This window comes from Lactuca serriola, chromosome 5 (assembly GCF_051521515.1).
Source record: "Lactuca serriola cultivar US96UC23 chromosome 5, Lser_US96UC23_V15, whole genome shotgun sequence".
NCBI classification, from domain to species: Eukaryota; Viridiplantae; Streptophyta; class Magnoliopsida; order Asterales; family Asteraceae; genus Lactuca; species Lactuca serriola.
The window spans coordinates 332,252,939-332,396,620 of record NC_136412.1 but is presented as its reverse complement, the minus strand read 5'-3'; the positions used below and the strand labels follow the sequence as shown (position 1 = coordinate 332,396,620).

At 36.5% G+C, this 143,682-nt stretch overlaps 15 protein-coding genes and 2 non-coding genes across 18 annotated transcripts; 6 read left to right on the top strand and 11 right to left on the bottom strand.

Moving 5' to 3' along the window:
• Positions 1-773: 773 nt before the first annotated feature.
• Positions 774-4,511, bottom strand: LOC145055243 (transcription initiation factor IIA large subunit-like). The gene is made up of 11 exons (XM_079003542.1): positions 4,245-4,511; positions 3,907-4,080; positions 3,306-3,503; positions 3,047-3,098; positions 2,882-2,943; positions 1,958-2,065; positions 1,745-1,849; positions 1,537-1,600; positions 1,267-1,427; positions 1,100-1,183; positions 774-985 (listed from the first exon to the last, which is right to left on the bottom strand). Exons 1-11 carry the CDS (start codon positions 4,365-4,367, stop codon positions 962-964), a joined length of 1,155 nt encoding a protein of 384 aa, XP_078859668.1. The 5' UTR covers positions 4,368-4,511; the 3' UTR covers positions 774-961.
• Positions 4,512-29,293: 24,782 nt separating this feature from the next.
• On the bottom strand, positions 29,294-31,015 carry LOC145051002 (uncharacterized). The gene is made up of 2 exons (XM_078999164.1): positions 30,430-31,015; positions 29,294-29,763 (listed from the first exon to the last, which is right to left on the bottom strand). The coding sequence occupies exons 1-2, from the start codon at positions 31,013-31,015 to the stop codon at positions 29,294-29,296; spliced, it is 1,056 nt and encodes a 351-aa protein (XP_078855290.1).
• A 279-nt stretch (positions 31,016-31,294) lies between these two features.
• Positions 31,295-31,717, bottom strand: LOC145051001 (uncharacterized). The gene has a single exon (XM_078999163.1). The coding sequence runs from the start codon at positions 31,715-31,717 to the stop codon at positions 31,295-31,297; it is 423 nt and encodes a 140-aa protein (XP_078855289.1).
• Positions 31,718-46,208: 14,491 nt separating this feature from the next.
• On the top strand, positions 46,209-48,594 carry PTAC16 (plastid transcriptionally active 16). Its single transcript, XM_079003541.1, has 5 exons — positions 46,209-46,758; positions 47,002-47,454; positions 47,611-47,679; positions 47,749-47,807; positions 47,893-48,594. The coding sequence occupies exons 1-5, from the start codon at positions 46,360-46,362 to the stop codon at positions 48,416-48,418; spliced, it is 1,506 nt and encodes a 501-aa protein (XP_078859667.1). The 5' UTR covers positions 46,209-46,359; the 3' UTR covers positions 48,419-48,594.
• A 1,450-nt stretch (positions 48,595-50,044) lies between these two features.
• LOC145051000 (uncharacterized) lies at positions 50,045-50,497 on the top strand. Its single transcript, XM_078999162.1, has one exon. The coding sequence runs from the start codon at positions 50,045-50,047 to the stop codon at positions 50,495-50,497; it is 453 nt and encodes a 150-aa protein (XP_078855288.1).
• Positions 50,498-52,028: 1,531 nt separating this feature from the next.
• On the top strand, positions 52,029-53,885 carry LOC145055240 (uncharacterized). Its single transcript, XM_079003538.1, has 3 exons — positions 52,029-52,834; positions 52,954-53,502; positions 53,602-53,885. The coding sequence occupies exons 1-3, from the start codon at positions 52,076-52,078 to the stop codon at positions 53,701-53,703; spliced, it is 1,410 nt and encodes a 469-aa protein (XP_078859664.1). The 5' UTR covers positions 52,029-52,075; the 3' UTR covers positions 53,704-53,885.
• An 84-nt stretch (positions 53,886-53,969) lies between these two features.
• Positions 53,970-56,385, bottom strand: LOC145055241 (methylsterol monooxygenase 2-2-like). Its single transcript, XM_079003539.1, has 7 exons — positions 56,228-56,385; positions 55,396-55,533; positions 55,100-55,245; positions 54,826-54,945; positions 54,451-54,663; positions 54,298-54,378; positions 53,970-54,198 (listed from the first exon to the last, which is right to left on the bottom strand). The coding sequence occupies exons 1-7, from the start codon at positions 56,255-56,257 to the stop codon at positions 54,117-54,119; spliced, it is 810 nt and encodes a 269-aa protein (XP_078859665.1). The 5' UTR covers positions 56,258-56,385; the 3' UTR covers positions 53,970-54,116.
• Positions 56,386-69,892: 13,507 nt separating this feature from the next.
• TRNAV-CAC (transfer RNA valine (anticodon CAC)) lies at positions 69,893-69,966 on the bottom strand. Its single transcript has one exon. It is a non-coding gene; the product is annotated as a tRNA-Val (tRNA).
• Positions 69,967-69,969: 3 nt separating this feature from the next.
• LOC145055239 (myosin heavy chain-like protein) lies at positions 69,970-73,151 on the top strand. Its single transcript, XM_079003537.1, has 15 exons — positions 69,970-70,122; positions 70,216-70,303; positions 70,411-70,457; positions 70,624-70,713; positions 70,811-70,864; positions 71,183-71,260; positions 71,331-71,399; positions 71,501-71,647; positions 71,742-71,889; positions 71,993-72,024; positions 72,169-72,258; positions 72,346-72,450; positions 72,532-72,687; positions 72,772-72,881; positions 72,966-73,151. Exons 1-15 carry the CDS (start codon positions 70,087-70,089, stop codon positions 73,039-73,041), a joined length of 1,326 nt encoding a protein of 441 aa, XP_078859663.1. The 5' UTR covers positions 69,970-70,086; the 3' UTR covers positions 73,042-73,151.
• On the bottom strand, positions 73,097-75,264 carry CRR2 (Tetratricopeptide repeat (TPR)-like superfamily protein). Its single transcript, XM_079003536.1, has one exon. The coding sequence runs from the start codon at positions 75,134-75,136 to the stop codon at positions 73,187-73,189; it is 1,950 nt and encodes a 649-aa protein (XP_078859662.1). The 5' UTR covers positions 75,137-75,264; the 3' UTR covers positions 73,097-73,186.
• A 1,615-nt stretch (positions 75,265-76,879) lies between these two features.
• Positions 76,880-79,643, bottom strand: LOC145055236 (serine/threonine-protein phosphatase PP1 isozyme 2). Of its 2 annotated transcripts, none has more exons than XM_079003535.1 (4): positions 79,014-79,643; positions 78,199-78,758; positions 77,943-78,132; positions 76,880-77,108 (listed from the first exon to the last, which is right to left on the bottom strand). In XM_079003535.1, exons 1-3 carry the CDS (start codon positions 79,210-79,212, stop codon positions 77,959-77,961), a joined length of 933 nt encoding a protein of 310 aa, XP_078859661.1. In that variant the 5' UTR covers positions 79,213-79,643; the 3' UTR covers positions 76,880-77,108; positions 77,943-77,958. The 2 variants fall into 2 exon arrangements, with proteins under 2 accessions (XP_078859661.1, XP_078859660.1); XM_079003534.1 differs by having other exon boundaries at positions 76,880-77,174; positions 79,014-79,642.
• Positions 79,644-84,725: 5,082 nt separating this feature from the next.
• LOC145055235 (ras-related protein Rab2BV-like) lies at positions 84,726-86,154 on the bottom strand. The gene is made up of 3 exons (XM_079003533.1): positions 85,990-86,154; positions 85,604-85,793; positions 84,726-85,455 (listed from the first exon to the last, which is right to left on the bottom strand). Exons 2-3 carry the CDS (start codon positions 85,766-85,768, stop codon positions 84,976-84,978), a joined length of 645 nt encoding a protein of 214 aa, XP_078859659.1. The 5' UTR covers positions 85,769-85,793; positions 85,990-86,154; the 3' UTR covers positions 84,726-84,975.
• Positions 86,155-94,204: 8,050 nt separating this feature from the next.
• LOC145055234 (BTB/POZ domain-containing protein) lies at positions 94,205-95,510 on the top strand. Its single transcript, XM_079003532.1, has 4 exons — positions 94,205-94,395; positions 94,554-94,659; positions 95,065-95,182; positions 95,276-95,510. The coding sequence occupies exons 1-3, from the start codon at positions 94,284-94,286 to the stop codon at positions 95,141-95,143; spliced, it is 297 nt and encodes a 98-aa protein (XP_078859658.1). The 5' UTR covers positions 94,205-94,283; the 3' UTR covers positions 95,144-95,182; positions 95,276-95,510.
• A 12,967-nt stretch (positions 95,511-108,477) lies between these two features.
• Positions 108,478-110,430, top strand: LOC145055233 (uncharacterized). The gene is made up of 6 exons (XM_079003531.1): positions 108,478-108,787; positions 109,263-109,359; positions 109,559-109,728; positions 109,812-109,881; positions 109,961-110,027; positions 110,229-110,430. Exons 1-5 carry the CDS (start codon positions 108,617-108,619, stop codon positions 109,975-109,977), a joined length of 525 nt encoding a protein of 174 aa, XP_078859657.1. The 5' UTR covers positions 108,478-108,616; the 3' UTR covers positions 109,978-110,027; positions 110,229-110,430.
• Positions 110,431-110,468: 38 nt separating this feature from the next.
• On the bottom strand, positions 110,469-112,374 carry LOC145055232 (UDP-Glycosyltransferase superfamily protein). Its single transcript, XM_079003530.1, has one exon. It carries the CDS (start codon positions 112,133-112,135, stop codon positions 110,699-110,701), a length of 1,437 nt encoding a protein of 478 aa, XP_078859656.1. The 5' UTR covers positions 112,136-112,374; the 3' UTR covers positions 110,469-110,698.
• A 20,861-nt stretch (positions 112,375-133,235) lies between these two features.
• On the bottom strand, positions 133,236-133,949 carry LOC145051984 (uncharacterized). Its single transcript, XM_078999808.1, has one exon. The coding sequence runs from the start codon at positions 133,848-133,850 to the stop codon at positions 133,293-133,295; it is 558 nt and encodes a 185-aa protein (XP_078855934.1). The 5' UTR covers positions 133,851-133,949; the 3' UTR covers positions 133,236-133,292.
• A 116-nt stretch (positions 133,950-134,065) lies between these two features.
• TRNAD-GUC (transfer RNA aspartic acid (anticodon GUC)) lies at positions 134,066-134,137 on the bottom strand. The gene has a single exon. It is a non-coding gene; the product is annotated as a tRNA-Asp (tRNA).
• Between the last annotated feature and the right edge of the window lie 9,545 nt (positions 134,138-143,682).

The window sequence follows — 143,682 nt, the reverse complement described above, 5'->3', positions numbered from 1 at the left end:
TGCGCGTTTGAATACCACAACTTATACACATTAGACATTCTGGTTTGCTCCCATTTCACTATCTGTTGGATGCAAGCAATTTCCAGTTTCTTTTTCCTTAAAAGAAAAAGTGATTGAATGATGTTATTTGGTGAACCAATATATTATGTTGTGTGACGTCTATATAGTAGCAGAGGGGGTTGATGAAATAGTCGGTATCCATCAATTGAAATAATATGTTCCTGAGTTAACTTTTCCTTTTAAGAAAACAACGATATATCATTAATCACTTATTAAAGCTATTATTAAAATTCAAATAAAAGGTTATTCGTAAGTTTATTGCAATTGTTAAATTCAAGTGTTACTACATGACCGCTAGACATAAGACAACAAACCTTTGCTAAAATGACGTGGTAGTTAAAACACGTAATACGTTAACATGGGTGGAATTAGGTTGATAACAAATTCACTTTCTCTTTCTTTAGTATTTTTTGTTGATATATGAAATATAATTATAACAACGACAAGTTAAGTTTATTATCTAAATATTAATGATTTAGGTAGGTGTTTTAGTAGTAGTAATATGTATCCATAAACTCCGGAATGAAGGACACAACACGAGAGGTACATTCAACATAAATAAATAAAGTTTGAGTTAAATAATGTAGTTGAGTTGGATATAAAAGTTGACCAAAATCCAAAAGGTACAATCATCAACCGGAATTACTACTAGTTAGTTCCATGAATGAAAGGCATGTAGTTTGTTTGGTTTTTTCATGGAACTAAAAGATAGCCCATAAATACTAGGGCCAAAGCAAACAAAAAGCTCTCCGACTTTATATACAAATCTGTTTGACTCAGAAAACCCTTCAATCACCTCCTCTCTTTTTTTTTTTCTTTTTTTCTTTTTTTTTGGATTCTTAAAAGAGACGACAAAGTCATTTCTCTACATACTTTTCTCATGACTCAGCAACAGGCATAATCAGAAGTCAAACTCTCCAGTCGCCTGAATCACACACGAAACCAATTTTCACAATTACTCAAATAATTTATCTTGGTATATATATTTTTTAAAAGAGAGAGAGAGAGAGAGAGAGAGAGAGAGAGAGAGAGGAGAAACCTTATTGAACAAAACATCTTTGTTGTTTATGTGCATAATGCCATCCTTGAGAGTGCACCTCCACCTGCTCTTGGCTCGAGTCACCTGCCAACCAGTTTCATGCATTGGAGACTTGTACCTTTTATGTATATATGTATGTATGTATGTATGTATGTGATGTGATGTACCTTGTCGAACTGGGCCAACACCAAATGCTGAGTGTTTAGTTCCTCGCCTTGGTCCACGTCATCAAGATCATCATCATCGTCATTCTCGTTCAGAGGCTCATCTTCATCGTCATCTAGAATATCATTCTGATTCACCATGGCAGGAGTCGCTGCTTGCAGCTCTGAACACAAAAAAAAAAAAAAAAAAAAAAAAAAAAAACCAATTTCAGACTCCTAAAGACCAGAAGATGTAGATGAAGCATTAATTAAGATAGGTTATACGTAGTTTACCTTGTGGGGCAGGTGTGTTGGCTACATTGTAGTCTTCACTCACAACTCCTTGATAGTTGTAGATCTTCACTCAAAAGTCAAAAGTCAAAACAAATCACTTCACTTAGCTAACTTAACAAACAAGTAACTACAATGCAACCAATATCACTACTACATTTCTATGCCTCCAAATAATATTTTTTTTAAAAAAAAAAGGATTATTAATTACATTTGGTGTAGAGAGTGCATCATCATAGGGATCAGGAATAGGTCCATCCAGTTGAGGAATCCTATTATTACCACCAACAACAATACTGTTGCTCCCTTCACCAACCTGAGTTCACAAACAAACAAACACATCTTATATTAATATTAATATTATATGGAATAAAAAAAAAACATTAAACATGAGATGTGTTAATTAAAAGATATAATATAATACCTCAAGTTTATCAGCTGCACCATCTTGCTGAGGAATATATCCGCCTGAGGGGCGATATTGTGAAGGAAACTCATCCCTCTTACGCTTTCCAGATAAAAGAAAGAAATCCTGCAATTAATTTAAGATTTATCAAACACTTACATTACATTATAAACATAAACATAAAAGAAAGATATCCGATATTTAATCAACCACCATCGTTAAAAAAGACTCCTACTTACAATCATGAACCAAAACCAGACCACATATATTCTATTTCCCGTTTCCGGTTTTGTATTTCAAATTCAGTTGACTTTTTCTAAAAGTGAAACAACTTTCAAACGTAAAGAATGAAGTGAGACGATATGTAGGTCAGAAATATTTGTCCTTTTCTTTCTTAAATGAGCTATTAAATGGGTATCAGTATCTTTTCAAAAGAAGACAAGATAATAATAGTGTGCAAAACAACTACGCGTAACCAAATCTTTCGAGTTGAAAACTGATGCTTCAAAATATGAGGAACATATTGCCATTGGCGAAGGTTGCTTCCTAACTATTAGCCACATGGTATTGTTGACAACACAATGACACATAGAGAAAAGGGTATTATTCTTTTTATATGGATGAAAACAACGACTATGTCATTAATGACACTTTAAATGAGTATATATGTTGTTGAATGTTTGCATTTATTGTGATACGAACGCATTTGGGTAATTGATGTTTGTTTCCATCTTATGATTGTCAGCTAAAAGTGAACTCGTCTTATCGGAATTTAGAAACCCTATTTTTGAACATATAAACAAACAAGTGGTTGAGCTTATAATCATGGAATAAATGACAAGAAAAATACACCAACAAAACTTGTCTCTGCCTTTGGACATATGAAACTATAAAGGGAAAGCTGACAAGATTTTTAAATGATAATAACATCACTATGGTAACCTGAGTTGTTGGTTGATTGGCTGCTCCTCCTCTGTCAGCATCTTCACGTCCTTCCACGTAAGCTGCAACAATAAAAGATTTAGTAAATTAGGGTAGATATACAATACATGCATACGTTTAAAAATTTATACATGTTTAATATCACCATTGAGAGAGAGACATTACCAACATTCACATCAAGAGGGGGCCTTTGGTTCAACCAAGGAGATGGTGGTTGCTGCACAAAAAATAAAACTTTAATGTATAACAATAACCTCTACAACTTCAATCACAAAACAAATTACATCCGATAAATTTTTGTTTTGAATGGGGGCATGTAGAGTACCCATATAATCATCTCAAATGAAAATTAAGATACCAATGTAATATACTAATGGAATGATTCTACATAAAGCAATGAAGAGGATAAGAAAGATGCACTTGCCATGTATGTGTTAGGCCTCCCAGATTTGCCATCTGAAACTCCATTCTCGTTTATGGAAGGATAGTCACTTGGGGTAATGGGGGTACCTCCAGTAGGTATATTGTAATTGTCCATGGTCCCTGGTAAAGGTGTTGGAGCTGTTCCTGGTAATGGTGTTTGAACAGGCAAAGGTGTTTGCATTGGTGTCTGCAATGGTGTCTGCAGATAACAACAAACTTAAGGAAACAAACCATGAAAGTATGAACAATAAATGAAATAAAGACAGCCCAATATTTCATCATAAATACACTTGGTTGACCCCCGATATTTCGGATGCATAACCAAGTTTCCTTCTTTACTCTCAACAAAGTTGTTCTCTTTCGCATAACTAAGCTACACAATTATGAACAGGAAATGTACACTCATTCGGAGATTCTTTATATACTCATCTACCCTAGGTGAATCTAAAAACAACAAAGGCCTAACTTCTATATGCTGCAATTTTCTCAGAGAAATGAATTAGCATGAACAATTGCATCTGTATCCACTTATAAAGAAGTCCAAGCATCCGGTACATGTAGGTATAATTGTTCGCATAAGTTATGAGCTAACAGATACTTACCGGAGGGAAAAGTAAATCAGCGGTGGGAGTTTCATACTCTTCTGGCCCTTCATATGGAACATTAAGATCATGAACAGTGTTCGATGTAGCCCCAGGGACCATCGACTTGGCGACAGCAGATCTGTCAATCGGACCCACTATAGCCCCAGCTTGCATCATCTTCAACTCCCATAACTAACCAAAATACCAGAACCACCAAAACAGTAAACAAACGGTATGAATTTCACAAAAACAGATCCAAATAAACATCACAGCAACGAAATCAAAACCCCGTAAAACTAGATCTATACTAGAAAAAATCCGCCCGATTTGGTCGACATCGGAAAAAAAACACTCACTCCTTGAAGTTCGCTGAGGACGCCTTCGCCAGGACCACCATTGTTGATGAATTCTTCTCGGACTTTGTTGATGACGTCCTCGATGACTTGGATATAGACAGTGCTGGTCGTCGAGCTTGCCATTTCCCGGATCCTTGAAACCCCCGGCTTACAGAAAAACCCTAGGTAGTGAAAATTGGATTTGGAGATGATGAATTGGAGATTGGGGAAGGTTTAGGGCTTGGAAACGGTGGAGGAGAACGGCGGTGAAACGATGGGAGAGATTGGGGGTGCGGAACAGAAAAGGGAATAAAGAGGGGAATATAAATAGGTTTGCATCCGTTTATATGTGCGAAGGGTCTACGTGTCTTGATACTCCGTCACTCGTACGCCTGTTTCCCATCCTCCCATTCAAACTACTTGCCCAAAGCTACTTCTTTTCATCCAATATTTTCGAGTAAGCCCTTGTAGTCTCCTAAAAAAAGACAAATCTTCACAAATAGTCCCTATGATTTTTTAGAATACCATATTTAGCCCTTAGTTTTTTTTGGATCTTATGGAAGATCCTTATAGTTTCGATTTCTATTGTGGTTAGTATCTCACCAATATGAAAAGACTTTTATTTTTTAGAATTTCTTTAATATTTTTCTATAAATAAATTTTTTTGAGAAAAAATAAAATAAATAACACCCCATCTTGTCTTCTTCCCCACCCCGTCTTCTTTTGGTGGGGAATTACTTGTCCGCGACAATGTTCCTGAAATCCAGAGTGGTGTTGAAGGTATAGAAAACACGATGTTGAGAGGGACTATGCCGGAGGATATCCGATGGAGCAAAGCAGATGGTATACGGTGTTGGTGGAGGATGCAGAGAACGTTGGAATCATCGGCGGCGGTTAGATCAATGGTCAATGGGTTGGAGTTCGTGGTGAGGTTTGATAAGATAGAGAGAATGTCATGGTGAGTTGGAATAAAACTGGAGCATGTTCTGATGATAAATATAAGCTAAGCTTAGTTGGTTTCATCAGATCCAAAAATGTTAGGGGTTTGGGATGCTCATTTAATCAAGTATGCTTATTAATGGTTTGTCCTCTTTATGTGTAACATTGTATTTCAGGTTTTTCCCTTTAAGCCCTTCATTTAAATATCTTTGCAAATTGGTCCCTACTGAGTATGTTGGGTGTACCCTACGAGTGCGATGTGCGTATTGGCTCCTAAGTTGGCCACGAAGGTGCCCACGTACGCGAGGCGTACGCTCGGTTGGGACAAACCTTAATTTTTAGGGTTTGTGTCCTATTTAAACACCTTAAGTTGCCTTGGGAGTTTCTTATGAATAGCCTTCATCTCTCCAAACCCTAAGAACAAAACCCTAGCCTTAATTTGAGTGTTTGTGAGCCATTGTTGTGATCTTGTGGTGTTTTTGTATCCTTTGAAGGAGGTGAAGCTCTGGTGGACTTGGAGCTTGAAGATCCATGATCTTCATCAGTTTAGTAAGCTATTTGAGGTATAAAGCTCTTAACTTGATGAATCATTTGGTTAGATCTAGTTAAGGCTTGTTTTTTATGCTTTTTATGGGCCTTTAAGCCATGCTTGAGAGTATGATCTACTTCAGAAGCTAGGGATGGCAGATGTTGGCATTTTTGAGGTCCCTTGTTCATAAAAATGCAATCTTGATGAGTAATCTTGGCTCATGCATCAGTTAGGGTTATTGTTATGTTTTTTTTTGAGTTTTGGGCCCCATTAAGTTATGAAAGGGTGTGAAGGTGACAATTTTACATGTTAAGACATCATTTAGGACCAGATCTGAGAATTGGACATAGTGGCTTAACCAATTAATCTCTTAATTACGAAGTTGTGCATGTTGTGAGTACACGAGACGTACCCAGCTCGTACGCAACGCGTATGTAACATTCATAAAATTCTTGAAAATTTTAAACTTTTTAATCAAACTTAAAACCATCATTGTTTACAAATTGTTTTCAAAACATCAGAGAAATCCCAAAATCGTAAAACAAAAAGCATGAGGAGGTGCACGATCACGCCTTCGCCTTCCCGAGATCCTATAAGGTACCTAAAACATAATCCAAAACTATAAGCCTAAAGCTTAGTGAGTTTTCCCCAAAATACTAATACATAACAGATAGCACAAATATAATAACAACATGTAATAGGTCCACAGCTTAACAGACTGGATTACCCCTGAGCTTAAGTTTGGCTTGCCCTCGGCCCACAACTTATGTCTGGCTTGATCCCTAGCCTGGTTAGTCCGTGGACTGAATACCGCTAAGCCCTCAGTACGAGTCTGGCATGCCATTCCCGACCCTCAGCTCGTATATGGAATGCTCATGAGTCCTCAGTATGAGTCTGGCATGCCCTCCCTGGCCCTCAGCTCATATCCGGCATACTCTAGGGTTTGTTGGCTACAACACGGAGTAGTACAACCTCAACCCAACCCACACAATATGTCGACATATAACAAATAATATCATATACAGATAAGCAGACAGTATCACAGGTACTCCTACAGATCTACCAGACTAGCATATCCAACTAGCATGCATATCGAATACATACTCAGCATATCAATACTAGGTTATCAAACCAATGGGTCGGCCTTGGTGTCGTCAACCCCTAAGTATAGTGAGGAAAACTCACCTCACAATGTCAAACTGTACTGAAACCTCTGACCGCTAACTCACGAAAAATCCCGAACTATCACAATAAACAAATATTCAATTAACAATCGGAATACCATTCTTGACTAAGGATCCATACTTAGGATAAATGTCCATTTTACCCTTTCCCTAATTGTCCAAGGCCCAAGTTCGAATCTTTGATCCAAAAAAGGCCCAGATTACATCAAGGCCCACACTTGGCCCACTTTTCCAAATTGGGCCCAACTCCTTATTGGGCCTTATCCTAAGGTCCAACTCTCCGATTAGCCCAAAAAACACTCATATCTAGAAGTTCAAAGAGGACCCAAGCATTCAAGCCCAAAAAGGTGGCCCAAAACTCAAAGCCTAAAGTCCGAAGCCCAAACAGAAGGTGGACGCGAGGTGTAACCCTTCGGTACGCTCACCTCGCATTGACCACCATCGGGTGGTTGACTCAGTACGCGGGGCGTACATCGCCTTACTCGGGGTGTACCCTCGCAGGTCTTAAAATCCTTATAAGTTCTTAATGGATTAAGCACTTAAGTCCAAACTTCAGATCCATGACTCAAAAGTACTCTAGAATCATAAAGTCTCAAACTTTAAGACTTTAGACGACCAAAAAGTCCTTAATACATGGTCTTAATCCATTAAGACCTCCTACAAAGAACAAGGAACCAAACTAGCTAAACGAACCTCATTTTTATGCCTTAGGACCCATCCTAGGGTCTGAAAGGACAGCCCAACACGTCCAAAACAAAGCATGCACATCAATGGGAATTTTGGGACAAGAAGAACACCAAAAAGCTACTAAAACAAGATCTAAACAATCCAAGCATAAAGGTAGAAGCTTTTTACCTTCTAGAGTTTCTTAATGAAGTGATGATCCAAGATCTACTAACTTACTTCACTCTCCAATCACCTTGATGCAACTTCTTCTTCTTCAACCACAGAAGAAACACACTCTTAACTCACACATACACACATACACTATAGAAGGTAGGGTTTTCCAAAAACGATTCCAAAACTTGGAGGCTGAGAACATGGGGGTAAAGGGTCCATAAAGATGCTTAAATACTCCATAAGCCCTAAAATTTAGGGTTTTCACCCGGACAGACATACGCCCAACATACATATGTGTACGCCCAGTGCACTAGGGCGTTCCCTAGTACGCTTAGCATATTCACATGTACGCTCGGCGTACAACTCAAGCTCCCAATAAATTACCAATTTGCCACTATGGCTAATTCCAAACAATTCAAGGGCCAAAATGAGAAATTAAAAATACCAAATGAAGGATTTGAAAATAACTAAAAGCTCGAGATGTTACAGGGTACTGGCCAAAATAAGCGTACATGGGGCGTAAGTCTGCGTGTGTCGGGTGTACTCAGCAACTTTGACTTTTGTTGACTTTTGTGATTTGGGCCATATTTGGACTAGTAGGGTTTTAGGCCTTGTTGGTCCAATAGTCTTTCTAACTTTGGGACATTATTAGGCTTCGAGCCTTTTTGGATTTAGGCCCATAATGGGATTTGGGCCTCATTTAGGAATTTGGGCCATATTAGGCTTTTGGAGCCATTAGGTTGGGGCTCGGTTATTGGGCTAAGTGAGGAAAGAGTAAAATGGTCTTTTACCCTGGGAGTTGGACAAATGAATGAGATTCATGGTTATGGTTTATGGCCCAATTATTAATTGGGATTTTTTTTATTGATTAGTGCGGGGATTTTTCTGGATCAGCAGTCTGAGCATTTATCTGATTTTCAGTAGTTTGAGATGAGTCTCATCACAGTGTTTAGTGGGTCAAAGGTACCAATGTCGGCCCATGATTTATTATGATTAGGATATTAGTTGTTTTTGTGACTCTTGCATGTGTAGTATGTGATATGTATATCGGGTGGGGCCTGATGAATGTACTGTATGCTATTTGTCTTAGTGATTCTTGCATGTGTTTTATGTGTCTGTATGAATGTCGAACGGGGCCTGATGCCAGGCAAGGCCTGATGAATGTGATGAGGCAGGACCCATCTCATATTATCGACAGATCTGTTCCGAGCAGGGCTCGATGCCGAGCGGGGCCTGATGGTTGTTGGGCATGACCCATCGTATGTTTGATATGTATGGTATGAGGTATTTTAAGAAACTCAATAAGAATCGTGCTCACGGTTTTTAGTTTATGTTTCAGGTACTTCCGGATTGAAGGGGAAGGGCCCGGGATGATCACATCGCACACACTACGTTGTTCCACATTTTGTTGATTTCATGTACTTGGATAATTATTAACACACTCTGATTTTTTATGGTTTATAAACGCTTTGGATGATGGTTTTATCATTATTAAAATGAAATTTTTGGTCTTAAATTTTGGGACGTTACATTATGTCTCTCTATAAACCTCCAATTAACACACACAAACATATTGTAGAGCTAAAACACACATTTAAGAAGTCAAAATTTATGTATTACCAAAAAAATTGTCAAAATTAAGTGTACAATTGGAATTTTTATGGTTTTTATTGTAGTTTACATTCGGTGCAATTTGATAACACATACATTCATGAAGTGTCAGTCTATGGAGATTTAAATACCCCCAAACAATGATGGAATCGATATAGACGATTTAAACAACATTGTGATCACAAGGTGCAACATCAACATCGGAGATGACATGTAACATCCCAAAAAATTTCAGATAAAATTTCCATTTTTAAATTCATTTCAATCATACAATAATCATACTAAAATAGTAAAGAGTGTATCATAATCAAATATTATCAGAGTACCAAAATCCCAAAATCACGTGATGCGGAAAAACATTGGTGGATGCAGTGCGATCAGGTCGGACCCTTCCCTTTCGAACTGGAAGTACCCAAAACATAAACTGAAAAACCATAAGCAAAAAGCTTAGTGCGTTCCCCCAAAATACCCCATACCATATATAACAATCAAGAATATATGGGTGCTTTTAACCCCTTCGGTCTCTTTCAACCGATATTGGGTATATTTCAACCCCTTCGGTCTCTTTCAACCAGTATCGGGTCTATTTCTCCCCTACCACTACCACATAATATCATAATGAAAGAGTCACAAAGACATAAAGCAAATACATGCATAACAAACAATTATCACGAAGACAATCATCATACTACAAGCATAAACTAGTGGGTCGGCATTGGTGCCTTCAACCCACAAATACAGTGAAGAAAACTCACCTCATTATCATACTACAAGCATAAACCCTGGCTGCCACCAGTATGTATAGTATGTTCTATATGAAAACCCTGACTGCTACCAGTATGTATAGTAGTTTTATTACATAGAATAAAACCATGAGTTGTAACCCCTGGAATCCTCCAGTTGTAGTGTATAATAGTTCTATTAATGAAAATAAAACTATTTGAAGAATTGAAATCCCATAAATAAATGGTTAGTTTATACTTTTGTAAGTTTGGTATAACCATTCTTGATGTGACCTAGTGACCTCTACGACGTTCTTCAGGCGTCGGACGTTATGATATTTGTCACCCTAGGCATGCTTGCCTAACTATAGCTAGTAGTTTAGGTGTGGGATTGTTAATCCTGTATAGATCTATACACAAATCTCACACTCTCCCTCCAGGAGACTCTAGTTATACTGTGGTAGGATTTAGTTTTGTACCCCTGGAGGGTACAATTGAAGTAGTGCCTCACAACCCTGTAGTAACTAGTTTACGTGTAGTATTGTCGCGTTCTCTTGTACTTGAAACTGTATGTATGACTTGTAGAGTAAAAATAATTATACTTAAATAATTATTTAGTATTGTACTCTTGTATTCGTAAAATAGTGTTGTATACCATAAACTATATCATACCATAGTTTATATGTTCGTTACTGTATAAGGCTCTTGAATTAGTAAAACTGTGTATTGAATCCCAGACTATACTTATTATAGTTTTGTATGTATGTACTCGTTGCATGTATTAAATTCTGGAAAAGTTTTGTACTGATCCCAAACTATGTCGACCATAGTTTGATTGTATAATATGTAGTGTACTGAAAACCTTGCAATTATCTTTGTATGTTGAAAACTACCCACATGCTCAACATGTTACATAAGGGTTAAAAATATCTGAATATTTTTTATAAAATGTAGTGATTTCTTGGTTTGTATTAATTGAAAAAGGTTTTAAATCTGTTTGAAACCGTTTGTATAAAAACACAAAAATCCTTGTGTTTTACTTGTATTCCCCCTGAAAACATTACAAACAGTGAAAATGTAGAGGTATGAACTCACTGATAGTGTGTGCTTGTAGCTAGACAGCGGACTGAAAAGATGACCCTCGAGTTGTTGTATGCGGAATTAACGGAATCATAATGATGATTAAACACATAAATTGTATTTAAATTTGTGAAACCATTAATTTAAAGTGTTAGAAAACACTGGTCTTTATGTTAGGAATAATTATCGAAAATGATGTAAGTGTCAAAGGGGTTTTCGTTTCCAAGGGTGTTCACGCCCGAAAACTGGTTTTCGGCCGAAATCAAGTGTTCGATCTACTGGTGTTTTCGGCCCTTAAAGATATGAAGGTTGTTCTTGGTGTTCTTGGTGAAAATATGAAGATTCAAAGTTTTCTACTTGAAGATGGGGGTGTTCTTGGATGATACTTGAGAGAGAATTGAGAGTATTTTCGATTGAAAAGATGAGAAAATGACTAAGTGTTCGGATGAAATCAATATATCCGGTCGGGTTTTCGGCCGAGATCCATTTTCGGTCCAAGGGTTTTCGGCCGAAAACATATGGTTGAACGAGGTTTGCGGTTTCGAGGGAAAAATCTTGGTTTTTCCAGTGTTTTTGGTTCCGAAACTTATATAAATTTTATTTATATGTAGTAAATCATTTTCTAACCCTCACGAACTTAACGAAATAAATAAAATTCGAAATAGTATTTAACAGAATTGACTTTTGTTGACTGGAAAAGTGTCGGGTTGTCTCATTTGGGATTCGGGAAATCCTGTCAGGATTGTTAGTTCGGTAAAGGAGACAACGAGGAATGATTTCGAGGACGAAATCTAATTTAAGTGGGGGAGAGTTATAACACCCAGAATTTGAGGATCAACTTTGGGTATAAATCACCTTTTTGGATTGGACACGGCGTGTTGGAGGCACCACATAGCATGTCGAGATAAAAAAAGACACGAGTCCCATTAAGAGCAACACGACATGATGCCTCATGGAACACGATGTGTTGGTCGCTGGAAATGAAACCCTAATCTTCCGGGTTTGCTCCTTATTTAAAGGAATGAGGTGGCTAGGGTTTCTTCACCCTCAGCCCCCATCAGCCCTTAAAGATGTTGGATTAGATGTCTAAGCCCATAACTATTATTGGTATGTATTCGACCCGATAGTAGCATGGTCCATTTGGGTTGCACTTCACCGGAACAATTTATATGGATAGTCTTTTGAGAATAGTATGTTTAAGATTTATATTAATATATTATAAGTTCTAATATATTAATATGGAATCATATTATTTAATTAGTATTGATCAAGAATTAATTTTGTGATAAAAAAAGGAACTAATTAAATATGGACTCTTATATATATAACATGGTCCAAGTTCATTAAGGTTGGACTAAGCTTTCATGGATAGTCCATGGAGTTTTTAACCCATGGATCCTATGTAAATGAAAGGTCATGAGTATTAGGGTTTACATGAATGTAACCCTAATCCTCCATACAATATAAAGAGGTCTTTGGCACATGAAATGGCACTAGTTTGTGAGTATACAAGAGTGGGCCGATTTCTAGTGTGCATTCTATTCTCTCAATATTTCCAAGGTGTTTTTAGTGATTTGTGATTCCACTTGAGGCTTCCACACTATTGGGGCTAAGCTCTTAAAGATCAAGATTTCAAGCTCCATCAAAAGGTATGTCATTCTACTAGTTTCTTGTAGTATAATTGCTTCATATTATGCTAGTTAGGATGAAACATTGGAATATTGAATATTTGCATGTATAATAGAGGAAACATAGATCCAAGGTTTATAGGGTTGCATGTACCCCATAGGAGTGTTAGAATGCTCATAACCCTTCAGTGGTATCAAAGCCTAGGCTTGTTTTCAATTATACTTGATGCAAATTGCTGAAAAATGTTGAAAAAATCGATTTTTTGTTGTTCTGGACAGTGGACTCGCCGAGTCCACTGATGGACTCGCCAAGTCCGTGCATAAAATCATCCAACTCGTCGAGTTGGTTCATGCACTCGACGAGTTGGACCCCTAGACATCATATTTTCGAGTTTTTTGGTTGGAATTGGACTAGGAACATTACCCTAAGTTGTTTTTGAACTTGTAAACCTATTTTTGATGTGGTAATGTTCATGCTAATCTAATTTCAAAGATAATTGTCAATAGATTCATGTTTTGTATTAGTTTAATGGTTAAGCTAATTACATGAATTTTTTTTTATTTGAATTGTCTTGTTCATGTGAGTTTAATCTAGATAATAGTTTTGCTTGACATGTTTGTACGCCTATTAGATGATCTAAATGGCCTTTAATGGATTCCATAACTTGTCCTTAAGTTATGGAAAACCAAAAGTTTTTCTTTAAAAGAGTTATTAAAGAATCTTAGGTTATGAAGTTGAAGAGTCTTTTCTAATAAATTGTTTTATGAGATCCACAACTTGTCCTCAAGTTATGGATGTCCAAGGGTCTTGCCATTAAAAGCCATATTAAACTCATATGTTATAGAAATGAAAAGTTTTTGAATAGTTTTAAAACTTGCCCTCAAGTTTTGGAATTTGTAAAGTCTCACACACACTTTAATTCCAAACCCTAGAGTTTTAAAAGTTAAAATTCAACCCTTATACTTTATAGTAATATTATAAGTTTATATATATATATATATATATATATATATATATATATATATATACATATATATATATATACATATATATATATATATATATATATATATATGTATATATGTATATATATATATATATAAACTTATAATATTACTATAAAGTATAAGGGTTGAATTTTAACTTTTAAAACTCTAGGGTTTGAAATTTTAACTTTTAATATTACTATAAAGATCAAGTCAGTCTTACCGTTAGTAGGCCTTATTCATGAAGTCGGTCTATAAGGGGGTATAAGGTTGTTGCTTATAAAATGGCAGCTTAATGGGTGTCCACTCTCACCCACCACTTCCTTGACTGGTAGAGGGTCATTAGCCGAATGGGTAGGACAAGGACTATAACTCTCATTATAAGTATAATGACAAATATAAACTAACTAAACATTTTATAAATTCCCAATCTTAGTTACTTTAGGAAAATGTGAATTTGGTGCTAACCCATGAAATTACACTTTGCACCTTGCTTAAGTCGTTATTGGAGCGCGTGTGGTTAACCGGCACACTAACTTGGATTTAACAAGGTTGGAAAATGGTGGCTTAAGGTTTATCATAGTTCGGTGGAGCGCATGTGGTTAACCAGCACATCGATTAGGTGTTAAAATTAAGGTTGCCAAGTTAATTTCCATGGTTATTCACACCTTGTTTGTGATCCTCGGCATCCCAGTCACAAACCTGAGAGGGCACAATCGAGATTGAAACATGCCATTGAAAAGTTCAATGAATCTCAAAAGACCTAGGAGTTTCAAATGCAATTAAAACCTAATATTTATTTCGTTTTTCATGGTGGAAATTGGTGAATCGTCATTCGCTATCTTCAAATATTTTATAGCTTGGATTACGGCACCCCTCTTCCAAGTTATAAACACTACTAGAAAAACAGCCTTTTACGATGCGCAATCAATGACACGCACTGATAGAGGACACGCATTTGTGCGTGCCCTAAAAATTGATGTCAGTTTCCCAAAATATGATGCATAGAGGACACGTATTTTTGCATGCCCTAAAATTAGTGTCTAATAAAAAAAAGAAAAACATGGAGGGCACCTCGAATAAAATGTGTGTCGTCTAACCATGTCGCTTTATAAATTTTAATGAAAGGCGCGTTTCATCTCAAGGGGGGAAAATGAAATCCCCAAAATTAAAAACCCCGCTTTGTTTCCACCGGTTGAAAACCCTAGCTCGTCCCTGTCGAAAACCCCCTTTCTTTCTTTCTTTCTTTCTTCTCTCTCGATTATCAAACCTCCACCGCTTCACTTCTCCACATCAGCTCTCCAAATTCACATCTCCAGCACGATCCTCCCACACCTTCGCATCTGCGTCACTTGTTCCCATAACTTATCCACAACTTCTCTTCAACTTCTTGTCAGCTTTCTCTGTACACCCGATTCTTGTTCGACGACCAAAGATTGAGACATTGTTTATGGACCGAGCAAGGCCATCCACCGCTGGGTAGACCCTTACACCACCCACCTCCGACCACAACTCCTTCTCCCATTCTTCCTTCCCTCTATGATGAAACTCCCCCAACCTGCAATGTGGGAGCAATGGTGGGTACTAAATCGTCATGGTCGCGATCGAGAAGCAAACTCAGAACCGCGTTGTTGGTGGCTACTAGATCGACCATGGTCAATCAGCCTAGTCTCTGTCTCAGGTTCGTAATTTTTTTTAGGTTATTCTTCCATTAAAGAACTTACTATGCTTAGATCGTTGATAATTTTTGTTTCTTTTTTATGAATATGTTTACGTTGATTGAGGCTTTGAGTTAATTGGTTATTGTTTAATGCTTTAATGAATTGTCTCGATCGAGAACTGGTTTAAGTCAATATGGTTCAATCACAAAAGCTTATCCTTATTCTTATTAATTCTTAAGTGGCGTTTTTGTAAATTTTACTCTTCTTTTTCTATAATCCTTGGTTTCCTTTTGTCTTTCAGATGCGCAAATAGTCAGCTTACAAGGATTTGGAAGTGAATCAAACTGTAAATGCAATAGAGGAAATTGTGAAGGAGAATTATTTGGCAAGTATTTTTATTCATCTCTATTTAAGAAATCTCAATTTCGCAAATACCCATTTTTTGTATATATTTGGCTCAGGTTTTATCTATTCCAAATGCTAAGTTTGCATTGGGATATCCATCTGTAAGTGACTACAACACCCAAGCATTCCAACCAAAACAGTTTGTCAGTGGACAAAGGTAAAAAGATCAAAATGAAAGATTTTTGACTTTTTAATAAGGTTATACTTTTTGATTTATGATAAATATATTCTTTTTTTTGTAGGGTGATTGCATCTATCATGTCTCTTCCAGATTCTTTAACAGCTGCCAGTTTACTCTTGAACTTTAAACTGAAATTTGGCTCTAGTTTACATGGAAGGATACATATCACAGAGGTAAAGTCTCTCTTGCATTATAAACTCAGTTTTTACATTTTTCTACAACAGATTTGTAATTTCATCACATGTCAATAGGCAAATGATGACAACATTCTAGAAGATCCTTTCAGCAACTTCAAAATTTTGTCAAACTTTGACCACAAAGATTGTGTAAAAAACCAAGTGAAAATAGTAACAACATTCGGTGGGATTTGTCCATTAAACCCTCAATACTTTCAGGTGAATAACATGTTTCATTTATCAAAACTCACACATTTCTTTAATCATATAACATATCATTTACTTTTTCTTTTTTTGTATAAACTTGTAGATGAATCATATGTGAGAAAATCACAAAATTTCAGTTACTCAATAGGTGAAAGCACTGTTCATCGAGAAGGTCATAAGGCAAATTAAGACGGATATCATGTGCAAAATTAAGATGGAGGAGAAATTTATGATTGTTAGTAGGAAGGTCTAATAATAATCCTAGTCCTAGAAATCCGTCACATTATAACCAGAGATTTAGCAGCAGCAGGCAAGAGAAGATGATTAAAGATGTGAACAAGTTACCCAGGGGGTCCCCACAACTAGGTAAGGGATATCAATAATATTATGCTTGCTTGTGTAGTTTAAGACCCTTGGCCTGAAAATCAAATCATATAATAATAATAATAATAATAATAATAATAATAATAATAATAATAATAATAATAATAATAATAACATTAATAATAATAATAATAATAATAATAATAATAATGTTGAATCAAAAAGTGACCCTCTTGAACTTCAGCTACCGCAGCCTCCAAGCAACCGCAATCAAGCAATCTCATCAACTATAGCCATCCGAAGTCTTCAGCACCGCAGTCTTTATCTTTACTTAGTTTATTTTGTCTTTTCTGTAAAACACTCTAATGTCCAGTATGCCTTGCATGGCTACTTTTAGAGTTGTAAACTTGTCTCTATAAATAGAGTTCATTTCTCATGTATCGGTACCGGTGTGAATCTCTCATCAAATTCGAATACACATCAGTTCTCATTCTATGTTACTTATCAAACCTTCTTACTCTCATAATCAATTATCATCTCTTTTAAAGATCAAGTCACTTGTGACTTAATCACTAAGCTAGATCTCATTTACTAACTTGGTTTGAATGCATTCCTTGTTATGAATCTGCTTATGTGTATACTTGATATAACAATTGTTTTCATTTACATTCCTTTACTTTTCCGCATCTAACTCACTAACTTCTAACTCTTAATAATATTGTTGAGCTAACAGATCCTTCGAGATTAATTATTCCGCCATATACTTGTTCTAACAATTTGTTCAAGTGTGTCTCAAAGTTTTTCTCTCAACAAATAATAATAATAATAATAATAATAATAATAATAATAATAATAATAATAATAATGTTGTTGTTTGTTGGTTATCCTAAATTTGATTTGCAACAGCAGCAATGAGAGGAAAGTGTTGTTATGTTCAGAAGCAGATATGAAATCCCTAAACAAATGAAAAAAAAAACAAAAACAAATATTAACTTATAAAGTAAAAAAAAAACAAAAACAGAGCGACGGTGGTGGGCTTCTGTTAAATGTTCTTTAAATTAAGTAGAGTGTCCACTTTTAATGTTGTTACACAAAATTACAGGAATACCCTCGTGGAGTAAAGTGGAAATGGCCATGACTAGGAATATGGTGTAGCGTGACGGTCTTAAAGTAAAATTCACTATGGTGACGATTTTTTACAAGAAATGCCCCTAGATATGGCCAAGCTTTCCTTTCAACCTTCCTTCTATATATTCAGAAAAAATCACTTAACAGGTTGAAGACTGTAGAACTTGTGAAATATAAGTTATTAATCAATCCACAAATACCAACTCAGACACCAAGTATCCCAGTGTCTACACTTGCAACTTATTCACCATCCTTAATCAATCCACAAATACCAACTCAACCACCCACCGACACCACTCAAACCACCCCTGTGTCTACAGTTTTGACCCCATCAATTCAGACACACACTCAAACTTCTCCTGTGTCTATACATACTCCTCCAGTTGTTGGGACTATTTTTTCTAATGTAGTTCAACAAGGCACTACAATCACTGTAACACAAACATCCACTCCAATTGTTTTGGCAGAAACCCCATTTTCTGGAACACATGATGTAGCTTTTATTCCTAAACTCAGGCTTCTAGAAATGTTGTTCCACCAATAAACTCAGAGGCCCACTTGTAACTTGTAGGGGTGTTCGTTTGGATGGATCGGTTTAATCCGATCCGATCAAGTGAATCCAAATTAATTTCGGTTTTCAAAACGTAGATCCAAATAATCCAAGCTAAATTCAAATCCGATCCGATCCAGCCAAATTATAATTCGGTTGGATCGGTTTTTTACAATTCGGTTTTCAAGAATCAAGATATTTCAACAAATACATAACTTTAGTATTAACTTACTCTATAATATAAACTAAAAAATATTGTTTAATTAGTTGTTAACTAAAACTTATAAATAACTATCAAGAAAAATATATTATAGTTTACTACTTTATAGACAATCTTTTTTTGATAAGAAGTACATATTAAGGATTATAATAGATGAAAATTTTTAATATATTAAAAGAATAATTTAATAAATTTATAAATTATTAAAGATATATATTAAAAAGAACTAAATAATAAATTGCAATTCGTTTTTTTTTTTTTGGACTATTCGGTTTTTATTTTAAAAACCAAAACCAATCCGAAATCCAAAATAATAATTCGGTTTTTTCTAAAACCCAATCCAAAAATCCAAATATCCGAACCAAATAGTCCGATCCAAATTATCCAATTGGACAATTCGGTTTTATCCAAATAGTGAACAGTCCTAGTAACTTGTGACATCCCCTAATTTCTCGGCCAGAAAAGACCAATTTAATTTATGCTTTTTAAAATAAAATCAGAGAAATCTTTTTTAAAAGATGTTACGGAATTGGTCCCCAAACAACATATGATAAAAGTTTATCAAAACCCCTCATTAAGAAGGTATATATTTTCCATATATATCAAAACCTCAGGATGTCATGTTCCGATACAGATCAAAAGCATAAACAAGACATTATAAGCCTTTCAACAGTTATTTACAACTACTGGCCTATAATCCAAAAATCTTTCATCGTCCTCCGACTATGCTCGGGGTCCACTACATGTAATCATAAAAAATGAGTGGGTCAGGCTTGGGAGCCTGGTGAGTATATAGGGTTTTCAACCCACAATAATAATATACTTATTAAGTTCACCAATCAACAATAACCCTGATTACCCATTCCCGTTGTCCTCACTTTACGTCCCTAAGCACCTATCACAAGGGACCTAGCCTAAGGATTATCATCGAGATGGACAATACTACTGCTAAGGGGTTTCCTCAGCCATACATGTCCTAAAGGCAACCACAAGGGGGATGGAGTACGCCAATGAACATTTAATTCATCAACACCTACAAGTTGTGAACCTGCTAGTGTTCCACTGGACTGTCTAGAAAAGTCTATGGTCGTCATCTATAATCCGCTAGATGACTACAACAACAACAACAACATCGAGACCTCTCACCATTTTAACACACATCAACTATTTTATCTACCCATGTTCTACCCAACATATTTTCTAGATAAAAAGCATATACAGTTTAAAACTTGTATAAAACATCAATTCAACAGTCACCTCAAATAAACAATTAACATATTTATGCATAACACGTATTTCAAGGTAAATACTTCATATCTATGTGTAAATTGAAAGTAACTACACACTCACATGTTTTGATGAAAATCAGGCAGCAATTCGTTTCTTAAAACGATCGTTTCTAATAAAACCGAGAGTTTTATTGAGAAACCGGGCTCTGCAAAAGTCGGGCTTCGAAACCGAAAAGATAAATTTTTCGGGCTTCACGGGCACCTCGTGGAGTATTCCGGGGTTTACAATCGATACCGGGGCTTCGCGGGACATTAAGATGAAAGAAATATGGGTTTAGGGGCTAAAATTGACAAATTTCCAAAATATACCCGGGAGGTCTCGCACCCTTGTATTTATAGGGGAGAGCTTCTGATCGGACGGCTGAGAGGAAGCCACGCCTCGAAGATCCGAGGGCTCGTAGGGAAGGCTTGCACGTGGCTACGCATGGCTCGCACATGGCTCGCACCTGCGAGGGGCTCGCTGGCAGCTTGTGATTGGACCGAGGTCTAGGGTCCGAAGTAGAGGGTTCGTGGCATGTTGCGAGGGCTCCGTCTCGTGCAAGAGGGTACGTGTCGCCTTCTCAGTGGACCACTTTGGATAAGTCCATGTGCTCGGATGACTCAGCAGCTCGGGTTACTCAGCAGGACACGTGGCACTCTTTCAGCGAAGGTGACGTGGCAAAATGTGACTATGCGAATTTTCTCGATTTTCGCGACAAAACTTCTAAAATCCATAACTTTCGCATACGAGCTCTGTTTTTGACGTTCTTTATATGCACGCGTAGCTAAAATTATGCTCTAGAACTTCCGTTTAGACTTCGTCGGCTAATTTTGACTTTAATTTTTATATTATTATTTTTAACAGACCGGGACAGGAAATCCGTTAAAAATTCATAACTTCTTCATCCGACTTCCGTTTTTATCAGACTTTTTACCTTTGTGCTACTAATGAAGAGACCTTCAATTCTCGTTTAGGTTGTGTCGGCTAAAAATTGCTCGATCTAAAATTCGAGTTTTTAGCTGTCTACTGCTAAGCTGAAACTTCGAAAAATCATAACTTCCTCATACGAAGTCAGATTTGGGCATTCTTTTTATCGAAATTCTCGGTTTAACGAATACTAAGACTTTCATTTAGATTACTAAGGCTAAAAAGTAGTTTATCAAAAACTCAATTTTTACGACATTCAGCACCGTGTCGGTTTTGTCGCGAAACCTCGACAGGTCATAACTTCTTCGTTATAACTCAGATTTTGGTATTCTTTATATCCCCGAAATCTTTGTTTCGACCACTACAACTTTATGTAAAGATATCGGTCTTATCTCACACTTTAATTTTGACGCTTATTTTTATTCTTAATTAATTAAGCCCTAATAATTAAGCATAAAACACATAATTCACATAATATTCACATAATTCCTTTTCATTTCTTCAAAATGAGTTAAAAAGGTTAAACTAGACTATCACCTCAATATAAATGCCTAGGCTAGAAACACGAGTGTTACAATTCTCTCCCCCTTAGGATGATTTCGCCCCCAGAATCACATATCACCAAACAACTGCGTGTAGCGACTCATCATGTCACTCTCCGTTTCCCAAGTGAGATTTGATCCATTCGTATGTTTCCAACGCACAAGCACTAAATCGACCATCTTGCGTCGCAACTTCATAGTCTTACGGTCAACGATTGCCTCAGGTTCTTCGATCAACCTCTTGTTTTCATCCAACCTTAACTCAGAAATCGGAATTATGTCGGGCACATCTCCCGTGAACTTTCTCAAATAACACACATGAAAGGTGTTATGAATACCCTCTAGTTCTTCCGGTAACTCTAGCTTGTAAGCTTGATTCCCGATCCTCTGAAGAACTTTAAATGGTCCAATAAACCTTGGACTCAACTTTCCCCTTTTGCCAAATCTTATAAGTCCCTTCCACGATGAGACTTTAAGTAAAGCCGAATCTCCAACTTCAAAGTTTATCGGTTGTCTTTTCTTGTCAGCATAACTCTTTTGTCGATCTTGAGCAGCTAACATTCTTTCCCTTATCACTTTTAACTTTTCAGCAGTCTCATGGACAAAAAGATTATTCTGCCCCTTTAGTAATCTATTGAAACAATTGTACATTTCTTTTATGGTCTGGTAGTTTCAGCTTTTTTACTTTTAAAGAATTACATTTCTAAAAATTATGGTCTAGCAGTTTTCTTAAGGCAATATGCTATTTTGGCTACTGAAAATTAAGCACAAGGTACAACCAACATTCAAGATTCTTACTTCAGACCAGATCACAAATTCACAATATATTTATGTGTCTTTGTTATACATAGAGATTAGAAAGGTAGATCCGACTTTGGACATGGAGGCTGATGAAGGAGACAATTTCACACATATTCCAGTAAGAAACAGAGTTGGATGATTATTTGTTAGTTTTATAGGAATGTATAACCCATGTTAGCAATGTATTATTTTTGTTTAACATTTGAATGATTATTTGTATGACATATTATAATTAGTGCAGTTTATTTTATTTTTTGTGTATGAAATTTTATTTTATATTATGCAATGGATTGTATTTTTTGTAAATGGTATTTTATTTCTATTATGAGACATTAAATGCAAATTTAATTTAAAATTTAATAAATATATAAAAATATTTTTTTAAACATTTAAATTTACGATACGCAAAAATGTGTGTCATCTTCATTTATGACATGGCCTTTCTTGACAGGGGTTTTAATGATACGCATTGTGTGTCATAAATGCGCGTCGTCTCTCGTTATGACATGGCCTTCCTTGACGCGCATTTGCGCATCGTCTGAGCATTTTATGACACACATTGCGCGTCGTAAAAGGCTGTTTTTCTAGTAGTGAAAATATTGTGTTGGGTCCTAGCCTTAATATTTCATATTGGGTGTTCTATTAAGGACTTAAATCAACTAACTTGAATTTATCCCATTGTAGATGTATGGTTTAGACAACTATGATCTTCCCAAATCTCATGGAAATCATACTTCTCTTCCTCCACCTCCTCCAATTATTCTCCCTGACCCACAAGCTCGAAGACTTGAAAAGTTCAAGATCACTTAAGCCCTGCTTGCAATGAAACATAAAGATGGAAAACCTGTGTGCACTCATGTCTTAGGAATGAAGTCACACATTGACAGGTTGAGAATTTTAGGTGTCGTTGTCCCAAGGAAGTTGGCTATTGACTGGGTTCTTTAGTAACTTCATGAGTTGTATAGTGAGTTCATTAAGAAACTACTATGTGACAGATCACGACATGACCCTAATAGATCTATCTTATTTGCTTGTTGTTGCTGAATCAGAAGTGATTTGGCGCAATGGTCAAGAAAATGTGGATGGAAGGTTTATTTCTCCAACTTCCATGGACATTGACAATGGTAACATTAGAAGTCCAGAAAAGCTTTCTCTTCCCAATGGAAAGGGATCGGCCTTGGTCAACCCGGTTGATCAAAAGGTAAAGGGAAAGGCTAAGTCTGTGATAGCCCCGTGTCCCATTCCCAAAGAGTCTATATGTTTTCATTATCGAGAGAAGGGGCATTGGTTGCGAAGCTGCCCTAACTACCCGAAAGATCTGAGAGAAGGAAGAATCAAAAAGTTTGAATCTGGTTCAGGTAAGTCTACTATCTAACTCTGTTAAGTTCCTAATTGATGATTCTTAATACAAAATGTGACTCGGTTACATTTTGATGTTTGGCAGGATCAAGCAAAGGGAAGGAAACTTAAAGGAAGAGTATGTTGAATCTGATTGCGAAGATGGATTTCATCGCATGGTTTAAAGATCGGATTCTTGAGCTACTACTTAGGAGTTATGATAGAATGCTAGGAAATATGTAATAGCATTGTTTTCATTTAAATTTGCATTGTAAGGAAAAAGTTTTTTTTTTTTCCGCATTTTAATAAATAAATAAAATTTTGTTTTATTTCATATCTCCTTGCAATGACATTTATGGAAAATTGATGTTTGTATGTTTCTAGCAATAATGGAAATATGAATTTGATTCTTTCTTTTGTGGCAATGTCTAAATTTACCAAATAAGGAAAGATTCTCATCACCCAAGTTTAAATTGGACCGAAACTTGGAATCATGCAAGTTGTATATAGTATGATGAATGAGAATTTCCATCTTTGGAAAATCAAGACTAATTCCTTGTTCACATGTATATGTGAGTGAAGTTAAGGACTAAGGAATCGAGTACACATTCTTGTGCATTGATCAAGTCACCACAAAAGATCGATAAGACTATTCGTCATGATTTACTAAAGTTTAGTAAATATGGTTTTACTTACAAGTTTAAGTATAATTCTGAAGCATTGGAAAAGTTTCGAGTATGGCAGAACGAATGAGAAGAATCAAATTTGGAAGAAAGATAGAAGTTTCTCAAATCTGAAAGGAAGGGAGGGTACTTTAGTATCATGTTTTATGACCATCTTAATGATTGTGAGACCATATCACAATTATCCTCTAAGGATATCTTGGTGCATTCTTATGGATAAGAAGAGGAGTCATGAATTGTTGAAATGGTTAAATCAAAAAGGCGAGTACCCGAAATGGTCATAAAATAACAAAAAGGAAAATATGCATGGAAATTTACTAAAATACGAATGAAATGTGCTAAAATAAACCATAAAAAGAAGTAAATAAAATAAAGCTATCAAATCACCCCAAGCTTAAACCTTACTTGTACTCATGTAAGACAAGACTAAAATGAACTCGGGATGAACTATCCTAAGAAAATAAAAAGAATGGATAGAACCGCAGAACCTGATCACCGTTAGTCAACATGGTCATAATTGATCTTGCTATTATCAGGTTACTTTTTCATCCGATGACAATGGGACCATAAACCACAGTTAGGACAACTCCTCTAGGTGAGTAAGGAAGGATGGTCAGTCGCAGCCCCAATGGAACATGCATACAATGAAGAACATTTGTAGTAGGGAGAAAGCAAATGGACGGGCTCGTATGGAGCTCTTCTTTTTAAGTGTACACTCTTATCATGAAAGTTGCGTGGTCTCACGTTTGTCGGCCACTCTCAAGTGTGATTGGGTTTTATCGTTCGGGCACCGTTATAGGAATCAATTCACTTAGCGTTGACCCGAACCTCCCGTAGTATCCGACTCAACAGTCTCTCTAACATCACCAATTTGCAAAAAGAAACAACTCGATCTATATACAATAAGACAATCCTAAATAAATGAATATCAAACATCGGGTGACCAAAATGTAGGGAAATTTGTTCAGTAAATGAACCGGTCACCTATCTAAGTTTATTGCAGCCATTTTTTTATCAAGAAAACTTTTTTGACTCAAAATTTGGTTCCCAAAGTTATGTAAGTGGAACCGAGGGAGTAACAATAATAATCAGAATGGTCTAAGTGTAAAATTGACCATGTGTGGAGTGTAAATATGCAAGCTCCTTTTCAAACTTTTGATTTTTCATAAATAAAGAAAATGCCCTAATGTGGGCTAAAAGACTCTCTAAAATCCTAAGTAAATCACAAAAAGAATATGGTGATGTAAAGAGACCGGATATGGATTCAACTCGGGGACAAGCACCAGTACTTCATCCAAACGGTTCAAACATGATCAAGTGTGATCCTCTCGGCGGTATGGACCGCAAGGCTAAGAATATCCATTGCTATAGTATATCCTACAGTTGTTAGTATCGCATGCATAATTATTCGTGAAACTACCTGACCATGATTACTTACCCCTTTAAGCTTCCAACATCTGATCCCAAGTCTGAAGTCCCAAGCTGCAACTAGTGGTCCCGGTTCGATGGGTGAGATAGTAACAAGATCCTGGACCAATAATGATACAATAACTGCGAACCTGTTCCATGGTATCCAAGGGGGTGAGAATAAACATATAACAAAAATGCATGAATGCTAATGCCCTAAGCTAAGTGTTATGCAAAAATAGAAAGTAGAAAAGAAGAAAATAAAATCTTTTTGGAATTTATAAAAATAAAAAAATGAATGCAAATAAGCTTAAAACTAAAATGAAATGCAACCTAACTAAAAAAATGCAACCTAACTAAAAAAAATGCATGAAAAAATTAAAAGTAAAACGAAATGCCCCACCCAAAGCTTAAGAACAAGCATTGTCATCAATGCTTAAGGAAATGACGGAAATGACCTAAATCGGAGGGTCGGGCGTAAACATGGATGAATGATTGAGGAAGCCTTGGAGGAATATGATGAGTATCGTGGCTCGTGAGTGATTTGTTGCCAAAAGTGGTGTTCGTTAAAGGTGGCGGGCCAAGGATCCTATTGGGAGTAAGTGTGGTCCACCAGGGTACCAATTAAAGCATTAACGACCCGAAATAGCAATGTACTACTCTCGCCTAGCATTTGGAAGGTGATGGTGTTCGCATCATCATCAATGTGGAATGTAGAGAGGAATTCCAAAGTCGGCTCAACGTAGGTGCTTGCACGATTATGAAGAAACTGACCCCAACCAATGTTGTCAAAAAGTGGTTGAACTCGCTCAAGCACTTCGAGAGTTTCAAAAGACTCTTAGTGGAGGAACTTTGTTGATTTGAACTTGCGCTTGTTGGAAACAAAAAAATCATATGTTTTGCGGTGTTCACGATTCAACAAACGAAATAGGGGGTCATTGGATTTTCCTTTCGACCCACCCTTAGATGAACTAGGTCCGGTTTTGGCACGCTTAGACATTGACTCGGGACAAAAGTTTGACAACAATATTAATATTCAAATCACACCAAATACCACACGGGTGATGACACAATTCCAACAACAAACGAGTATTTAGCAAACAAATAATCAAGTTAAAGGAACGAGGATACTCAATTAGCTCAAACTCGGGACGAATGGCGGTAGCAGAATTAGAGCCACCAAAGAGATTCTACAAGACACACCCCAAGCTAATGATTTTTCTCCACGATTCACCCTTAAATTTCTAGAATGACCCCCACAAACGAGCTTCAACGTGATTTTCCGACGACTAGAGTGGCGGCACTTGGAATCGGGCGAAATTTTTTGGTGAGTTTTTGGCAAAAAATTGGTATGGATAGAAAGGCCTTGATGAGAGAAGCAAAACCATGTGCTCGGAATCTCCAATGGTGGCTGGAGTTGGCCAGAAAATGCGAAAGAAGGTGGTGGTGGATGGTGGTGGCGCCCGAAATTTCGGCCACAGATCGAACCGGATTTTGGGTGGGGTTTGTAGGGCTCAAAATATGGGAGAGAATGGCGGTGGTTTCACGAGATTTTGACCGGTATAACTCCGAGAAATTGGATTTTTGTGAGAAGTGGGTGGTAGTGTTCTTGAGTTCTAGAGAGAAAATGGTGGTTTTGTGTAGGGTTAGAATGGAGAAGAATGAGGCTGAAGTGTTTTAATCTTTGGTCAAGAAAGGTCAAACCCGGTCATTGTTATTCAAACCAGTTAACACTCCTGGTCAAAGAAAGTCAAATGAGTCAACAGCTTAAGAAATCCAGTCAACAATCAACACGCGGGCTAGGCGCGGGCCGCGTGCTGGCCGCGTCTAGTTCATTCAAAAAGTTTTGATCATATACGCGGGTTTAGCTCGGGTCCTGTAGAGGCCGCGAGATCTGATGCGATTGAAAAAAAAAGCTAAGTGTTCGACCCCCCCCCCCCATGTGGGCTAGGCGCGGGCTGCACTGAGGTCGCGTCTAGTTGCGAGAAAAGGCTATGTTCATACACGCGGGTTGGGTGCAGGCCGCGTGCTGGCCGTGCTTGCTGAACAAGATTTGTACCTTTGATCTACGCGGACCATGGGCTTTCTTCCCATTTCTTACGTGGGCCGCGGGCCTTTGCTGCACTTCAAAGAATGACATTTTTCAAAAACTTGATTTTTAGCTCAAAATGATCCTGTAAGGTCCGGTTTCAAAATTTTCGACAAAAGTTGGAATAAAACGGGGAATGAAGGGTGAAACCTTTGAAAATTTTATTTTCAAATTCCTGAAAACACTTTTTAAAATGATTTATTTGGATTTGGAAAAGGTGAAAACACAATGCTTTCCAAAAATGCCCCTCTTTAACGTCTTTGGCGAGACGTCTTCCTTGCTTGCTTCAACACCTCAGGACATCCAAATGGATGATTTCAAGAGCATAAGCATTGAAACCTTCATAGAATGGCTTCAAACGGTGCCCATTGACTTTGAAAATTTGTCTCGTCTTTTCACTTTGAACTTCCACCGACCCATGGTCAAAGGTCTTTATCACAACAAAAGATCCAATCCATCTTGACCTTACCTTGCCCAAAAATAACTTCAATCATGAATGGTAAAGTAAGACCCTATGCCCCGGCTCAAAATGCTTACGGGTGATGGACTTGGAAGAGCTTCGTTTTCTCCTTATAAATCCTCGAGTTTTCATAAGAGTCATTTCTCAATTCTTTTAGCTCTTGGAGTTGAAGCTTTCTATGTCTTCCCGCCTCATCAATATCGTAATTGCATTGCTTGATTACCCAAAATGCATGGTGCTCTAATTCGACGGGTAGATGACATGGCTTTCCAAAAACCAACCTAAAGGGCGACATTCCTATCGGGGTCTTGTAAGTTGTCCAATAGGCCCATAAGGCATCATCAACCCTCAAACTCCAATCCTTCCTTGTCGGATTCACTTTTTCTCTAGAATACTCTTCACCTCACGATTTGAAACTTTTGCTTGACCGTTCGTTTGAGGGTGGTAGGCGGTTGAGACACGATGGGTCAAATTATACTTCTTCAATAAAGCCTCCATCATCTTGTTGCAGAAATGTGTCCCTCGATCACTGATCAACTCCCTAGGCACACCAAATATCACAAAAACATTAGACTTTAAAAACTCGATAACCATTTTGGCATCATCCGATCTTGTGGCTTTGACTTCAACCCACTTAGAAACATAATCAACCGCGAGCAAGATGTAAATGTTGCCAAACGAAACAGGAAATGGGCCCATGAAATCAATCCCCCATACGTCAATAACTTCACAAACAAGGATGAGATTTTGTGGCATTTGGTTCTTTTGTGAAATGTTTCCCGTTCTTTGGCACCGCTCACAACTTTTACAAAACATATAACAATCGTGTGACATGGTTGGCCAAAATAGTCCACACTCAAGAACTTTTCTCAAAGTTCGGCTAGGCCCGAAGTGTCCCCCACAAGCAAATTCATGACAAATTTACAAAATTGATTGATGTTCTTGTTAGGGCACACATCGCCTAATGATTTGATCGGGACAATGTTTCAACAAATAAGGTTCATCCCACACGTAATACTTTGCATCACTTTTTAATTTGTCTTTTTGAGCATGTGAGAATGCGTTGGGATACCTTTTTGTGACCAAAAAGTTAAGGATATCGGCATACCAAGGAGTAGATTGAGTAAGGGAAAAGAGATGCTCATTTGGAAACTTTTCCCGCAACGGGAGGGGAGTTTCATTTCAAGTGATCCGACTTAGGTGATCGGCAACAAGGTTCTCGCATCCACTCTTGTCCTGGATTTCCAAATCAAATTCTTGTAACAATAAGATCCACCGGATGAGTCTTAGATTTGCATATTTCTTTGTTGTCAAGTACTTGAGAGCCGCATGATCCGAATACACTATAACTTTAGTGCCAAGTAGATATTGCCTAAACTTCTCCAAAGCGAACACTATGGCCAATAGCTTCTTCTCCGTGGTAGAGTAGTTGCTTTGAGCATTGTCTAGTGTCCTCGATGCATAGTAGATCACATGGGAGGCTCTTCCATTCTTTTGACCCAAAACGGCGCCAATAGCATAATTGCTTTCATCACATATGATCTCGAAGGGGAGATCCCAATTTGGCGCTTGTATGATGGGAGCGGATATAAGCAACTCTTTGAGCTTGTCGAAAGCTTCTTTGCACGCCTCATTGAACTCGAAATCAACTTCTTTTTGCAAGAGTTGGCACATTGGTCTTGTTATCTTTGAAAAGTCCTTAATGAATCTTCAGTAGAAACATGCATGGCCCAAAAAAGAACGAACTTCCCGAACACAAGTCGGGTAAGGTAAGCTTTGAATAACATCAATTTTGACCTTATCTACCTCTATTCCTTTCTTAGACACAATGTGACCCAAAATAAGACCTTGACTCACCATAAAATGACATTTCTCAAAATTTAAAACCAAATTCGTTTCAATGCGTCTTTTTAAAATCTTGGTGAGATTGGTCAAACATTCTTGGAAGGAGTTGCCATATACCGTAAAATTATCCATAAAAACCTCAATTATATTCTTGACATATTCTGAAAAGATACTAACCATACAACATTGGAAAGTGGTCAGGGCGTTACACAATCCAAATGGCATTCTCCGGTATGCAAAAGTGTCGAATGGACATGTAAATGTTGTCTTTTCTTGGTCTTCCGGTGCCACCAGGATTTGGTGGAAACCAGAGTACTCGTCGAGACAACAATAATGAGATTTCCCGGCCAACCTTTCTAACATTTGGTCGATGAAAGGTAATGGAAAATGATTTTTTCTTATGCTTGCATCGAGTCTGCGGTAGTCAATACATACTCTCCACCGGTTTTGCACGCGGGTGGGGACCATCATACCTTTGTTGTTCTCGACCACCATGATTCTCGTCTTCTTTGGTACCACTTGCAGCAGGATCACCCACTTGCTATCTGATATTGGATAGATCATCCCCACATCAAGAAGCTTCAAAATCTCTTTCTTCACAACTTCCATCATAGGCGGGTTCAATCCTCTTTGTACGTCCCGACTTGTCTTGCATTCATCCTCCATCAAGATCTTGTGCATACAAGTGGAGGGGCTTAATCCCTTAATATCCGCGATTGTCAAACCCATGGCTTCTTTGTGCTCCTTCAAAACCTTAAGGAGTTGCTCTTCTTCACATTCGGTTAAATGAGTTGAAATAATAATCGGGAGGGTTTCATTCTTTCCTAAATAAGCATACTTTAAGTGTTGAGGTAGGACCTTCAATTCCAATTCGGGTGGTTGAACAAGGGATGGAGACAACTTCGTGTGGGTTGGGGGCAACTCAATTTTCTTGACATCAAATCTCGTAAATTTCTTCACCTCTAAATTGTTGACCAACCTCTCAACCTCCGGGTCCAAAGAATAAAGCTTTAATTTATCGGCAAGCTTCCCACAATCAAAACCCTTGCTTAAGATCATTTCCAACACATCACTATTAGACAACTCGAACAATTCTTGGGTTATTGGCTCAACAACATCAACAATGTACAAAGATGAAACATCACTAGGATATCTCATGGCATCATAAATATTAAAACTTATTGTTTCACTATCAAACTCCATTGTCAAACTTCCCGCATACACATCGATCTTCGTCCTAGCCGTCTTCAAAAATGGTCTCCTAAGCAAGATTAGAGCCGATTTGGAGGACACTTGCTCATATAGATCAATCACATAGAAATCCGCCGGAAAGACCAATTAGTTCACTTGTACCAAAACATCCTCTAGAACACCTCTAGGAAAGACACTCAATTTATCCGCAAGAGAGATTATGACACCGGTTTCACTTAAGGGTCTGACATTCAATGATTCATACACCGAATAGGGCATGAAATTGATAGAGACACCAAGATCAAGCGTAGCACTACTAAAAGTGACATCTCCAATCTTACAAGGAACCGTGAACATTCCTGGATCTTTGCACTTGGGTGTAAGTTTCCTTTGTAAAACCGCGGATGCATTTTCATTCATTGAGATTTTCTCATTCCCCTTCGATTTCCTCTTGTTGGTACAAAGTTCTTTCAAAAACTTTGCATATCTAGGGATTTGCTTGATTGCATCAAGTAGAGTGATGTTTACTTCAACCTTTCGAAAGGTGTCCAAAATTTTTTTCTCCTCCATGTTCTTTTTCGAAGTCGCAATTCGGGAGGGGAATGGCGGTTGAGTGGCTATTGGTGTTACGAGGGGAATAGTCTTCTTTGGAACTCCGACTTGTGCATCGTTCTTGACTATAGGTTATTCAATGGGAATGACTTCTATTTCTTCCTCTTCATCCCTTGGCTTCTTCTTTGAACTACTCTTTCCGGTTTGTTTTCCACTTCTCAAGGTCACCAAATTAACATTTGGGTTATTTTCAGTTTGAGAAGGCAACTTTTCACGGGAATCCAACTTGCTTATGGATGTAACTATATCTCCCATTTGTGCTTCAAGGTTGGAGATACTAGTCCTTGTTTCCTTTTGGAATTGTTGGGTACTAGTGGCTAAGGATTTGACAATGTCTTCAAGAGACATTCCAGAGCTACTCAGTTGGGATTAAGGAGGTTGTTGATGATGATGTGAATGGTACGGTGTATGTTGATAGTGTGGTTGCGAATGTTGGTAATGAGATTGTTGTGGTGAGTAGGAAGGTCTTACCGATGCATTTTGAGGCAATGGTTTTGGGTTGTAGCTCATATTGGGATTTGGCTTCCAACTTGAATTGTAAGCATTTTAGTAACCGAATGGCTTGTTGTGGTAATTTTGGAACTCTCTCGTGGCGTTTACATGTTCCGCATCTTCTTGAAGAATGAGACACATATCCGTAGGATGTCCCATTGTTGCACATATTCCACAAACCATCACTTGTGGAGTTTGTCCCATAGCTAACTTTTGGACAACGGAGGTTAAATCTTTGATTTGAGACTCGAGATTTGATGTTCCCACTTCATTGACTTTGTGTTGTGTCTCTCTCTTCATATCTTGGCGTGGGCCAAAATGTTGGGAATTTGCGGCTATGGTGTTGAAAAGTTTTCTTGTTTGTTATGGAGTTTTACTAAAGACATCACCACCACTTGAGGCATCAACTAGTCTTCTCTCCATTAGTAACAATCATTCATAGAAGTGTTGAATGAGGAGTTGTTCCGGAATTTGATATTGTGGACAACTATAGCACAAGTTGTTGAACCTCTCATTTTGACCTTGGCGGATTCCATAAATCTCATTTCTAAGACTTGAGACTCTTGAAGCAGGATAGAACTTATCAAGAAAATCTCTTGCCATGTCGGTCCATGAGTTGATTGACCCCGGGGGAAGATAGAATAACCAATCCTTTGCTCTATCAGCCAATGAAAAAGGGAATGCCCTTAGCTTGATTTGGTCATCGGTTGACCCTTGTGGCTTCATACTAGTGCAAATAATGTGAAACATCTTCAAGTGCTTATGAGGGTCTTCATTCTCTAATCCATGAAAAGTTGGAAGATGATGGACTAAACTTGACTTTAATTCCGAACCTCCTTCCAAAACGGGATAATTGATACCGTTTTAAGTTTGTGTATCATTGGTTTCCATCATTTGCCTCAAAGTTCTTTCGGGAGCTTCTCCTCCGTCCGTCATTGCAATTGGTTCAATAATAGGTGGATTTCATTGTAGAGGTGGTGTTTCGAGAATTTCTTGGCGAGGGTCAGGACTAGAATCGGGTTCCGTGTCACTTGATGAAGCGGGTTCAACCTCCGGATCCCCGTGAGGATTAGAAGTTTGACCACGTTCTATTATCTTTTCCTTCGCCAAATGTCTTGCTTCTTTTTCAATTTCCGGGTTATAAATCAAGTCACCTGTATGTTGAAATCTGGGCATAGAGAAACAAATTGATTAAACATAAACCAATCCCCGGCAACGGCACCAAAATTTAGTGGTTGTCAAGGCCAACAAAATTAATAACCCTAAATCTTTCACACTAAAATAGTGTATAGTGGTAAAGGGGTTAAATCCACGGAGATTGGTTCAATTTTATAACTTTATGAAAAATCTCTTGTAAAAATACTTGTAAAGAAAAAAAACAATAAAAATAAAAATGGGGGGTTTGGTGTTTTGAAATACTTGAAACAAACTAGAATTAAACTAAGATTTAAATAAATAATTTCAACAAAAACAAGAGTTTTGATGTAAAATCAATAAGATAAAGATGGTTGACTTGAGGTTTCTTCACTTTGACTTTTTAATGAACATATCATTAGAATCCAATAGTGCAATACTTGTTTTAAATCCTTAATTTGGCTATAGTAATCCAAGGAGCTTGAGATTACCTAGACTTTTCTTAGTTGTTGAAATGGTTAGAGAAGATCATAACAATTTCCTTAGTCAAAGTCACTAATTCCATTAAGCATGTAATTAGTGAAAGTCAACTAGCATTAAGAATTAAAAAGTCACCAAATCCAAGAGGAGTCAAAAGCTTCCACTACCATGTTGGAGAAAATGTTTTTATGATTGTGTGAAGTAAAAGTAACACAAAAATCACTTGTTGCTTGTTAATTTGAAGATCCTTTAGACCTTTACTTAATCAAGAAATTAGCCAACTAATCACCACAAACACATTTAAACTCATGAATAAAAACATACAAGTAATGATAAGATGATAAAACATAAAACATTTTCATAAAGATTCAAACACAAGTTCATGGAGTCTTCAACATTCAACAATTAGTCAAAAGATTCCACCAAAGTCAGCCACAATTAGTCTAGCCAAGCATGGCTAATCTTAGGAAAACAAAGTTAATAAAGATTGTACCCAACATTTAACAAGAAACAAGAGGAGAAATGATGAAGTTCTTGAGGGTTCTTGGCCTTCAAAGTGCTCCAAAACTCCAGAGAAAATGAGTCAAAATCGGATGTCCAAGATAAGGCTAAAGAGGCACACTAGCCTTCCCAATATAGAGCTCTCAACAAAATCCTGAATTTGCCCTTTCAGGAATCCATGTGGGCCGCATGGAAACCTTACGCGGGCCGCATAAGGGTGACAGAATTTGGGTTTCTTCAAGTCTTAGGCCCCCACAGCTATTCCATTGGCACAGTTCGAATCTAATCAGCTTCTAGCCCATTTTTCTTCAAGATTTCCTCAATTTGAGTCCAATATGCCTTCTCCAAATGATACATAGATTCCGAAATTGCCCGATCATCAATCGCCGCACACTCTAATATTCTCTCGCACCTTGCAAATTTATAATTTATTTCTCTCAAGTTTTCAATTAATAAGCAAGCCCGCTCCAAGCATCAACTCCATAGCCACCAAGATCGAAATCCCCATTGCCCTTCGAGTCCAATCGCCACCCAAAAATCCCGCTCCGCTAGTCTCCAAAAAATCTGCAATAATGCTCAAGAAACTAGAAAGTACCCGAAATGGTCATAAAATAACAAAAAGGAAAATACGCATGGAAATTAACTAAAATGCGAATGAAATGTGCTAAAATAAACTATAAAAAGAAGTAAATAAAATAAATGGAACACCCATAAAAAAATCATGCCAAATTTAAAACTTTTTACAACGTTTAAAACCATTAAGTTATTACAGGTTGTTTTCAAAATAGTTTAGACATCAGAGTATTCCCAGAATCAATCATGAAAATATGAGGAGGTGCACGATCACGCCTTTGCCTTCCAGCAATCATTAGGAGTGCCTGAAACAAAATCAACAACTGTAAGCCCGAAGCTTAGTGAGTTTCCCCAAAATACCAACGCCATACAAACATAACCAATAAGCCTCATAACCATATCATATAACCAATACAGAACAGCATGCATAAGGAGTCATCAGCCTGACTGGACCGCCTCACAGGCCTTCAGTCTATCTGTACTGCTCTTCGAGCCTTCGGCACGTCTGGACCGCCACGCAGGGCCTACAACCTATCTGGACCGCTCGACGGGTATGTTGGCCTACAGCATAAAGTAGGACCGCCTCAACCCAACCCCCAATCAAACAAACACGTGCACATAAATTCCATATGCTAGCTCATTTCATATAACAGTCAAACCGATCTAAAAAATCACCAATCATAGAAACATCCCAATAACCGGGATACAGACCTAACCGGCCACTAACATAGCATCATCCTATATCCAGGACAATCATGTGCACATAGATATCATATAACACTAGCATGTATATATATATATAACAGTCAAACTGATCTAACAGATCACAAATCATAACAACAATCTTGTAACCAGGATATCGACCTAACAGGTCACTAACATAGCATCTCACAATCCTAACTACCAAGATATAAATCAGTAAGCATAACATGCAATAATCTGAATACAATCCATAAAGGGCCGGCCTTGGTACCTTAGACCCTGTTGATATAGTGAGGAGAACTCACCTGGCACTGCTGAAGTCCCACCGATAAAACTCCAACTGCTGGTTGACAGATTCCCGAACTGTTAACATCAAACAACACCCAATTAATAATTGGATTCCAAGCCCAAAGTCCAACTCACACACTAAAGGCTCAATAGTCAAGTAATGGGCTAAAGCCCAACATATGGCCCAATTTTCCAAATTGGGCCCAGACCTCTTCATGGTTTTTCCTTAAGGCCCATCCAATTATTCCCATCCAATTCCCATGACTCAATATCACATAATCATAAAGGCCCAAACTATGGCCCATCTATGGCCCAATTTTCCAAATTGGGCCCAACTCTTCATTTGGGCCTTACCACAAAGCCCATTAATTATTCTAGTCCATTTGCTTGATCTTGGATGGCCCATTAATAACCCAGTCATCAAGGCCCAATAAAAGGCCCAAAAATAAACCCAATCGAAAATTAGGGTTTTCTCATAAAATGATAATTAGGGTTAAGTGTTTCTCACTTAACCCATTAAGGACTTAATCCATTAAGTCCATCATTCTTCTAAATAAGTCATATGGTGTGATTGGGCTTAATCACACAATTCCATTCCAATGGCCCAAAAGTGGGTCCCAAATTCCAAGCTCATAAATCCAATATTAGGGTTTTCTAAACCCTAATTAGGGTTTCCAGCCCATCTAAGCCGAATAGGCCCAATAGCTAGGTCCTTAAGCCCATTAGGGTTTCCTAAGGTTAATTAGGGTCCATTAGACCCATTAGACACATGTTTGGGCTTTAATGTCAATTAGGGCTTCATTAGGCCCAATAAGGTTTCACTAAGCCCATTAAGGCTTCTTTGGGCCCATTAGGGTTTTAGTCCCTTGTCCAAACATCCAAACCAAATCACAACATCAACGAGGCACACCGCCACTCGACACGGCGGCCGGTGGTGGCTTTGACTTTCTTTCCTTTATTCCATTTGTATAATTACAATACCATCCAAGAACACACACACATACTAATAATATACACACACTAATACATACACACAGCCACTAAAACACACCCACCTACGGTGGTGCATGGCGGCAGCGGGGTTTTCCTCGAATTTCCGGCCAATAGAAATGCTCCAAAAACAATAATCACAACAGTACCCGACTTACATACCCACAACAGATGTGGCACCCACCCGTGGCGGAAAAATAACGACAGTAGCCGCACTAACGTCCGCAGCGGCGGCGTTTCATCTTTGACGGCAGAGAGACGTCCCCGACTATCCCGGTGGTCTTAAGGCTCCAACAGTGGTGGTGGCGACGTATCAATAAACAGAACGGAGAGGAGAGGATAAGGTGGTTCGAACCACCGAGTACAGCAGCAGTGCATGTGTCATGCCCGGAAAATAAACCCAACACCGTGGGTGGCGGTGGTAGCAACACAGGAAACAGCAGCGGCAGCAACAACTCGGTGAAACAACCATATGGCGGCCGTGGCAGCGACGAGGCTCGACCAGCACACTCGATCGATCCTTCCCGAAACAACAATGGTTGTGGCGGCTTCTTCCGGCGACCCCGACGTCCGACGATTCTTCAGATGGCGGAGGTTGGAGACAAATAGTGGAGAGGGAGTGGGGTGGCAGCTGCACAAGTCATGACTAGGGTTAGGGTTACCGGATGGGTAACGGCTAAATACCCCGCCCCTTATAGACATTTTCCCATAATTACAAGATCATGCCCTCCATCATTCTTTCTTTCAATTTAAATCCAAATGTTACCATTTCTACCTTGGCTTCAAGAATCTTTTCAAATCTAGTCCGTAATTTACACCACAGCCCCTCATTCAACAATTCCTTTCAACATAGGTCCAGAATTTACTCTTTTAACCCCAGTCATTCAAGATCCTTTCAAATTAAGTCCAATATCATTCTTTAACCCCTGAATCTACATTCCAATAATTATTATTAAATTTTAAGCTCTAATAATATAAAATAATCAAAATAATTATTTCCCGGGGTTCCTGATTTATTATTTAATTACTCTATTCAAAACGGGATGTTACAATGAAGCTATCAAATCACCCCAAGCTTAAACCTTACTTGTCCTCAAGTTAGACAAGACTATAATGGACTCGGGATGAACTATCCTAAGAAAATAAAAAGAATGGATAGAACCGCAGAACCTTATCACCGTTAGTCAACATGGTCAAAATTGATCTTGCTATTATCTCATTACTTTTTCATCCGATGACATTGGGACCATAAACCACAACTAGGATAACATGATGATCTTGTTTTACTTCTTTTTTATGGTTCTTTTGTAATTTTCCCCAAAATTCTATAAACATCTTAACAGATCACTCAAAAACATCATGTCTGCAATACGGCTACTTAAAGTATTATAACATTTTATATTCAAATCATTGGCTTCATGTGCACACTTTGTAACCTTTATTTCAATTTTGAAAAACTATAACTAAATTTGATATTTCAAATACTTCTTCCACCAACTTATCCGACTTAGGCAATATACTTTACATAAATGGTCAAAGGAACCATGTTTCAATTTCACTACTAAAGCTTCACCCATTAATCTAACATGTTTCAAAAATGTTCAAACTCATTTTAAAACATTATAAATACCTATGGACTAAATTTTAAGTTTTAACTGATGGGTTTTATGCATAATAACAATCCTATGTGGTCATACAAACCCTAATGCTTGGATCTATGTTTCTCTATTGTACATGCAATGAATCCAAGACTTACAAACCCTAAAATAGCATACATATTTCATAATTTAACATATAGAATCAGATCTATATGTTTACCTCTTCAATGGAAGCTTGAATCTTCTTTCTTGGAGCTTAGAGTCACAATTGTAACTCCTCTAATGGATTACAAACATCACAATCAAGAAGGCAACTATGAGAGAGGAGGGAGGATGCTTAATTTCGGCCTAGGGTTTCTCTTGGGAAGCAAGTGGCCGAAAATTGAAGGCTAGGGGTCTTATTTATACTGTAGGCTGCTAAGGTTTCAGTCTAAACCCTAAGGGACAACTTAGTCACCAAGCAGCCCAAGGAACCTTTTGGAATAGGGCCTTGGACGAAAATATGATGATCCTTCATCATAATTTCGCTCCCCCTTAGTCCATTAGGTTTCACATCCCAAAACTCAACTATCATACATTTGACAGTTTATGCCCCTTTATTTAATTAATCTCTTTTAGTCACCAAATTAATTCCTAATTAATTTATGACTAATACTAACTAAATAAACATGATTTATCCTTTAATATATTATTCTTATAGTATATTAATAAATCATATTATCCTCTCTCTCTCATCAAATTACCTTGTCAAGTTGCTTTGGTGAAGGCAACCTAAAAGGACCATGCACAACCGGGTCAAGTACATACCTTGTCAAGTTGCTTTGGCATCACTATACCCTCGTAACCTTAAGTCATCACTCCCACCGAGGACTAGAAACCATTCCTTGGTCCTTCGTAGGTACTTAAGAATGTTCTTAACTGCAGTCCAACGGGCTCTACCAAGGTTACCCTGATATCTGCTGCCCATGCTCAAGGTGAAAGCCACATCAGGGCGAGTACAAGTCATAGCGTACATGATAGAGCCAACTGCGGAAGCATAAGGTAATCAGCTCATATCAGCTATTTCTGCCTCTGTACTCGGGCATTGAGTCTTACTCAACTTGGTATTGCTTTGGATTGACAACTCCCCTTTCTTGGAATTTTCCATACTAAAACGCTTTAGTACCATATCTAAGTATGTATCTTGACTGAGTCCTATCAGTCTCTTACTTCTATTTCTTATTATCCTTATTCCCAGAATATACACAGCCTCTCAGAGGTCCTTCATAGCGAAACACTTCCCAAGCCAGGACTTGACCTCCTGCAAGGTTGGGATGTCGTTTCCTATGAGTAGTATGTCATCGACATACAAAACAAAGATTCCATCTGCGAGATGCTTGCTTCAATACATAAATGGATTTCTCAAGCTTACACACTCTATTTGGATGCTTTGCATTAACAAAACCCTTTGGCTGATTCATGTAAACATCCTCAGCCAACTTTCCATTAAGAAAAGCAGTTTTCACGTCCATCTGCCATATTTCATAATCATGAAACGCAGCTATTGCGAGCATTGCTCTAATAGACTTTATCTTGGCAACTGGAGAGAAGGTCTCATCATAGTCAACTCCAGGAGTTTAAGTAGAGCCCTTTGCAAACAATCACGCTTTATAAGTGTGCACATTCCCATTCATGTCTGTCTTCTTCTTGAAGATCCACTTGCACCCGACTGTCTTACGAACACGACATATTATCAACCAAATTCCAAACTTGGTTGTCGTACATGGACTGAATCTTGTTGTCCATTGCCTCTTTCCACTTAGCAGACTCCGGGCCTGCCATGGCTTCCTTGTAGCTGCTAGGTTCGTCCAAATTTACTAGTGTACTATCACTAATAAATGTATCCCCTTCAGTAGTAATATGGAATCCATACAACTGGGGTGGAACACTAGCCCTACTGGAACATCCAAGAGGTAAGGACTCGTCAACAGGTTCAACAGGAGTTTCCTCCTCAGCTTGAGTGTCAGTGTTAGAAGTTCCTTCATCGCTTTGCTCTTGAATCTCTTCAAGATCAATTTGCCTCCCACTGTCCTCTTAACTTATAAGTTCTCTTTCTCAGAAAACCCCTCTCCTCGCAACAAAGACAACATTGTCACTTGGTCTGTAGAAGAGATAGCCAAAAGACCTCTGTGGATAGACGATGAAATAACACTTCTCACTACAAGGTTCTAGCTTGTCGTGAGTCTCTCATCTTACAAAAGCCTCGCAACCCCAAACCTTGATATAAACCAACGTGGGAGCTTTCCCTGTCCACATCTCGTGATGTGTTTTGGCAACCTTCTTGGTGGGAACTAAATTAAGGATATGGGCGGTCGTCTCTAAGGTGTACCCCCAGAAAGCTATTGGTAACGAAGACCGACTCATCATAGAATGAACCATTTCCAACAAGGTCCGATTACGTCTCTCAACCACACCATTCAATTGTGGCGTTCTCGGAGGCGTCAATTGTGAAACGATTCTGCATTCCTTTAGATAGTCGTGAAACTCAAGACTTAGGTACTCTCCTCCTCGGTCTGACCAAAGCATCTTGATTTTCCCGCCCAGCTGATTCTCTACTTCTTTCTTAAACTCTTTGAACTTTTCAAAGGTTTCTGACTTTTGCTTGATCAAGTAGATATATCCATATCTGCTATAATCATCCATAAAAGTCACGTAGAAGCGACAAGCATCCCTTGTGGTGGATCTAAAGGGCCCACACACATCGGTGTGTATGAGATCCAATAGACCCTCACCCCTTTCACAAGTGCTAGTAAAGGGTGACTTTGTCATCTTCCCAAGTAAACAAGATTCACACACGTCATCGTCCTTAAGGTCGAATGACTCCAAGACTCCATCCTTTTGGAGTTGGGCTATGCGTTTCTTGTTTACATGGCCAAGGCGACAATGCCACAAGCATGCTTTGTCCAAACTATTGGACGAATCAATATTCAACACATCATTTCCCAAATTATCAACAATTAACACAAATTCATAAATCCGATTCCAAGGCAATGCATTGAAATAAAAAACACCATTCAAATAAACATTAATAGAACCATTACTATTATCAAATGAATATCTGAAACCTTGTTTATATAATCAATGAAAAGAAATGATGTTCCTTGCCATATCTAGCGAATAGCAACAATTATTTAAATCTAATCCTAACTCATTACTCAACACTAAAGAATAAACTCCGACTCTGGTCATAGGCGACAATCTTCTATTTCCCATAATCAAGTTTATCTTCCCATGTTCCACCTCCTTACTTCTTCTTAGGCCCTACAAATCAAAACAAATGTGGAAACCACATCCTGTATCAAGAACCCATGAAGTAGCAAGTGATGAGTTGTTAGATTTAATAGAATACATACCTGCATAGGTGGGCTTTATCTTCCCATCTCTAATGTCCTGCATATATTTTGGGCAGCTACGTTTCTAGTTGCCCTTCTCGTGGCAATAGAAGCACTTTGCTTCCTTAGGGTCAGAGGAGGGTTTAGCAGAACCTGCTTTGGTCCCACTAGAGGATGAGCCATCACGAGACTTTCCCTTTTGGTGGCTCTTTGAAGGAGCCTTCCTCTTCTTTCCCTTCCTTTGGCCAATTTCCAACACATGAGCAGCCACAGCACGGGATGATGCAACAAATTTGTCCTTGAGGTTGCTCTCAGCAGTTCTCAGCAGTCCTTGAAGCTTACTCAAGGAGACCTCCTCCTTATTCATGTGGTAGGTCATTCTGAACTGGTTGTAGCAGGAAGGCAAGGAGTGGAGGATGATGTTGATAGCCAAATCCTCATCAAATTTAACATTAAGTTTGAGAAGACGATCAACATACCTCTGCATTTTCTGCAAATGCGAGGTTAGGGATTCTCCACTCCCCATCTTAGCGGTGATCATGTTAGTAATGATCTCATAGCGCTCTTGCCTCGTGCTTTGGTGGTATCTGTCCAACAAATCTTGATGCATCTCATATGGATACATGTCCTCATAGGACTTTTGGAGTTCGAGTTTCATGGTGGCCAGCATGATGCAATGAACTTTCGTAGCATCACGCTCGTGGGCCTCAAAGGCAGCCAACTCTTCAGGAGTAGCAACATCTGGGTTGATTTTTTCAAGTTTCTCATCGAGGACATATTCTTTGTCCTCGTAGCGAGTGATCATACGAATGTATCTCATCCACTCATTGAAATTCGACCCATCAAATGTCACCTTTTGGCATAGGTTCATTAGCGAGAATGACCCAAAAGCGTTGTTGTTTGCATTTGAGTTAGACATCTGAAATAGAAAGGAACAAAGTTTGATTAGAAATGAATCCCCAATTAAACACCCAAATGAGAAATTAGGGATAGGATCCAACAACATTATTTACAACTTAGAAAGGGGATGTCGTAATCTAAAAGTAAATAATTTGAAGGTAAGTGAATGACGATTCACTAATTTTCACCATGAAAAACGAAAAGAAGATTAAGTTTTAAATATATTTGAAAACTCCTAGATCCTTGAGATTCATTGAAATTTTCAATGGCATGTTTAAATCTCGATATGCACTTCAAATTTGTGACTGGGATACCAAGGATCGCAGACAAGTTGTGAATAACCATGCGAACCAACATGGTGCACTCAATTTCTCTATCACCCAATCAAAGTTCCGGTTAGCCACGCACGCTCCATTGATCTATGATAAACATCGAGCCACCCTTCGCCACCAATGTCAATCCCAAATTAGCATACCGGTTAACCACGCACGCTCCACTAACGTTTGACAAGGGTGCAAAGTGTAATTTCATGGAATAGCATCTTTTCACATTTTATCCTAAAGTAACTAAGATTGGGAATTTGTAAAACATTATAGTTACTTTGTAAATTCATTATACTTGTAATGAGGAATTAAGTGCCCTATCCTATCCGTTCGGCTAACGACCCTCCACCAGTCAAGCAAGCGGTGGGTGTGAGTGTACACCCATTAAGCGCCATTTTATAGGCAACAACCTTATACCCACCTTATAGATTGGCTTCGTGAATGAGGCCTACTAGCGATAAGACTAGCTTATTCTTATACATATATATATATATATATATATATATATATATATATATATATATATATATATATTAATCTTGTAATAATAAAGTATAAGGTTGATTTTTAAACTTGTAAAAATCTAAGGGTTGAAATTTAAATTTTTCAAAATTAAACTCTTAATCAAAATTTAAATTTCAAAACTTGATGGCAAGTTTTGAACTTTTTCAAAACATAAGGGATCAAATAACAAATAATATAAATCACACAATTAATTCAATGATTATCTATATTTGACCTAATCCGTATTCTTGCAAGATAAGTTACCCAATTAATTCAAATAATCAATTTTAATCACATAAGGAATTTATTATTTAATGAATTGGTAATTATCTTTTGTTTTTGGCAAGGATAGTGTTACAATGACATTAAATTTTGAATTTTATCAGTAAAAGCAGATTAGGCAACTATCCCTTAGCAAAAATAGCAAGAAATCCCGAGAATGCCTCTGTTTGACGATCCGACTCACCGAGTCACTCATGGACTCGCCGAGTTGGGCTGACTCACCGAGTTCATGAAGTGACTCACCGAGTCATGTCGAACAGAAGCCATAAAAACTATTTTCAGCATGTTAATCATACAAAGCATCCATACAACAGAAACCAATCATGGCTCTGATACCACTGATGGGTTTATGCATAAGAACAATCCTATGTGCTCATACAAACCCTAATGCTTGGATCTATGTTTCTCTATTGTACATGTAATGAGTCCAAGACTTACAAACCCTAAACCAGCATACATATTTCATAATTTAACATATAGAATCAGATCTAGATGTTTACCTCTTCAATGGAAGCTTGAATCTTCTTTCTTACAACTTAGATTCACAATTGTATCTCCTTTAATGGCTTACAAACACCACAAGCAACAAGGCAACTATAAGAGAGGAGGGACGATGCTTAATTTCAGCCTACGGTTTCTCTTGGGAAGCAAGTGGATGAAAATTGAAGGCTAGGGGTCTTATTGATAATGTAGGCTGCTAGGGTTTCAGTCTAAACCCTAATGGACAACTTAGTCACCAAGCAGCCCAAGGAACCTTCTGGAACAGGGCCTTGGACGAAAATATGATGATCCTTCATCATAATTTCGTTCCCCCTTAGTCCATTAGGTTTCCCAGCCCAAAACTCAACTATCATACATTTGACAGTTTATGCCCCTTTATTTAATTAATCTCTTTTAGTCACCAAATTAATTCCTAATTAATTTATGACTAATACTAACTAAATAAATATGATTTCTCCTTTAATATATTATTCTTATAATATATTAATAAATCATATTATCCTCTCTCTCTCTCTCTCTCTCTCTCTTTCTCTTTCTCATCAAATTACCTTGTCAAATTGCTTTGGTGAAGGCAACCCAAAAGGACCATGCACAACCAGGTCAAGTACATACCAAATATAGTTACGGGCTTAGACACTAATCCAACATTAACCTCCACTTGAACTTCCTTTAGTGATTAGTGTATAACCCATTGAAGCACACCCTCATTATATGAAACATGGTACGTCTTAAATGCTCAGTGTATAACTCATTGAAGCACATCCACTTAATATAAAACATGGTCCGTTTGACCATTTTGAGTTTTAACATCCACTTGTATTCCCTTTATTTCATTATGTGCTTATTAATCCATTCTCATACATTTATTTGTACAAGTGTACATTTAAATTTTAGGATGTTACAAACTACCATCATGACATACACGCTAGTATCCACAACCGGATCTAATAAGTTCGAAACTTGTAGCCGAGCATGCTCTTCTACAAACCCCATATTAGGGGGACCTAATAGTGTATCTCACCGACCAATCGAGTTGTAACACAATTCAAATTATTGACCTAGGACCGGCTGCAAGAACTCAACTCCAGACTCGCAATCTTTATCGTAATGCCAACTTTTACCATTACCAAATCGTGCTCCAACCATTATGAAGAGAAAGGCATATCAAGCAAAACCTTCAAAAACATATTGTATCTTGTGTGAATGGAAAGACATTGTCTTCCACAACAACATTATAAATACCACCCATTAGAGGTATTAGCAAGCAATCTTGTTCTCTCATTCTCACTCTTAAATCACTCTTATTACTCTCTTGAGTTTGCACCCTCTAACTCGGACGTCATAATGTAATCTTGGTCCCAACCCTAGATCACATCTAACCCTAGATTTTCGTTGCGATCGAAATACCATATGATCTTTGCCATTCACGAGAATTTCCTTCACATGGTGCTCTCTATTCCGAACTCAACCCCTCCCCCAGACCTAGTTGGATCAAATTTCATAAATCAAAATTGGTTGTAGTTTGGAACTTTGATGGTCCATGTTGCGTTTTCTAGTTAAGTCATATTAATTCATTATTAATAAAATTAGAAAACCAACTAAAACGTTTAAACCCTCAAAATCATTTGTTCCACAAGTAGAGTCATCTCGAACAATGATCATGCGTTAGTGGCGTTTTTTCGCGGGAGTATTTCTAGTCATAACGACTGGTCACCTAAAATGGATAAACCGATAATATCTGAGACGTGGCACAATACGATTGGATACCTCATTTATACCTCATCATCCAGATAACATTCAAACAAGATCATCCACCCACCCAATATGTCCACACACATACACGCAGTGTCAAAGCTCTGCCTCTAATGGCGGTTTTCACACACTGAATGGATTCAATCACACCCCCAAATCCCACTCAAAAGAGTCAGAGGTAGAGAGTCAACCGACATTTGCTTTCAATCATGGCTCCGGCTCTTAGCTCTAACTCATTTCTCCTTGCCACTACACCTCACACCAGTCTCGCTTCACTCAAAAACCCTAGGAGATTAATCGTATGTGCGAAGAAATCCGATGTATCTTCTGCCGGAGAAGGTGAAACCGAGAATCGATTTCGGTTCAATTTCGACTTCGGGAAGGTTTCCGATATGAAATCGTTGATTCCAGTTGTGAGTAATCCGTCATCCTCGGGTTCTTTGTTTGGTAGACGTAAGGATCCGAATACGGTGTTTGTTGCTGGAGCTACTGGACAGGCCGGAATTAGCATTGCTCAGACTCTGCTCCGGGAAGGTTTTAGTGTTAGGGCTGGCGTGCCGGAGCTCAGCGCTGCCCAGGATTTGGCTCGTTTGGCCGTAAATTACAAGGTTAGCTTCATCTTCATCCCATTTTGAAGCAGAAATAGTTAGTTTTCAATGTAAACTAGTTAGATTTGAAGAAATCGATTGGGTAAATGTAAAATTACTTCTCTAAGCAACCAATTATCTGTTCTAATCTCTTCTAATTGCAATAACCACCTTGAAAACCAAAACCAGATAATAAGATGGTCATGAGATACGAAGTTATTGGCTTAGTATATAACTTTCTTCTTGGGATATTTACAAACTCAGGTCATCTCCTTAGAAGAATCCAAACGTCTGAATGCAGTCGAATCCACCTTCCAAGACCCTGAAGCCATAGCAAAGGCAATTGGGAACGCCAGCAAAGCTGTAGTCACAATCGGTCCATTTGAAAACGGTCCAACAACAGAGGTCACCACATCAGAAGCTCTTGAATTCATTCAAGCTGCACAATTAGCCGGTGTCAGCCATGTGGCCATAATTTACGACACTGCCCCTGAATCCACCTCAACAAACAACGTATTAGACGGGATCTCATCCTTTTTCAACAATCTTTTCACAAAATCACAGCCGTTGACATTGAAAGAGTTTCTAGATGGTTTGATTGCAACCGATGTGAAGTACACCCTGATCAAGACCAAACTAACCGATGATTATAGTTTGGAGAGTTCATACAATGTTGTTGTGAATGCCGAAGGGATCACTGCAGAAAACGACTACAAAGTAATGTAATGTAATGTATGCCATTGTTTCTTTGATTTGAGTAGTCTTAGATGTTTGGAAAGATTAGTTAGAAAACAATTTGGGAGAGTTGAAATCACATTCGATTCAGGTCGGATTTGTTCATATCTGACTGGATTTTTTTCCTGGAAACTGTAGGTATCGAAGTCACGGATTGCATCGTTGATAGCAGATGTCTTTTCCAACACAGAAGTAGCAGAAAATAAGGTGAAAAAAGTTATTCAAACTTAGTTATTAAGTCTTTATGTGAAAAGACTGAGTTATTTTTGGTGTTAGGTTGTGGAAGTGGCTACAAGTCCCAATGCAGCTGCGAAGTCAGTGAGTGAACTTTTCAGGTAATGCTGTGAATATAATAAGTCAAGTATTATATAATTTAAAGTACGAGTTGTGTATTTACATATTTGGCCCTTTTACTTTTAGTGCAATTCCGGAGGATGGTAGACGAAAAGCTTATGCAGAAGCAAAAGCAAAAGCGGAGGAAGTTGAAGAAAAAGAGGTGAAAAAATTGGAAGCAAAAGAGGAGGCTGCAACTGCAACACCGAGTTTAGCAGAAGATGTTCAAGAGAAGGCGACAACAGCAGCCCGAAAATCATTCACAGAACTCATGGATCGATTCAAATCCGTGACCCAGGAACCTGAAAAAGAAGAAAAAGAAGAAGAAACCTCGGAGGATCAAAATGGTGCACCAGGGTTAGCCATGTCATGGGATAAACTGAGCTCAGGGTTCGCATCAGCGGTTAAGAAGAACAACATTCAGCTACCAAAAGTGCAGATTGCAACAGTTAGAGGACAAGCCAAGGCTCGGGCTTTGGCTCCAAAACAAGCCGTGGTTAAGAAAGCTGCGGCTAGAAAGGAGCCACGGGTGCAGCCTAAAGAGCCGAAAGCTGAAAAAAGGAAGATCTTTGGGGGCGTGTTTCAGCAGGAGACCATTTATGTTGATGACTGAGACCATTTCTTTATGTTAAATGTATATGTGAATTGTAGTTGAATCTTCGATGGTCGAATGCTGGTTTAATTAACTAGCTCGAGCATCAACTTATTCACTTGTATCCTTTTGTTTTGTTTTTGTTCATCTCGTATATTTTTTTTTCAGAGTACCAATATATATTTATTCAGTTTTAAGACGGAAAATACCAATATATTAGTCATTCAGCTCTCAAGGTTAATTGTTAACAGTATTGATACTTTGTTTAATATGTCACTTCTTTTTTTTTAAGACGCCATATAGGATGTCGTCTAATTTTACCCGGTTGAAATTCATCATAATTGTGTAAAAAGAACCTAAAAATTTGTTTGTTGATCTTTTGAGTAATTTAAAAGATGAGCGGCCAAAATGCAAATTGAGTACAAACTTACAATATGTACAGAAAAGGACAAAAATAAAAACCAAAATTTAAGAAACTTTTCCCAATTTCCAAGTAAAAATCTTATATTTATTTTTAAACAGAAGAATAATTACATAACCTTGTGGATAACGTGACTTGGTATCAAATGTTCACACCAACCATTCTACGGTGCCTCCTTTAAGCATGACTTGTATGTCTGCATACCACATTTTCATGATTTCATCTGCTGCTAAAGCATCATGATTTGATTGATTAATCTTGTACCTTTTTGCCATAATATTATTTTAAAGAATTATTTTAAAACGTAATGGAATTAATTACAAGAGATTTACTTTAATTAAAAAAAAAAAAAAAAAAAAAAAAAAAAAAAAAAAAAACCTTGAATTGTGAGTAAACAATGTAACCATATTCATTTACATCTGATATTAAGGTAACATTAAGAAAACAAACAAACACACAAGATGATCATAACCGCTCACTTGGTATTGTTTTTTAAATTAAAGATCACGACTAAAAAGTGAACTTGCTGTATGGAGTTAGAATACAAAAAAGTATAAAACCCAAGAAAGCACACACGTTAAGACATTAGCTACAATGACAGATACCCAAAATTTATGCCGATTTATGGCTTTTCATGACATGAAGTCATGAACACAAATAATTAACCATGGCATGGAAAATGTTTCCATATAAATATGTTAAAAAGAAAGAAGCGTTTGCACATTCACATGATTAATCAACACCTTAAAGTGTTAATAAAAAGCATTTCAAGAAACTTATAAACACAAATTACACCAAGATCCAATTCACTTGTTCATTATTTTTCATTTAAAATGTCGACACAAATCCATAAGAAATCAAGAACAAGAAGAGTATGCAAATCCATTGTCATAATTTCATTATCCCTCTCCATAATCTTCATCTTGATCTTCTCCATTAATCCTTGTTACCACACAACCCAAATCTTGGTACCCAATTTCAACCTAAATTATTATAAAAATTCCCAAACTACCCCTACCAACATCTCCGATATTGTATTTGGTATCGGGGGCACAATAAAAATGTGGCAGACAAGGAAGCACTATGTCGAATCATGGTGGCACCCAAATGTAACCTGTGGCTTCCTCTTCCTAGATGAAGCCCCTATCCAACACCTCCCCTGGCCTCCCACTTCTCCGCCTGTACGTGTATCTAGTAATCACAAAGGCATCCCATACACTATAAGAATGGCACGATTGATCCGTGAAACATTTAATGCAAAGAACAGTAGTGTCAGGTGGTATGTGATGGCAGATGATGATACCATTTTCTTTTTGGAGAACTTGGTGAATATGTTAAAGAAATATGATTATGAGGGTTACTATTATATCGGTGTGAATTCAGAAAGTATCATATCTAATAGTTTATTTTCGTTCAATATGGGTTTTGGTGGTGCGGGATTTGCTTTAAGTTACCCTCTAGCTGAGGCGTTGGCTAAGAACTTAGATGTTTGTTTAAATAAGTACGGAAAACTTCATGGGAGTGATCATATTTTGCAATCTTGTGTGTCTGATTTTGGGGTTTCACTTACTCAAGAAAAAGGTTTTCATCAGGTAAATTTCTTCATAAATGAATTCCGTGTATCAAGTTTGGACCCACTATTATTTACAAAGAAAAAAAGAAGACACAAACTAAAGTGATATTTAGCACGTCACATTGTCTTATAAACTAATTTAATTTTCAGGATTTTTTTAATTATAATATTTGACAAACCAAAAAGCATCTTATAAATTAGTTTTTGAAAAAACTACTAATGTTTCAACAGTTTCTCGAGACTTTTTTAAATCCTTTAAATATATATATTTATTAATTATAAAAAAATTATTTTTCTACATGTCATTTTATGTTCTCTGTTAGCTTTTACCAACCAACATTTATATCAACTAGTTTCAACTATAATGTGAGTTTGCCAAAGATAGCCTAAAACCTTGATTATTTATTATTTCCTCCTCTTACAAAAAATATTTGAGAAAAAGACAGTTTTACTTGGAGAAATGGAAGTAAATTAAAAAAAGAAGCCAAATCTGTAAAAAGTTAAAGGGTTAATGGAAAACTCATTTATCTAATTTTATTAAATTGTTTTTTTGTGCAGATCGATATGCATGGGGACATATCAGGCCTTCTTTCGGCACACCCACAAACTCCATTGGTGTCCCTCCACCACCTTGATGCCGTAGAGCCGCTCTTCCCCGCCATGAACCGCCAACAATCCCTAAACCATTTGATGACATCAGCAAAAATCGACCAGTCAAGGATACTCCAACAAAGCATTGGTTACCACCACCCAAAAAATTGGAGCTTCTCTTTGTCGTGGGGCTACTCTGTGCATATTTACGAGAAAACCCTCCCATCAAGTTTTTTACAGGTACCACTTCAGACATTTGGGGAGTGGCAAAAAGGAGCTAAGCCTGCTTTCATGATGAACACTAGAGGTCTTAGCAGTGACCCGTGTGAAATCCCTCATGTTTTTTACTTTCATTCCGTGGAGGAATCTGGTGGAGGATGGCGGAGGGAGGTGGTGAAAACCTATGTTAGGAGACTGCCTCGGCGGTTGTCGCCTTGCTTGGCGAATGGGAATCACTCTGCGGATTATTTGGATATGATTCACGTGATCTCGCCAGTGAAGAGACATGTTACAGTGAGTTACTGAGTTTGGTATTTTGGATTTATTACAAAAGTAATAATTGGTTAAAAAAAGTTTTTTCATTTTCTTTTTCATTAATTGATTTTATGTTTGTTTAATTACAGGAAGGAAGCAGAAGAGAATGTTGTGACATAATACAAGTGGAAAAAGGGAATTCTACAACGATCAAGCTTAGACCTTGCATGAAATATGAACTGATTGGTTGAATTTATTGACTTTTATATTTTGTTAAAATTCAACCAAAATTCATCTTCATGTTTATATATGTTTAGTTATCTACTTCGATTAAAGGCATTATTAATAACCAGAATTTTATTTCTGTCAATTGTCATGGACCACTTTAGTATTTGATTCAATCCTTCCAAAACAATCGTCTTTACTAGCTTTTCATGACATGAACACATAAATAAATAACCATGGGCATGGAAAATGTTGCCATAAAAACATGTTAAAAGAAAAAAGCATTGCACATTTTTCATGAAAAATCAACACCTTAAAGTGTTAATAAAAAATTCTCAACAGCCTTATACACACAATTTACTTCAAGATCCAATCCACTTTGAAATAATTTGAAATGTTGACACAAATCCATAAGTTATCAAGAACAAGAAGAGTATGCAAATCCATGGTCATAATCTCACTATTCCTCTCCATAATCTTGATCTTGATTTTCTCCATCAATCCTTGTTCCCAAACGACCCAAATCTTGATACCCAATTTCAATCTCAATTATTTCAAGAATACCCAAACTACCCCTACTAACATCTCCCATGTTGTATTCGGTATTACGGGTACCGTAAAAACTTGGCACACGAAGAAACACTATATCGAATCCTGGTGGCGCCCAAATGTAACCCGTGGCTTCCTCTTCCTAGATGAAACCCCTATCGAACACCTCCCCTGGCCTCCCACCTCTCCGCCTGTACGTGTCTCCGGTGATCACAAGGGCACGCCATACACTATCAGAATGGCACGAGTGATCCAGGGGACATTTAAGGCAGAGAACAAAAATGTAAGATGGTATGTGATGGCAGATGACGACACCATTTTCTTTTTGGAGAATTTGTTGAACGTGTTAAAGAAATATGATCACGAGGGTTACTATTATATAGGCACGAATTCGGAAAGTATCTTATCTAATACTTGGTTTTCGTTTGATATGGGTTTTGGTGGGGCCGGATTTGCTTTGAGTTACCCTCTCGCTGAGGCTTTGGCTAAGAACTTAGATGTTTGTTTAAACAAATATCAATATCTTCATACTAGTGACCATATTTTGCGATCTTGTATAGCTGATTTCGGGGTTTCACTTACTCAAGAAAAGGGTTTTCATCAGGTAAACTTCCTTATAAAATTTAATAAAATCTTCACACATTGATGTTAAAAAATATTTGCAAACATGACAGCATGTTTGAGAAAATTAAAGGAACAAATAAAGGATTTTTGTATTTGCAGATTGATCTACGTGGGGACATTTCAGGTCTTCTTTCAGCACACCCACAAACTCCTTTGGTGTCCCTCCACCACCTTGACGCCGTAGAGCCGCTCTTCCCCGCCACAGACCGCCAACAATCGTTAAACCATTTGATGACATCAGCAAAAACCGACCAGTCAAGGCTACTCCAACAAAGCATTTGCTACCACCACCCGAAAAACTGGACCTTTTCTTTGTCGTGGGGATACTCGGTGCATATTTATGAAAAAACTCTCCCGTCGTGTTTTTTGCAGTTACCCCTTCAAACGTTTGAGGAGTGGGAGAAAGGAGGTTGGCCTGCTTTCATGGTGAATACTAGAGGTCTTAGCCAGGACCCTTGTGAAATCCCTCATGTTTTTTACTTTTATTCCGTGGAAGAATCCGGCGGTGGAGGATGGCGGAGGGAGGTGGTGACAACCTATGTTCGGAGGTTGCCACGGCGGTTGCTGCCTTGCTTGGTTAATGGAAATCACTCAGCGGATTATGTGGATAAGATTCTCGTGATCTCACCAGTGAAGAGACTTGTTACTGTGAGTTTGATATTTAGATTTTATTACAAAAAGAAATGTGGTATATATGTTTTTTTAATTTTCTTGTTGATTATTTTTTTTTTTTATGTTTGTTTACAGGAGGGAAGCAGAAGAGAATGCTGTGACATAATACAAGTGGAGAAAGAGAATTCTACAACGATCAAGCTTAGGCCTTGCATGAAATATGAAATGACTTGGTGATTTTTTTTAATTTTTTTTTTTTTTTTGGGGGGGGGGGGGGGGGGGGGATTTTATATTTTGTTTAAAGTTCAACCAAAATTAACCTTCATTTTTATTTTGATTTAGTTATCTGACTTGATTAGGGATATTATCAACTTGGATTTGAGACAGTTTTTAAAATTATATTAATGACCTTATGTTCATTAGCGTTTTATTTATTTGACCCAATCATCCAGAATCTAATCAAATCAAATGAACCAATGTGTCACGTCTAATAGTCTAAGCAATTAACAAAAAACCTCATAGCCATATTAAGAACATTACATACGAAATTAAAGAAACTAGTACACTCATCATAGAAAAAGTTTAAACTGATTCTACATCAGTAACGAAGAAATCACAGACAATATAAAAGGGATTACCTTTATTTTAATTTAATTCTCTTTAAACTCAGCTACCTCTTCTTCAGTTTTCAAAGCCTTGAGTTTTCTGTACCCATGGTCTGTACCAAATATCCTGACAATTTTTTTTTTTTTTTTGAGAAATAAAATTACAAAATAATTTAAACATACATAAATACTTTTAAAGTTAAAATAATTTTAATAATATCTTTACCAGTCCATGTAAACAAAAGTAGACGAGTAGTTGCCTGACTTGGTGTAAATCAGTCGGTGATGATAATCATGAAAATCAGAACTGAGAAAAAAAAAAATTAGATAACTTGAGAAAGCAAAATGGTGAATTTTAAGTTGAGTGGGAAGTGCTAACCCTCCATATAAAGGGAGAAAGTTTGAAGGGCTCCATGGGAAATGGTAACCACAATGTGCTTCAACTGTCTCAAGAACTCTCACTACCATCCATAACCAAAGAGTTATCAAATGAGGCCCTGTGATGGCAGGACCGAAAATTGTAGCAAATCCAAGGAATAATATTTCAGCTGGATGTGCATATTCAGATGTCAATCCAAAAGGTGTTGCATACCTGTCAAATTACACAAATCTATTAATTAATTAATAACAACACAACAAAACAGAATGTACTGCAAGGACTCGTTTTGATCTCTCATTTGTGAAAATGACGTGAATGCCCACTCCTCATTTCCACCATAAAAAATGTAAAAAAACAGAATCTCACGTCACGTACTCATGATGGACACTGTGGATGTGCTTGTAGAGCCATTTCGTGTGTAAAATTCTATGTCCCCAGTAAAATATGAAATCTTCCACAATGAAGTAGAATAGAATCTGAGTCGACATAACTTTCCTGCACAGTAGATGAAAAATTCAAAAAGGAAGGGTAAAATTGGATTATTTTTGAAACATAGGGGATGTAGTTGATCTGGGGTGCATACTGCATACCATACCACTATTGATCTACAAATAAAGTGGTATATATAATATAAAGAACCTGTAAATACCAGGACGGCAGAGGAAGACTACTTCTCATTCCCATGAATCTGAATACAGGATAGGAAGCAAGCATCACAGGAAGGTTCACACAAAAATGATAAAACAGTAGCCGAGTAATACATTTCTCTTGAGCTTCACTGCTGTTATTCTTGGCCTTCAAACAAAAATGTCAAGTCACATTGAATCATGTAGGTAACATGTACAAATAAATAGCAGAAACTTTCACTTATAAGTTATAAGTATAACAAACAGAGATTAGCAATAGAGGTAACAACTTATTAGAGTAATCCATAGTGAAATTAACCTGAATTTTGTACTTTCTGAGCCATCCTGCTCTTTCTATGTATATGAAAGGAAGTCCCGACAAGAAGAAGACAAGTTCATGAAGAATAAAGCTACCAACACAAGCCAGCTGAAAGTCACTGAAATGAGTAATCAAGTACTGCAAAAAAAAAAAAAAAGGGATAGGTCAACAAATAGAACTATCTTCCATGATGATCTGCTAAAATTCTCATGTCCAGACTATGTGATTATCATAAACCACTTGTACACCAAAATTTGCAAATGGTGGGACTATATCCCTTCAGTTTGATCATAATTTTAATCAGCTACTACTTTAAACCCGTTTCTCTATAATGTAGATCAATTTCAGGTCATCTGCCTTGCATGATTGCATCCGTTCATTGACCTGTGTGTTCTATGTTAAAGTTCACGTCACGGTATAATCTTCCATACACCGATTTGAATCAGTACACATAACAACGCATCGTGTACAGAATCTGGAGTACGTACGCCATAGGAATAGTAAATTCACAATGCATTTGCGAAGAACAGTTCATTAACATGAAATTGAAATCGATAATCCAAAATTTCTTTCTCTACAATGTACCAATCGAAACCAATGCATCGTTTTATCAGTTAAACAATATCACAGGTTCTAACTCGTAAACCTAAAACTCGATGCTCCATTGAATTAAGAGATTCGTGTATCCTAGCAATAGAATGTCGTATGAAGTAATGCATCGGGAAAAAGTAATAAGAATCATCCGTCAATGAGATCAAATTAGGGCAAAAAAACAAGTAAACATAAATCAAAAGGCAGAGAATTAGTTGAAGGTTAAGAGGAGTGAATATACCGTCCAACCAGCTTCAATGACGGAAGCCATGGAATCCAGCCGGCGATGAGATTTAGGAGCGGTGAAGGTTAGAGAGATGACAAATTAACATGAGAGGAGGAAGATAACAGACAGTCAAAAGGAATCTGAGCTCGTGGGGTCATGACCTGATATACATCCACGTTGACGTAGACACTTTATACTAGTCATAATGATGGCTGGTTTTTAGCATCGAATCAAATCGAGTTCCAACCCAAAAATGCACGTAACAAATTATTATTATTATTAGGTGTAAAACCGTGTAATACACGGATTGATTAAAAAAATCAAAATGTAAATAATAAATATTTTTTAAAATAAAATTTTGAAATAAAGAATAAAAAACATATTAATTGCAATTTATTATCATATTTATTATATTTAATACTTTACATATATACATGTAAATATTATAATTTTAAAAATTGAAAAATCTAGAAATTGACATGTGGATTTTATTTTATTTTAAAAATATCACAAAATAACAAATGTCAAAACTTATAAGAGATTGACATGTGGCAAAATTGATATTCATTTATTATAGTAAATTATTTTGAATTTTTATACTTTTTAATGGCGATTCTATATGTACACCCGATTAGCAACGTGATAATTAGGAGTGAGCTTGAAAAATCAAACCCATTGGAACCAAACCGGGACCACTATATGGGTTTAACTAGTAATTTAATACGCGATTATTTTATGTGTTTTTGTTACTTATTATAAATGAAAAACAAATGGATAAAAGTAAAATTTTAAAAAGATTAAGTTTGAAAGATAAAAATGATATTTTAAAAAGTAAACGGATGATAAATATCATTTTACAAAATACAATGGTTGCAAGTAACGGATTATACAAAGTTTGGGGATTAAAGTTGTACTTTACGCATTAAGATATTTATACATTGTGCATCTTCAGTAGTACCCTTAGCTACAAATATGAGGATTAAACTCATTTTTGGTTTTTAACCGAACCGAACCGGGTAACCCGGTGGGACTCCAAAAAAATCAGTTAATCCCGGCCATCCTTCTACTGATCCTGAAAAAAAAACCTCCATTCCTTTATTCTTTTTGATGTCGACAATTGATCCAAGGCTAATCACCCCCACACACACAAAGAAAAATCACAATTAATCTGCATCAAAATATCACTCAAAAATCAAGTGTCTTCAACAAACAATTAAGCCTTCACCCATTCTTAATGATTAAGAAGAAAACCGAAAATCCATGGAAAAATGGTTCCCTATGGATGATATGTTCTATTACTTTAGTATACAAAGTTCTGCTAAGTGTATAATAAACTTGTTATGCAAAATAATATACGTAGTATTAGATACTTGTTGTATACCAATTGTTCAAATACATTAGTTTTCGGCGTTATTTGTATATTCCCTTTGGGCTATGGACATTATTGATTTTTGGGCTACTTGACTACTTTCCATTGTGAATCCATTTAGGCATTTATGTCATATTTTCTCGGATATGTACGGATTTTTGGTGTTGTTTATATATAATTTTTGGGCTACTATACATCAAGATGATGATGTTATTTTGTATATATTTATTGGGCTACGGTACATAATTCATGCTATTGTAGAATGTAGATAAAGTTTATAATTTGTTTTGTAATAAGTTGTAACATTTAAGTTTAATGGAAGTATGTTGTTTAGGATGATGATATCTTTGTTGGTTGAACAAACGAACAAAAAAAGATGGATATGCTTTGACGTTTTACACAGATAAAAAGGATGGAGTTACGTGAAATAATGAAAAATGCAAGTTTGCTATGTGGTTTATAAAGCCAATCTAGTAAAAAACGGAACTTCAAGCTTAAAAAAAATATTTTGCTATTTGTGATAAAAATTAGGAAAACAAAATAGCTATGAAAAACACACTACGTTACAATTTAGGAAAAAAGCTAATGGAAAGGGAAATGTAAGCATATGGATGTGATGAAAATACAATCAAAATGTTTTATTAAACTTGTTTATTGTGGGTAAAGTATCATTTAAACTAGAAAGGTCACCCCCGCTACGCGGGGGCCAGAAGCTTTCAATATTGTTTCCAAATCGATAAATATAACAGACGTAGAAAGTGAAAGGATGAAAAGCCCGAACTTTGTTCCAGACCGTTTTTTTCATTTTTTTATGAAAAAATGTAAAAGTTTTAGCTGCAAGGATCAAAAGTGTCAAAACGGCTAAAGAATTGAAGGGGTGTGAATTAGCAAATTTTTAGAAAATGGGTCAAAGTTGTCAAACCGTTAAAGTTTTGTGGTCAAACTTTAAATATTAAAAGGTTCCTAAAAAGTGTAAAAATATTGATTGCAATGACCAAAAATGTCAAAATAGGTAAAGAATGAGGAGCAAAGTGCAGGGACCAATTCTGCCAAAAAATGATAACTTTACTATTCCTAACATTCATATCTTTAATATATATATATATATATATATATATATATATATATATATATATATATATATTAATTTGCTGAGAAAGAAATTTGTATTTAGTATATAAATGCTTTAAATGTGAATGTTAGTTTGCTTTCATTACATAAGGTTAAGGGAGTGGTCACCACCAACCCATCAGAAAAGTGTTGTCAATTCAGTGTCACAACAAGCTCACTATCAAATCGGTAGTCGTTGAAAATAATTAGCACTCCACATTATTTATTTATTTATTATTTTTGTTTTTTCATGAGATTAAATAAAAATAATAATGCTTAGCCAATCACAAAATAAGAAGAAACGGTCAAAATGGTTTAGCAAATCAAATGCAACATCTTCCTTTGTCTCCATGACCACTCCACATCCAACCCATCGGAGCCTAGGGCGATGTTCACGAGTGGCTTAGTGTGCCACATAGGAACTCACGTGTGACTTGAGGCTCCATTTTGGATAGCCTAAAGTTAGTAGACACGTTTCAAAGTACTACATTGAAGAAAGAAACAGATTGTCTGCTTACTTAAATAATCCCACGTGGATCATTTAACCACACATTTTCACATCCTCGTGTCAACGAGTGATTTACATGACTGTCACGACATATTTTGTAGATGATGAGTGGGGTATATATAAAAAACTTATTGATTTTAGACCAATTAAAAAGGGTGAGGATATAGCCCTTGAGTTATTAGGTTGCATACATGGATATAAATTAAGAACGTTATTAGCATATGACGGTTGACAGTGCATCTTCAAACGATACAACAATTGAATTTTTACTAAAAAAATCGCCAAATATGTATGATGGTGCATGATTCATATATTACATATAGTCTTACTGAGTATTTGGCTTATGAACAATACAAGTTTGGAGCCACGACTTTTCCAGTTTAGTTGTGGCTCGAATACTGTCTGGTTTTGAGCCAAAATTTTTTTCACTCATCGTCATTATTCTCCAATTTGTCTCTTCCACATGTTGTGCTTCCCACTGTAAACACTAATATCATCTCCTATTTAGGTTTTGTGTGTCGTATCTATTTTGGGTATCTTCTACCACTACCGGTGGTGCCCAACAAAATCCCTAATATTGATTTCAATCGCCTACGCCTTCATCTCTAGTCTTGTATGCAAATCAGTTGACCATCGTCGTAGATTGTGTGTTCCATTACAGATATTGGATGCCCAATTTTATCTTAGCTTTACTTATCTTCCTTCACGGCAGAAATCATTAACGGTTTATTCAGAATACGAAGGGGAAGAAACCAGATGGCTTTGGGAAGAACAACGATTGATGAGGGTGGAGCATCGGTCGAATGGGGAGGAACAACGGTGGGATGCTGAGAGAGAATTTCTATTAAATGAAATCAAGTCTCTAAAACTCCATATTCACAAGCTACAAGGCCACAACGTAAAAGACCTAATATTTTGTTACAAGATATTAAGAAAGTATGAACTTTCACTATTGAATTGAAGATTTATACATCCTCAACCTCAGGTAATCGAATACCATTGATTTGATGGAGGATCAAAAGGCTATTATTTCAACGGTGTCACTTGTTATTCATTTTGGTCTCTTACAAATGGTTTATTTTCAAAATATTTTGTATCTTATGAATTGTAACACCCTGTTCCGAATCATTTCCTAATGCGGGGTCACGACCCGAAGACCGATTATCATAAAGCTTAGGGCCTTTGAAAAAAAGGGGATTTATACACAGTTGGGTGTGGATAAGGCAGGATAGATGATATGGAAATTCGGTTTATGAGTTGGAGCCCAAGGATATAACCGTAAAGAGGTAGTCGGGTCTTTTATGAATTTTGGATTTTTGTTCGAAAAGTTTTAAGGCGAGGATGAGTTGATAGAAGTGTAGAGCTTCTCGTTACCTTTTTGTATATATAAGGATCATCAAAAACGGACTTATAACGAATAAGTTATAGTCTTCGTAAGTTTAGGGAATTTAGGGTTAACCGAGTACACGGGGAGTACATAAGTGTACACATGGTGTACTAGTGTAAAGGCCAGTATGCGGGGCGTACATTGGTGTACATTGGTCGTACTAAGGGAAATGATCGTGGGGCCTTAAGAAAGTACGTTGGGCACACCAGAAGTACTTTGAGTGTACTACAGTCAGACCAAAACCCTAATCTAGGGTCTTGGACCCTATTTAAGTACCTTAACTCACCACGAAACCCTATTATCTTCAGCCTCCATCCCCCTAAACCCTAGAAATGAAACCCTAGCCTCCATTGGTGTGGTTCTTGAGTTCTTGGTGGTATTTCATGCTTTTTGATGCTCATGGAAGAAGAAGGAGATTCTTGGAGAAGTGTGGGATTGCTTGGAGCATGTGGATCCAGGCTTTGTGCATCATGATCTATCTTCTCAAGGTATAAAGCTTCAAACTTGATGACTTTTATTCATATATCTTGTTATGGCATAATTTCATGAGCTTTTGTCCCAAAGTTTGGATCTATGTGAGTATGGAGTACTCCAAAGCAAATTAATTGTCCCTTTTGAGGTCTTGAAGTGTATTGAGCCATGAAAATGCTTGCTTAATCATTTCCTTAGCACCATGGAAGAGTTAAGTGGTTTTGAATGTTGTAAAAGGAAGGATTTTGGAGATTTAGCCCTCTTTAGCCATGCAAAGGTTTGAAGGTTTCAACTTTATGGTTTAAGACATCATTTAGGGTTAAGAGGAGTGGTTGGATGCCTTTGACTTAACCCAACAAGAGATTAATGCGAATTTTTGGCCCCTGATAAGTACGTTGGGCATACTCAGAAGTACGCTCAACGTAAATGGAGTTTCAATCTTTAAGGACTTGTACTTTGTGCTTAGAGGGTGAGTACATGGGGCGTACACTTCTGGTACGTTGGACGTACTCCCCAATATGTTAAATTTTGGGTTTTTTGGTTTGGGCCTTGTTGGAGTTGAATTAGGTGTCTAAGCCCATAACTATATTTACTATGTATTTGAATTAATAGTAGCATAGTCCTTTTAGGTTGCCTTCACATTAGCAACTAGACAGGATGATTAATTGAGAAAGAGAAAGAATTTATTAATTTGATTAATAAATTGAAATAAATGATTTATTAATATTATGAAAATAATATATTATTTAGAAATCATATTATTAATTAAAAGTTAATCAGAAATTAATTTGGAATTAATTTTGGGATTAATTGTATTAATTAAAAGTGTAAGGGTTGTTTGGTAATTTATTGATAGTTAAGGAAGAATCCCTAGAACCCTCCTAAGAGGCTTGGACGAAAATCTTCTAGAGAGGCTCTAGAATTTTCAGCCAAAGGCTATCTTATGAAAGTTTAAGGTTTGCTTGGTCCTTAAGCAAAGCAATTAGGGTTTCCTTATCATAACCCTAGCTTTTTCTCTAAGTCAAGTCACTATATAAAGACCCTTTCACCTATGATTTTCGGCCACCATGAAACCCTAGAGAGTTATAACTGAAATTTAGAGCTTCTTCCTCCTTCTCATAACTCATCTTCTTGCTAAGTGTGTTTGTGAGCCATTAGAGGTATTACACTTGTGATACTTGCTCTTAAGCTTCAAGATCTACAAGGTTTTGGATTGTTATTACTACATAACAATCAAAGGTATGTATCTTAATCCTTATTATGTGATTTTCGATTATAACACATAGATCTAGGGTTTGCATGTTGTTGTTTATATGGTATGTTCAATTAGAGAGGACGTAGATCAAATTAGGGTTGCATGCACACATAGGATTATATGTTTATGCTAAAACCCATCAGTGGTATCATAGTGTAGGTTTAGTCTTCTATTGAATTGATACTAACATGAACTTAAACAAGTGAAATTTTTTAGAATTCACATTATGTTTCGACACCACGATGTGGTGCCTTCGTTTTTTCGCTTTGCCACGACGTGGTAAGCTATCAGGTGCAAAAATTTCGGTTTTTGAAAGGTTTAATATTTATTAGGATAATTACCTTCTATAATATTGTTTACTTGTGTAAACCTAAATATTTTGATTATAATTTGATATTCTAATCTAATAGTAATAATTACTTGCCATGTTTATCTTCCAAATATGTTTTGATCATAAATTGATTGCCAAGAAATTAGGAGTTAAATATTTGTATAAGTTAATTATTTTGTGATTAATATAATTAATCAGTTTTATGTGTGAAATAATTAATTTGAATATTAATTGTACTTAATAATTAAATGCCAAATATTTGGAATTTAATCTTTGAAAATTAAATGGTTTAATTAAAAAATTAAAAGATTATTAAAACCTTAGTATTTTTGAAAAATTTTAAAAATACACCCTTATATTGTATGTAACATTAAAAGTCTAATATTACTATATATATATATATATATATATATATATATATATATATATATATATATATATATATATATATATATATATATATATATATATATATATATATATATATATATATAAGACAAGTCAGTCGAACCGCTAGTACGCCTCATTCATGAAGCCGATCTATAAAGGTAGGTTAAGGAAGCAGCCTCTAAAATGACCACCATTGGGTATCCACTGTTACCCACCGCTCCCTTGATTGGTGGAGGGTCGTTAGCCGAACGGGTTTGATAGGACACTTAATTCTCATTAATAAGTATAATGAAATTAATAAAGTAACTAAACGTTATCTATAAATTTTCAATCTTAGTTACTTTAGGAAAATGTAAAGTGGGGGAGAGTTGTAACACCCAAGATTTTGAAAGCCAAGAAAGTAAAGGAAACCCTAAATTTAGGAGGGACTCGGCGAGTCGGAGCGGGGTCCGGGTCAAGGAGTAAGTGACCAACTCGGCGAGTCGGCCAAGTGGACTCGGCGAGTCTGGTCTGTGCGAGGAAAACCCTAAATCCGGGGCTTGGAGCCTATTTAAACGTCTCAATCTTCTTCCTAGGGCTCCTTTACAGCCTCTCACACCCAGAACGCCGCACCTTAAGCCCCCATTGTGTTCATTCAAGCTTTTAGCCATTTTTGAGTGGTTTTAAGGAAGAAGAAGGAGTGGGAATCTTTGAAGCATCAAGGAGTGGTCTTGGATCCGAAGTTTGGGGAGCATTTCAGAGCATTTGAAGGTATTAAGTCGTTCCTCTCCTCCAGATTTTCCTTGGTTATGAGTTTTGGGGCTTTTAAGCCATGTTTAAGATCAATCTTGAGCTTGAGGTCCAGATCTGAGGTTGCTACCTCAGATCTATGTTTGTTTTGGTTTAGAATCCCGTAAAGTATCAGCCATTGGGTGGAAATTGGAGCCTCTTGGTCTTAAACCCTAGTTATTAGTGTATTTTGCCTAGATCTCCCTCTCTACACGTAAAGTTTGCAACTTTACGTGGGGAATAGGCTTGGGAAGGGTAGATCTACAGTTTGGAGTTCATGCATGACTCGGAAGTCCTCTGCATGTAAGTGGATCTTAATGGACTCAGCGAGTCCTTCGAGTGGACTCGGCGAGTAGCTTGAAGATGAGGAGGAACTCGACGAGTGGGATGAACAGCTCGTCGAGTCAGATGAAGATAGGCATGAACTCGGCGAGTTGGATGAACAACTCGGCGAGTTGGATGAAGATTGCCGTGTGCTCGGCGAGTCTGTTCTTAGACTCGGCGAGTCAGGTCGCGTGGTCCCAAACCCTTCGAGTTAAGTCTCGAGTCAGCGAGTCGAGCCAGGACTCAGTGAGTTGGACAGACAGGAATCGGGAATCAGTAGACTCGGCGAGTCAGGGGCTGACTCGGCGAGTAGAGTCGCAAGTGGAAAGACTCTGGAATTATGAACTCGGCGAGTCAGTAGGGTGACTCGACGAGTAGGGTTGACCTGGAAGGTTGACTTTGACCAGAGTTGACTTGGTTGACCTTTGAAGGTCAGTTAGACTAAGTGTTATGTTGATATTGGTAGCTCGGGGAGCTAGCGGAGCAGCAGTTCGGAGTCAGTGGTCAGGTAGCGGTCAAAAAGGGTTAGCAGCAGCAGTTCAGCAATATCAGGTGAGTTTCCCTTTGTATGAATGGGTCTACGGCCACAATGCCGGCCCATGTAGTTATAAGTAGAAGACCCGGGGGTTAGCCCTAGGCACAGTATGCTAGTATGATATTCGGACGAGGTCCAATGATAGAGGGCGGGTGCCTAAGGAATGGTTTATGTGATAGTTTATACTTGTTGTCTGTGTGATACTTGTATGTGCCTGGTAGGGAGGTGAGTGAGGGCGAGGTACCGTATCTCACCAATAGCAGAGTGTGGATGGCGTTCCACATCTCAGTAGCAGCAGAGCAGGGGCAAGGCCCAAGTTAGGAAAGGAGTGAGGGTGGGCTGGGCCCGTATCTCACTATCAACAGGAGTATGGACGAGGTTCCATGACTCACCAGTAGCAGGACACGGGCGGGGCCCAGAGATAGGCGAGGCCTTAGAGCAAGAGTTGTTAGTATATGTTTAGTTTATGTAATGTTATGTGATGTGTTTATGTGCTATTATATGTTAGTGGGCGAGGCCCTGTGACAGGCGAGGCCTGAGTGAAACAGATCTGTATCCGAGCGGGGCTCGAAGCCAGGCGGGGCCTGGAGCGGCAGGGCCGTTGTATCGGGCGAGGCCTGGGGTAGAGGGCGAGGCCCAGATAGCGGGCGTGGCCCAGTATGTGCAGTACGTGGTTTTGCATGGTATGTGGTAAGGTGGGGAACTCACTAAGCTTCGTGCTTACGGTTTTCAGTTTTGTTTTCAGGTACTTCCAGTAGCGGAGGGAGGAGCTCGGGGTGATCGCATGGCACACACCATAGATTAGTCAGCCTGGGAATGTTTACTCTGATAATAAACATGTGTTTTGAAAACTTATACTCAGATTATGTTTTGGAATGATGTCTTTGTTTAAAGTAATGATTTGTTAGAAAGAAATTTTTGGTCTTGAATTTTGGGATGTTACAGTAATGGACCTTGGATGATGTAATAAATCTGATGTAATGAATCCCCCATTATGTTATGTTATCTTTACATTATGGTATGTTTGTTATGTTTATATTATGGACCATTTGCCTTTATCATTACAACATTATACTTTGCATTAGACCATTTGCATTTACATTTAACCAATTTCAACATTGCACTTTACCATTAAAGTAATCAACTATACCATTTGTTAATACATTTGACCATTTTTAACATTGTACTTTGCCATTAGAGTAATCAACTATACCATTTATGTAACGAACCAAAAATACGACCCAAAAATTTCGTTTTTCAACATAACTAAAAACCATAATCTGAGTGTCATATCATAAAACCATACATGATGTATCTCAAAATAATAATAAAACACTGTGCGGAAAACTGTATCATATCCATGTCATATAAAAATCAAGAACTAAATCAACTCCCAGGATAAAAGCTGAAGCTGTGGTGTGTGCGATGCCATCATCCCGAGCTCTTCCCTTTGCTTGCGGAAGTACCTGAAACCAAAACTGAAACTGTAAGCACGAAGCTTGGTGAGCTCCCCCAAATTACCACATACACACAATAATATATCAAGCACATTCTGGGGCCTTGCCCCCTCCATCGGACCGAAGTCCGAAGCTGACTGACTGGGACCTTGTCCCCTACATCGGACCGGAGTCCGAAGCTAACTGACTGGGACCTTGTCCCCTACATCGGACCGAAGACCGAAGCTGACATCAGACCGAAGTCCGAAGCTGACTGGGACCGTGTCCCCTACATCGAACCGAAGTTCGAAGCTGACATCGGACCGAAGTCCGAAGCTTACTGATCATAACATAAACGTATCATTTAACATGAACACACATAATCCTGTCTGAACCACGAAGGCATCAAACACGCTAACTACTGCATCAGATAAAATCCGGATACTACTGCTAGCTAAACGGGCCGGCGTTGTGGCCTTAGACTCGTTCCTACTGAAAGGGAACTCACCTCGTGAACTGGCTGCTGAGTGAATAGCTCTGAGGGCTAACTGCTGCTGCTCCGGTATCTCCCCGGCTACAAGTCCACAAACACACTCAATCAAATACTAAACACTGCATTGGGTAAAATGACTCTTTTACCCTTGGTCAAAGTCAACTCTCAGACAAAGTCAACTCTCGGTCAAAGTCAACCCACAGTTGACCTGACTCGCCGAGTTGGGCCGCCAACTCGCTGAGTCCCTATTCTCACTCCTCGACCCTACTCGCTGCTACTCGTCGAGTATGGCATCGACTCGACGAGTACCCCTTCGATCCAGGAACTCAGACAATCTTCATCCGACTCGCCGAGTCATATGAACAACTCGACGAGTTGTTCTTGAGCTTAAGAAGATTGCCTTGGACTCGCCGAGTTGTATGAACAACTCGCCGAGTCCCCCCATTACTGAGTCTACCCTCAAACTCGCCGAGTCCACTCCACTACTCACTGGTCCCACTCGACACCGCTCAAAAAGGAAGAAATCGGGGACTCGCGACTCGACTCGCCGAGTCGTTCTTCCGACTCGCCGAGTCACTGCCATGCAACTATTCTACACTCGACTCTGCTCGAATCCAATACATCCAAAAGATAGATCTGAGTCCAATAAGCTGATTTACCACGTAAAGTTTCCAACTTTACGTGTACAAACGCATGAACAAGGGAATAAAGGCTAAAAGATGCTTAAAAGGGGTAGATCTAGGGTTAATATGCAAAATAGCTCCATAAAGGCAATAGATCTGGTCTCTACAACTCCTAAATGAACAGATCTAAGGTTATCTCGGCATAAGAGAGCTTCCATATCAACATAAAGCTTTGAGAAAGGCATTAACAAGATCTAGAAAGGGTTTTAAGGCATAAAAGAGAGGGAAAACTGAAGAATACCTCAAAGAGCTCTTGCTTTCCCTTGAATCTCTGCTGTGAAATCCTTCTCCTTGCTCCTTTCTTCTTCTCCTTCTTCAAGCCTTCACAAATGCACACAAGATCACCAAAAAAAACACTCAAGATCGAATTAGGGTTTTCTCACAGCTTTAGAGGGTGAAGGAGGCGATATTGGGGGCTATAAGGTGGCTTAAATAGTGGGCAACCCGGGGATTTAGGGTTTCTCCCAGACGGACAGACTCGCCGAGTCCAGAATATGGACTCGCCGAGTCGCCAGCTAACACGTGCTCGAAATCCCGACCCTACTCGGCGAGTCAGGCTATGAACTCGCTGAGTCCCTCTTGCAAAAATTCAAAATAAATACCAAGGAATTATCATACCGGAGACGGGTCGTTACAATTTATTAATACATTTAACCAATTTCAGCATTATACTTTACCATTAGAGTAATCATCTATACTATAAACATAATAATTTCATAAATATTTCACAAATAACTACAAGTAACAACTTCATACCAAAACAACAGTTACATAAGCATAAACACTTTTACATTGTCAATCCAAAAGTAAACCCAAACATTCCCAAATGATTTACACCTTCAAAACTACTATTGTCAGCATGACAAAAATAAGAAATAAAATCCCTACAATTAATTCTACCAATGTCTTCATCTGTCTCTGCCACTGCTCTGTGTGAGATGGGTCGATAATGATGTGACCATCTTCTTCATTGTACCATTTGAAAAAACCACAGTCCTTTCATTCCACCTAGAAAAAACAACAATGGAGATAAATTACATACCTTTTTTTAGGGTTTCTAAAGAAATTTAAACATTAAGGCAAATTGTTTACCTGGTAATTAGGGAAACCCTAAATTTTTTCCATAGTTCTCAGGTGTTCGAGCAACAACTACCTTACACATATCTCCACAACCACATCTAACTACTCTTTTGTTTCTCGATCTTGAACCACCTTGAAAGCTCGATTTGGCAGAAAAAAGTTTACATTTTACAGAGAGATAGAGAGAAAGAGAGAGACAAAGAGGGGGGGGGGGGGTAAAAGAATAAGGGGTGTTAATTTGGGGTCGATGTTAACAAATGTGTGTTGGGGGTTAATTTGAGATAGATGTAACCAGTTAGTAAAGGGAAAAACGATGAAAATCATTAAATGAAACAAGAGGGGAAAATGTGAGGCATCTATGGCAAAAACAAAAATTAATTTGGGCATAACCATTTTTTGAGTAAAATTGGGGGCTTTTGTGTTAATAACCCTTTATTGTATGCAAAGAATTAGTCGATTTTCTTGAGAAATTATAAAGTAAAACTGAGCATGTATCAAGAATTTTAAAACCATTGATACATTTGTTTTCTAGAGAACTATTAGAACATCTATGGGGGTGGCAAGTAAAAATGCAATTTTGTGCACAAGTACGAAAATATGTAACAAATATGACAAGTATTGTGAGGATTTTGAGAAACTTAATGTCTTTATTTATTTTACGATTTTGTTGGACCCGACAATGAAATCCTCATTTATCGAACATTTTTTTGAAAATTTTATTTAGGTACAAGAACATAAATGATGACGAGATCGATTTGAAAGTTGCATCTTTTGTTAAGGAGGTTGAGAACAAAATGAATCAAATCGTTGTTGATTCTCAGTTTTCGAGTTTTCTGAAACGTAAGCCTAAGCGTTTGCAAGCATGACTTCTTCTTGGATATCTCACTGTTGACTTCAGATTAGAAGAACTCCATGGGGGTGTGGGTCTTCTGGTGACTCGTCGGATCCTTCGTGAAACTGTGTGTTGGATTGGGTTTCATCAGTCTTCATAGAATCTTGAGTTAGGGATTGACGGTAGATTAGGTTCGGGTTTTGTGTGTCCGATGGGAGTCAAAAATCATTGTAGGTTACTTGTGATGGAGTTTGCAAGATTTGGAAATCACTGTAAGCGGCTTTGTAGCACACTTTATAAGAATTAGTTATAAGAACATTTTGTTGGAATTTTTGGGAATTGATTGTCGAGGTATTGAGTTTAATATTTTGATAGTGTGGCAAGGGAACATTATGTTATAGTTTGTATGTATGGTATGGATCAAAGTACAATGGATCTTGTGAACCAGTAGCTTTATTCTTGCTTCAGTTTGGACCGGTCATTGTAGTCTTATCCCGACTTGAATCCACTTGGCAGTATCTATAAAGTGTTTTATAAAATTTAATTATTGGTAAAGAATTATAAGAATACCTATCTATAAAGTGTTTTATAAAATTTAATTATTGGTAAAGAATTATAAGAATACCGTGAAAAGCATAAGAAAATTGAAATGTACAAGTTTTTTTAAAAAGTAACATTTAGCAACTTGATTCCATTCAAGTTAACTAGTGTCTGAGCCCGGGTTCGAACCGGGGACCTCTAGTGTGTGAGACTAGCGTGATAACCGACTACACCACCCAGACAACTTGTTGATCAGATCAACAGATTTCTAATTGTACGAAAGTTCAGTCTCCTTTCACCGCCGTAGCTGTCGACGACGGCAAGTCAAAACTTAAAACTTCAACCAGCTTTCTTTCTCCGCAATGGCGTCGCATCATGCATCTCTCGGCCGACGGACGGTATTCAAGCGATCTGTCTCAGTTTCTATTATCAATCAACGTACACCATGTGTTTAATTGATTAATTTTGGAACTTGTACATTTACATTACAGTTGGAAGATATTCGTCAAAAGAGGGCAGCTCAGAAATTAAGCAAAACCTCATCTGGACCTGATCTTACAAGACCTCCTAACCCTAGCGGTAACATTTCTGTTAAATATATGGTTATGTATTCTATCTCTTACTTACAGATCAATTTGTACATCGTGCATCGTGTTAATTGGATCTGCGTTGTGTTCTGGTGTCAGAGATTTTTGGAATCAAGAAATCATCAAGCGGAAGTGGAATCTCTGAGGTTGCTTCTTGCTTAATTCTTCTCATTTGATCTAGTTTCGTTAGCAATAGTAAAAAACGTTTTGAATTTTGGGTATATGCCATTGGGGAAAGATTTTGTTCAAATAAGATGATGCAGGTCATTAGAAAGTTTAAATTGTAATTCTTACTAGAGAATTTTGTTGCAGAGTGATATTAGTGGCTTGGTATCACAGTTACAAGAGTTGCAGAAAAAGAACTTAGAACTAGATGAAGAGAACAAAAAACTGAGCTCAGAGGTTTATAACTTTTTGCTTCATACACCCTTGTTCTTGAATCCTACTCTTTACTTTGTGATCAATGATGGTAACTCAACTTTTGATTTTTGTGATTCAGCTTCATTCTAATGAAGTGGAGAATGACATGCTTCGGAAGCGTGTGAATGACCTGGTATGTTCCTTTGAGAAAATATATGCTCTCTTGTTGGATCATGAAGTTAATTCTCTAGTTCTAAAACATCAATATGGACAAAGTTTTGATGTGCTTTCTATTACAATCCAAAATGTCCATGAGTGTTTGATTTTATGATTCTTCCCTAGTGTTTAAGAAGACAAGATAATCACCTCCATGGCCTTGCAGATGTTTGAAAATTGCAATCCTTTCATGGATGTACAATCTTCCATCTATACCTGGTGTTGTGTAATAATTTGGATGTGATATTGAATATATATATAGATTCATATACATGATACATGCTATTCATTGTAGGAACAAAATACTGTACCCTCATTGAGAAGAGCTCTTAAGGATGTTGCAATGGAAAAGGATGCAGCAGTTGTTGCAAGGGTATGAACATCATATCATTTTCTGTTTTGTTTCATTGAAGATTTCACAACTAATAAATGTTTTAAAGTAGGAGGACTTCTCAGCTCAGGTACGAGCACTTAAGAAGCGTCTAAAGGAAGCAGAAGAAGAGCAATATCGAGTAATCATTCTCAGCTGTTATTTCATATTACATACAGCTAAATGCAAGAAATAGCAACGAAATTCAAAGCATGTTAATTGTTTATAATCTTGTTGAAATAGGCTGAGGAAGATGCAGCTGCACTAAGATCAGAACTAAATTTATTACAACAACAAGCAATCAGTGGTGCCATAACTTCCATAGGAAGCCCACCAGATGACTTGCAAGCTATGGAGAAGGAGCTTGCTGATTTGAAGACCCAGCTGGAGGTTAGATTGAGAGTTTTTATCTGTTGTTTTTTTTTTATTTGAAGAAAAAATAGGAGTGTGATAATAAATAATTAATATTCATTTCAATAAATAGCAAGAGTCGATGCTGAGGCGTCAAGAGGGAATGATGAGGAGGCAGGAACAACAACAACTAGTGGAGGAGCAAAGAAGGATATCTGCCATCATTTCTGAGAAAAAAGAGTTGGAAGAAAAGCTAGCAGCCATGTCAAGAGAGGTCTCAGGTAACAGTTTAAATTCAAATAATTAATTATATATTGTTTATACAAAACTAAGACTGAAACTTGTTATAATGTTTACATTTAATTTTTTTTGTTTGTTTTGCAGGAGTTAGTGACAGAGAAGCACAGTTCACAATGGTAAGTGAAAAGCAGAAGCTGATAAAATTACTATTAGAATTTACTCTTGAATGTTGAAGATTTTGTTGAAAACTGAATTTAAATTTTCATGTGAATTATTATTTTCTTTTAGTTGTTGTTATAGAGGGTATGTGATGATTGTAGGAAGAGAAAGAGAGATATGAGACACAGTTGCATGATATGGCTGTAGCTGTTGAGAGGCTGGAAAGTAGCAGACAAAAGCTACTGATGGAGGTGAGGTTCAAACTTTTGGGTTAAAATTCATTTACACTATTATTAATGTAAACATTTATAATAAATAATGTAACATTTTTTATACAGATTGATTCCCAATCTTCTGAGATAGAAAGGCTCTTTGAGGAGAATTCTAACTTGTCATCAGCTTATCAAGAGGCAACAGACATTATGTCACACTGGGAAAATCAGGTCAAATGCTCTTAATAAAACGCTTTTATGTTTTTTCCTTTAAATTGAACATTTCCTTTAAGTTACATGTGATGTATGCAGGTAAAAGATTGTCTCAAGCAGAACGAGGAACTCCGTAGCATGTTAGATAAATTAAGAGCAGAATCTATTATGAATAATGAGAATCACATTCACAGTGGTATATCAGAATCCTACAAAGAGGGGGAAGCTCATACTACTGAACTTGTATCCCTAAAGGTTACACATATAATTATACATCTTTAAATCAGCTTTTTTTTTTTTTAAATTAATTTATGCTTCCAAATGGAATTATGGACGCAGGGTCAACTTGCTAAAGAACAGAGCAAGGCGGAGACACTGTCTGCTGAGGTTTTGCAACTCTCAGCTCAGCTCCAACAAGCCATTCAAGCTTACAACGGTCTTGCTCGCCTGTACGTTTTCTTTTTTTACTCTATCCCGTTTGTTTGTATTTGACATGAATTAGACTGATGTTAATACGTGATTGATAATTGCAGCTACAAACCTGTGTTACGCAACATTGAGACTAATTTACTGAAAATGAAGCAAGAGGGCTCTTTGATTGTGCAGTAAACTGAAGGAGGTTCAAGTTCAACAATCAACACAAACTTGTTCTTGTAAACCGACATTCAAAAACCATCATATTTTCATTTATAAAAACTTTTTTACATGTTCATATGAAAGATTAGGAGTTGAGTATCAAGTATGCTTACAAACATCACCAATAATCTCCACACGAACAAACCCCATCTTTAAAATGGTGTATGCGATTCACATCGCGAACCAAAATCTCTCTATTAGCAAACTTAGACACAAACTTTGTAACCGAATGACAGTCTTCACATAACCGTAAGTTCTTGGTGATCCTAATCGTTTGTCCTCTACAACTATTAATCAATCCAAATGCAACCGCTAGTTTCTCACTATGACCCAATAAAATCCTCTCCTTTTCTTCCTCTTCAACATCATACAACACAACTTTAGTCTTGGGCTTATACCCTTTCTCCTTCATCTCCATTGATAATTTCAGGAGAAAAGCATGAAGTTGCTCAACATGTGGATTGAATTCATCAACCGAAACAAACGAGTAAACTTTCCGTTTCACTTCAATCCAACTACACCCGGATTTCTTTTCAAGTCCTCTACTTTGCAAAAGCTTCTTCACTCTTTGCACTTCATCCCATAACCCTAATTCCGCATATATCTCAGCCAAAAGCACGTAATTTCCCGCGTTTGTAGGTTCAAGCTCAAAAAGCCGCTTGCTTGCCCTCTCAGCAAGCTCAATGTTGCCATGAATCCTACACGATCCGAGAAGGGAACCCCAGACTTTAGGCCCGGGTTCGCTTCTCATTTCTTGTATAATCTTGGCAGCTTCTTCTAATCTATTGGCTCGACCAAGAAGATCCACCATACATGCGTAGTGCTCAATGATAGGTTTTCTTATAGATTCAAATAATCTCTTTCCATCTTCCACCAGCCCAGCGTGACTACAAGCTCCTAAAACACTCACAAACGTGATAGGACTAGGATCGATCTTGTTACGCAACATTTCATTGTAAACTTCAATTGCTTTTTCACCAAACCCATGCATTCCATACCCTGAAATCATTGCATTCCATGACACAACATCTCTCCTAACCATTTGGTCGAAAACCCGTTTTCCCATTTCAAGATCACCACATCTTGTGTACATGGCAATGAGGGATGCGATAACTGGTAACACCGAATCTAAACGTTTTCGTAGGATATACGCGTGCAATAGCTTACCTTGCTCTAAGGCTCCAAGTGCTGCACATGCTTGAAGAACACTAACCATTGTCACTGAATTTGGTGTTGATTCGTGAACTTCAAGCATCATTTCACTGAATAGTTGGAGTGCATCTAAGGGTCTCCCGTTTTTGGCATAACAAGCAATCATAGCACTCCAAGAAACAACGTTTTTTGAAAGGATTTTGTTGAAAACGTGACTGGCTTCTGATATGCACCCGAATCTAGCATACATGTCGACTAACGTAGTTGTAACATGAACATTGGTCTCGAACCCATGTCTCAAGATGTGGGCGTGTATCTCTTTTCCATAGGGTAACAATGAAACTGAAGTGTCGGATGCAACACAGGCTTTGAGGACGTAAGTGTAAGTGAATCTATCTGGTTTAATCCCGTCTGTGCTCATTGAGCATAAGAGATCAAACACGTTTATCCCATGACCAGCAAGTGTTAGAGCCTGAAAAAATGCGTTCCAGACGTATATAGTTCTGTTGGGAATTTCATCAAACACTTGGCGTGCGTGTTCCATTGAACCCAGCTCCGAATATGTGTTAATAAGCTTAGTTGCCAAGAACGGGTCTTGGTCAAACCCATCTTCGACAAGCCGACGGTGAATTGTAATGGCATCGTGGAGAGAATTTGCAACGGCGCAGGAAAGAATTAAGAGTTCGTAAGTGCGTTGAGTTGGATTAGGCTCTTGAGTGAGAGCTTGGATGGCTTGTTTGACGAGTCCTTTCTGACAGAGAGTCTGGATTAGGTGGTTGGTGTTGGTGGTGGAAGGAGGGAGAGTGACGGATGTCTGGTGGCGCGTGTGTGAGAGAAGTCGAGATGGGTGGTGGCGCGTGCGGAGTGGAAAGTGTGATTGCTGGATGGTTTGAGGAGACTGGCAAAACAACCACATGAGAGTGAATTCGTCGGAGATGAATTGTAGAAGTTCCGATCAACGGTGGTGAAATTCGTCGTTGATAGAAGTCGCTTCTTCTATACCAAACCAAGAAGAAGATAAATGGGGAACAACCGTGGCGCTCAAATAGCACATGTCTTTTAGTTTTAGATAGTATTTAAACCAACTTATATTCTGTATTTATTTAAATACAAGAAAAAAAATGTGATAAAATATCTCAAACATAACCATCCGAACTTATTTAAAATTTTAATCACTACGAAATTGAGAGTTTATATTTTTAGAAAATTAGAAATTTTACAAATATAATCTTCAATTTTTTTTTAAATGATCTCTTGGAAAAAAATGTAATTTTTTGGTTACCCTCTTCATCTGAGTAAGACTCTATTTCTAGATAAGAGTCGAACTTCCAATCCGTATATCAAATTGTATTCATCCTCGCAATGTGTAGTTTTTGTCTTCTATTTGCAGAAAATTCGTTGTTTTTATTTTGAAGTCTGATTTTTCTGAAAAGTTCTACAGATATTCCATTTAATTTGGCTTGATTTGAAGTTTTAGTAATTGTTTCTCTTGCTGGTTGCATCTTCTTCGGAGTTGATATTTGAAGTTTTCTTCGTTCTTTTGAATTGAGTTATGTTCCATCCATATCTTAGTTATTAAAATATCCTCATAAAGACATGTTATCATCATAATCTAGAGAGAAACCTATTTAAAAAAAATGGTTTTGAACTAATTTGTTTAGTTCATCATGGGAAATTATTTGATTTTCTTTTTATATAATTTTTGTTTCTCATAATGGATCCCAATAGCTCACCTTCATTGTTGGACCAAGTTTTTACCTCTATTTTTTTCCCTTGCTAGCATTCATAACTTGCCTAATAATTTCTTTGGGGTTGACCCCATTTAACCCAATAGCTTTTTTAAAAGATATGACATTTACATTTTGATGCCTAATATATAGTCTCCACTCCCCATGCCTATATCCATTGGATCTTGTATTTATGGACTTTATTTAATGTACTATAATCATCTAATCTTTTTCCAATTCTCTCTAGGTGTTTTCTACCGTGCTAATTACACTTAACTAAATCAAAATCTATCCAGTAATTACACTTAAATGACATGTAATTGGTATTTTTTTTATAAAATGATACATGACACGGTGGCAAATTTCCATACTTTTATTACTAGAAAGGAAATATAGTTATTATACAAAATCAAGCTGTTTTCTCTTACTAGCCACCAACGTTTTCTTAAGATTGTCTAGGATTTAGTATATGAGGCGACGTTCCTCCAAACGTATGGGTGGTGGAAGTCAAGGGGGCATAGATACGAGATCCCAAGACCGACTGCCAATGTTTAAAACTATTTACGACCGTCTCACAACTTTAATTTATGGCATTTATCCATTATAACATTTTCAATGATTTCAATCTAGCCCATTACATGAATCTAGTAGATCACTTGCTTTGTTACAAAAATCGAAGTTGCATCCAATTAGATTCTCATATTTGATTTCGTGGCACAACACATCAAAGGGTCACAATAGAACTTTCAAAAAATCTCCATGAATAAATTACATTTGATAAACTTTAAATAAGTTGCACTTTAGTTAGGGCTAGAACAACACGCACACACACACACAATTATAGGATGCAAAGACAAATTAAAAACGACACAAGATTTATATGATTCATGCCATTAGGATAATAATGCCCAAGTCCACAAGCAAACTACAAAGGGGTCAATTAGAATGGTCTATTGAGAAATTTCATGAGTCAACAACAATGAACTACCGCGTTGACAAAATTTACAACGCCAAATGTATTTACAGTGTCGTAAAATTAGGCAACAACCCACACACAAACAAAAGTGATTCGATAATCATGACAAATTGAAAATTTGGCACTTGATCATCTGAATATATCTCCATAGCACCAGCTTGGAACTCCCATTTAAAACAGCAACACTTCAATTAAAAAAAAAGTACAGAAAAATAAAAAAAACTAAAACAGCAGCCAGCATTGGGGGGATTCTGCATGTGCAAAAATGTGAAAAAAAAAAATCACATACGCAAAAATGATTAGAAGCAATATAACAAGATTTTACAGCAACTCACAACAAAAAGAATGCAGAATGAGGTTGGAAAATGCAAAAAGAATAATACTAAACAACAATTGTTCAACCGCATTTTTGACTTTTATAAAATTATAATAGAAAACTACAAATTTGGTCCCTGTGGTTCCAAAATTGCAAATTTTGTCCTTTTCAGCAGGGTTCATTATGGTTTTGGTCCCTGGTTTTAACACCCGTTTAAACTGTCTGTTAAATATTATGAAATGACGATTTTACCCTCTTTTTATATATAAAATAATTTATTTTAATTATCTATTAAAAATTAATGAAACCTGCTGAAAAGGACGAAATTTGCAATTTTGGAACTACAAAGACCAAAACCACAAAAAACATCAAACCCCAGGGAACGAATTTGCAGTTTTGTCTTTATAATATAATAGTTTGACAGTTAATATTATAATATATACATAACGATAAATATATTTGATATAGAAATTTAGAAAATATCAAAATACTTGTAATAAAATATATATATATATATATATATATATATATATATATATATATATATATATATATTTGATACAGAAAGATTAGTACTACTTAGTAAAGATTTGGTAAAAATGATAAATGTGACTCAGCAAAATCAAAGTTTCGAAAAACAAAATGATATACATATACTAATAGTCTAATAGAAAAGCATGTTATAAGAATTGTTGATGCTAACCTTAAAAGCTTTTCTGTCATAAGAATCTTGGTTTCCTATCAGCCGGCTTCAAGATTTGAAAAGAACACATCAAACTTTCATCAACACTCATCATTGCACCCGCATTATCAAATTCCCCACAATAATTTGGAGCAGAAAATATCGTCACAAGCTGCCTATCCGCAAAAAACTCATACCCATCTTCCACAACCTACCCAATAACTATTATTAATTACAAAATCAATCAAAACTCATAAAAAAAAAACATTCAAATCACCTGATGTGCACGACAGACAAGATCCATATCATGTTGCATCAAAAACTCAGCCACTTTATCAGATCCAAAAGTATAAGAAACCCCTCTATCACTCATCCCCCACCCTTTCACATCCCTACTAGGATCCGACCAAAGCAAATCACAAAGCAAACCCGAATCCGGGACGTCAGTCGGGCGGGTCAGATTCCTTATTTGATCCAAATTTGTTAGATCCGGAGACAACCCGCCATGCATACATAGGATCTTGTCATCAATCAAAGCGGCTGCTGGGAGACAGTTGAAACAATCGGTAAAAGTTTTCCAAAGTCTAACATTGAAACGGCGTTTGCATTCATCATAGAATCCGTATATTCTATTGATAGAAGCACATTCATGGTTGCCTCTTAAAAGGAAGAAGTTTTCAGGGTATTTGATTTTGTACGCGAGTAGAAGGCAGATTGTTTCTAGACTTTGTTTGCCACGATCCACATAGTCCCCTAGGAATAAGTAATTTGACTCTGGTGGGAATCCTCCGTATTCAAATAACCTCAAAAGATCACCATATTGCCCATGAATGTCACCTAAAAATGTAACGTTATCGCTCAAGATCATCATATTTGACATTACTATATTTGAGTGGATATACTCCTAAGAGAAAACACATATTCATCCCATATTACGCATGAACAATGAAGACAGAAGAAACAAGAGATTTCCAATGAAAAGTCAAAACAACAAACAGATGACAGACATAATAATGAAACGAAAATTGCAAAAAGAACCACATGATGTGTACAGATATGCAAACAGAGAAGGATTTATTTCGTTTTGTTTACCGCATAGCTTAATCGGAGCCTCGAGCTCTAAAAGATTAGGCTGTTGAAGAAATATTTCTCGAGAAGCGGTGCAAAGTTGACGGATCTCCGATTCCGACAGCTGAACCTGGCGAACCGTTCTCGCCTGCCGGAACTCCAATAGCCGATTGATTATATCATCAAGTAAAGCAGGCTCTATCCCCTGACCATTTTGAGCCATTATCTCTTTCTTATTCTCACAAAAGAATCCCCAAATACCAGGGTTTTCAAAATGAACCGAGAAAACAAAAACTTATTAGGTAATCGTTGATGGTGTTTGTTATAGAAAACATCAAGAAAACGATAGAAACAATGTTCCCAGGCGATTTATATAGGGTTGTGAGCGCATGGACAAGCGGCGATGGATCAATAAATAACAAACGAAATGATAAAATTGTTTTTGACAGAAAGAGATAAAATGGTGAGGAGGGGGAATATAGAGACAGCGACTGCAACCCTGATGGGGGCGGAGATGCCGAATCCCACCTTCTAAAATCAAATTTCTTTGAGCCGAGGACGATGAATCCGTGGCGGTCGTGTTGTTTCAGTGTTCTGCCATGAATATTCCCCCAATTAAACTTTACCTTTCGATTTAACTAATTAGAAATGGCTCAATTTTGGAATGAAATCTAGGGTTTTGATTATGGCAAAATTTAAATTCATATTTTAATGATTTTTTAGTGTTGACTCCGAAACTAAATCTTTTAAAATAAAAATTAATCAAAATATTTATATACTTTCACAAATACTACTGTAGCATAATTTCCTTGTCATTTGCAAAAAAAAAAAAAAAATAAATAAAAATAATAATGTTAGGATTTCCATCGGTATTTGGCCCAAGGCCTTTGTAATTTTATTGTTTGTATTTCTCTGTGTATTTATTTGGCATACCTAATGGAGATTCATTATGAAAAAATATCTTCACTAGTACACAATAATCTAATAGTTTGACAATTTGCTTTCAAGTCAAAAACATGTTCTACTTTCCATCGTAAAAATAATTTTTTGAAAGAAATTCAATTGATTGTTATATTTTGTTTTATATAAGTATTTAGTTTATAATAAAGATTTAATAATTTATATGTCAATGTTTTCATTTATTTTGATTGACGTGTTCAGCACTTGGTATTTTTGCATAGTAATAACTATAAAGGTATGAGAGAATTCATAAATAAAATCATAACCCGAACTAGATACCACATTTTTTGTTCTAGATTTCTTTTTTTTTGAGTATAATGGTTTTTTAAACCGTCAAAACTAATTTACTTCTAAGCTAACAACATCTATTCTAGGTATGTCCACGACAAGACTTGAACCCTCAACATCAAAAAGAGAGAGCACCACCTGATACCGTTGGGCTACAAACCCGTTGGTGGAGTATAATAATTTAATAAACAATATGATTGTGGCTTCTCGTTTTCACAAGATAATGACAGCTAAAAAACCATAATGATGAGACATATGTGTGTATGTATATCTATGGACCTCATGCATACACATACATATATGTACCATTATTAGAGTTCATTATTTAAGATTTCTTTTAAATTATATTATGTCTGTCGTGAATGATCCAATTGATATAATATATCTTGATAGTCATCCAATAAATCATTTGATCTATAAAACCAAAGATTGGTTTGATGAGTAAATTACCTAAATAATCTATATGTTTGGTAGAAAGTTGTATTTTTCAATCCAAGTTTTCTATTTCTAAATTTGCATCCTTTATGTTGGACTTCTTGCACAAATGGTTCATGTAGCTTATTTGCTAATTATAAATTTAATTGGTTTGGAACCCCCTCACATTCTCCTTCCTCCCTAAACTAAAACACATTCGCATTGTCATCTTTGGCTATCATCAAGAAACAGTATGAGAGAATACTAGGGATGAGATTTAAAACAGGAAAACCCGATCGGAACCGGAATTGGACCGGAACCGAAACCGTTAGAACTGGATTATATAGAATCAGTTCCGATTCTGAGTTTAAAGAATGGCTTTATCCCGGTTCCTAGTAATCTAGGTTTGGGTCCATCGGGTCCAGGTAAACCGGGTTTAAGAACCGAAACCAATGTTAGGAACCAGAACCATTTTTAGGGGTCGGAACTGGTTTCTTTGAAAAGTTTAAAACATGCATATCTCGTTCCTTTTAAGTCGGATTGACATGTGATTTTTTCCAACGTTTAGTTTATAATTTGTACATGATTTTAGACTATACATTTGTCATTTTTAATTTTATATTCATTAACTTACAATCCCCCAAAATCGAGATAACAAAGCTAGAAGTTTTTAGTTTTTCAACTTTTTTATATTCTGTGAAAGTTTTAAAACATGCATATCTGATTCATTTGAAGTCGAATTAACATGTTGTTTTTTCCAACTTGTAGTTTGGAGTTTGTACATTAGTTTAGACTATAATTTTGTCATTTTTGGTTTAATATTCAATGAATTACAGTTCCTCGAAGTCGGGATATCAAAGCTGAAAATTTTCAACTTTTCAGCTATTTGTTTTTGTCCTTTGTATTTCGTGAAAATATTAAAACATGCATATATTACTCGTTTAATAACGGATTGACATATGGTTTTTTCCAGAGTGTATTTTAGAGTTTGTACATGATTTTAAACTATAATTTTGTCAAATTTGGTGTAACATCCCGGAATATCAAGAGTAAAGTTGAAGGGATAAAAGAGTAAATTGGAAAGGGCAACTCGGCGAGTCCACGAGTGGATTCGGCGAGTAGGGTCGCGATTTTGGTCGCGTGTTAAGTGGCCGACTCGGCGAGTCGGCAGCTGGACTCGGCAAGTAGGCGCTGAGTGGAGAAAACCCAAATTTCGGAGGATGAGCCCTATATAAAGGACATTATATCCTCTCCCCAACCTCCTTACCTTCCCTTAAGTCCAGAAAACCCTAGAAACGCGATTGTGAAGGATTGGAGTGCAATTGAACCTTGGAAAAGAGATTTGGAGGAAGATCTTGGAGAGTTAGGAGGCTTGGAGCAAGGGGCTTTGCTTAGATTCAGATTTCATTGTTGTTGGGGCTTCCTTTTGAGGTATAATCTCGTTCTTGGGCTGTTATTCTGTTAGATTCATGATTCTTGGAATGTATGGGAGGTTTAGCTTGTGGTATCTTGAGTTTGAAGAGTAGATCTGAGGTTGCTACCTCAGATCTAGAGTGGAGGAGGTCTTAAGTGCATTAAAGTCCCTGTTCTTGAGTGATTAGTGAAGCCATCATGTCCCAAACCCTAGCCCTAAAGTGTAAAATGCCTAGATCTCTTTGGATTCAAGTAAAGTTTGCCACTTTACGTGATGGATGGGTTGTAGGAGGCTAGATCTACGTTTTGGATCAATTGCATGGCCTGGAAGGTTCTGTTTGGGATGAGATCTAGAGGCACTCGGCGAGTCACAAAGGTGTACTCGGCGAGTTGCTTGAAGATGGTCTGGAACTCGACGAATTGGAAGAACAACTCGGTGAGTAGGTAGAAGATAGCCTTAGACTCGGCGAGTCTGTTCTTGGACTCGGCGAGTCTGGTCGTGAGGTCCAAGTTTCTTCTGGTTGAGCTGTGACTCGATGAGTCAAGGGATGACTCGGTGAGTTGAGTGAGAAAGGACTCAGAGTTGCTGGACTCGGCGAGTCTTGGGGTGACTCGGCGAGTTAAGTCGCGGATGGGGGAGATTATGTGTATGTGGACTCGGCGAGTCATTGGGATGACTCGGCGAGTAGAGTCAGTCAGGGGTTGGCTTTGGCCAAGGGTTGACCAGTTATTTTCCAGAGGCATTTTGGTAATTGTTGAATATTGTTTTGAGTTCAGTGTCTTGGTGTTGGCCAGTGTTGGAGATCGTATCAGTGGTTGGAGTAGCTTGGGTTTATCTATTCAGTCGGCAATTTCGAGGTGAGTTATCCTCACTATATCAACAGGGTCTAAGGCACCAAGGCCGGCCCTTTTATTGGATTGAGATCCGGGTATTGTTGTTATGTTATTGCTTTGATATGTTTGCATCCTGGTAGCTAGGATGGTATATGTTAGAGACATGGTTAAGGTTGATATCCTGTTATGTAGGATGATGCTATGCTAGTGACCGGATAGGTCGGTATCCTGGTTAGGATGATGATATATTAGATGATCTGCTAGATCGGCTTGTTGACTGTGAATTGTTATATGATTGTATGTTTATGTGCACATGGTTGTTTGGACTGGAGTTGGGTTGAGGCGGGTCCTGCTTTGTGTTGTAGGCCAAGATACCCAGGGCGGACCGGTTGTCCCGAAGGCCCAGCGAGCGGTCCGAATAGGCTGTAGGCCCCAAGAGGGCGGACCAGACGTGCCGAGGCTCGGAGAGTGGACCAGGCCGACTGAACGCCCGGTGTGGGCGGACCAGTCATACTGTAGACTCAGAGAGTGGACCAAGTGGATTGAAGGTTCGGTTTTTCCGATTCTAAACCCACTAAGTAGCGAGTAATTACCAAAAATTCTGGTTTTTCCGATTCTAAACCCACTTTACCCGGTTCCACCCCACCCACTTTGATATTTCTAGGTTTTCCGGTTCTAGACTCAGTTTACTCGGAACCGAATCGCAACCGGTTCCTATATACTGGTCCGATTTCTGATCCTATAAAATCCCGTTAACCTGTTCCGGGTCCGGGTCCATCCGAGTTGGGTTTAAACCCACTTTCATCCCTAGAGAATACCCAACACCTTTATGCATGGGTTGAGGTTCATTGCAATCTAACAATCATTTAGATGCTCAATTTGTCTAATTACTTTATACATTTATACAAGTTTATATAAGACCAAAACTTAGCTTGAAGCATCTTAGATTTATTAACTTTAGTTATTATAATTTATCTAGTTCTCTTCATTTATACCTATGTAATTTCACCCATCTTCACTATTTGGACATTTCTGATTATCTCCTTCCTTGTTGAAAGAATACCAAAAATCCATGGTAACCTGACCTCTTTAAGATAGTTAACTCTCTACAAAAGGACCAAGACATAAACAATATTCCACTGGATTAATCAATCATGGACTTGCCTTTCATCAAACATCTTGTAAATGTACTGAATACAGGACAATACAGTTTTCAATACACTATAGTTTAGACACACAATGAAGTATTCTCATGGAATCATACATTTTTCTAAGCAAATATTTCGATGGATTTGATGGCATGCTTCTTCGCTTCCTCCGTAAGCATCATAATTGTTAGAACTATGTTTTCTATGGTTGTCTTCACCTAATCCTTCTTAGCATCCTTCCACATCCTAAACCTCCTGGTAATCTTCCTACTCTTGTGGTTAACACATTGTTATGTAACATTTTAATCTTCTTCCTCGATGTTCCTCTGTATGCTTATATATGAGACCATGTGGTCTACTGCCTAGACCTTCACTTCTTTATTAATCCCACAAAGATCATCCTCAAACACTTAAGCTTGGTAACAAATTAACAATAAACACAATACTTTGATTGATAACACAACAACATATAAAGTAGTTAAAATACAACATTTTTCTTCCTATAAACAATTATAATATTACAAATAAAATATAAATATATATAGAATAGTAAAAGTTTAAGGAACTAAATCACTCATAAATGTATAATGATTAGGCTCCCTAGCTAGATATTAATCCATTTTGATTGGGATAGCTAATAGTTTGTGGATGCAGCTTTATAATAATCATTAAAATAAGCTTTTTAGAAAATAAAATGATTACTAATATAACAAGATCTTGGTTTGATAAACAAGTTGAGTGTAAATTACATGTACAAACCGGGACAACGAGCACAGATATTTTAGGTGCGTAATTGCATGTCAATAATCTCACAATAACATTTCTTCAAAAACATTATTCTATAAAGACCTCATCAAAGATTAAAAAAAATGCAATACAAATCACATATGTGCTTTGCTACCAAATCTTTACTTCACCAAACATGGCGCTCAAGAAGAGCAACAACCTCTCTTTGTGTTCCCCAACGCATCACCAACATCAATGGTGGTTCCATTTCCCGGTAAGCCCATCGCCGCTTCTTTCGCCGCCAACGCTTTCTTACTAACAATACGATATACATCCGTCAAAAGCGTATGAAAAGCTTTCTCAATATTATACGATTCAAGTGCCGATGTTTCCAGAAACGAAAGCCCTTCTTTTTCAGCAAGACATTGACCATCTTCCTCAGCCACCGATCTCAGATGGTTCAGATCCGACTTGTTTCCGGCCAACATCAGAACAATATTACCGTCGGCGTGTTCCCTGAGCTCACGCAACCACCTTTGGAGGTTGCCGAAGGTTGGTCTTTTTGTTATGTCGTACACCAGAAGAGCTCCGACGGCGCCTCGGTAGTAGGCACTCGTGATTGCCCTGTACCTCTCTTGCCCCGCCGTGTCCCAAATTTGAGCCTTTATCGTCTTTCCGTCGACCTGTGTTCATATCTCATATCATTGGTGAATCTCCACAAACTTCCAATTCATTTAAAATCATTTGATTATAACGCCATTATGACCAAAAATCAACTCATTTGACATCAATTTTGGGATGAAAGAAAAGAAAGAAAGAAAGAACACAAACCTCTATAGTTCTCGTAGCAAACTCAACTCCAATGGTGGATTTGGACTCCAAACAGAACTCATTCCTCGTAAACCTCGATAAAATGTTGGATTTCCCAACACCTGAATCACCTATCAACACGATCTTGAATAAGTAATCGTATTCATGGTCTACCCTACTCGCCATTTTCTTCGCTCGTTACCTTGTAGACCTACACCAACATCAAAATGACAGTATCGAGATCTAGTAAGATCCCAGATAAACCCTATTCACAAGTTTAGTTTCGAACAAAACCCACAAATTACTTTCAAAAAAACCCCACAGTGATCGAAAATTAGTAATCAAAATCAAATTAAGCAATCATTACATAAACAGGGTGTGTAACAGTAATGTGTTGGAAATCATACCGGGAACGTGAAGGCAGCAATTGGAAGAAGTTGAAATAGGGAGAATTTTGGGGGAAATGGGGTTGAAGAGAACGGAAGAAACAATGGAGAGGGGGGCTTGAAACGACAATGGGAATATCTACGAGTCATGCGTGGGAGAATACGTGTGATGTGTTGTTAGACAAGGACTGTATCTTGGCACCGTCCTAATAGTATATAAAAATGTGGAAACAAATTATTTTCATCAATTCCAAAATTAAAAATGATTTGTTACGAGAAATAACAATATTTTAAGGGAAACTTAATTTGATAATGATAATGACTTTTTAAGACGTGGTTGGTTTGCGTATTTTAGTGCAAACCAAAACAACTGAGTATTAGATGTCATATGTTTTTGTTGTCAGGCAAAAAGGAAATAAATCCTTCTTGATTTTATTTATTAATATAAAGAGAGATGAAAGAAATTTAAATTCTTTTATCCTGTATAAATAGAAATACACGAATGCCCTTAAATAGTTAAATCATAAAAGTCCATTATTATTATTTATTATTTTAAGTATCATTGTTTAACATGTTTATGTCATTTAGCTGCGTTGCATTTAGTTGTTAGGTTCATGGGTTTTCATATTTTTGAGGGGGTTTTGGAGTGTTTTTTAAACTCTAAAAGCATTTTTAGACAAAAGTGATTATCGGTTTATAGTGATGGTAAATAAGTTTTAAAAAAAGTGTTAGATTAATTTTTACGGTGAAAAAACCAATAAGTCAATAAGTTAAAAAAATGTTTGGCTTAAAAACTCATTTCTGAAGTTATTTTTGCTAAAAAACCATAAGCAGTTTCAAAAGGCTAAGTTTTACATGTTTTTCAAAAACAACTTTTTGAAGCTAATAGAAAATTTATTCTTAAAAGTGTTTTTGAGTTTGCCAAACATTTTTTTTGACTTATTGGCTTTTCAAAAAGCCAAATGTTTTGAAAAGCAATCTCAAACACCGCCTAAGACATTTTATGAGGATTGATGGAACTTTGTTATTTGTATTTTTTGGATTTTTTTTAAAGGAACTTCTCTAACGTGGGTTTCTGGGTCACCTTTCACACACCAACTAATTCCTGTTGTGAACATACGGTTGTATGTAACACACCATTCTGACACGTATCACAATATTGTCCGTTTTAGGTTCCCGACACGAAATCTTCACAGGGGGTCACCCATCCCTGAATTGCTCTCGCCCAAGCACGTTTAACTGCAGAGTTTTTATGAGAGTTTTTATGGGATCTATTGCCCTCACCACTTTAAAACGCGTTGTGTCGAGGAAGGTATACAAACACCTTATAAGAAATACTTAGTTCTCCTTCCAACCCGATGTGGGATCAGGTGCAACCTACCTTCACCCTCCATTATAGGGTTCGATGTCCTTATTGAACACATCGACCCCTACCCTAGCTTTGATACCAATTGTAACACCCCCTCTGGCACGTATCACAATATTGTCCGCTTTAGGCTCCCGGCACAAAAACTTCCCAATGGGTCACCCATTCCTAAATTGCTCTCTCACGGGCACGCTTAACTGCATACTTCTTATGGGATCTGCTGCCCTCACGGCCTTAAAAAAACATTGTGTGAAGGAAGATATCTACACCCCTTATAAGGAAATGCTTAGTTCTCCTTCCAAGCTGATGTGGGATCAGGTGCAACCTACATTCACCCCCTATTTTGTAACATCCATAAAAATCATGATAAATTTAAACTTTTTAAATACAACCCCAAAACCATAAAGTGCTTACAAAATAGTTTTCAAAACATTTCTGTCATCAGAGTTTCCCAAAATCATAGATCATAAACAAAGGATGTGTACGGTCACGCCTTCTCCTTCCCGCGGTCATTTAAAGTACCTGAAACATAACCCAAAATTATAAGCCAATGCTCGGTGAGTTCTCCGAAAGTACCAACACATAACCAAATAACATATACAATAACAACATGCAATGGGTCCACAACTAAAAGAATGGATTACTCCTGAGCCCTCACCATAAGTCCAACTTACCCTCGGGGCCCACAACTTATGTTTGGCTTGCTCACTGACTAGATCAGTCATCAAACTAAAATATCATTAAGCCCTTAGTACGAGTCTAGCATACCACCTGGTCCTCAGCTTGTATCTAGAATGCTCATGAGCCCTTAGTATGAGTCTGGCATGCACTACTCGGCCATCGGCTCATATATGAAATGCTCCAAGGTTTGTTGGCTACCGTACGGAGCAGTACAACCTCAACCCAACACAATATGTCGACATATACTAGATAATAAACATATACAAATAATCATGCAAACAGAATCACACGTAGTCCTACATATCTACCAGACTGACATATTAGTAACTAGCATAATCATGCATATCTATTCCATACTCAACATATTAGTGAATATCAACTTATGGGTTGGCCTTAGTGCCTTCAACCCGCAAGTATAGTGAGGAAAACTCACCTCACATACTAAATAGTAGCTCATGAGGTCCCGACTCCGAATCTCAGCTCAAACTGTCACCTATCCACCCAAATGATCAAAATCAAAATCCTAAAATACCCTTAAGGTCAAACTTGGTCAAAGTCCAAGTCAATTTGGTCAAACCAACTAAGTCAACCCAGCCGAGTCAACCCAAAGTGCGAGTACGTGGGGAGTACACAGAAGGTACGATGGGTGTAATTGAGTCCTCACATGTTGACCACCATCGGGGTGGTTGACCTCGTACGTAGGGTGTACTCCGAGTATGCGGGCGTACTCCCAGGAACTTCAAAACTCATTAAGTGCTTAATGGCTTAAACAATTACGTCCATATTTCATATCCATGGCTAAAATACACTCAAGAGCCATAAACTTTCCAACTTTATGACTTTGAATGCAACGACCCAATTTTCATGACCAAAAATTTCGTTTTAAAAACATTACTTTTAGAAAATATTAAAAGCTAAAACATTGTCTGATCAAGTTATCACACAAGTGAACCATGTCTAAAAGCCAACTCATACATTCGATCAAAATATCAGAGTACAAATCCCAGTGAAGCTCGTAAATGCGGAAACCGGAGAGTGTGTGTGTGACGTGTCGCTACCGCGCCGGCCCCTTTCCCCTAGCTGAGGAGGTACCTGAAACCAAAACTGAAAACTGTAAGCACAAAGCTTAGTGAGTTCCCCCATAATACCACATACCATGCAACATATAATAACCATTGTTCAGCTAGGAGTTACGGGCCTTGCCCACACTCGGGAAGATACGGGCCCTGCCCACACTTCGCTAGCCGGGAGATACGGGCCTCGCCCACACTTGTGAAGATACGGGCCCTGCCCACACTTCGCTATCTGGGAGATACGGGCCTAGCCCACACTCCAACCTCGGAGAGATACGGGCCCTGCCCACACTCAACCGCCAACCCATAACATACAAGTATCACGCAGACAACAAGTATAAGCAATTCTATCATATTAACACATATATCATACTTGACTAAACCCAGAGATACGGGCTCGGCCCACACTCTAGTACTAGCATCTCGTCTACACGGGTCGGCCTTGGTGCCTTGGACCCGTTCCTACTGGAAAGGAAACTCACCTCGAAATAGCTGCTGGTCTGTGTGGGAATTGATCACCTACTACTGCTGCTGCTGCTCCGGAAACCCTCCGGCTGCAATTCCCACAATATACTCAATCAAACACTGCTCACTGACCTTTGGGTAAAATGACCATTTTACCCCTGACCTTGCCCTAAGTCAAAGTCAGAGTCAACTTTCAGTTGACCTCGACTCGCCGAGTTGGCTTTCCAACTCGCCGAGTCCCTACGCGAACGACTGCCCTGAATCCTGGTCCTACTCGTCGAGTTAGGCGACGACTCGACGGGTTCACCTTCTTAACCAATATTTAAGTCCTTCATCCTACTCGCCGAGTTGTATGAACAACTCGCCGAGTTCATCTTCATCCGATGAACACTTATGCGAAGACTCGCCGATTTGTATGAACAACTCGTCGAGTCCATCTTCATCCGAAGAACACTCATGCAGCGACCCGCCGAGTTGTATGAACAACTCGTCGAGTCTGATCTTGATCTAAGGAGATTGCCTTGAACTCGCCGAGTCAGGGCATTGACTCGCCGAGTACCTCCATAGATGAGTTAAGCTTCCGACTCACTGAGCCACACCCCGTGACTCACTGGTCACTCGACACTACAAAAAGGGGACAAACTCGGAGACTCGCGAATAGACTCGCCGAGTCATATGAACGACTCGCCGAGTCGTTGCCATGCACCTACTGAATACACGGATTTGCTCGATTCCAGTCCATGCCATTCATAGATCTGGACCTCTAGGACACGAATCACACGTAAAGTTTCCAAATTTACGTGTGGATATTCACCAATATGGATTTTAGGGCTCAAAATGTCTCAAAAGGGTAGATCTAGGACTAACAAGCAACATGGGGCCAAAAAGCTAACAGATCTGAGCCCCTGGAGCTCAATCTTGCCTAGATCCAAAGGCCAAACGCCTTATTACAACATACAATGCACATACAAGCTTGGGGATTTGATCAAGAAGGACCCAAATGAAGTTTTAAGCATAGAATCAAGGGGAAAACGGGTTATACCTCAAAGGAACTGCTGGAAGAACACAAATAATGCTTGGATGGCTTCCCTTCTTCTGGATCTACTTCCTTCCTCTTTCAAAGCCTTCAAAAACACACCCACTAACCTCAAACTCTCAAAGAATAGCTTAGAACGAGAGATACAGGGCTTTAAGGGTCAATGGGGGCCGACTTGGGGCTGATAAGTCCTTTAAATAGGGTGCAAACCCCTGAAACTTAGGGTTTCATCCAACAGCTGTGACTTGCCGAGTCCAGGATATGGACTCGCCGAGTCACCAACTTAAACGTGTCCCGGGTCCCGCATCCACTCGGCGAGTCGGACCTATGACTCGCCGAGTCCAAGGCTAAAAGAAAGGAAATACTCAAATAACATTTACGTACCAGGAACCGGGTGCTACATTGAATGCCCATTAAGTTCCTAATCCGACTTCTTAATCCATTGAGACATTCTGCAAGATGAATGAAGCAAAACCAACCATTTGAAATCCATTTTTATGACGCGAGACCCTCCTAAGGGTCTGAAAGGACAGCTTAATGGGTCAAGAAGATGCTTTGTTCATGAAACACCACATTTGAGACAAAAGAACCTAAAACTAATCCAAAAAAAAAAAGATCTACAAGAAACTACAACAAGTTCAGAACTTGATACCTCAAAATGGTGCCAAAAGGTGGTGTGATCCTGAATCAAGAGAGCTTCACTCCTTCGAAGTCGTCTCCTCTCCCTTCCTTCTTCTTCAAGAGCACCAAAACACACACAAGCTTAAAAATGGCTTCTCAATAGGATATTAGGGTTGCAGACACGTATTAGATGGTGGAGGCTGATAATGTGAGGAAAAATGAGGCTATAATGGGGTTTAAATACGAGCTGAACCCTAAAAACTAGGGTTTGCATGTTGGGCACGTAGTCCCCATGTACCTATGTATGCCCTGCGTACTAAGGCACGCCTTAGTACACTAAGCGTACTCTCAAACCCTCCAAATTACAAAATTGCCACTAGGGCGTCCCAAGAACACTTCCTTCTATTTAGGGACCCAATATGCAACATAATAAAATTATAGGGTTAAATTTAGAAGTACCATGTCATCAGGATGTTAGTATTCTCCCCCACTTAAACTAGACTTCGTCCTCGAAATCTGTCGCGACGAATAACTCATGATAATGCTCATGCATCTCAACCTACAGCTCCTAGGTCCACTCAGTGCCTCTCCTATGTTGCAACTATACCTTTACTAAAGGTATCTCCTTGTTACGCAGAGCCTTCATCTTCCTTTCTAAAATAGCCACCGGTCTCTTAACGTAATTTAGGCGCTCACCATCTTGAATATCATCCAAGGAAACAACTGCCTCATAATCCAATACGCACTTTCACAACTGTGAAACATGGAAAGTGTTGCGAATCTGATTGGGATCCTCAGGTACACCTAACCTGTAAGCTACCTTGTCAACCCTAACAATCATCCAAAAAAGGTCCAATAACCGGGGACCCAATTTCCCTCTCTTACCGAAGCATATCACACCCTTCCAGGGTGAGACCTTTGGAATTACCATATCGCCGACCTAAAATTCCAACTCTGATCGGCGTCGGTCGACATAGCTCTCCTGTTGACTATGAGCGGTTTACAGTCTCTGCCTGATCTGCTGGATATGCCTTGTGGTTTAAAGGACTAATTCGGTCCTTCCTATAACCAGGTGACCAACCTCTCCCCAACAAACTGGGGTGTGACACCTCCGACCATACAAGAGCTCAAATGGTGGAGCACCAATGCTAGAGCTCAAATGGTGGAGCACCAATGCTAGAGTGATAAGTGTTGTTGTAAGAGAACTCTACAAGAGGTAGGTACGAATCCTAAATCCCAACAAAATCAATAAAACATGCCCATAACATATCCTCAAGGTTTTGTATCTTCCGCTCACTTTGGTCGTCGGTCTGCGGATGATATGCAGTGCTGAAGTGTAGCCTCGTCCCAGTTCCTCATGGAACTTCTGCCAGAATCGAGAAGAGAACCGAACATCTCGATCAAAAACAATGGAAATCGAGACCCCATAGCGAGCAACAATCTATCTAACATAAATACCGACCAACTTTTTGGCTGAAGAGCTCTCTTGGATAGCCAAAAAGTGGGCACTTTTGGTCAATCGATCCACGATGACCCATATAGCATCAAAACCCTTTGCCGTCTTCGATAACCTGGTGATAAAGTCCATGGTGATTTGTTCCCACTTCCACATGAGAACCTCGAGCGGCTGTAGCTTTCCATGCGGCCTATGATGCTCAACCTTGACCATCCTATAGGTCAAGTATCTCTCGACATACCAATCTATCTCCGTCTTCATACACGACCACCAATAGCTCAATCTCAAATCCTGATACATCTTGGTGGCTCCCGGGCGTATAGAAAATCGAGACTTATGAGCCTCTTCTAACACAATCTGTATGACCCCACCAGAAATTGGGACCTAGACCCGACCACATCGGGTCAATAACTCTCAACTATCCATGACAAATATGTTAATCTCACCTCTAGGGCTACCTGACTTACTTAAGCTTCATTATTCACATGTAAATACCCCCTTTAGGGGTTCTCTATTTTCGTCCCTTTATTCCCTCATAAAAGAGTCGAAATTTTGCTCTCCTCTCCCCCCTCTTAAAGTCTTCTAGTTGCTAGGGTTTTGGGTACAAGCCATTAGAGGCATCCAAGATTTTGGTGTCTGCTTTACAAGGAAGTAAAATGAGATTTTGGTTGATTAATTGATACATTAATCAAAAGGTATGTATCCCTAAACCTTCGTGTAATTTCGATTATACTAGGGTTTCTTGATGTTCATAGTTAGTTGCAATCAACAAGGGAAACACAAATCCTTCCTAGGTTGCATGCGAACTTAAAGGTTTAATAGTTTTTCCGCCACAAGAAATTTTTATAACCTAAAAAAAACATCAAATACGTGGTCGTACATGGACGATGGTCTAGTTGTCGACGACAAATTAATAGAAAAGACGGGGTCGCACAAATATATATGGGGATAGTGAAGACGATTTCATGGAAGGAGTGTGTAACGACAACCAAGGGTGGAGTCCAACTAGGTGTTCTCGAAGGCGCCGTTGAAGGTGCCACACACAGTGGGGTCTCTCTATTTTTAGGGATTCGAGTCATGATTATACTACATACGAGGAATGCATTTTGGTGAAGATCTGATTAGCAACGAAGAATGGCATTGAAGCTACCAACGTTGAAACTATCGATGTTAGACTCTCTTGGTGGGAACGATGTTGATGGATGAGGGTTTTCAGGAAAGCGACCATGAGGAAAGGGAAAATCTTTGGTTTTGTATATTTTAATAGCAAGTTACAGTTTAGGTCTCTAATTTGGTCAAATGGAAAACATTTTATATTTTGACAAAACTTTATGAAGGATCCTGTGGTTTGTAAAAGACATTTTTTCCTCAAGCCTTGCATTTGTTGCGACTAAACGAACCAAAAGTGACAGAGGGAAACAAAAAGGACTGTGTATGAAATCTTTTTAAACCACATTGACCTTCTTTAAAGACAAACAAAATTAAGGACTAAAACCCACATTTTGAAAAACCACAAGGACATTATGAAGTTTTGTCTAACATTTATGATTTCCTCATCGAGGAGGTTTTGTCGATTGCAAAAGCATCGGAAAGTTGTGGGAGAAAGATATAGAAAAGATGAAGAAAGAAGACACCGTAAAGCTCATCAGTGCAGAGGGTTTCGAATTCGTCATCGATAAGAATGCCGCCATGGTTTCTCAAACCATCCGTAACATGCTCACTTCTCCAGGTTCGTTATATCCTTTTCCTAACCCTAACCCTAACCCTAATCCCATCATTTTCAGTTTCTAAAATCAGCGATGTTAATTAAAAGTCTAAGTCTTAAATTGGATTGGTGTATGTCTTGATTTCAATCTGAGATTTATTATCTGTTGATATCTTGTTCAGGCGATTTTGCGGAAACCGAGCATCAAGAAGTGACTTTTCCGGAAATAAGCACCACCATTCTGGAGAAAATTTGCCAGTACTTTTACTGGTCTCTTCAATATGCTAGGTTCGCTTCGTATCTATCTATCATGTGTCATTATTGTTTTCTGAAAACATGTAAATCATAAAGGGTATAGAATTCAGAATTGGGATTCTGATTTAACAATTAAGACCCATTATACGAAGCACACAGATATATGAGCGTCCAATAGATTGAAAATAATGAAGAAAAGGGCATTATCAACAAACAAGATCAAAACTGAGTATCATATATCCCTTCATCCAACTTAAAATTCATTTGTTCCTTTATCGAGGAATAAATTTACTGTATATTTGGTAAACATTGGTGGATGTGATCATCATCAGAGAGCAAACTTGTATATGTGATAATGTATTATCATACTTGCCATTTGATTTATCTAGTAGGTGTGAGCGTGACAATTGACATTTCTACCCTTTTGTAACATGGCAGTGGGAAGGAGACTGAATTCCACATTGAACCTGAATTGACACTGGAATTGATGATGGCTGCTAATTATCTGCACACTTGACAAATCTCCTGATTGGAAGCATCTTGTTCTTGACCATGGGTACCCTTTCCTTCCTCTACTAAAACTACAATATTTGTGACATGACAACGTATTTGTGAATCTTGTTGTACTTTTTTTGGTTATTGTTGTTAGATCAAGAATGCTTGAGGATGGTTTGTGAAAATCAGCACGTGTGTAGGTGGAAGGAGTTATGACCAAAGTGGCAGATGTTTTTTTATTGTAGTTGTAAGACATGTGTTAGGAATTGCATATCCATAAAAGCATAGGAACAATATGTATGTTTGAATCTTGGTTATATGTGTAATTGTTATTGTGCTTGTAAATACTAAATAATGAATTGTTGAATAACACAGAAGTAGTACTAGTACATTGTGTTTATAGGTGTGGGCCCAATGCAAGGCCCGGTTGAAGGCCCGTCGTGCTTTCTAGCTGTTTTTCGTCTTTTAGTGCTTTTTTGATATGGAATTTGGAAATGAAAAATGGTAATGTAGCCGTTTTAATAAGTTTTTGGCATTATTTTTAACAATATTACCTTTTTTTTAGATGTGTATAAATTTATTAATTATATTTTGAAAAAACCAGTTAAAAAGCCAGAGCTAGGAACCATTAAATGAATATGAGATATTCATAAAAATGACCATTTGGAATGAAAGATTTATCCAAAGAACTTTTTTTTTGAATTTTTGTGTGTTCTGAAAAAAATGATCTTTTGCCTAGAATGAAAGAGTCATTTTGGACAAAATTTATGTCACATTAAAAATATTTTTATGACAATAATAAAACATTTCGGATAGAAAAAAGTATTCCGGAATATGAAAACAACTTTGACATCTAATAAACAATTTTAGAATTTCAAGAAGTTGTTCGATATGGTCATTTTACAAATAAACAGAGAGGTTTTAGAAAACCATTTCCTGTAAATGAGGGGGAAAAAATACATATTTTATATTTTGATCAACCAAATGTCTTATATCTAACTTATAAGTTATTTAAGTAAAATACAAAAAAATGAATACAAACAAAAAAAATTCCATTCTATTTTTGTAGAATCATGCACGGTTAACGTCCAAACCAGTTAAGGAATATTTTGGTTGGGTGCAGGACCGATTAAGGACCTAGTTAAGAGTAGACCCAATAATAAAGAGACATACTATTATTGAATCTTGACCCTTGGCCATTGTCTCAAATTTTAAAGTCGCCAATTAAATTTGTCTGTTCTATTTTGAGTATTTGGAATTTGAAGCATGCACTTTTAGGAAATAAATTGTGATAAAATATACTTAAATACAATAAGGAGTACATTCATCTGATATGTTTTGTAAAAAAAGGTTTATTTGTTTAGGCATATAAGTGTACCGTCTCATAACTTTTTTTGTTTGTTTTCTGGTTTCTGTATTATATATATATATATATATATATATATATATATATATATATATATATATATATATATATATATATATATATATATATATATATATATATATATATATAAGGTTAAATCAAGAAGTAAAAACAATTTTGGATTAATCATTTTATAAAGGTATATAAGAAGTTGTGTATTTAATTTAAAATATAACAAAATAAAATTAATTTAAAATTTCCTAAATGTACTTACCTATATAAAGAAATTAACATATATTTTTTAATGTTAAATATAAATAATTTTTATTATTTTTCCACTCAAAATTAAAAAAAAAATCAACGTTATTTTTCTTATATATCATTTTATTAGAATATTTGTAATCATATATATGAATAAAATATATTTATACTCAAGGTTCTGAATAACACTAAACGAGTATTTGGTGGCAATGTTAAGCCTCAAGTTTTTACGACCGATGGCGAACCACATCGTTTGTCAGTCATAACTTAAGGCGACAATATATATACACCCCCAAAAACTTTTATTGGCTCTGATACCATTTTATTTTGACGTAATTTTCAATTTGAATTTTAGAGATAATAATCAATTTTGGAACTTAGAAAACAAATAGTTTTGTTTTTAGATATCGTATCTGTTTGTAACGAATTTTAATACTTGCTCTTATGAACTGTCTAACATCATGAATATGATTATTGTTTAAAATTGTACCTTGATTAGTAGGTTTATAAGAATCTTTAAGATTTTGCTCAGAGTTATTTATAGATTCTTGGATTTGCTGTATTTTTAAAAGAATATTTTTATTAGGAATACAATTCATTAAGATTTTGTTAGACATAATTAAATGATTTAAGCATGAATTTGATTAATTTGATTATTAAAAACGGGTAGTATTTTAACAAAAATTTCAAATCTTGTAGAATTAATAGTTAGAATAACTCGAAATGAAATTATCATAGAGAAATAAAAACAACACAACGATAAAATATTTTAGATAGTACCTTCTTGAATTAAGCTTGAATTACAATCAATACATACTTTTGGAGAAAGAATTATTTGAAAATCTAAAGACTTTGAACATCTACTAGTAGAAAGAGAGACTCTTGGAGATTTTTTAGACATGAGATGAACATTTTTTAGAGAATGAATTTTTTCTTGTTTTATAATAGTTTTCTTAGCACATAAAATATAATTTTTTTCTTCTTGTGAAATATAGAAATCCCACCAGCCTTTAAGACTGCCAGTGAAACCAGAAGTAATAATATTAACAATTTGGAGTTGAGTATTATTATGAGCTTTATAAGCATTAGCAACCATAGTCATTTCTTGTACAATATTCATAATTTGATGTTCAGAATGACCATCAATATTCCATTCATAAACAGAATTACCATCATATTGAGAACGATCAAATTGAAAAGTTCGTTTTTCAAGTTGAACATCTGAAAGAGAGGGTCTATTCCAATAATTTCTTATGGTTGGTTTTGGATTTTTTCCGAAAGTGCTTTGTTTTGATTGATGAATTTTATTAAAATTTGAAAAGTCATTAGTGAGTTGATTAATATCATCATTTGTATCAGATTGTTTAGCAAGAATTTCAAAATTTGTTTCACTATTAATATCACTATTTTTAGATTCTTCATTCGTAAGAGTATTGATATTATTAGTGTTTGAGATATGAAGTTTTGAAAGTTTTTTTTCTAATTCGTTAATTAAATTTGTATTTCCTAGATTAAAATTACCATTGATTTGGCAAGGAACAAAACTTAAATTACTAGTGCTTGCCATATCTTGCTTGTTAACGTTTTTATCTTTGAAATTTTTTTCTTCAATTTTAACTAAATGGTCGGTAATACTAGATAAGATTTCATTTGCATAATTATTTTGGTAAATAATTTTTTGAAGACCCTTTTCAGTAGTTAATTGATTTGGGGCTTGAACTAAAGGAGTTTCAATAAACATATCGTTAACAATAATTTCTCCTTTTGGTGGAAAATTAGCAATAATTTCTTTATTATAAATAATATCTTTATATTTGTTCTCTAAAATGGGAGTAATAGAATCATTTTTAAATGGATAATTTATTTTATGTTTAGGGACAAATTAATTCAAACCATTGAATAAAAGGAGAATGAATTTTATTGTGTGTGTATATATATATATATATATATATATATATATATATATATATATATATATATATATATATATATATATATATATACCATTATTCATTTTTTATATACATATACGACTTAAGACGACATCTTGTTAAAGCATGACATAAAGTACAAGATTTGAAGTCATAACGTGCTATGACAAACTTTTTAAAACCTTGTTTATAGCATAAAAGAATACAATGTTTTTTTAATTTTATTTTTATAGAGTTATATTCATAAATGAATAAACATTATTTGAGTATTATGAATACAATTATAATCATAAATAAATAAAACAAAATTTGGAAATAAAAAAATCCAACACAGTTGTAATCGTAAAATATTGAAATGCTTTAGTTGTATCAATAAAACAATGAACATTGTAATGAATACAACACATGAATTGTATTCATAAATGATTAAAAACACTTAAAAGAAAAAAATTGCAACAAAAAAAGGGATCTCGATACACGTATAACCTATTGATCCGAAAAATAAGTCCCATTTATCCAAATTGAATTCCAAACATGTCATTCTACTGTTAAAAGCTTCGATTAGGCATAAATGCCAACTTTATAGCAAGTGACAACTATAGTCGATACATATCAACTTTGGCCTACCACTTGTTGGGTATGGTACAATCCCACTACCTTTTATCTCCATAACGACAAAAAAGTACCATCATGAGGTTGTTACAAACCTACTCAACCCTTAGCTACATTTTATCATGAGCATTGAAGTGTATATCCGGTCCCTATATGGGAAATGCGACTAAACCTTTATATCTGATATGTTTATATTGAATATTTTATTATTACATTCTTGTTTATATTTAACATTAAATATTATTAGAGAAGTCTTATTATTAGGGTAGGATATTCTATGTTAGATAGGGCTTTGAATGCAACATCAAGACATTGGGTTGATTTACAAATATTATCATTGTATTAGAGACGATTGATATCATTCCCACTAATATCATTCCAAAAATCTTTATACCTTATTTATTGCCCTCAACAAACTTTGTATGATTACCATGGAATATGAACCTAGAGCATATGGGTGGATCAATCCAACTTATGAAGATGGAAGGGGCATCTCGACTTGAGTTTTGAACAAGACCATACCATGATTGGTGATCATCCATGAGGTTAGTACCATCTTTGGTTGGGCATAAGTGTAAAATGCCATTTTTTTTTCTTTTGCATTTTTCAATCATAGATAGCTAATACGTATGAGTATCGGAAGAAGAAATACAATATAAAAAGAGGGAATAGTTCTATTTATAAATACATTGATTCAAACTTTCAAAAGCCATAATCACAAAATATTGGACAACCATGTCCTCACATACAGACCATGTGTTGATGGTTAACATACCATTTTTGCTAGAAAGAACCCATCTTAAGGATTTCTGGTGGAAAAATTGAAAGCCAGACTCAAACTGTTCGATTTAACAAACAAAAAGGACCATTATGTAATTTAGGTGATGTTTGTTTTTCTGATGCCAAAATATTTGCAGTCGGCGTACCACATCTGCAAGCCTTTGCAACAGAAAATGTAGACCAAATGTGTGCCGTCTGCAATAAAAAGTTTGTTTGTTTTTTAACGTCTGCATGCTGATGAAATAAACTGAATTTCAAATAAATTAATTTTACAATCTTAAAATGGTTTTTAAACACCAAAATTCTAATAATAATAGTCTTACAACAATGAAATAAAATTCTAACAATTTCATTTAAAATAATTCATTCCATATTTTGCATCTACTGCTCAATAATTTCATCTCGTAACTTAGTCATATATTCACGGTCTGCTGTCGTACCATGTGTTGGAATCTCGTCTTTATCATCATCATCAACAAACACATTGTTATTTCGAAACAAGACAGTTGGTTCATCGTATCGTGAAGAATACTCATCACTCTTTCTTTCTTTCCTTATAAAGTTATGAAGCGCGAAATATGCCAAGACAATGTTTCTTTTTGTAACAAATAGGAATGATGTCATCCTCTTTAATATAGGGAATCGTGCTTTCAAAACACCAAAAACACACTCAATAACGTTTCAAAGTTTTACATGTCGATGGTTAAATTTTTCTTTATTGGTTAATGTACGTCTTTAACGAAAATCCCCAAGCCAATACCTCAAATTACATTACACGACCATAAATCCTCGAGTATGTGCATACATGGCATCACAAAGATAATAGTTCTCTGTAAAAATGCAAAACACTAATCAATTTTCTAACTAAGATATAAATATTTAAGAAACCAAAAACTTACTTGGTGGTGGAAACGGGGATGATGCATGTCGATCGACTAATGCTTCTGATAATATCCTAGAAGGGAAAATGACTTAGGAGGGTAACTACCTTTTAGCCGTGTTCACATATTGGCAACTTCTTATTTTTTGTACATAAAAAAGCAACTAACTTGTTTTAACTGTTTAAATTACACCATTACCGGCTAATACCTGTTTTAACCGGTAACTCAAAGGGAAAATGACTTAGGAGAGTAACTACCTCTTATCTGTGTTCACATATTGGTAACTTCTTATTTTTTGTACATAAGAAAGCAACTAACTTGTTTTAATTGTGTAACATCCCAAAAATCATGACCAAAAATTTCGTTTTTAATTTAATACTAAAACCATAATTGTCAAACCATTAATTTAATACTCCGGCATCGGGCCTCGCTCGGCATCAGGCCCCGCCTGACATCGAGCCCCGCTCGGTATACATATATGTCTCTCTTAGGCCCCGCCCGCTAAACCCATACAATCATATAACATGTTAACATGTAAAGAAACATACTCTACTATATTCGTGTCCTAAGAAACATACTCTGCTAATAATGAGATACGGAACTTCGTCCGTACTCAGCTAGTTCTAGCCAGAGCTTCAGTAGTGCAGGGTGAGTCTCCTCACTATGTGAATGGGTCTAAGGTCACAATGCCAGCCCATGTAGTCTATAAGTAAGAAGACTCGGGGGTTAGCCCTAGACATTGTATGCTAGTATGTTATTCCAGACCAAGGTCTGATGTCGGGCGGGTGCCCGATGAATGTTTGCATGTTAGATTATACTTGTTGTCTGTGTGATACTTGTATGTGCTTGGTAAAGAGGTGAGTGTGGGCGAGATCCCGTATCCCATCACTAGCTGAGTACGGACGATGTTTCGTATCTCATTATTAGCAGAGTATGTTTCTTAGGACAATGATACAATAGAGTATGTTTCTTTATGTGTTAGCATGTTATATGATTGTATGTGTTTAGCGGGCGGGGCCTAAAAGAGACAGATTTGTATACCGAGCGGGGCTCGATGCCAGGCGGGGCCTAATGCCGGTCGGGGCCCGATGCCGGAGTATTAAATTAATGGTTTGACAATTATGGTTTTAGTATTAAATTAAAAACAAATTTTTTTGGTCATGATTTTTGGGAGGTTACACAGTTACAACAAGTTAGTTCCTTTCTTATGTACAAAAAATAAGAAGTTGCCAATATGTGAACACGGATAAGAGGTAGTTACCCTCCGAAGTCATTTTCCCTTTGAGTTACCGGTTAAAACATGTATTAGCCGATAATATTGGTGTAATTTAAACAGTTAAAACAAGTTGGTTGCTTTATTATGTACAAAAAAGAAGAAGTTGCTAATATGTGAACACGGATAAGAGGTAGTTACCCTCCTAAGTCATTTTCCCTATTCTAGAATCATGTGCTACCTCTTTCCAATCGGCTACAACAAACGTAAAAATCATGTTGAAGTTACAAATTTCCAATACGTTTTTGTAACAATCGCCCTTTCCCCTACTTCTATATAAATCTTGTTTCTTAGCAGGGACAACAACATGTATCAAAGTGTCATCAAGTGCACCAACCGCTCTTTTCGAAACCCGTCATAACCTCCTTTATATCCTGGAATGTTTGGATTCAGATTAAAAGAAGTTGGAACTATAATGTCTTTTGCGAAAAACATCATTTTGTCCAACACTTCATAAAAAAAATTATGAATTGCTTGCTTTGAGTGTTGAAATCTCCGCTTGATAATCATGTAAAGTTGATTATGACCGATCATCATCAAAAGCATAGCCATCTTTTCCTCAAATGATACATGTTTGATATCCCTTAACGAGTAGTTTACTCTAAAATGAGTACATAGTCTGGCAAAAGATTCAAGAGATACGTGTAGTACTTAAACACATTGTAAAGGATTACGTTGCATTAACTCTAACGTGTATTTGTGTCCCATCATTTCCGAATCATTGTCACGTACTCGTTTCACACCCCTCTTCCAAAAATAATGTATTTACAAATACATAAGAATTACGTGAAGTATCTTTTGATAGTGCTCCATTATGCACCTGTTAATAAAAAAAAGCAGAACTTTAAAATATAACGTCCCAAAAACATGGATAAAATTTTCATTTATAATTTAATTGGAAACCATCAAGTGTTCATAACAACCCCAAACAAAGTATGTCAAATCAGAGAAATCATCAGAGTACAAATCTAAATCCTAGAGAAAATATGGAACATGGGTGGATACGCTGCGATCATGTCGGACCCTTCCCATTTGTACCAGAAGTACCTGAAACCACAAACATAACTGTAAACACAAAGCTTAGTGAGCTTCCCCAAAATACCACATACATCATATACATAATATAATAGCACGTGGCTGTGTTAGGTCCGTATCAACCCCAAATACACCACTTAGTTGTGTTGGGTCTGTATCAACCCCGGGTCCATATCAACCTTGAGTCCATAATGACTCCGATCCCAAATTAGCTCTATACATAAATCACGCAATCACATCAGTCAAAGTCATATAATAACATACATTCTACTCATACAATATAATGGGTCGACCTTGGTGCCTTCGACCTACTAAGGTGGTAAGAAGACTCACCTCTCAGACAGACAAAAAAAGTAGCTGACGAGACTCTGTTCCGAAAATCAGCTCAACCGAACACATATTCAATGAAAACTGACCAAAATCGACTATAGTTCAAAATACCCAAAATACCCGCAGGTAAAACTTAGTCAAATAAAAGTCAAAAGTCATATTTAACGGTCAAGGTTGACCCTCCATGTCGTGGCATTCAAACGACAAAATACACGTTTCCCTTAGTCGCCACGTGGTGGCAGTCTAGGCTACGCCGTGGGAACTGGATCCAAAACATCATAATGAGTTAAGTCGAATCCTCTAATTCCAAAGGTTCAAAAGTCCAGATCTGATCATTTCTAATTTCCAAACGGGTAAAGTTTCCATCTTTATCCCTTGAAATCCACCGAGAGGTCTAGATCTCAAGTCTTAGATCCAACATGGCTAAAAATGGCAAGGACTTAATCAAAAAACACTTAATCCCTTAAGTATCAATCTCATTTGCTCCAGAAGAGCTTATAACACCAAAAACATCCTAAAGATCGATGCTTTTTAGACTTGCATGTCCAATGTAAGTCTTGGACTCAACTTATGTCAAAATGGGATTTTATGACCAAAATCTTATGCATGACACAAACCAACCACCAAACTTCATGATATCCAAACCATGAACTACTCCAAATGATTCAGACACTCATAAAGTTGCAACCTTTTTTGAAATCTCTCCATCCCATCTAACAAGTTCAAGAAAAAAATGAGACAAAATACAAGATCTAGGTTTTTATAATAAAAAAACATGGAACTTGGGGACTTAAAAGAGTCCAGAAGATGCACAATAAGATGGCAAGAAGAGTTGCTTGCTGAATCCAAGTCTAAAAGTCACCTCCTTCTTCTTCTAATCCCAAAAATCAACACAAAAAGCTTAGTGAGCAACAATGGAGTTTAAGGTTTGCTTGGAGGCTGAGAGATTGTGATAGAGGTGGAGGGTGAGCAACCCTAGCCATCACATTCTCTTAAATAGGGCGTAAGCCCTGAATATTATGGTTTCTTATTAAACAACTACCATGTCGTTTTAAAATTCGCTACACATTGACCATCACCACGTCGTGGGATGCCTTCACCACGACATGGTACCGTCCAAAATCCAAAATACATTAATTTAAATACCTCCAAGAATCCAGATGTTACATAAAAAACAACATTAACCAAATTCTCGTAGCAAAAAACAACATTTAACCATATTTCAAGTAGCAAAAAACAATTATATTAACCATATTTCAAATTTCAAGTAGCAAAAAAACAACACTTAACCATATCCCAAGTAGCAAAAAAAACATTACATTAACCATATTTCAAATTTCAAGTAGCAAAAAAAAAAAACAACACATAACCATATTCCAAGTAGCAAAAAAACATTATATTAACCATATTTAGCAAAAAAACAATACATTAACCAAATAGTTCCAACAAAAGCAAAAAAACCCTAACAAATATTTCCAACACAAGCAAAACAACCTAACAAATAGTTCCAACGTGAGCAAAAAAAACCTTTAACAATGGTTTCAACACAAGAAAAAATAATCAAACAATCTTCCCGTACTTTAAAACTCCTAAACTTGTACCCATCATCTCGATCCATCCTCGTAATATCTCGGGAACATCGGGAAAATTCATCCACATCTCTCTCATATTCATCGCCCCTCCAAAAATGTGATATGCAATAAAACGTAGAGGATTTGTAGGGCCTAACTCAAGAACTTCTAACTTTTTTAAACACTGAGGAATTATATACCCTTTAGTCAAATGTTGTAGATCTTTTTCATTTCAAATGCTAAATCGGTAGCAGTAATAGAAGGTTCATCAGGTGAGGCACTACGAGCTCTAGGAGTTGAGGGTTTAGCCCTTTTGTTGGGATTACTTGAGGGTGAAGCACTAGATATTGAAGGAGTAATGGAATAGTTTTCAGTGAAGCAGCCTTCGGATGCCCCTAAACCTAAATGTAACAAAAACTAGTATAAGGATATTTGGCAATGTTGGTGATTTTAGTGTCACCATGTCATTTTATGTAATCGAAGTTAACATGTGAGCTAAGGGGATTCATATTTTGTATTCTAATATATGTCCGGGTTTGTGCGGAGTGCATGCATGTATACGATCAAATTAGAAGCCGGTTCGACGACAAGTCGGGTGTCCGGGGACAACGCCTCTGGGTCTGGGGTTTCCAACGGGGCAGTGCCCCAAGCGGGGTCCAAGGGGCAGAGCCCTTGGCAACCTTTCCGGATTTTATATATGGGATCATAGTGGGAAATTAGGATTCTTGAGGGTGATTATGGTAAAACTAACGAAACTCGTTAGTTTTGGTAACCCTAAATCCTCATTAAAATCTGGATTACCGTGACTTGCTTACAAAGCAACTCATGACGGCCCAACCCTAATGAAACCCTAATCTCGTTTATTATGTAAAAGGTTCTTCATTCTTAGAAGAGGGACGCAGAATGTAGCTCTCATATTCTTCAAACTTTCACAAAATCTTTTTTGCAATTTGGCTTACGTTTTCTGTGCCTAGTATCGTAAGTGTCCACTAGGATTATCCTAGGCTAAATTTCTTGCAACCCAGACATAGGGTAGAAATATCAGTTCGGAAAGTGTTCTCACGATCCAAGTTCGGAAAGTGTTTTCATGAAGTTCGGAAAGTGTTCTCCCAGGCTGAATTTCTTGCAACCCAGGCATAGTGGGACCCAAGCCAGAGACTCTGCCCCTTGGACCCCGCTAGGGGCGCTGCCCCTAGACCTCGCCAAAGGGGCGCTGCCCCAGACCCCCCGACTTGTCGTCGAACTGACTTCTAATTTGGTTTTATACATGCATACACTCTGCACAAACCCGAACATATATTAGAATACAAATTATGAAACCCCTTAACTTACATGTTAATTCCAGTTACATAAAATGACATAGTGACACTAAAATCACCAACAATGTCAAACATAAATGTTTAAACTATATATATGTACCTTCTTAAAATCATCCCACTCCTCGGTTGTTAAGTTAAAAGTGTTTGTTTGAGAATTGTATATATTGCCGGTTTTGTTTTTCAAATATAGCCATCCTGTGTGTCTGGCTTTCGGATTGTCATATGCATTTTTCATTTGTTTTTGAGACAAATCCACGTCACATTTTTCCTTAAGAACTCTTCCAAGCCTAATCCATGAATCTTTGTGTAAACTCAATCCTTTTCTACCCACATTATCTATTTCTTTAATACAAGTATCCAACAAGCATTTTAAATGCTTATTGGTCCATGGTTGTTTCTCTCCCATTTCTAATATATCATAGACAAATTAGATTTCATAAGGTATTGCATTATTCACAAATCTGGTTTCATAAGGTATTGCAACAAAAAATTAATTTCAGCAAGAAAAGCAAAATATCTTGACTATTTTCAGCAAGAAACAACATGCATATCATACACATTTTAGCAAAAAAATCAGCATATAATGACTATTTTGAGCAACATTATGGAATTTTCAGCATTATTTTCATATTTTCAGCACTAGTTTTATATTTTCAGCAAGAAAAAGCTTGATTTTCAGCAATGTTATGGAATTTCCAACATTTTTTTTACATTTTCAACACTATTTTCATATTTTCAGCAAAAAAAACTTGATTTTCAGCAATATTATGAAATTTCCAGCAAAATACATAAGGAATATTGATTTTTAGCAACATTTAACAAGAATTTTAAACAAAAAACTATTTTCAATCATATTTCCGGGTTTCCAACATCCAACAACAAATTCAAGCAACAAGAAACAGTTTTAGCAAAATTAAACCATATATTTCAGTATATTATAGAGTTTTCAAGCAAGATTAATCATCAATTTCATGTTAGAACTGAAAAAAAAACGAAGAAAAAAGAAAACGTCTTAATGCGTAGAAGAGTTGCTACGATGGGAGAGGTGTTTCCTGTTCGCTTGCGATCGAAGCAGAGGGCGACCATACTGATCTCACATGATGGATGATGAAGACGATGCTGGAGCGAGACAGAGAGCGTCGATGGTGGGTGGGATGTTGGGAAGAACGGAGGCGACATATAGAAAGAAAAGAAGGGCGTGGTTTTTTAGGTTTAAACACTTAACAAATATGAGAGGAGGGTAGTTCATGTCTGTGTGGTGAAGACCTCGCGCAAACGTTTTTAGATCTGCCCACTTCGAAAAAACAAACACACCGCGATGACATATGTCTGCGCTTGATCTGTGCGGCGCAGACAAAAATGATTTTGCAGATCCGTAGCCAAAAACAAACAACCCCTTAGTCTTTACTTTATATATGTTTTTCAAGAGTGCTTTTATGTAGGGATGTGCTTCAGGTTGGAACCGACCCGAACCAGACCGGACCCGAGTAATCCGAAACCCAGATTGGATGAAAAGTTGGAATTGAAACCTGAACCGATTATACTAATACGAGACTGGTTCAGTTCGGGTAATACAAATTTCGGTTCGGTTATTAATCCGAAAAGACCGAAATAACATGTACACTATGCTTTTGAACTAAATGATCAGAATAAGCCAAATAAATCGAATTGACCCGAATAATCTAGTTCAAGAAAAAAATATATTAAATATTAATAATTCATATTCTAAATCCATCATTTTCCAGGTTGGTCTTTTTGGTCTGATTAAACCATTATTCGGGTAACATGAACTGAATAACCCAAAAACCGAATAAGGCTAAAATAAATATCCGAAAACCGACCCGTATAACTTATTATGTCCTAATTTAGTTCAGGTCGATCCGGGTTTTGGGTTCGGATTTTCGGTTAAAATGGCCATCCATACTTTTACGTAACACGTGCTGGGCACGAGAATGTAATGTCGATAAATGAAAGATATGTCGATAGCTCGATTTCTTCATGTGAATCATATCCACGTGCTCTGTTCTCACTCCTTTTGGTACTTCTGTTTTGGCTCTATATGCAAATCTTATCCACCGATTCCTCTGTTTTTCTCTATTTTGATTCAACAAACAAACAACAAATCTACACACATTAATGGAAAACAAGAATCAATCTACTTCCTCCCCGTCGTCGCCGCCGCCGCCGCCTCCGTCTCCGCCCCGGTCATCCACCTCCTCTTCATTCACTGCTGAACTTTTCGGTAACAATGACTCACAGCCGTCCTCCGCCGGAGTTTTCTCTTCAATTTTTCCTCCTCCGTCCACGGTATTATCCTTTTTCGTGAGTCGGTTCGATTCTTATAAATCAATTTTTTATTTAGTATTTATTCGGGTGATTGCTAATTTTAATTCGGGTCTGAAATTAAGGGTAGATTCTATCTTACAATCATGAAACGAATTACGATTTTTATTCGTTTCGATTTGATGTTATGAAATTAAGCTTCCGTAGGGAAAGCGTTTGTTCTTTCTCTGGACTTTTCTTATTGATCTATTCGTCTGTTCTTCCTGATCTTGTTATTTTTTAGGGCTAATTTAAAGTAAGTTGCAGTGATTAAAGTTCGAGTTAAAACCCTTGTAGGGCTTTTTTTCTTATTAGTTTCTCGAACACCAAGACTGAGTATTACCTATTAGTTTTTAAGATACATTAACCTAGGTTTATTGATCTTATTACTGCTAATTAGCTACTCTGTTAAAACTCAAAACTGTAATTGATCAGGTTCAACAATGTTCAATCTGTTTAGGTATTAGCAAGAAACCCTAATTGTCCACAGTTCACCGGAGCTACACAAAAGAAGACCTCGGAGAGCCAGTTGTGGACAGCCACCCATGGAACTTCAGGTTCGCATCTCTTTCTTTATTAAGTTTCAGAATCCAAAAACTGCATGTTATATGGTAGTTTTACTAATTACGATTGATCCCTTTTAATGTAATTTGCTACAGAATTCAATGCAAAGCAAGTTTCCCATATTACTATAATCAATGAACAATATGGTAATTGAAATGCATATTAACGCCATTGTTAATGTAAATTGAGCAGCTGTAGCTAAGAATACTGCAATTGCAAATGGCGTAATGAACATGGAGAGAAGGTCAATCTTTCAAGAACGAGTGGAACCTTCTCCATTAAGTTCATCTTTATACTATGGTGGGCAAGAAGATATGTATGTCTGTTCTTCAAGTGATCCAACATCACAATCATATTCCAAAGTAAGCATAATCTTCCATTTAGCTATCATCAAGAAATCTAAAACGCTCCCGTTTGATGAATTTCTTTCTTCTGTGTGTTTTAGTTCAAGAAATTCGATGGAAAAGATGATCCTAATCATTTGCATAGTGCTTCTAGAGGAAATTGGTGGCAAGGTTAGTTGTGAATTGTGATGTTTCACTGTTTGAAATTGAAAACCGTGATATAACATTGTAATTATTGTTTTTGATACAGGGTCCCTTTATTATTAAGACCATGTCCCTTTTAGGCAACAACATGGATTTTCCGCCTATTAACCAAGGTATCTTTTAGTGGATTTTTCGTTTTTTACTTATTTAATTCAGATGGAGACTTAATAGGGAAATGTAGAGAAAGGGAACTTTCCCTATTTAGTCATAACTTTTACAAATTTGACTCATTTTCTTATATAGTAGATCTGAAATCACAGTTACATTTATGTTTGTACAGTATAAATTGCACTTTTTGTGATGTGATTGTGCAGGAAATTCATGAAGCCTTTATAGAAGTTTGAAGTTTTTGTTGATATATATGAAAGATGTCGCGTCATGTACTTCGTCATCTCACCTCTATTACCTTAACTTTTTCTTTGTTTCTTCTCCTTTCAATGCATATCGACATTTTTGTTGCTTTAGATATATGATATTTTCGAGGTTTCAGTATAAATAAAAAGCTTTCTTGCTATACATCTTATCAAAAATAGTACAATTCCTGTGCCAAAAATATATTATGCTACTTTGTTAAAAAAAAAAATAATCATACTGATATGTTGTCATGTCTATGCAAAAATGGTACAAACAAATCTATGACACACTGTTTTTCCACAAGATGTAAATCAGATACAAATACCTGTTGTTAGGTGGCTGACATAATAATACCTCGATCCACAATGGATTTGGATCTTGAGACTTGAACCCGGATACTATCTTTCTTCCTCATGTAACATTTTGTAGACTAATATTTACAATATTCTTGATTCTTTTTCCCGTTTGAGATGCATAGGAATAGTCTTTCATATGCCGCAGCCATTTTTGATGCAGTAAAAAGCTTGATGCCTCTTTCTCTACCCACCTTCCCTTTCTCTTCCAACACACCTCTCCCATCTTCCCAAACCTCATAAAGACATTTCTTGAGCGAATCAACAGTTGGTGAAAACGTGTACCCGTATTCCTTCCCGATAATCACCGACCCGGTAATGCTCGCAAGCTTTGTAGCCATCAATGGCTTCCCGGAAAGAACCGCTTCCAACAAAGTATGATCCAAACCTTGAGCTCGAAGAGTCGGGTTCACGAATATATCAATCGCATTGTAAAATCTAGCCATTTGAACCGGTTGTAGTGGGCCCAAAGCAAGTAAATTATCCCCGAGTTCTTTATATCGAACGCCCCACGGACCATCTCCGGCGACCAAAACTACCACAGTTTCCCGGAAAGTCGAGTTTTCAGTAAAGATTTGCTTTAGAGCTTCGAACATTAACGGGTGTCCTTTGTCCTTAACCAACCTACCCGCCATTCCTAGAATCAGTGTTTTCGTCTCTGGAATACCGAAATGCGACCGAAATTCGATTCCGGTGTTGTAATCCGGTTTGAAAACATCTTCGTCTACACCATTGAGTATGATATGAACTCGATCTTCCGGTATCATGTAGATCCTTTTCAATACGTCCCCAACATGATCACTTGTGGCAACATGGTGCGCGTAATTTTGAAAGAATTTTATCTCGTTGACTACTTTTCCCGCTCTTTCGGTCAAGTGATTCGTCTGGTTTTCATTGGGTGCACGTAGGAGTTCTTGAATGATGTCGGAATGTAACGTCTCATACGCGATTCCGTGCCAAGAAACCGCTAAATTTGAAACGTATTTTGACCGCGTATGCATTAAGCTTACACTCTCGGTGTGGACAACGTCAAATGGTTTTCCGGACGAGTTTTGATCTTGGAATTGTTTCCAAATGAGAGCTTGGTTGAGGTACCCGGCATCGGTAGGTTTCGAGAGATGGAAATGTAAATTTTCGAAAGGGTAATTCGGGAATGAAAAGTTGGGAGAGGAGGCGGTGAAGATGTGAAGCTCATGGGCACGTTTGGCCAGAGCGAGGTGGAGCGTCAGAGCGTGACGCTCCAGCCCGCCAGCGTGGCGCCTGTCGGGCCATTTCTTGACAAAAAGTGCAATTTTGAGGAGCTTTTGAGGTGGGTTTGGAGGGAACGAAAGATGGTTCCATGCCGATGGAAAGGTTAGGAGATCGATTTGACGGTTCTGGTTTTGTCTTAGTCCCAGTCCGAGTTCCAGACTCTGTTCATGAGAGTAGAAGGAAGCACGGTAGAGTAATGAGATAGTTGAGAGAACCGAGAGGAGGACTAGAATGGAGCAGAAACCTCGAAAACCAGAAACCATGGATCAATCTTTAATCAAGATCAAGTTTCGGTATTGATCATTTCTGTACAATTGAGGATAAGATTTTTTTACGAGGATCAAGAGTTCTTCAAGATCCAAATGGGGTGGGTATAAAATGACAAGGGGAGACTTTGTGCACATGGGGGTGAAGCAGATCTGAAGCTATGGATTGGATACAAGTTTAGTTGACTCCATGGATTAAAGTTAAGATTCGGTCTTTTTTGTGTCAGAAATAATAGGATATTACTAGACATTTGAGGGGAGTTTAAGCAAAGTCCAACCACTAAGTCTAACCACTACCGATATATTTGACTTATATAAGCTGTCTATTTTAAACTGATTTATATAGTAGTTATCGCTTAGAAATTAGAATATCATTTAGATTCAGATGGTTGTTGATTGTTTACAAATTTTCATTCAAATCGTTTTGGGTTTTATATATTTTGTTTCACATGTAACCCATAAGAATTTTTTTTTTTTTTTTTTATCATCATGTGATATTTTATGCTGTGATTTTTTTTGAAAGGCACCCTTTCTGATTATAAATTACACCAAATTTCTCTAGCGAGGCTTGGAAAACGTTAGACTATACTTTTTGGCATCTAGTGATTTAAGGTTCTCTTTGTTTTTTAAGAGGCAAAGTTATTTATTTTATTTTATTTTTATTTTTATTTTTATTTTTATTTTTATTTTTATATTTTTTAAAGTCTGTAGACTAAAACGGATTTTTAAGAAAAAAAAATTAAAACACTTTCAATAATTGTAGTTTTTCAATGTTTCAACGAGTAATAAAAAACTTGTCATTCACTATCATGTAGAATGTAATACATTTTTTACTAACAAAATGTATAATGATTCACATGTAGAATGAATCATATTTAACCAAACTTATGCATTACTTTACTATCTAGAATACATAACAAAGCATTTTATGAATTATGATGAATCAAGTGAATCATATGTGTAATGAATCGTATACAACCACCATCATCCTGATCTGTTTGGTATATAAAACTCAATAAAAACAAAAGTTTAATATTATTCAGATCAACCTAAAAGTCCTGCTAGAATGATTTCATTATGGCTTCTAACTTTGTCAAGTGCTCTTTGTTAATGAAAATCTTCTTCTTATCATCTTATTTTACATCGAGATGCCCCAATTATTCCAATTATTTTGTCGTAAGGACGTATTATAACAATGTTAATTTTATATAATAATAAATATCAAATATATTTTTAACAAAATATAAAGTGATAATTAATGTGTGATCAATAAAAGACACTTTTAATAAAGTGTTTATATTGTATTAATATACATATAATTATACAAATTGATCAAGGTATTTACAAGACCAATAACATTGTATTGATATGAATGAACTAAATTACCTTTATCCGTCTCTAATTTAAAATTTTGGTCGGTAAGTATCAATTTATTTAATTCTCATTATTATTATTATTAGTTTTTTTTTGTGGGGGGGTGGGGTGGGGTGGAGGTGGGAGGGTTATGGGTGTGTGACAAAAGATCAATGTTTTAAAAACCGGTTTTTTAATTGAACCGGTATGATGACCGGTTTCCGGTTCAACCGGTTTGATCGCCGATTGAGACCGGTTTCTATGTTTTTTTTTTGCTACACATATATACATATATAAAATATGAATTTAATGTTTATAAATTCAAACATTAAAAATACACATAAAAATAAGTTGTAAATAAATCCAAATACATTAAAATAACACATAACCATAAGTTTTAATATTTAAACGGTTCAACCGGGTTTTTCGAAAAACCGGTCGGTTCAATCCGGTTCAGAAATCAATATAAAACCGGTGATAATTGAACCGCTTCCTCCTCCGGTTCCCGGTCCAACCGGTTCAACCGGCCGGTTCAAACCGGTTTTTAAAACATTGCAAAAGATAAAATTAACTGGCGTGTAGTTATCTATCTGGTTTCCTCCTACTTACTTTTTTGAAAATTTCATCCGGATAAATCTTATAAATTATGCGTAAATAATTGTTGATCTTTTATATGTCAATCCGTTGTATATGTTTATTGATTAAAATTATTATATTTTTTAGATTTGCTAAAGATAAATATTATTGTTTTTTAGCTGAAATAGAAAGTGATTTTTTTTTTTGGTTTATAATCGATAGGTTGGTACGGCAAAATCAATTTGTTTAATTTTTTATTTTTATTTTTATTTTTATTTATTTATTTATTTTTGTAATTATAATAAACTGTATAAGGTTAATTTTTGTTATAATCCTATAAAGTACTATGAGGTTTTTTTTGTTTCTTTTCATATTAGTTTTTCTATCTATAATTTTGTAAAGAATAGTTTTTATAAGATGAAAGCCTTGTAAAAAAATATTGTAAAAATTTGGCTTGTTTATTATTTTTAACAATATGTGATTTTAATGTTTTATTCTCTTATTACGATACATACTATTATATATAATATTCTGATTTAATAATTGTTGAATAATGTTTGTTGTGTGTGACACGTATTTAAACACCATCTTTTGCCTTTTTCATGGGCAGCAAAAACACAAAGAATGTTGCATGCACTGTGCAAGACTTGTGAAGAAAAGCTAGGAATTTATGCTATATAAGGCAAACCATATCATTGCCATTGTTTCTGACATGATATCATGAATCTCAATATCTTGTGTTCGATGCAAGCATTATGCGGCAATAATCATGGGGGGAATTTGGGACACAGTTTGTTATGAAATTAGGCAAATGTTGGGACATAGTTATGTGCTTTATACGAATTTATTGATGTAAGAATTAAGAAATGTATTTTTTCTCCTAAGAACAAAGTACAAATAATAAGTTAGCAATATGTAATTCGTAATAGTAAACTTACACTTATTTATAGATGATAAGTACTTCCAATTTCTTGTCTATCAAGCATCATTACATTTGTTTCCTAAGAATTTAAGCAAGTTGTTATAAATGGAAAAATGCAATTAAGCTATAATGGAAAAAAAAGTTAAAATATTAAAAAAGTACAACCTATTATAAACCAATGATAGTGAAAACATCTATATAACATGTGTTTTTCTAACATTAGTTTTTTTTTTATTTTTTTATTTTTTTTATTTTTTTTTATATAAGTTATTTATTATTTTTTTTTTCATATGGTTAAGTTAATTATAAGTTTTAAATAATCATAATTTTAACATAATAATGAGTAGGTTATACATATCAAAATTATAACCAACTACCTAGTGGCCTACCGTATAAGTTAATTGCCTCTTATAGTGTTTAAGTCTTGGAGGTTTCAACTAGGTGTTGGCCAAAAGAGGGTTTTGGGGGGATATATGAGTAGGGTATTGGTGGAATACCGGATTCCTGATGTATCGTGTATGTTCACTTTTCGAACTGATATTTCCACCCTATGCCTGGGTATGTCCAGTCTAGGATAATCCAAAATGAAACTTGTGTATCTATACGTAGAAACACAAGCCAAGTCGCCAGAGAATTCTAAGTTCGTTCAAGAAGAATGAGAGTTAAGAAGGGCTCCCCTACGACTCAAAGAGGAGCCACACACACACACACACACACACACACACACACACATATATATATATATATATATATATATATATATATATATATGGGCTATGTTATAATGTGGATGTACAACTATTGCATGGACGTGTGGATAATGTTATTTTATAAAAATTACTAAGAGAATATGTTGTTTAGTAATGTGAATACGTTCAATCTCACAGAACTGTTGTTATTTTAATGGATTCTCACCAATTATAATTCATTTTTGTATTCATTCATCGTTTTTTATTTATTTTAATTCTTACAGAATACGACTCAATAAACATCCTGATAACATTCTGACAGAATAAGAATAATTAAAAAAAGTGTATAATAACCTTATAGACGATTTAATTAGTGAAAATGTTTAATAATTAAAATAATTATATAAGATTGAACGTATTCATATTATCAAACAACATATTTTCTTTGTAATTCTCACAGAATATCATTATCCACACGTCCACACAATAGATTTCAATCCACATTTGAACCTATATATATATATATATATATATATATATATATATATATATATATATATATATATATATATATATATGCATGACAAATCAGGGTTTAATCTTATAAATTAGTTAGATAAATATCGAAATTAATGACATAATTAATGGTAACTGACAAGATTTATCAATCTTACTATCAAGGTTCTAAATGGCGTGAGACGTGGCGTGGCGGCAAGGCAAGCCTTAAGCTTAATGAGTCATGGCGAACCATGATGTTTTTCAAGGCGTGATGTAAGACAATGATTTTGTATTAATTTATAATTATATTACGACATAGATATAAATTTATATTAAATATAACTACTTTTTAGAAGTCTTATATCAATAACTAATAACAAAAAGTTAACAAAAAACATAATACTTGTATCCCCGATTAGAAAGTACATAACAAAGAACAAAAAAACCGTGTCTCAAACAAAAAAAACACGCACCATAACACGCCATAACGCGCCATGGAAGACCATATCATGCCTTGCCACACGCCACGCCTAACAACCACCTTATGGGGCTTTTCGTAACGACAACACCACACCTCACGCCATGGCATGCCTTAGCGCACACCATGACACACCTTTTAGAACACTACTTTGATGGGTTATGAGCATAACATCATTCATATGGTGTTCATGCAACCCTAATTGCTTTGATTTAGGTTTTTCTACTATGAACACAACATTGAATACCAAAGCAATGATCCTATGAACTAGCATATAACAATCAAATTGACATATTAGATCTTACCTTTCTTGTTATGTAGTAATAACAAGTTCTCCTTGAATATCCTTGACCTTTGAAAGCTTAGTGCCTCAAATGTTGCACCTCTAATGGAGTCACAAACACCACTAGCAACAAGATGACTTAGGAGAGGGGAGGAAATCGGCCAGGGCAACACCAGGAAGCATAGAGGCCAAAATCCTTATGTTAGGGGGTCTATTTATACTTGTGGCTGCTAGAGTTTTCAGGTGGAAACCCTAAGATGACAACTTAATCCTTAAGCAGCCCATGAACTCCTTCCTTAGAGCCCATAGACGAAATCTTATGGGCTTCCCCATAAATTTCGTCCACTCCACTCTATGGAGTCCAACAACCCAACTAGCAATTAACGGTTAATTGCAATATCAGTCCCCTTTATTTAATCAGTCTCTTTTGATCACCAAATTAATTTCTGATCAATACTAATTAAATAACATGATTTCCAAATAATATATAAAACTTGTAATATATTAATAAAACCACTTTCGAGTACCAATTTATTATTCATATAATAAATTCTACTATTTCTCTCGATAATTCATCCTATCAGTTGTTATGATGATGACAACCCAAAAGGACCATGCTCATAATCGGGTCAAGTACATACCGACATAGTTATGAGCTTAGACACCTAATCCAACAGTCTCCCACTTGGATAAGTCTAATAACTATTTTGCAAGTACGACTTTAGAACCTGATTGACAATCGTAGCTTTCAAAAGCCGCTGTCAACTCTAATCTTATCAGTAACGCGTCCTTTAGATAAAGGATCATATATTCCTCCATTTTAGATATTGTATGAACTGAGACATGGATTTTAATCATACTCTCTGTTCATGTGTTGTTTCCCGATTTCCGATTTATGACGACTGACAACAGACTACAATTGAACACATCAACTTAGTCTCGGCTTGGACAAGCGCTTAGGGTGTCATCACTAAATCATCGAGGGGCCCACATATATCGCTTTTATCCCACTTTGGGTAAAATGAATGGATAAAATTCGACTCAAATGCTCGCTTGTACCTACTCATCAAATCACACACAACAATATGTTTTATAATACCAAGTTACTGGTGCGTTTACATCTTATGAATGTGCAACCGACTTGTAAATTACAACTCACACGTCTCGATTTCAAGAATATAAGATATTATCGTTAATAAAAATCTTCTTCTTATCATCTTATTTTACAGCGAGATGCCCCAATTATTCCAATTATTTTGTCGTAATGACGTATTATAACAATGTTAATTTTATATAACAATAAATATCAAATATATATGTTTAACAAAATATAAAGTGATAATTAATGGGTGATCAATAAAAGACACTTTTAATAAAATGTTTATATTGTATTGATATACATATAATTATAAAAATTGATTAACGTATTTACAAGACCAATATCATTATATTGATATGAATGAACTAAATTACTTTTATCCGTCTGTAATTTAAAATTTTGGTCGGCAAGTATCAATTTATTTATTTATCTTTGAAAATTTCATCCGTTCTATATGTTTATTGATTAATATTGTTATTTTTTTTAGATTTGCTAAAGATAAATATTATTGTTTTTTTAGCTGAAATAGAAAGTATGTTTTTTTTTTTTGGTTTATAATTGGTAGTTTGGTACGGCAAAATCAATTTGTTTAATTTTTTATTTGCTTTTTTTTTTTCATTTTAAATTATAATAGACTGTATAAGGTTAATTTTTGTTATAATCCTATAAAGTACTATGAGGTTTATTTTGTTTCTTCTCATATTGTTTTTTCTTTCTATAATTTTGTAAAGAATAGTTTTTATAAGATGAAAGCCTTGTAAAAAAATATTGTAAAAATTTGGCTTGTTTATTATTTTTAACAATATGTAATTTTAATGTTTTATTCTCTTATTACGATACATACTATTATATATAATATTATGATTTAATAATTACTGAATAATGTTTGTTGTGTGTGACACGTATTTAAACACCATCTTTTGCCATGGGAAACAAAAGCACAAAGAATGTTGGTAGCAATGCAGAAGATTTGTGTAGAAAAGGAATTTATCTTATAATTAGTTTATAACCTTGGAATCCACGGTTATAAAATTAGTTAAATTTTCATAATAAAAATTTAAAACTAAAATAGATTATTTTAAATAAATTATTATTTAAAAGATTTTTTAATTATATAAAATTATAATCGTTGATTTAAATAAATACGTGAAATTATGTTATCTTATAATTTAAATTAGTTTTGTTTTAATTTTATTCTAATATTATTAATTTAATGTAATTATAGTGAAAAATTTAAAATTTGAAATCTAAAATGGAGAATCAATAGGTTGACAAGTATTATGATATTAATTAGAAGCCTTAATAGGATGACACATTACAAAATGAGAATAAAACTATTTTTTTTATTAGAATAGATAAGACAAACCATATCAGGCCGAAGGGTATGATAGGGTTAATTACACATAAAGGGTGGCGTGGTGGGGGTGTTTACACGTGCACACCGCCCCATGGTCCGGGTCCGTAATCGTGAGGTGAAGTGAGGCCAATTATGTGTTGTTACGACCAATCAAATTCAATTGTGGCAAACGGTCAATTTTTGACCTGTTAGAAATATTTTTTTTTTAACTTTTTAACCTTACTAAAACTCATATAAATACTAAACATTTTTACAACATTTCACACCACAAAATCATTCACATATCTCTCTATTCTCTCATTTTTTCTCAAAAGTATGAAGCAAAATCAAAATACCCCAACCACTCCAAACACCCCGACAACCCCAACCACTCCGCCCCATGGTCCGGGTCCGGGTCCGTAATCGTGAGGTGAAGTGAGGCCAATTACGTGTTGTTACGACCAATCAAATTCAATTGTGGCAAACGGTCAATTTTTGACCTGTTAGATATATATATATATATATATATATATATATATATATATATATATATATATATATTAACTTTTTAACCTTACTAAAACTCATATAAATACTAAACATTTTTACAACATTTCACACCACAAAATCATTCACATATCTCTCTATTCTCTCATTTTTTCTCAAAAGTATGAAGCAAAATCAAAATACCCCAACCACTCCAAACACCCCGACAACCCCAACCACTCCAAATGATCAATATCAAAGCTACATTCAAATGCTAACATCCTTAATCCAACAACAACCTCTATTTACCAACATTACATACCAACCAAACTACTTCCAACAACAAAGACCAGAATAATTCAATCAACCCCACTTCCAAGGTTTTCAACAAATTCAACCTCAATAATTCCAAACACAACCATCTCAAGTTCCTTTATCTCAATCCGCACCTATAAACTTGGATAAAGACGAGGACGACCGGGTCGAAGAAACACAACCATCTAGAAGAAGGCAACCAAAAAGAAAAGCTACAAAAAAATGAGGGATGGCTTGGAACGAAGATGAGAAGGAAACTTTGGCTAAAGCTTGGATTTCTATATCGTGTGACTCGAGGACGGACAACCTGCAAACGGGAAACCGTTTTTGGGGTCATGTTTTAGATCACTTTCACTCACTTTTAGGAAGGCAAACGGTTCGAACGTACGACGCGGTGAATGGAAAGTGACGTGAGTTGAAAACAAAAATTATTGGCTTGAATCTCCCGTAGGAGTGTGTGTGTCATTATATATATAGCAATTACAATACTAGATCCATAACAATCGGATCTTGATAAACACAACATCTATTAGATAAATACAATTGATCTAATCTACACTATTTAAAACTATTCAGGCAACCCTTCTGTTTACATTCCCCCTCGATCTTGACCGTGACGAGGTTAAGATTGCGCTTCATATTATCGAGCATCTTACGTGTAATAGGTTTAGTAAAAACATTTGTTATCTCATCATGTGTTGATATAAAACGAACATCCAAAGCTCCCATTGTCACCTTCCTTCTGAGAACATGAAAATCAACTTCTATATGTTTTGTTCTTGCGTGAAACACCGGATTCGCAGTTAGGTATGTGGCTCCTAGATTGTCACACCACAAAACAGGTGGTCTTGGTTGAGAAACACCAAGATCTTTGAGTAAAGATTGCATCCAAGTTACTTCAGCCTGTCACACCCCCGAACCAGACGGCGGAAACGTCTGAGGGTTGTCGTGACTTAATTGAATACCATAACATTGAATATATATGAAACGTAACAACATTCGTCACCATGCATTAATATAGTACAACCAATAAAGTTTACATGAAGTACATTGTTTAAACATTACATTCCCAACATAAATTGTTCGATTCGTTAATAAGTAAACTGCAAGCCATCACTGAGTACATTTTCCTTTGATTCACTGGTTACCTGAGAATACAAGTATTTTGAAAAACGTCAACATGTGAAATGTTGGTGAGTTCATAAGCGGTATTTGAAAAACAATGTTTTGTATCATTTTGAAAACCACCAGAAAATCCGATATTTTCTGAAAAGAGTTCTTGAAAACATTTGTGAAGATCCATAAGTATGCTTGTTTGTTTCTATAGTTGTAAAGAAAATGTTCATCAAAATTGTGTACGTCTTGAAAACCGTATGTATTGAAAAACCCTAGGAAAACCCGATGTTTTCCTAATTCTTTGAATTCCATGAAGTTGAAGTAAAACCATTGCAACGCGTGAAGTTATTAATTCCAGGCGACGTCGGATTATTTTTGAGCATGATTAATTGCTATAAACACGCGTTACACAAACGACCAGTTATAACTGTACTAACGATCCCGTAGGCGTTGTCCGTACTAATCACGTTATCCAACCGCCCTGACTTCCCCACATCCGAAGAGAAAGAGGACACGAAGACCCCGATGACTCCATTAACCGGTTGGGGATAAAAAAAAAGGTACGAGGGGTCCCTGACCCGCCTCGCATGAAATACCGACTTTACTAGCAATACCAAAGGACCCTTGGGGACCGATAGTATACAAGCCATTGAAAGTCCTTTTACGCTGTGTTAGATCGTGTAAGACCCAACACCTCGTAAGGTAGAAGTCTTCGGGCCTTAAGATCAGGTCATTGGGCTAGCTAGGCCCAACAAACAAGATTTTACACTTTGGGGCCCAAAGATGGTGCGTAGACGTCTGTGCACTCTCGCGTGTATATTGAATTCCCAAATGTTACTTGTATGAATCGAGGTATCGTCTCGTTAGTAGTTTCGGATTTTTATTGGTTCGAGACCGAACCAATTCGTTTAACAACGACTTTTTGGTATTGTGGTGTATTGTATTTCGTTGGTAGTCGCGGTGCCATTATTTGATCAAATTGCGTGTATTGGATTAGCCTTGAAAGTTTTCTGTTTTCAGCCCCTCATTGTTTGTAAAATTTACTTTTTCAACCCTTTAATTAAATAACTTTCCGGTTTGGTCCTTAAATCATTTTTCTTGACATTTTAACACCAAAAATTATTGAAATTAATATTTTTCAGCATATTTTTCATTGAAAACAGTTTAAGTCCTTGAAAATGCAGTTTTCTCGGTTATAACCCCTCTTTTTCGCAGTTTTGACAATTTTGGCCCAAACTGTAAAATTTTTGCAACTTTGGTCCTTTTTAAATTTAAAAAGCATTTTAAACCTTTGAAAAGTACTTGGAACACTAGTAGTCCACTGTTTTACAGAAAAACACAGTTTTGGCCCTCCAAATCAGAAAATTTTGCATAATGGGCCTTATTGGGCCGAAAATGTCATTTTTAGCCCATTAAGCTTGAAATTTATGTTTTTAATCCTCCAACAAGTATTTTTCCAGAAAATACATTATGGAAACTGTTTTGGCTCATCTCCCCCATCAGATTTCGAAATATTTCAATTTGGGCCCTTTAGCTTTATATTTTTAGCATTTTATGTCCAAAAATTGAGTTTTTAGCCCAAAGAAAATGTTATTAAGCCATTTAGCTATTTTTTTCTTGGAACACTTTGTATGTAGGAATATACTTGATGCTAGTATCATTTAACATAAAGTATATCTCGGTTTTTAGGGGTTTTATGGCTAGATCCAACATTATAACACACAAAAACACACATATAAGCATAGAAATCATACAAGGCATACAAAACATATATAGATCTACACTTGCACTTGTATTCCCCCCCCCCCCCCACAAAACTCATAAAAACAGAAAATAGGGGGTATGAAGCTCACCTTTGGATGTTGATTCGGTTTTTGAAGAAAGGATGGAAGAAAGTTTGGTGATTTTTTTGGCCTTAGCACCCCTTGATGAAGATCTCGAGTTTATGGAGTTTTCTAGGAGTATATTCACCAAAATTTTTTAAGAGAAAGGATCTAATCATGAGAAAAAGAGTTATAAATTCCTTAGATATGTGTAACTTACCAAGAAGTGATGATATTTTCTTGAAATCCTCTTGATTCACAAGCAAAGTTTCGAAATTTTTGATGAAGAGGGAGGATGGTTTCTTGAGTAATCTAGAGAGAATTTGTGAGGTGTGTGTGTGTTTGAAATGGCCGAGAGCAAGAGAGAGGAAGAAGAAGAGAGATGCATGAAAGGATGGTGCATGGAAGTATGAGTCTCCTTGCATGGAAGTCCTTTGGTTAATAGTGAGGTGTCACTCACAAGGTCAACCCTTCCTCTTGGGCTTGTCTTGGGCCGAAAATATGGAAGGAAGAAAAAGGGTATTGGGCTTTAATGCCCACAAGCCCATGTGTAAGTTAAGTTGGGTGAGTTTTAATCTAAAATAAAATATAATATGATTTTCACACTTTGTTGGGCTAGTTTAGGTTAATCATGGATCAAAGCTTTTAATTCATTTCATTCTAGGCCCAAAATGGCCCAAAATGTTGAAATAAATGATTTGGGTCCAAATTAGAGCCCAATTAGGGTTCTAAGCCCATGGTAGTCAAATTGGAAACTTATTGGTCCATTTGGGTCCAATAAGGAAGTCCTAGTCCAAAGTGGACCTAAACAAGAACTTCTAGGGTTTCCAATTGTTTGATGACTATTTGTAGTACTTGTATGATGTATTGGATTGAAGTTTTTGATGTCATAATAATAGGTGTCACACATGTTCTTAAGTTTTTGATTCACATTAACTTGAGTGTATATATTACATGACACAAAATTTCCAGTTGTGACACAGCCGTACCGTTTGCCAACGCTTTGTACTCTGCTTCCGTACTAGAGCGTGACTCCGTGGGTTGTTTGCGAGAACTCCATGATATTAAATTCGGTCCTAGAAATACTGCATATCCCCCGGTTGACCTTCGATTATCCAAACATCCAGCCCAATCTGCATCTGTGAAAACACTAAGTAGTGTCGAATCTGACTTCCTGATGTTTAACCCTGTGTTAATCGTGCCTTTAACATATCTAAGAATACACTTTACCGCCTCCCAATGCATATCAGTAGGTCTGGAAAGATACTGACATAACTTATTTACTGCAAAAGAAATATCTGGACGAGTTAGAATAAGATATTGAAGACCTCCAACCATACTTCTATATTTAAAGACATCATCATCATTCAACAGTTTTCCATAGTCTTGTGCAAGTTTGTCTGTAACTGACATGGGAGTTGAGACACTCTTACAATTCTCCATATGAGCACGATGTATGAGATCAGATGCACTTATCTTGAAACACGGTAATTCCCCTTGAATTGTAAGTGACTTCAATCCTAAGGAAGTAGTTGAGTCGACCAAGATCCTTGATAGGAAAAGACAATGAAAGATTGTGCATCAATTGATCCACGAGAGCTGTAGAAGAGCCTGCTATAACAATGTCATCCACGTACATGAGCATGTATATGACATGTTTGCCTTGATGAAAAACAAACAAGGAGGAATCTGCTTTGGAAGAACGGAAACCAAGATGATGTAACTTGTCACTAAGACGAGAAAACCACGCGCGAGGAGACTGTTTTAAACCATAGATAGCCTTGTGGAGCTTGCACACATGATGTGGAAAACGAGAGTCTTCGAATCCGGGAGGCTGTCACATGTAGACTTCTTCATGTAACAACCCATGCAAAAACGCATTGTTGACATCAAGTTGACGGAGATGCCAACCTTTGGAAACTACAAGTGAAAGCACCAATCGAACAGTAGCAGGTTTAACAACAGGGCTGAAAGTGTCTTGATAATCGATACCGTATTGTTGTGTAAATCCGCGAGCAACTAGCCGTGCCTTATGCTTATCCAAAGAACCTTCAGGTTTTAATTTTGTTTTAAAAATCCACTTGCACCCAACTATATTTGACCCAGCCGGTTTGGGTACCAATGTCTAAGTCTTGTTCTTGCATAGGGCGTCAAATTCTTCTTCCATAGCTCGACGCCACCGAGGTTCAGATAACACATGTTGATGTGAAGTGGGTATCGCAAAGAAAGCTCTCCAATTTGGATTATACTGAATGGTGCCATCTGAAAATTGGTTTGGGAAAATTTTTCCTGCCTGCCCTCGAGTAGTGACACCGGATGGAAATGGTGGCGACGACGAATTTTCCGGAGAAGGCGTTGGGGATGGCGCTGCTGGTGAGGGGGTGGCCGGTGCAGCAGAGGCATCTGGAGGTGTACCGCCGATGCTAGAAGCTGCAGTAGTAGCTGATGTTGGCGGTGAGATAGTAGGAAGCGGTGGTTGTTGTGAAACCGTAGTAGAGGAGATGCTAGCGGTCATAGGTGCTGCAGCTGCATTGACTGGGTTAGCTAATAGCATAGATAAGTCATATTTTCTCATGTGGTCATGCATTATATTGGGCTTAGACTCAGGAAAAGACACAATGGGAGACGAAAGAGGCGGTGGAATAGAAGAGGAATTTGCAAATGGGAATCCTGACTCATCAAAGATTACATCCCTCGAGATGTAGATACGACCTGTTTGTTTAACCAAGCACTTGTAAACTTTATGCATAGGACTATAACCCAAGAAGACACACATGGTGGATCGAAAAGACAACTTATGGGTGTTGTATTTACGTAAACTTGGCCAGCAGGCGCACCCAAAGGTGCGCAAGAACTTGTAGTCAGGTATAATGTTTAAGAGACGAGTGACGAGAGTATATTTATGAGTGGTTTAACTAGGCATTCGGTTGATTAAATAACACGCGGTGAGAAAAGCTTCATCCCAAAAACGAAGTGGGAGAGAGGAGTGAGTTAAAAGTGCTAAGCCAATTTCGACTATGTGGCGGTGTTTGCGTTCCGCCATACCATTCTGTTGTGAAGTATGTGGACAAGAAACTTAGTGAGATATACCACATTGCTAAAAATATTTATGAAGTTTATGATACTCACCACCCCAATCAGATTGAACAATACAAATTTTGGTATTAAGTAAACGTTCAACATGTTTTTGGAATTTATAAAAGGTTTGTGCAACATCAGATTTGGATTTAATGCAATAAATCCAAGTGTAACGACTAAAATCATCTAGAAAAATAACATAATATCGAAAACCACCACTGGACACTTGAGCTGGTCCCCAAACATCGGTGTGAATCAACTCAAGTGGTGACGAAGAGACATGACTTGAACTTTTATAAGGAAGTTAATGACTCTTTGCACGTTGACACGCATCACACACTAATGATTCATTATTCAAAGACACACCTATATTATTAGACTTTAAAATAGACTTGACAATTGTTGAAGTTGGATAACCCAGACGTTGATTCCATTGAGATGACGACACTTTAGTGCTTGAACCAACATATCGATGTGCATAACGGATGGGCACCGGAAACAGACCATATTTGCTTTTACCGATTAGTAGCGTTTTCTTCGTGCATATGTCCTTAACAAAGAAAACATTTGGATAGAGTTCAATAAACACATGATTATCATTAACAAGTTTATTTGCTGAAAGAAGATGTTTGTTAATATGAAGAACCCGAAGGACATTTTGAAGAATGAGAGGTCGTCCTAAACTTTGAATTTTAGAATGACCAACATGAGAGATATGCAAACTTGTGCCTTTAGCTACGTGGACTTGGTCTTTCCCATGATAGTGCTTCGGTATGGACAAGCGGTCCAAGTCATTTGTGAGATGATCCGTTGCTCCCGTGTCAAGGTACCAATTTGGATCATTGTTGTAGTTGCCATAAGTGACACTGTTGCCACCTCGATATTCTTCGTTTTGATAGGCATGATTAAAACGATTTCGACAGTTCAATGCTATGTGTCCCAGTATGCCACAAACCTGACACCGGGGGCCTCCTCTTCCTCTCCCACACCCTCGTCCACGTTAACCATTATTCCGATAATTGTTGTTGCGTTGGTTACCATTGTTGTTGTTGTTGTTTGAATTACTATGCCCGGAGTTATTTCCTTGAGGTTTTTGAGGATTGCTGGGTTCTTGCGTTGTAACAGCATTTGCAGAAGAGGCAAATTCTATCGATCCATTCATAACCGCTGATTGAGCTTCATGGGTGACAAGGTATGAATAAAATTCAGAAAGTTTGACTTCCTGATTATTGCTCAATACTGTGATTGCGGTAAATAAATCACCATGCCCGACACCTAGTCCGACTAGGATATATCCGATGACCTCCTCATCCGTCATAGGGTGTCCAATGTTAGCCATAGTGTCAGCTAATGCTGTCATCTTCTGGTAATATTCAGAGGCACTCGTGTCTCCTTTCTTTGTATTAGACAATTGTGTACGAATTTGGATGGAATTACCTTTGTGATGTGGCGAAAACATGGTTTGAAGCGAGGTCCATAATTGATTTGATGTCTCTGTACAGCGGGTGAAATATGAGAGAACTTCTTCCGTCATAGACGATAGTATACCTCCGAGTACGACCTGATCCTGAGTGAACCATGTTTCATACTCAGGATTATCGATTTGCCTTGCAGCGTCTCCTGTGCCAGTGGTGACCTTCTCTGTTGGAGCTTGGGTGGTGCCATCAAGATAGCCGAAGAGCTTGACACCTCTTAGGATCGGCACAACTTGTGCTTTCCACATAAGGTAATTTGTGTGTGTCAACTTGCAGGTTATTGCGGTGGCAATTTTGGAGGAATTGATGAGTGTTGTAGCCATGGGAATTTGAAGGGTTGTGACAGATGAGGCAATTTTAGCGAGAGAGCCATTTGGATCTTATTCTCTGATACCAAGTTGAAAACAAGAATTATTGGCTTGAATCTCCCGTAGGAGTGCGTGTGTCATTATATAGATAGCAATTACAATACTAGATCCATAACAATTAGATCTTGATAAACACAACAGCTATTAGATAAATACAATTGATCTAATCTACACTATTTTAAACTATTCGGATAATGTTTTAGATCACTTTCACTCGCTTTTGGGAAGGCAAACGGTTCGAACGTACGACGCGGTGAATGGAAAGTGATGTGACCTAGGAGCGACTTGCACCAAGTTTCACGACATATTTGAAAATTTAAAAAATATGCATAAAAGTGGTAGCAACGATTTCAATATTCTATCCACCGCTTGCTAACAATACAAGGTCACCAATGGAGGTAAAACATTTAGCTACCAAAAAGTGTAGAAAATTTGTCGTATGGGTCCAAAATGAGTCCTTAATTAAACCGGAGACTTCGCATTCGGAATCGACCACCGGCTCCAACAAAAGACCAAAAACTTCCGAGTCAGATGTGGATTTTGGTGTCGACCTTAACGAAGATTTCGACGACACCGAAGGGGAGGGTCCATCGAAAGTCCAACTTCGTCGACCACCGAGAAGGGACAAAGGGAAAAAAGCGGCGTCTTCAAGCGGAAAAACGAGTAATGAAGACATATTTGCAGAAAAATTTGACAAAACTCTAAGTTTTTTGCAAAACAAAAAATATGACTCAACAGATGAATTTCGTTGCCGGAAACTAGCATTGATCGATCTTCAAAATTTAAACACAACACTGCAACCGGATATTGACCCGGAAAATTTCGTCGTGTTTCTGAAAATCCAAAAACAATTTCGTGACAAGTATGGAAATTAGGTTTTTGACGTTTTAATTATTATGTTTAATTTTCTATGGTTTTAAGTCATTTTTAGGTTTAAATTTCTATGGTTTTAGGTTTTTTTTAGTAATTTAGGTTTGAAATTTTATGTTTTTATGTTTTTTTAGTAATTTAAGTTATGTAATGTGAAATATTTATTTATGTTTATTAATTATGTTTTTTATTAAATTTAAATATAAAAAAATAAAAAAAGAAATGAAAATCAAAATGGAATGATAACAATTTTCTAGGGCTAGTGGACATGTAGGGGATGTGATGTGGCACATACGTGTCATCACTTTTCTAGTGAACATGTAGTGACCACACCCCATGACCTCATTGCCATTATTTCTCACATGATATCATGAATCTCAATATCTTAGTGTTCGATGCAAACATTATTCGACAATAGTCATGGGGAAATTTCAGTGTTCGATGCAAGTATTATGCGACAATAGTCATGGGGGGAATTTGGGACACAGTTTGTTGTGAAATTAGGCAAATGTTTGGGACATAGTTATGGCTTTATACGAATTTATTGATGTAAGAATTAAGAAATGTATTTTTTTCTCCTAACAACAAAGTACAAATAATAAGTTAGTAATATCTAATTCGTAATAGTAAATTTACACTTATTTATAGATGATAAGTACTTTCAATTTTGGGCGTGTTCGACAAAATTAACTTGTAACGGATAGCGAGTAGCTTGTAGCGTTTTGTTAAACGCTACATGAAGTAGCATTTGAATTTGAAGCGTTTTGTTTAAACTAAACGCTAGAAGCTTGTAGTGTCGAACGAAGATTTTTGTTCTAAACGAAGCGTTTTGTCAAATGCTAGAAGCTAGAAGCTCTCAAACGCTCCATGCCGAACATACCCTTCTTGTCTATCAAGCAGGGACGGACCCAAGATTCTGTAGTAGGTGTTGCCTGTCCGTAATAGGTGTTGCCGATCCATAGTAGGTGTTGCCGGTGGCACATTTTATAGTAGAAAAAAGAAAAAAATCGAAAATTTTGCACTATATCGGGAAAAACTAGATGTTGCCGGTGCCACTGTTGGCACCATACTAGATCCGTCCCTGCTATCAAGCATCATTACATTTGTTTCCTTAAAATTTAAGCAAGTTATTTTAAATGGAAAAATGCAATTAAGCTATAAAGGAAAAAAACTTAAAATATTAAAAAAATATAGCCCATTATAAACCAATGATAGTGAAAACTTCTATATAACATGTGTTTTTCTAATATTTTTTTTATATGTTTTATTTTTTATTTTTTTATTTTTTTTATTTTTTTTTCATATGGTTAAGTTGATTATAAGTTTTAAATTATCATAATTTTAATATAATAATGAGTAGGTTATACATATCAAAATTATAACCAACTACCTAGTGACCTACCGTATTTAAGTCTTGGAGGTTTCAACTAGGTGTTGGCCAAAAGAGGGTTTTGGGGGGGATATATGAGTAGGGTATTGGTGGAAAACCATATTCCTGATGGATCGTGTATGTTCACTTTTCGAACTGATATTTCCACCCTATATCTGGGTATGTCTGAATTACAAGAAATCCAGTCTAGGATAATCCAAAAGGACACTTGTGTATCTAGACATCTAAACACAAACCAAGTCGCCAGAGAATTCTGAGTTCTTTCAAGAAGAATGAGAGTTAAGAAGGGCTCCCCCTACGACTCAAATAGGAGCCATATATATATATATATATATATATATATATATATATATATATATATATATATATATATATATATATATATATATAGGGTTAAGTTCAAATAAGAACACTATTTAATGTGAGAACGTGAAAACACTACTTTATGTTACTATTCTACTATGAATTTAATATGTATAGTATTGTAATAATTATAATATGAATATATTCAATTTTATATTGCTATTCTACTATAAAATTTATATATATGTGTAGTAATTTAGTAAATTCTAATGTGAATGTTAAATATGTGATTATTCATATATTCGGTGATGAATAATGTCATAAAGTTGTACATACAAAATTTTAATGTGAATATTAATGTGTGATTGTTCGTATATTTGTTGATGAATAATGTCATATCGTTGTAGATACAAAATTCATAGTAGAATAGTAACATAAAGTAGTTTTCTCACGTGTCACATTAAATAGTGTTCTCATTTGACTAAACCCTATATATATATATATATATATATATATATATATATATATATATATATATATATATATATATATATATGCATGACAAATTAGGGTTTAATCTTGTAGCGCTCAAAATTCTCACATAAAATTTTCATTTTTAAATCCACACAAAACACAATTTAACATTTCTCAAACCCAAATTTTTAAGTTGTTCCAAACACAATACAATAAATTGTTCGACAATATCTCAGAATCCTCAAAAAACACAATCTCTAGCTAGTTTGTACAATCATGCCGATGTCTTCCTGCGATCCTGAGATGTACCTGAAACACATTTCACACAACACTGTAAGCATAAAGCTTAGGGTTTGTCTCAGGTTGATAAGATGATGAGGGAGGCGAGGTAGAGGGCTTAAGGTCCTTTAAATAAGGTGCAAACCCTAAAAATTAGGGTTTTCACGCTCAGCTTCAACTCGTCGAGTTGGGTCCCCCAATTCGTCGAGTTGATTCTAAGATCCACGCGACTATCTAAATCTCTACTTGACGAGTTGGGGCCTCCAGCTCGTCGAGTTGCCCTGTCAATATGAATATAAACAATTTAAATTTATACATGGGAGTCGTGATGTTACAAATCTTATAAATTAGTTAGACAAATATCGAAATTAATGGCATAATCAATGGTTTCCAAAACTGACAAGATTTATCAATCTTACCATCAAGGTTCTAAATGACGTGAGGCGTGGCCTGGCGGCAAGGCCAAGGCTTAAGCTTAACGAGTCATGACATTTTTCAATGCGTGATGTAAGGTGACGATTTTGTATTAATTTATAATTGTATCACCACATAAATATAAATTTATATTACATATAACTACTTTTTAGAAGTCTTATATCAATAACTAATAACAAAAAGTAAACAAAAAACACAATACTTGTATCCACGATTAGAAAATACATAACAAAGAGCAAAGAAAAAATGTGTCTCAAACAAAAAAAACATGCGCCATAACACGCCATAACGTGTCATGGCACGCCATATCACGCCTTGCCACGCGACACGCGTAATAACAACCTTATGCGACTTTTTGTAACGACGACACCACACTTCACGCCACGACATGCCTTGGCACGCGCCATGATACGCCTTTTAGAACACTGCTCACCATAATCACCCACTAAAATTCAGATTTTTCATAATGAAACTAATTCAAATTTCCGAAAACCTTTTGGAGCGCTGCTCCAAACTACCGCCAGGGGCTCTGCCCCTTGGACCCCGCTAGGAGCGCTGCCCCTAGGACCATGCAAAGGGTTGCGGCCCACTTGACCCCTATCTTCCTGTTGTACCACTTATAATTTGATCTTATATATACATGCACTTCACATTAATCAAACATATAATATATAGTGCAAACGATAAACCCGTTAGCTCACATGTCAATTCCAATTACACCAAATGTCAGGTGACACTAAAATCATCAACAAGGGTGTTCAACATACTTTTGTGTTTTAGCATATCCTCCAAAAGATGAGCCCACTCTATCCCCTATCCTTGCAAAAGGAGGGAGCCATAGTAGACGGTTGAGAACCCATTTATACATATTAAAATTATAAAAAGGTTTTAGTAGATGAAAAGTAATTCTTGGTCGCTACTTTCTATCTATGATTTCTCTATCGACATAATATCAATTTGAAGTTTTCTCATTATGATCTTTTTTTTGAACAACTAAATTTTATGAAAAACTATAGTAACAAGAAGCTAGCGAGAAAAAACAATAATAAAGAGTCTTACATAAGAGGATTTTTCATCCGGTGAAACCAAGAAATTTTACATCTACTACTCCTATTAGAGAGCCCATTAAAAACATGAGTAATAATACTTTAAAAAATATGACTACTACCCATCTTGAACGTTCGCATTATGATCTAAAATTGGTTTCAACATATGTAAACTCCAAAAAGTTGACATTAGATGCATACAATTTCTAATCTCCGTCATCAAGGTTTAATGTTCCATTTTCTTGAAAGATTATTCTTTTATTTTTCAGTGGTTTCAATAATGCAAAAACGTGTTCTGCAATGGCCGCTTGACCGAAACTTAAAGGAACAAGGGGGATAAAATGTAACTTGTCAACATATAACTCACTAACATTCTAAGAATAAAATCAAAAAATTTAACAATGCTTTTTCTTGATTTGAGTTTTGACTTATAAATATTTGTAGAGTACAATTATGAAGCTACTAAGTAGCGAATGCATGCAACACAATGCATATATAAAAAACAAGAGCCAAAGGCACCAACACTACCAACGGCACAACCGCAGCCACACCATACCAATCGGAACAACCCAATTTTCCGAGCTTAATCTCAACCAAATCAACCAGCGCAGCAGTCAAAAACAAACATCCAGACACCGATCCAGTAGCCGACGCCAAAATCCCAGCTCGTAAGACCCTCAAATTAACATGAGCGATGGTGTCATCACTCACCTGAATCCGCGTGTCCCCATCTTTGGCTGTTCTAATGGCTTGTTTGAGCGCGAAAGCAATAAGGCTCGAGAACAGGAAGGAACTGAAAGAATAGACATGGAAGGCGACCAACTTCTCGGCGGTGGAGGAGGACATGAGGCATGTGGTCGCGGAGGAGGAGTCCACGAGGGTGTAATTTGGGTCGGCGGGGTTAACGGCAAGACCAAGGAAGAGACCGAGTGTGAAAAGGGAATTGACGTTCACGATTCCGTCTAATGCCATGACGTGGATGGTGGTGCTGTTTAGGTTACGGTGGTCGGTGGTGGTCATTTGGTTGATTAGTGGTGGCGGATTGTGGATATTGGATCGAGAATGAGGTGGTGTTGTTGGTGGGTTGAAGCTGAAATTTGGAATGTTTGGGTCTCTTTATCGGCAAGAAACTGAGGAGTGGAAGGCAGGGCAAGATTCAATTACAGAAAATATCCGTAGAGGAAAACGACGTCTTTGGAAAATACAACGTTGGAAGATAAAAAAAAAGTCAAAAACGCCGTTGCCGGGGATCGAACCCGGGTCACCCGCGTGACAGGCGGGAATACTTACCACTATACTACAACGACCAGATGTTCATTTTCTTAAACTGATTTAATTAATATTTTGGTTTTACGATTCTTAATTTTGAATCTCATTTATTGATTTTCGATTTGATGTAAATGTTGAAACTCGATATACTATATTTATTCTGTTAAAATATTTTAAAGTGGCATGAATGTTTTTGTAGTGTTTGTATGAAGTTGTTTTCCTTCAATAGCAAGTAAACTTTGTTTATTTTGATTTTAGACCAACCAACCAAATTTGAAATCCGGTTTATTTATGTTAAAACCTAAAAGTTGATTCGTAAATTCTGTATGTTTCAAGTACGAACCAAATAAGAAAAGTCAAAATAGAATAAACCAGGTTAGGCCACAAAAATGATTTTCCTAAAATTTAGCGATAATTTGAGTTAATTGTATTAGATAATGTTCATGTTTGGTAGAAGTGTTCAATAGATATTATAATAAGCATATAACGACATTATAATGAAACCGATGGAACATGTGTCACATGCCCATTTATTTTTATTAGAAAATGATAAATAGCAACTATAGGTTTTGATCACCAATTTCAAATACCTAAGTTATTTATGCCTACGTTATTGATATTATCAATAAATAAATTAGTTTGTAGAAGCTGTTGTATGTAAAAGGATGAGATGAATACTAACTAAAAGATTAAATTGACACATGGATTAAATTATGAATTTGAATTAAGTCACTGATGGGTATAATCAAATACATGGAGAAATCTTTAAATCGTAATCAAGATATGGAAGTCGACTTCGACATGAATGTCAGACAGAAAACAGTCTTTGAGTGTCTGTGGACACCTCATGCTCAGGATTTTCTGCTAACTATCCTTATTGACGGTCTTGGCCAGCATATGTCTCATGTGGAGTACCGAACTATCCTTCGGTACCGCCTCATGATTCCCATATTCCCAATTGACGAGATATACCCAGTTTGCGGCAATGCATGTTTGGATACATTTGGGGAACACACGGTTCATTGTAGAGAGCTCCATGGTTTCAAGTACAGACATGATATGGTTCGGGATGTTTTCTTTGATGATTGTCGGCGTGCAGGTATTTCTGTGAAGAAAGAAGCATCAATGAACTTTTTGATGAACCCGCAGGATGGAAGGTCCACACTTAGACCAGTGGACATTTTGGTCTTTGGATGGATAGGAGGGAAGCATGCGTGCGTGGATCTTACTGGGGTCTCTCCTCTCGTTGGTTTGGGGAGCGGGGGTTTCACAGTTGGACATGCCGCTTTTAAAGCCGTTGCGTGCAAAGTTGTAAAGCATGAGAATGCATGTATAGAAAATCAACATGTGTTTGTACCTTTTGCATTCGATACATTTGGTTTTCTTACACCAGAGGCGGTGAAGCTCCTCAATATAGTCCAACGGGTCATGCATTCTAATGTCATATCTTCAAGAATCATAAATATTGTTTTCAAAAGAATTGGTTTCGCCATCCAGAAAAGGCTAGCGGCGCAGCTTGTTGCATATTTGCCTTCAATCGATATGTATTGAACTTTTATTATCAATCTCAAAAAAAAAAAAAAAAAACTAGAAAACAAATGTGAAGACATTAACTTCACAAAGGCATAAATGATAAAACTTAAAGCTCTCTATGTTCATATTCATACACACAAAATTCAGCTATGCACTGTTATATTATTATACTAGGCGAATCCTCACGTGTTGCGCGAGGATAAAATTATATAGTTAAAATAATAACTTTTACCAAATTATTATTTAATATTTCTACTTTGAAATAAAATGTTAGTAGTAAAGCAAACATATAGTTAACATATTAGTTTTATTAAACGTTATAGTTTTATTTTTAAGTCATTGTGATATATACAATTATTTGATAATTTTATAAATTGTTTAAAATTGTGTAAATTATATATAAAATGAATGATAATATAATGGTTAACGAAACGTATGAACAAAAATATGAACTGTAACTTTTAGTAACATAAAAATAGAAAAACATCTTTTATAACATTTGTATTAAAAAAGATATATATACAACGAATAATAAAAAATATGAAAAATAAATACTATAACTTTTAATAACATAAAAACACCAAAACATCTATTATAACATTTACATTAACTCTTCATATTTAAATCACAAATCTCTTCAAATACATTAATGTTTTTAATGAGAAAAAATTTACAACCTTATAAAAGAAAGGAAAATAAAAAGTTATTAGTGATTACTAATTAATAATCATAAGTTAAAAACTCTTGAGTTGTAACTAATTAATATACATAAATTAGCAAACTCTTGAGTTGTAGCGTGAGTTTCAATTGAATGCGATACTTGAAAATATATTATTATTATTATTATTATTATTATTATTATTATTATTATAATTTGTTTTGATGCATAATTTTAATCCCTTCCATTATTAAACATAAAGATATTTAATTATAAATTTATAGCATAAATAGATGCGTATACATTTTGTCCTAAAAGTTGTGATTTTTTGATAAAAAAAATTCAAAAATAAGTTTTGTGATCTCTAAGTATTTTTTTATGCATTTTAATGATTTTTAAGGTTTTTTTTAGGGTTTATTGTTTTCCATAGAACCTAAACCTATATATATATATATATATATATATATATATATATATATATATATATATATTCATAAATGTCATATGTAATTCTTGTCGTAGTAATATGGATTAATTATTTTCCTATGAAGAACATATCATGATAAGTCTATCATAATTACATATCAAATGTTCAAAATTATGTTATCTTTTAAATATTTTTAAATATGTTGTGTAGGATAACCCAACAAAAAAAAATAGAAAATAAACATAATCAAAATAGAAAAACTACAATCAAATAAATAAGAGCATTGTGTGGTTGAATATATAAATAAAGATGTTACATAAACATACATTTAAATCAAAAGATAAAACTAACATTCGTCAACTTTGCTCAAACAAAAAAAACCTATATCCATTTTATGAATATTCTTTCTTCATTTAACACCATTCAACCATAGCAACTTGATGACAATTCTTCACTAACCTGCAATCAGAATATTTTTCTTGAAAAAGAAGAATCAGAAAGATATTCCAAGCAAAACATTGATGTTTGGAGAGTCACATTTAAGATTGAGGAATACACACAAATGACATATAAAGATTAAATGAGAAACTGAATATAAAGAAAGAATAGAAAAGCTTCATTTGTTTTGGTTGAAAGAAAAAATCATATTACCCATTTTTCAAATCATCATATTTTGATCATTAATACTTCAACTATATGAAAACTTTTGAATTACAATATCTTCAAATCCTTCTTACATGTAAGATTTCATATAACACAAAAGACACAAAAGATTGGTCTTTTTATAGTAAACTTTTCACTAAATGCTAATTAAACATAATATAAGTTATAAAACTTTTGAGTGTTAAATCATAATTAAGAAAACTTTTGAGTAGCATTAGTTAAAAATGGGAGTTTCAAATGAATGTGGTTTGAGGAAGTTAAAAATGGGGGTATCAAATGCATAAGATTCAAGAAAAAAAGGCTAACTTTATAAGTATGTATGATGTGTGCTTTAGGATATAAAGAAGTTAATCCTCACACTAAAGATCACGGAAAGTGTTGAGAGAGTTACTTATGTTTGACAATCATCAAATTGATAAATATCAATTGACGTTTACACGAGTTTCTTTTTTCAAACAACCAGAGAGAACCATGAATTGATAATACCCGGTTTAATGGTTAAAAATTTTAAAATGACACCCCTAAAGCAAAATCAAATTACAAAATATATGCGAAGAGTCAATTTAACAAATTCATAAAACTTAAAGCTCTTTAGTTTGAATTTCATACACATAAAATCCAGTTACACTCGATTGCTATGATCTATGTGTACTTTTGGATATTAGGTAGTTAATCCTTACTCTGAAGATCATGGGAAGAGTTGATGGAGTAACTTATGTTCGACAACTATCAAATTAATATCAGTCCAAGTTTACAAGATTTCCTCTTTTGTTAACCACTAAGAGAACCATAAACTGATAAGTGCTCCGGTTTGACAGTTACAACTCCCTCTTGTTTTTAATAACCGAGAGAACTGTGAACTGATAATGCCTCCAATTTGATATTTAATAAATTTGAACCGACAAGTCCTTAGAATATCAACTTTGATATTCTTTGGCTAACGTAGTCTTCAAACATTTAAATGAATTTGTTTTCTTAAATGGAGATTGACTAGTTACTAAAACTTATTCCATCATTTAATCGGTTCAAGTTAACGGAAAACTTAACTTTCTAATACATTACAAAGATCAATATTGTCTGCTTGGGCCACTCGACACGGAAACTTCTCAAGGGTCGCTAATATTGAAATTGCTCTCGCCATGACATGCTTAACTTTAGAGTTCTTATGATATTTGTTGTCCCACTAGAATTTAAAACTCATTGTGATAGGTAGGTATCCATACCTCTTATAAGATAATGCTTAGTTCTCTTACCTGGTTGATGTGTGATAACCAAAACATTACCTCTCTGTGAAGTTTCGATATTGGGTAGATCAAAGCGGACAATATTATGGTACGTGACTTTGGGGATGTTACAAAGGGTATTAGAGTTAGGAAAACGAGGTTTATGCATTCGGCAGGGACGTCAGACCATGTAGAAGGAGAGATACGAGAAGGAGATCCTTGATCCCACATTGGTCGGATAGGAGAACTAAGCATTGTCTTATAATGGGTGTGTATATTGTTTTGGGCAAAAATAAATCACATGAAAATCAACCAAGTTATATGAGAGGTTGTGGTGTTGTAGCTATTACAAGAATCGAATTAAGATTAAAATGAAAAAAGTGGTTTACAAGGAAAGCTCTTGATCCTTGATGGGATCTTTGACATAAAACCTTTGTTGGTGATAATGATCAACTGCCTCATTTGATTTTATTGATTAGAACAAAAATTACAGAAATGATGACCAGAATACAAGTATGAATGCTTTAGTAATACTAGTTGTGTCCTTAGTGTGAAGAGTACATGTGCATTTATAGTCTAACCCTAATAACTAAAAGTCCGATATTTTTGGGATCCTCTTGAACAAGTATTTGCACATTGTTTTGACATGGTATTCCCGGGTCTTAAGCCTGTTTGAGATGATTCTTCGGACTTAAGGAATCTTTAATTGACTATTTATGCATAAGTAAGGAATAAATAAGAAATATACCCGTTAATATTGTTAGGAAATAATAATCATGATAGTCAGGATCCTGACATATATTTCAGGATGCTTAGATTTCTTTGAGATTTGGGATCGTGGATAGGATTGAAGATCTTGACCCTAATTAATTGCCCCCAAATTATACCTGTAAAATGTTTTGGATTAATTCATGATATTTAAAAGAGTATAATTTCATCATATACTTAAAACAAAAATGAAAATGAAAATAAGGATTCCAGAATCCTAATAGATAGAGAAATTTAAATTCTAACGGATAGAATTCTAACCATTAATGTAGGCATAATTATCTATGAAATCATTTCTCTTTCTTCTGTGATCTTCACAAAATAGGGTGCTTGGGTTCCTGATCTTTTTTACTTGTTCCAGCTTTCTTTGAAACATTATCGATTGTCTTTAAAGGTACTCTTTCCTGATCTTTTCTTCTTAATTTTCTTAGTCATTGATCATGGGAAATAAGATGCTCCATTCTTGTGATAACATTATTGTTCCTTCTGACAAAGACTTCGTTGATCAAAAGATACCATCTTACGATGAGACTTGATCTTTTGATGACAACGATATTGAGTCTTTAAAAATGGTTGGCGCTTTTTTATCTGATGTCATCTTCAATCCTTTTGATGCCAAGGATCAACCATACTTTGTCTCTCCTTCTTGGGTTTGCCTTCCTGAATACCCATTTTCTTTGAGTTTGTCATACCCTTTTTCCGGTATCATTTCTGAGTTTTTCAAAGTCACCAAAATTTCATACATCCAAGCCATGCCTGTAATTTGGAGGATCCTGTCTTGTATTGATTGATTGAATCAATCAAATGATCTAGACATAAGTCTAGCAGAGTTGGCCTATGTCTACGATCTTTCAACTTTTGGGAATTCCCGTTTCCTGATCGAAGTCAAAATTAATAAATCACCTCTTATCCTGAAACTAAAACACAATGACGACACTTGGAAATAAAAATATTTTTTTTGTGAGGCGTGACTCTATCCTCGGCAGGGATCTCCTGCCAAAAACCTGGATAAAAAAGGGTAGGATCTTATTTGTTATATTAAGAATCCTAGAATTTATGCTTTCTTATTTTATTTGTTTTGATGCATCTTTTAAGTTTGATGATATCGTTCCTACCGCTGAGGATACAAAGGTGAAGATTGGCAATTTCTTTGATTTACTCAAGACCGAGAGATCCTTAAAGTTTGAGCCACCCAACTTCCAAGAGAGTTTATATGCGACTTATATCGACAGGTGAGATCCTTCGATCGTCTATTTTATTTGAAGGATCCTGATCTGATTAAGTTTCTTTGCGCAAGATCCAAGGCTACATGCTCTAGAACACTGTTCTCTCTTGCTGACATCGATTTCGCAATATCCACTGGCCAACTCGTTATTAAGAAGGAAAAGGCCTCATCCTCTCTCCCTCCAAAGAGGACATCGATATACCTGACCGTCAAGACTCCAGGATCTAAAAAGAGGAAGTCGGCAGGAACCACAAACCTTGGCCTAAAGAACCTTGGAGTAGAGGAGGCACTGTTGAAGCTAATCTCCTTCTCGCAATTTGTAAGTATTTTCAAGCTCATTTCTACTATACTATTGTTTACTTGTCATGATCTTCCACAGGTTGCTGATCATGTCTCTCGATCTACTGAAGATATAAGGATTAGAGCGGAATGGGCAGAGCATGCCTTAAAGGAGCAAGATGGGATCAACAAGGATCCTGTGCAGAAGGTGGAGAAGCTGAGCAAAGAGAAAGCACAGAGAGGAAGAGCACGCTCTGGAAATCAATGAGGTGATTTATGAACTCAGAAGAAGTGTCGTTGAGGCCATCTGGGAGGTAAATATCAAGTTGGTGGAGGACGTGGAGAATGCATGATCCTAGAATGTGGAAGCTTGGCATGAAACCCTAACTGAAATCACTGGCAAGCCTGTTAACTCTGATCAGGATCCTACAGAGATGAATAAGAAAGAAGAGGAAGAAGAAGAGAAGAAGAAGAAGGAGGAGGAAGAGAAGAAGAAGAAGACATAAAAGACCCCAAGTAGGGTGATCAAGTATATGATTAGGTTTGATTAGTTTAAAAACATTTTGAGATTTTGGTATGTAAAACAATATTTTTATGTGGGGTTAGTGGGCAACCCCTTTTATTTTAATGCTTTGGTTTATCTCTTTTTTCTTGTGAGGTTGACGCCGTTGCAACATGTTTTTATAAAGCTTCTTAGACGATTTGGATCCTAAGAATCTTAGGGTTTGCAAAAATCTTTGGGATCCTAAAGATCTGAGCTATTTGATCAGGATCTTGATATAGTTAGGATCATGAGATTTGAGAAGATAAATTTTGATCAAAAGGGTAGGGAAGTCTTTTCATCAAAAGATAAGGATGAATAGAACCTGATGCAAACTTCTTCTTTTGATTTCCATTAGACCTATAACTACTTTTTTGAACTTATTCTTTAGGATTCTGATCCAATTATTAGGAGAATTTTTCTTAACATGCCCATAGCTTTAGAATTCAAGTAATATTGGGAAAGTTCCAACATAGTAATTCATTGGTTGGAGACCCAAGTTGGAGTTTTACTGGGAAAAATCCCAATTTATGATATTCTTTGGAATATCCTAACTTTAACGTATCCTGGGGAATATTCCAACTTAAGATATTTTGGGAAAAATCCCAACTTAGGATATTCCGGGGGAGATCCCAACTTAAGAAATTCTGGGGGAGATCCCAACTTAAGATATTATGGGGAAGACCCCAACTTAAGATATTGTGGGGAAGATCCCAACTTAAGATAACATGACAATGTTATAAACCGTAAATTAAAGTTTAGGATCTTAACATATCTTAAGAAATAAGAGGTTTGCCTAGTCACTAAGGTGTGAAATGATCCCCTAATTCACATCCCATAGTTAGATATCGTGCGTCCAAGAGAGGTGTAGAAATATAAACACATATGAAAGAGGTTATCAACTCTTTATACCTTAGAGAGGATTAAGTACCCTTGATCGGAGGAGAGATGATCAGTCTCTATTCGTAGCGGCTAGGATCCTTGAATTTCTGCATGTTGAAAATAAATATTAGCATAGGGAGAGCGTTATCCTGGATAATGCCCCTCCGATAATTAAGTTAGTAATGATCTTAAAGAGAGAAATTTAATAAAAAGGGAAAGGTGAAGGTAGGGAGTGGTTGCGTACCTTGTCTTTTCCATAATGAAATATCATGAATTTGACTTACATGAAATATGCCTGAGATGTATTGTATTCCATGACCTTGGCAAGAGGTTTCCTTTTATAGCAGGCAACCAATATGCCCCCTTTCCTGCTTCTAAATCAATGAGATGGGGGCCTTCCCATTTAGGTGCTAGCTTATCATCTTTAAGATCCTTGGTGTTTTGGAATGTTTTTCCTACAACCAATTCACCTACTTGGAGTCTTTAGATCTTAATATTCCTATTGTAGGATTTAACAATCCTTTGTTGGTGAGCTGCAATACAGGTCTTGGCGAGATCCCTTATTTCATCAATGGTGTCAAGATCATCAACTATGATCCTATCGTTTTTGTCTTGAGTTTGGAGTTTGTATCTTGTCGCTGGGATCACTACTTCTGTATGGATCATGGATTCTGCTCCAAACACCAAGGAGTATGGGGTTTGTCATGTTTCCGTTTTAGTAGTGGTTCTATCTACCCGCAGAATGAAAGGAAGTTCTTCAACCCATTTTCCCTTCTTTTCACCTAATTTCTTATTCAGGTTATTGACTATGATCTTGTTGCTAGACTGCTTGTCCATTAGCTTAAGGATGAAATGAGGTGGACATTATCATTTTAATTCCCCAACTAGTGCAGAAGTCATGTGTTATTTTTCTTATGAACGTTGTCACATATGATTTCAACAGGGATCCCGAATATGGTGAGGATGTTTCTCTTGATGAATGAGACTACCTCTTTATCTCTTATTTGAACAAAATCCTTAACTTCTATCCATTTTGAGAAATAGTCTGTCATGACTAGCATAAAAACCTTTCCTCCAGGTGCCTTAGGCAATTTACCAACTATGTCCGTTCCCCACTTCGTGAATGGCCAAGGTGAGATGATGGGATGTAACGGTTCTGCCGGTTAGTGAAGGATGTTTCTATGTCTTTGACAACCATCACATTTCTGAGCATGTAAGAAAACATCTTTCTTCATGGTTGGTCAGTAGTATCCCGTTCTTAACACTTTGGAACATAAGAGTCAGCCCCTGGTATGGTTTCCACAATCCCCTTCGTGTATGTCTTTCAAGACTTCCATAGCTTCATTGTAACGACCCAATTTTCACGCCCAAAAATTTCAATTAA

What these genes read in the sequence shown, in the direction of transcription:
- LOC145055241 (XM_079003539.1), bottom strand. Translation starts at nt 56,257, where the DNA reads ATGGCTTCCGTCATTGAAGCTGGTTGGACG. An exon ending in AGTCTTCCTCTGCCGTCCTG is followed by an intron (nt 54,946 to 55,099) that starts GTATTTACAGGT and finishes TCTACTGTGCAG; the next exon opens with GAAAGTTATGTCGACTCAGA. An exon ending in ACTTTTGTTTACATGGACTG is followed by an intron (nt 54,199 to 54,297) that starts GTAAAGATATTA and finishes AAAAATTGTCAG; the next exon opens with GATATTTGGTACAGACCATG.
- CRR2 (XM_079003536.1), bottom strand. Translation starts at nt 75,136, where the DNA reads ATGTGGTTGTTTTGCCAGTCTCCTCAAACCATCCAGCAATCACACTTT.
- LOC145055239 (XM_079003537.1), top strand. Translation starts at nt 70,087, where the DNA reads ATGGCGTCGCATCATGCATCTCTCGGCCGACGGACG. An exon ending in GAGAAGCACAGTTCACAATG is followed by an intron (nt 72,025 to 72,168) that starts GTAAGTGAAAAG and finishes TGATGATTGTAG; the next exon opens with GAAGAGAAAGAGAGATATGA. An exon ending in TGTCACACTGGGAAAATCAG is followed by an intron (nt 72,451 to 72,531) that starts GTCAAATGCTCT and finishes TGATGTATGCAG; the next exon opens with GTAAAAGATTGTCTCAAGCA.
- LOC145051000 (XM_078999162.1), top strand. Translation starts at nt 50,045, where the DNA reads ATGGCACGATTGATCCGTGAAACATTTAATGCAAAGAACAGTAGTGTC.
- LOC145051001 (XM_078999163.1), bottom strand. Translation starts at nt 31,717, where the DNA reads ATGGAGGAGAAAAAAATTTTGGACACCTTTCGAAAGGTTGAAGTAAAC.
- LOC145055234 (XM_079003532.1), top strand. Translation starts at nt 94,284, where the DNA reads ATGAAGAAAGAAGACACCGTAAAGCTCATCAGTGCAGAGGGTTTCGAA. An exon ending in TAACATGCTCACTTCTCCAG is followed by an intron (nt 94,396 to 94,553) that starts GTTCGTTATATC and finishes TATCTTGTTCAG; the next exon opens with GCGATTTTGCGGAAACCGAG. An exon ending in TGGTCTCTTCAATATGCTAG is followed by an intron (nt 94,660 to 95,064) that starts GTTCGCTTCGTA and finishes GTAACATGGCAG; the next exon opens with TGGGAAGGAGACTGAATTCC.
- LOC145055235 (XM_079003533.1), bottom strand. Translation starts at nt 85,768, where the DNA reads ATGGCGAGTAGGGTAGACCATGAATACGATTACTTATTCAAGATCGTG. An exon ending in TTGCTACGAGAACTATAGAG is followed by an intron (nt 85,456 to 85,603) that starts GTTTGTGTTCTT and finishes ATATGAACACAG; the next exon opens with GTCGACGGAAAGACGATAAA.
- LOC145055233 (XM_079003531.1), top strand. Translation starts at nt 108,617, where the DNA reads ATGGAAAACAAGAATCAATCTACTTCCTCCCCGTCGTCGCCGCCGCCG. An exon ending in TTTTTCCTCCTCCGTCCACG is followed by an intron (nt 108,788 to 109,262) that starts GTATTATCCTTT and finishes CAATCTGTTTAG; the next exon opens with GTATTAGCAAGAAACCCTAA. An exon ending in AGCCACCCATGGAACTTCAG is followed by an intron (nt 109,360 to 109,558) that starts GTTCGCATCTCT and finishes TAAATTGAGCAG; the next exon opens with CTGTAGCTAAGAATACTGCA.
- LOC145055236 (XM_079003535.1), bottom strand. Translation starts at nt 79,212, where the DNA reads ATGGCTCAAAATGGTCAGGGGATAGAGCCTGCTTTACTTGATGATATA. An exon ending in GGCTCCGATTAAGCTATGCG is followed by an intron (nt 78,759 to 79,013) that starts GTAAACAAAACG and finishes TTACATTTTTAG; the next exon opens with GTGACATTCATGGGCAATAT. An exon ending in TTGTCTGTCGTGCACATCAG is followed by an intron (nt 78,133 to 78,198) that starts GTGATTTGAATG and finishes GTTATTGGGTAG; the next exon opens with GTTGTGGAAGATGGGTATGA.
- LOC145055243 (XM_079003542.1), bottom strand. Translation starts at nt 4,367, where the DNA reads ATGGCAAGCTCGACGACCAGCACTGTCTATATCCAAGTCATCGAGGAC. An exon ending in CTGATTTACTTTTCCCTCCG is followed by an intron (nt 3,504 to 3,906) that starts GTAAGTATCTGT and finishes TGTTATCTGCAG; the next exon opens with ACACCATTGCAGACACCAAT. An exon ending in GGAGGCCTAACACATACATG is followed by an intron (nt 3,099 to 3,305) that starts GCAAGTGCATCT and finishes TTTTTTGTGCAG; the next exon opens with CAACCACCATCTCCTTGGTT.
- LOC145051002 (XM_078999164.1), bottom strand. Translation starts at nt 31,015, where the DNA reads ATGATCTTAAGCAAGGGTTTTGATTGTGGGAAGCTTGCCGATAAATTA. An exon ending in GGTGGTCGAGAACAACAAAG is followed by an intron (nt 29,764 to 30,429) that starts GTATGATGGTCC and finishes TCTTGCAAAAAG; the next exon opens with AAGTTGATTTCGAGTTCAAT.
- PTAC16 (XM_079003541.1), top strand. Translation starts at nt 46,360, where the DNA reads ATGGCTCCGGCTCTTAGCTCTAACTCATTTCTCCTTGCCACTACACCT. An exon ending in CTGCAGAAAACGACTACAAA is followed by an intron (nt 47,455 to 47,610) that starts GTAATGTAATGT and finishes TGGAAACTGTAG; the next exon opens with GTATCGAAGTCACGGATTGC. An exon ending in CAGAAGTAGCAGAAAATAAG is followed by an intron (nt 47,680 to 47,748) that starts GTGAAAAAAGTT and finishes TTTTGGTGTTAG; the next exon opens with GTTGTGGAAGTGGCTACAAG.
- LOC145051984 (XM_078999808.1), bottom strand. Translation starts at nt 133,850, where the DNA reads ATGACCACCACCGACCACCGTAACCTAAACAGCACCACCATCCACGTC.
- LOC145055232 (XM_079003530.1), bottom strand. Translation starts at nt 112,135, where the DNA reads ATGGTTTCTGGTTTTCGAGGTTTCTGCTCCATTCTAGTCCTCCTCTCG.
- LOC145055240 (XM_079003538.1), top strand. Translation starts at nt 52,076, where the DNA reads ATGTTGACACAAATCCATAAGTTATCAAGAACAAGAAGAGTATGCAAA. An exon ending in AAGAAAAGGGTTTTCATCAG is followed by an intron (nt 52,835 to 52,953) that starts GTAAACTTCCTT and finishes TTGTATTTGCAG; the next exon opens with ATTGATCTACGTGGGGACAT. An exon ending in CAGTGAAGAGACTTGTTACT is followed by an intron (nt 53,503 to 53,601) that starts GTGAGTTTGATA and finishes GTTTGTTTACAG; the next exon opens with GAGGGAAGCAGAAGAGAATG.